The sequence below is a fragment of the Capra hircus genome (genome assembly GCF_001704415.2).
Source record: "Capra hircus breed San Clemente chromosome X unlocalized genomic scaffold, ASM170441v1, whole genome shotgun sequence".
In the NCBI taxonomy this organism is placed as follows: Eukaryota; Metazoa; Chordata; class Mammalia; order Artiodactyla; family Bovidae; genus Capra; species Capra hircus.
In genome coordinates this window covers 16,060,140-16,204,318 of record NW_017189516.1, presented here as the reverse complement: position 1 = coordinate 16,204,318, position 144,179 = coordinate 16,060,140, and the positions used below count along the sequence as shown (strand labels likewise).

The 144,179-nt window shown below is 41.0% G+C and overlaps 2 protein-coding genes and 1 pseudogene across 10 annotated transcripts; 1 reads left to right on the top strand and 2 right to left on the bottom strand.

Annotated features, from left to right (window-relative positions):
• Positions 1-23,022: 23,022 nt before the first annotated feature.
• LOC102181666 lies at positions 23,023-30,110 on the bottom strand (annotated as a pseudogene).
• Positions 30,111-47,194: 17,084 nt separating this feature from the next.
• On the bottom strand, positions 47,195-84,668 carry AKAP4 (A-kinase anchoring protein 4). Of its 6 annotated transcripts, none has more exons than XM_018043993.1 (8): positions 84,532-84,668; positions 66,911-67,051; positions 63,685-65,409; positions 61,464-61,559; positions 51,953-52,003; positions 51,626-51,727; positions 47,946-50,087; positions 47,195-47,717 (listed from the first exon to the last, which is right to left on the bottom strand). In XM_018043993.1, exons 3-8 carry the CDS (start codon positions 63,718-63,720, stop codon positions 47,562-47,564), a joined length of 2,583 nt encoding a protein of 860 aa, XP_017899482.1. In that variant the 5' UTR covers positions 63,721-65,409; positions 66,911-67,051; positions 84,532-84,668; the 3' UTR covers positions 47,195-47,561. The 6 variants fall into 6 exon arrangements, with proteins under 6 accessions (XP_017899482.1, XP_017899481.1, XP_013831931.1 ...); XM_018043992.1 differs by lacking the exon at positions 84,532-84,668 and adding an exon at positions 84,285-84,388; XM_013976477.2 differs by lacking the exons at positions 63,685-65,409; positions 66,911-67,051; positions 84,532-84,668 and adding an exon at positions 84,285-84,384.
• Positions 84,669-84,869: 201 nt separating this feature from the next.
• On the top strand, positions 84,870-138,519 carry CCNB3 (cyclin B3). Of its 4 annotated transcripts, none has more exons than XM_013976482.2 (12): positions 84,870-84,952; positions 100,718-100,846; positions 103,104-103,190; positions 108,023-108,141; positions 109,699-112,468; positions 113,253-113,351; positions 115,117-115,209; positions 129,485-129,622; positions 132,826-132,981; positions 134,622-134,771; positions 137,861-137,991; positions 138,214-138,519. In XM_013976482.2, the coding sequence occupies exons 2-12, from the start codon at positions 100,754-100,756 to the stop codon at positions 138,284-138,286; spliced, it is 3,909 nt and encodes a 1,302-aa protein (XP_013831936.2). In that variant the 5' UTR covers positions 84,870-84,952; positions 100,718-100,753; the 3' UTR covers positions 138,287-138,519. The 4 variants fall into 4 exon arrangements, with proteins under 4 accessions (XP_013831936.2, XP_017899462.1, XP_013831937.2 ...); XM_018043973.1 differs by lacking the exon at positions 84,870-84,952 and adding an exon at positions 95,845-96,042 and having other exon boundaries at positions 113,256-113,351; XM_013976483.2 differs by lacking the exon at positions 84,870-84,952 and adding an exon at positions 95,845-96,042.
• The last annotated feature ends 5,660 nt before the right edge of the window (positions 138,520-144,179 follow it).

Sequence of the window (144,179 nt, the reverse complement as noted above, 5' to 3'; positions counted from 1 at the left end):
ATACTCCCCCTCCCCCAAAAAACCAATAATAAGACTTGGAAAAAAAATAATAAAAAACCCCTAGTGACTCTAGAAGATGATGCCAAACAGTTATTTCCAGGAGCCATCAACATAGAAGGCTTAGTCAATGATTCATGTAGACCAATTTTCCCTGCCAGTAATTCAGCATTTGGTTATGCTGTGAATTTATTTTATTTTTTGTATGCTCTCAATTTTGATTTTGCCTCTAAATGCCTCCTAAGTAAATGAATTTTATTATTGTTGTTTAATTTATTTTTAACTGGAGGATAATTGCTTTACAATGTTGTGTTGGTTTCTGCCATACAACAACGTGAATCAGCTATGAAGTGAAAGTGAAAGTTGCTCAGTCACGTCCGACTCTTTGTGACCCCATGGGCTATACAGTCCATGGAATTCTCCAGGCCAGAATATTGGAGTGGGTAGACTTTCCCTTCTCCAGGGAATCTTCCCAACCCAGGGACTGAACCCAGGTCTCCAACTTTGCAGGCAAATTCTTTACCAGCTGAGCTACAAGGGGAGCCCAAGAATACTGGAATGGGTAGTCTATCCCTTCTCCAGGGGATCTTCTTGACCCAGGAATTGAACCAGGGTCTCCTGCATGGCAGGTGGATTCTTTACCAACTGAACAATGAAGGAAGTTGGAAGACTTACAAACTAGCTTTCCTTCATCTATGAGGGAAGCCCAAATCAGCTATAATAAGTATACATATATCCCCTCCTTCTTGAACTTCACTCCCACCCCTCTAGGTTGTTACAGAGCACAAGGCTGAGCTCCCTGTGTTATACAGCAACTTCCTACTAGTTATCTATTTTACATATGGTAATGTATATGTTTCAATACCAGTTCTACATTCTTGGATGATGGGTTGTGTACAGAAAATAAATGGTGTCAGTTGGACAGAGTGAGTTTGGGATTTAGCCAACATTTGTTGTTGTTATTCAGTTGCTAAATCATGTCTGACTGTTTTCAACCCTTCTGGAATGCAGCACGCCAGGCTTCCTTGCCCTCCACTATCTCCCAGAGTTTGGTCAAGTTCACATCCATTGAATCAGTGATGCTATCTAACCATCTGGTCCTCTGCCGCTGTCTTCTCCTTTTGCCTTCATAGCAAAAATAGCCAGGCTTATAATGTAGTTGTAGCACAAGAATATGAGGGAGGGATGACTTTGATAGCTGGCTGTAATAAAATCCCACTATTCATTCAACCATGTTACCAAGTACCAATCAGAAAGCACTGATGATGCAGAAATGAACAAGGCACCAGTCTTCTCTCAATGAGTTCAGTGCAGTGTTGGGAGGCACACAACAAATACCTAATTTCAATTCACTGTGATTCAGCTTTGGCATTCACAAAGTGCAGTGGAAAGGAACCATTAGCTCTACCAGAAAGTATGATAGAAGGTGAGAGGTCACTTAGGGCTAGGCCATGTCTGATAATGTGATGTCATTCATTTAGGGCAATACCGCGTTATTTAAATAAACAGGTGCCTAGGGCACCAACAAAGCAGGGCATCATAAAAAATGGAATCAATTTTACATTATACATAAAACACAGAAAAATCAGAAGTTGGTTAGATTTTATTCTGTTTTACAATTTACTATCATTTTATTTTGAATTATACATGGAGTGGGAAGTGAAAGGCATAACTTTTTCTAAAATACATTGAAAAACAAATATACTAACCTAAAAATGAATAAAGCATAAATGTACAGCTAAAAGTTGTTATAAACATCATGTGACCACCACCCAGGCAAGAAATACAGCATTGCCAACAGCATCCCAAAAGTACCACCTGGAATGACCAACTGTCTTGATTTGTCTTGAACTGTTATAGTTTAGAAAGTCCTAAAGTTCAGCCCAGGTGGCGCTAGGGGTTAAGAATCCGCCTACCAAGGCAGGAGACGGAAGAGATGCAGGTTTGATCCTAGGGTCGGGAAGATCCCTGGGAGAAGGAAATTGCAACACCCTCTAATATTCTTGACTGGAGAATCCCATGGACAGAGGAGCCTGGGAGGCTACAGTCCACGGGGTCACAAAGAGTTGGACATGACTGAGAAACTAACACATTGACTTTTACTTTCAAATCTCAGGAAACCCCTCCTTGGGATGTAAAATTCTCAATTTTCAGTGATGGTTGCTAAAGATTGTCAGAGGTGGGGAGGTGGGATATAAAACCTGTATGGTAACCACCCAAAACAGAGATTGAAAACAACAGTTTTTAGTGTTAAATGGATACGGTATTGATTATCTGCCTTCTGTAGTTGTGGCTGATTTTTTCCCCTGGCTGCTGATATTGATAACCATGATTTTGGTCCACAGTAATGAATCATTCATTGTTGCATCACTCTGAATGAATAATGGATGTTTCATTGTTGCATCACTCTGAACGATGCCACTTCAGTGCATTATAATCATGAGCATTAACAGTCTGACTTTGCCTGTACTTTGTTGTCTTTTGTATTGAAATAGTGCTAGTTTAACCTTTAACATTGTTAATATTGTCGCCATGTGCCTTAGTCTACTTAGGCTGCAGTAACAAAACACACATAGACTGGCTTAAGAAAATAGAAATTAATTTCTCATGGTTTTGGTGGCTAGGAAGTCCAAGATCAAGGTGTAGGCAAGTTTATTTTCTTCTGAGGCCTCTCTCCTGGCTTGTAGACTGCGGCCTTCTCCCTGTGTCCTTACATGGTCTTGCCTCTGTAAAGCATGCATTTCTGGTATCTCCCCATGTGTCCAAATTTCCTTTTGTTTGTAAGGGCACAGTTAGATTGGATCAGAGCCCACCCTGACAACCTTAATCACCCCTTTAAAGGTCCTATATCCAAATAGAGCCACATTCTTTGATACTGGAATTTGGGCCTTCAACATATGAATTTGGGAGGAATGCATGTTCTGTAAGAATGCAGATAATGAAAATGAGAACCATTATAATACCAATGTTAGCATCACTGAAAAGAAGGATGAACTACTGTGTTATTTTAGACAGATGAAAAACACATACAATTGGATTAGGGAGGTAAATAACCTAAACAGGACCTATCATGCAATATAAAGAATTTGGGATTGGGCATGGTAAAGAAGGCTGTGTGAAAGCATATATGGAGACTGAAACTTGTAAGTCCTGGATGAGACTGGCCAGTACTTCAAAAGTTTCCCCCAAAGATATCACTGCTTAGTTGAAAATAATAACCACCGAATTAGCATGGGCATACAACAAATGAACATTCGTTATCATGTTATCCCTTTGTTTACTCTATGAAACTGCCTAGATTTACATATCCTGATTCAGAGGTTGCAATTCTAGGCAAACAAAAGGGGGAAATTTTGATGACAGATATGTTGGTCCCTTTACAACAGATATGTCGGTCCCTTGGGTTTCCCTGGTGGCTCAGATGGTAAACAATCTGACTGCAATGTGGGAGACCCAGGTTTGATCCCTGGGTCGGGAAGATCCCCTGAGAAGGGAATGGCAACCCACTCTCGTATTCTTGCCTGGACAATCCCATAGACAGAGGAGCCTTGTGGGCTACAGTCCATGGGATCACAAAGAATTGGACATGACTGAGCGACCAACACACACACACACGTTGGGTCCCTTACAGCGTAGATCTGATTCTGTTAGATCTTACTAATGATCATGCTTTTTACAGCGTATCAAATGATGAGTCTGATCTCAGCAAGAAAAAATATTCCTCTTAGTCACTAGGTACTTCAATTTTTTTAAAAAAAGTAGAATTTCATATTGTCTTTTTGATAGCTATGATGATGTTAATGAAACCACAGAAAGCAGAATAATACAAACTAGATTTTGCTCATATATCTGCATATTCAGCACACAGTACACACATAAATTTTGAAGTCTATTCATTCTATAAACTCTCTAAAGAAAATGAAAATATTTTGCCTGTTAAATGTCCTGCACACCCCGTGCACAATGCTGCTTAAAAGGAGTGTGTTTTGCTTACCTGTGAAATTAGAACTTTCATAATGAAAGTTTTGAGTCATTTTCAATTTCTTCAAAACATGCAGAGGCACATAATGAGATGTCTTAGTTTATAGAAATGGAAGGAGACAGCCTCCTTACATGTACCGACAAGACACCTATGGTTGTTAGTCATGGAAAAGGTGCTAAAATGTCAACCTGCCATAATATCAGAATTTCAAAGTGTAGGACAAGAAGTATGCTGCTGCAGCTAAGTTGCTTCAGTCATGTCCAACTCTGTGCGACCCCATAGATGGCAGCCCACCAGGCTCCCCCATCCCTGGGATTCTCCAGGCAAGAACACTGGAGTGGGTTGCCATTTCCTTCTCCAATGCATGAAAGTGAAAAGTGAAAGTGAAGTCGTTCAGTCGTATCCGACTCTTCACGACCCCATGGACTGCAACCTACCAGGCTCCCCCATCCATGGTATTCTCCAGGCAAGAGTACTGGAGTGGGTCGCCATTGCCTTCTCCGGACAAGAAGCATGTCTTTCTCTAATTTAAAAAGGCCCTGGAGAATGTGAATAGAGAAAAAGATGATAATGAAACATAAATGAATCTTCTGTTTCTCTGAAAATGTCTGAAGATCTTTGAAAAGGTCATTTGAAGTCTAGAAGATGATGAATTCCCTGCACTCGAGCTGTTCAGTGTTATGTGTACGTTGCAACAAAAAAAATTATATGGCAAAAAAAGAGACTCATGTTTTGGGGGGAAAAAATTTTAAAGAGATGTTCCACAGAAGGGCAGCCACATTAAACAGGACTTCCTTAATTTCTTTAATAAAATTATAACTTATCTGGAATCCAACTTCAGCTTCACAAGTTCAAATTATCTCATGCTTTTGAACCATTTTTCCTGAAAAAGGATATTTATGACATCTAATTTGTTTCAGGGGATTAAAAAATGATAGACTTGTTAAGACAATAGTCCATATATAAATTTAAAGATGCCAAAGACCTAATTGACAAATAGCTGATTTCCCCCAAACAATTTGTTTTTTTAGTCCTTCTGCTCCAGAAATCTTAATTCAGCTCCGACCTAGAGTGTAAAGGTGGAGGATGAAGTGTGTACCAAAATGTGGCTTGCTAGTGATCTCAGGAGGCAAATTTATACATACCTCCATCTAAGGACAGTTCTAGTTATGAGCAAGCTGAGAATCAATAGTTACAGCCTTGGATTCTATTACTCCCCATCTGAGCTAACCTCTGAACTTCTGTTGACTCTGTTCTTACATTAGTCAAAGGCAGATCCTCATTTGCCTCTAAGAGCTCAGAAATGGAGAGGAGTGTGGGGATGGGAAAACAAGTTCACTGCTCTTGATCTCTTCCTTCTGAAAATTATCTCTTCTACTTTGGGAATCACTAGATATTTATTCAACAAATCTAGATTGGAGCCAGAGATTCTTTTTCACTCTTTAGAAATCAAAGTTCTCATTGGGCAGGGAGCCAAGTGTTTGTGTATGTTGGCCTGTAAGGGATGGAAGGGATGAGGTAGCTGGGGTTGGTGATTAAGAAAAACTTGGTTTCTTTCTTTGGCCAGTACTCAGGTTAGCTTATGGGAAAGTAGGTTTGTTTCCTGGAGTCTGCCTACAGGAGGGAAATAAATTCTGTCTTCAGAGGAAACCGACAACCCCTAGGAACCAGGAGTCAAAACATAGAAGTCCAAGCAGCAAGCTCTGCTCTGCAGGCTGTTCTTCCCTTCCAGCCATTGTAGTTTGCTTCCATAGAACAGCTTTGCTATCCTACTGCCCCGGAATTGTGTTTTCCTTGGTTCTCTGTTGTAGACCGTAAAGTGGAGTGGGCACTCGTGAGGGGACTGGGGAGACAGCTTTTCACGCACTCACTCCATCCCTCAAATCCCACCCCACCCTTTTCTCTGCCTTGCTCAGAGATGTATCTGCAAAATGGGGCTGATGATACATTACTAGGTTGTTGAGAGGATTAACTGTAAGGGTAGTTGAAGTGCCCAGGCCCCAGATTCCCAGTGCCTATAGGTTCTATGGGAATCAATAGATGCCAGGCCTAGGCCCTTGAAAACTAAGAAATTTGCCCTCCTTTCCATCCACAATGAAAATGATAGTAAACATTTATCATTTTACATACATTAACATGTTTTAGTCTCCCTAACAGCCTTCTGAGTTAGGAACTATTATCCCCATTTATGCAGAACCCATGGTGTGAAACTTGAGACACAGAGAGGTGAGCTAACTTGGACTCACACAACCAGTAAGTGACAGAGTCGCTATTTGGACCCAGCTAGTCGGGATGCAGTGTCCATTCCCTGGGAGGCTCCCAGGCTGAATGCATCTTCTGCTCTTGCCCATATCTGCAGAGTTCATTCCCAGGATGTGACAGTACCTACTGTTCCCACCTCAGGGATGGGAGCACACAGAGCACCCAAAAGCCCCACTTTGCCTGCTGGTCCTTTCTGAGCAAAACAAATAAGCTTAGTTCCATTACCACCACTGTCTACCCATGAGACAACAGTTAAGCCAAGATATGAACCTCTGACCTGCCCAAATTCACATTTGGGTCATAGAGAAGGAACCTCAAAAACCCAAGTCCTTCAGGAGTAAAGTATGGAGGGAATGAGGTTATGGCTGGAGCTAATGAGCCTCAAGAATGTGAAGATTAACTCCTGCTGGTGCCAGACCCTCCCCATGGGTGCCAGTGGTCCAGCCTCTAGGGCTCCCAGTTTCCCTCACCTGAGAAGTGGCATGGCAAAATACACAAACAGGTGAGTGATGGAGGCATCCTGCAGCACTAAACAGGTTTTGGTTGCTCTGGTGAATCCTAAGGACTTACATGACTTTGCCCCCTCCTCCACCAGGCCTAAGCTGCTTCTTCCTGTCCCTTGGTACTGTAGCCTGCAGGCATATGAGTCTTTGCTAATACTGCTGGCAGATGCCTTGAGGCGGAAAAGGGAACCCCAGCTGGGAAGGAAACTGCAATCTGAAAGGGACCCTGGCAGTTGCCTAGCAACCATCAGACCATACAATAGTCTTGAGAAGTGTTTGTTTCCTTGGGCTGTCTGCTCACAGGAAAGCAGACCAGGAAAATGTAGGGGGTTGGGGTGGGGGGACTAGTGTCAAAGAGTCTTTCTTTGACCAAACTTTAGTCACACTCCAACGATCTTGTCAACTAGGCCCTGACTTTTTGAGCTTCTGTGTTCCTCTCTGCAGCATCCAATTTTAGCAAGAATCTTGCTATGTCTGTTTAACCAGAATGCACCTCCTATCTGATTACCCTCAATATTTGATGGAATTCTTCATTCTCTACCATCCCCCAGGTAATGTCTGATCACCTAGACTGCTTTCAGTTAGATTCCTGTTAGTTCAGTTTAGCCAGCATCCCCCCTTACCCATGATGTTTCCTCTTAGTAATTTTTCATCTGCTGATATACCAGCCCCAAACCTGTTCCTTGACTACAAATCCTCACTTTTTCTTGTTATATTCCAAATTAAGCCCAATCTCTCTCCCCCATGGCTGACTCCATTGTAGTAATTCCCCAATAAAGTCTGCCTTGCTGTCTTTAACAAGTGTCATGAATAATTTTTTTCATGAATACTGGCAAGATAAGGAGCTGAAATCACCAAGCACAGAGTGAGGCTTTCCTCAGAAAAAGCACCATTTGGTGAAGTTTGTATATGGTCAAATAATTTTTAACAGCTAACTGGAGTAGCATTGCTAGCTGGCTAGCTAGATGTAAACAGCTCCTCTTGCTCTCCAGAAGTTGCCAGACTTCTAGAAAATTCAGAAGCAGGCTGGGTCCTTTCTCCACATGTACAGCTTTTTCTGTTTGAGATTATTTCCTGTCTTATTATTACATCATCATCTTGGCTACAAGGTCTGCATTGGGCACTTTCCTACCAGACGTGGATCTCAGCCAAGTGATGGGAAAAAGAATAAGGGCTTTCTGTCTAGAATATATAAAGGTCTCTTACAACTCAATAATAAAAAGATAAATAACTCAATCAAAAGATGAGCAAAGAATTTGAATGCAATTCTCTAAATGAGATATATGAATGGCCCCAAAACAAAAGATGCTCTGACATCATTACCTATCAAGGAAATGCTGCAAATCAAAATCACAGTGAGATACTACTTTACATCTACTAAGATGGCTAGAACAAAAAAAGATAACAAGTGTTGACATGGAAGATGTGGAGAAACAGAAACCCCCACTAAAAATGGCCATCATCAAAAAATCCACAAACAATAAATGCTGGAGAGGAGGTGGAGAGAAGGGAACCCTCTTACACTGTTGGAGGGAATGTAAACTGGTACAGCCATTATGGAGAGCAGTGGGGAAGTTCCTTAAAAAACTAAAACTAGAGCTACTATATGACGCTGCAGTCCCACTACTGGGCATATACCCAGAGGAAAACATGATCTGAAAGGATGCATGTTCCCCAATGTTCATTGTAGCACAGTTTACAATAACCAAGACATGGAAGCAACCTAAAAGTCCACTGAAAGAGGAATGGATAAAGAAGATGTCGTACATACACACAATGGAATATTATGCAGCCATTAAAAAGAATAAAGCAATGCCATTTGCGGCAACATGGATGGACCCAGAGATTGTCATACTGAGTGAAGTAAGTCAGAGAAGAAGAAATATGACATCCCTTATGTGAGGAATCTAAAAAGAAATGATACAAATGAACTTACAAAATAGAGACTCATAGACTTAGAAAACAAACTTATGGTTGCAGGGGGGAAGGATGGGAGGAAGGGATAGTTAGAGGGTTTGGAATGAACATGTACACACTGCTATATTTAAAATGGATAACCAACAAGGACCCCTACGGTATGGCACATGGAACCCCGCTCAATGTTATGGGGCATCCTGGATGGGAGGGGAGTTTGGGGGAGAATGGATCCATGTATATGTATGGCTGATCCCTTCACTGTTTACCTGAAACTATCACAACATTGATTGTTAACTGACTGTGTGTGTGCTCAGTTGAGTCCGCTTGTGACCCCATGGACTGTAGCCTGCCAGTCTCCTCTGTCCAAGGACTTTTCCAGGCAAGAATACTGGAGAAGGTTGCCATTTCCTACCTCAGGGGATTTTCCCAACCCAGGGATCAAACCTGAGTCTCTTGTGTCTCCTGCACTGGCAGGCAGATTCTTTACCATTGTGTCACGTGGGAAACCCAATACAAAATAAAAAGTATTTAGAAAACATGAAAAAGGCAAAAATAAAGCTATCAAATCAATCCAATAAAAAAAGAAATAGAAACACTTATACACTGTTGGTGGGAACATAAAATAGTATATACATTTTGAAAAATAGTCTGGTGGCTCCTTGAATGATTAAATATAAAGTTATCATATGACCCAGCAATTCCACTTCTAAGTATATACCCCAAAGAAATGAAAACATATGCCTGCACAGAAACTTGTACATGAATGTCTCAGTTCAGTTCAGTCGCTCAGTCATGTCCGACTCTTTGCGACCCAATGAATCACAGCACACCAGGCCTCCTTGTCTGTCACCAACTCCTGGAGTTTACTCAAACTCATGTCCATCAAGTCAGTGATGCCATCCAGCCATCTCATCCTCTGTCATCCCCTTCTCCTCCTGCCCCCAATCCCTCCCAGCATCAGGGTCTTTTCCAATGAATCAACTCTTCGCATGAGGTGGCCAAAGTATTGGAGTTTCAGCTTTAGCATCAGTCCTTCCAGTGAACACCCAAGACCGATCTCCTTTAGAATGGACTGGTTGGATCTCCTTGCAGTCCAAGGGACTCTCAAGAGTCTTCTCCAACGCCACAGTTCATTTACAAGAGCATTATTCATAATAAGAAAAGGTGAAAACAACCTAAATGTCCATCAACAGACAAATGGATAAACAAAATATGGTATCCATGCAATGAAATATTATTCAGCTATAAAAAAGACTGAAGTACTGATACTTATGCTACAACATGGATGAATCTTGAAAACATATGCTAAGTAAAGGAAGCAAGTCACAAAAAACCTGTATACTATATGATTCCACTCATATGAAAGTTCAGAAAATGGAAATATATAGAGACAGGAAGGAGATTAGTAGATGTTTAGGGTTGGGAAGAGGGAATGGAGATATGGAGGGATGATAGCTAAGTGGTTTCTCTTTTTAAATTAATTATTTATTTATTGAGCTGCCTGGGGTCTTAGTTGCAGCATGTGGGATCTTTTGCTGCAGTGCATAGGCTCTCTAGTTGTGGTGCACAGGCTCAATGGTTTAGTGTGGACTTAACTTGCTCTGTGGCATGTGGGATCTTAGTTCCCTGACCAGGGATTGAACCTGTGTCCCTTGCATTGTGAGGCAGATTCTTAACCATTAGACCACCAGGGACATCCCTAACTGGTTTCTTCTTGATGTGATGAAAATGTTCTAATATTAACTGTGATGGTTATACGTATCTGTGAATAAGTCACTGAACTGTACATAGTTTATTATACACACACACACACACACACACACACACACACACACCTATTAACTCCATAATATGCCAATCATGAGCTAGTTTTCAGCAGTTACCTTCCCTTGATCATGGCTGAATAACAGTGTAAATAATTGGAAAACAGGGAAACCAGAGACATGGCTAAAAATGACCTCACAGAGCCTATACCATTGCAATATAATCATCAAGTTCAGTGGAGTCTGTAAAGCTGGTTCAGTTCTGCTCCCCTTGGCAGAGATTCTCACGTTTGTAAAAATTGGATCAATAAGTTCCTAGTTTGAATTCTCAATGGCTTTATCCAGAATTTCACTGGCAACTGGTTACTGTAACATCAGCCCAACTTTTTTCTGCCCCCATGCTGAGGCACTTCCAATTGTAGATAATACTGTAGGTTGCTGTCCCCATGCTGAGCTTGAACTTCTCCACGAAAGTTTTGTTTTCCATAAGATTCACTGCATTGAACATTTTGGTGAGAACGAGGGTATTACTCATGAGGTCTAGAAGAGGGGTCTGAGTATGAACATTGTAGAAAGAATATGCAGACTTTAGAGTCTTGTGAGGTGGATGGTTCATGATGGTGAGCAGAAGTATATAAAAGTTGAGCAAATCTATCACCTCACTATTCACATTCTCCACCACAAAACTGTTAATGATAGAACTTCGACAATGTTCTGTAGAACCAGTGTTCCGCCTCCTCCTGGCTCATGACTGTTGTGACCCAAAACTGCTTCAGGTACTGGGTGAGGAACTGGTGCACTACTAGTATGTTCTTTTTTCCCATTGGTCACATCCCAGCTGTCTTGGGAGTCTCTGGCAGCTGGTAGAGCTTCATAGCACTCATGGTCAGAATTCTGCTCAAGTGGAAGAACTTCACTTCAGTCAGCTTTCATGGGTTTAGGGACCAATGCCAGTACCTGCAGGTGCCAACAGGCTTTGGTAATACCATTGTGGCAGTGTAAACAGCTTGGAAGATGCCTTCCAGGTAAACCCATCAGGTTATCTCATGGATCAGGACTGGAACCACCTTCTTGGAGTGCAGCTTCTTGTGGACACACAGGAAATTGATCTCTACCATATTCTTCTCTGTGTAATAGGTATGGATGTTTGCTGGGATGGCAGTGATGAATCCAACCCATTTCTGACTTGAGACCACCTGAACCCCACAGTGCCACTGGGAAAGCCAGCTAGGTGGCTGGAGAGCCCACAAAACAAATTCTGGGGAAAAATCAAATCAGAACATGTTGTCATCATCTTCCACATAATTCTCATTCAGGAGGGTGTTTTTTGCAGATTCCTTGACCCAGTGAAAAAGAGCTGAGTGGCCTTCTGTGTTTCCTGGGTCTTATGCTGGCAAACAGTTCATCTGATGAACAGTCTGATCCTGGACTGAATCTGTCTCACTGCCTTCCTCTTTCTGCTTCTTCTTTTCGGTTTCTTTTTCTCCTTTTTGCTCCACTGTCATTGGATAGACTCAGCCATCCTGACTATAGCTGGTGTCCTCCCCCTTCTCGCAATCGCTGCAGTGCTCTTGGGCCTTTCCATTCCCTTCCATCATCTGCAGCAGTGGAAGTGCCAGTGGCTTCACTGCTGTATCACTCTCATCCACCTTCTTGAGTTGCCTGTACATACACTTTTAATGAGTGAATTGTATGATATGTGACATGTGACTTATATCTCAAAGGATAAAAGAAATGAGAAATACTTAACTAAATCCAAATAAAAGTGAGCAATAGAAGGCCTTTCTTCACCTCCTACACGCGCACACACACACACACACACACACACACACACACACACACACACACACATACACATACTGCCCTTCCAACTCATCCATGGTACTTAGAATAATTCTTGGCATATATAGTAGGTACTCAAGAAATATTTGTCAAATTAAGGAATATAGTTTATATCTATGAATGGATGTATTGGGGATGGATGAAGGAGTAATACAAAACTGAAGGATATCCAGAACAGGGGCTAGCTGGGCCTGGGGTTTTGGGGAATGGCCACTACAAGTTCTCTCTCTGTATATATTTTGTCAGCCTGGTAGACAAATTCCCTGAAATCCAGTGAGACACGTCAGTTTTAGCTGCTCTATCCTAGACTCAGTCACTACTTCCTCTAATCATATTCTGCTCTTCCCATAGCCACCATTTCCTTTTCTCTCTTGCAATCCCACTACCTGGATTACTACAATCCCACTAGGAGTACAGCAGACTCAACATTAAAAGAGCTCTCTTATGAGGTAATGAGCTTCATCTCACAAGAGGATGAAGACGTACTATTAGGATTCTATAAACACCATTCCTATATAAGATTCCATCACATACTATATAAGCATGGCCAACTTACATAATGTCAATTTCAATTTCCTCATCTGCATGCACACATAAACCCCCTCAAACTTAATTCAAATAGTCCCCACTTTAAACAAATTCACAATAACCTTTCAAAGGCACAGGAATGGTATATACATATATATTTAAATAGTCAACAATAATCCAAATAATAACTAAAAGCATGAAACACATGATTCCATACTGATATAAATAAATGATTGAACAAATAAATAAATAGAGGAGAAGGAAAAAAATCTTTCTTACAGAATGATTCCAAATAATATACATATTCTCTTCTTCTAGGTAGTGGAGCTTAACATCCTTCCCCTCAAGTATGAGCTGGACTTAATAACTCACTTCTAACCAATATGTGTACAGAATAGAAACATGTATAGAGATGGGAATGTAGTAACTTTCTGATGGAGAAATTTGGTGGAGACTAACTTAGAAAGGTGATAAAAGTTCACATTACCATTGAGGTCATGTGGATGTTACCTCCTCCCTGATACCATGAAATGAGAAGGGCACTTCACCTTGGTGGTGTTCTTCTCCCAAGCCAATCACCCCTAGCCTAGTTATAAGGAAAACATCAGACAAACCCAAACTGAAAGACATTCTACAAAAATACCTGTTCAGTACTATTCTAAACTGTTGAGGTCATGAGAACCAAGGCGACTGACCAACTGACAGATCAGAGGGGACTGAGAGAGCATGATGACTGAAGACAAAATGGTAGCCTGGACCGAATCCCAGAACAGAAGAAGAGCACTAGTGGGAAAGCTAGTAGAATGCAAATACATTCTGTGGTTTAGTTTATAGCAATTTGGGTTTTTAAATTTTGAAACAGGGGTCACAGGAATGCAGCACGCTGACATAAGGGGAAACTGGGTGAAGTTTTGATACTATCTTTGCAGCTTCTATGTAAATCTAAAATTGTTCTAAAATACAGAGTTTATTTAAAAAGAAACAAAATAAATATTCTCAAGACTCCTTTAAAGAGATTTAAAGGACCTTAGATAGCATCACTGACTCAACAGACATGAATTTGAGCAAATTCTGGAAGACAGTGGAGGGCAGAGGAGCCTGGTGTGCTACAGTACATGGGGTTGCAAAGAGTCTGATCCTGTTTAGCGACTGAACAGCAACAATAAAGGGTCTTAATTCAACCATCCATCCAGGATTTTTGCAGAAAGAGGCACTAGAACATAATGGTTAAGAATTGATTGAGGGCAAGTACACCCATGTGGGCTTCCCAGGTGGCTCAGTGGGTAAAGAACCTGCCTGCAATGCAAGAAAGGCAGGAGGTATGGGTTCAATTCCTGGGTCCCCTGGAGAAGATCCCCTGGAGAAGGAAATGGCAACCCACTCCAGTATTCTTGCCTGGAGAATCCCATGGACAGAGGAGCCTTGCAGGTTATAGTTCATAGGTAGTAAAGAGTCAGACACGACTGACTACAGATGATGATTGCAGCCATGAAATTAAAAGACACTTACTCCTTGGAAGGAAAGTTATGACCAACCTAGACAGCATATTAAAAAGCAGAGACATTACTTTGTCAACAAAGGTCCATCTAGTCAAGGCTATGTTTTTTCCAGTGGTCCTGTATGGATGTGAGAGTTGAACTATAAAGAAAGCTGAGTGCCGAAGAATTGATGCTTTTGAACTGTGGTGTTGGAGAAGACTCTTGAGAGTCCCTTGGACTGCAAGGAGATCCAACCAGTCCATCCTAAAGGAGATCAGTCCTGGATGTTCACTGGAAGGACTGATGTTGAAGCTGAAACTCCAATATTTTGGCCACCTGAAGCAAAGGGCTGACTCATTTGAAAAGACCCTGATGCTGGGAAAGATTGAAGGCAGGAGAAGGGGACGACAGGATGAGATGGTTAGATGGCATCACCGACTCAATGGACATGAGTTTGGGTAAACTCTGGGAGTTGGTAATGGACAGGGAGGCCTGGCGTGCTGCAGTTTATGGGGTCACAAAGAGTCGGACATGACTGAATGACTGAACTGACTGAATTGAAGCAACTGAACATGTATGCATGCATGCATGTGTGTGCCTGGCACACAGACTACAGCAGTTGGCTATGTCTGTGCAAGCTCTCCAGGCTTGGCAGCTCCTGGTTAAGCGTCCATCTGGCCCTGCCACTCATGGACATCCCTTCCTGTAGCACCCACCCACACCCTGGGCGGTAATTCCCAGCCCTGTGCTGCATGCCCAGGCCCCAGCCCAGACCCAGCATGGACGATGTCCTGCAGCAGATCATGGCCGTCACTGACCAGGCTTGGAGAGGCACAGGCCAGAAAGCATGCTCTGAATTGCCATCCAATGAAGCCTGCTCTCTTCAGTGTGCTCTGTGAGATCCAGAAAAAGACAGGTGAGCAGAGTGAAGGTCCGGAGACAGAATTCCACCTCAGTAACCCACAGCCAGGCTGCATGCTGCCCCTCCACACCCTGTAATGGCTCAGGGAGGAAACCCTGTACCTACAGGCCCCAGGCACTGTCTGTGCATCTGCTGCTCTGCCACATCCATGAAGGCTCCTGGCCTCTGCCATCTGTTTCTTCCTCTGAGTGCAGAGTCTAGGATGCCCTGTGTCCTAGGACTGCACTGGTACCTGGCACACAGTGTACACATCTTATATTTTTGTTGAATGAAGAATTGTTTATAGTGACTGATACCTGTTAGGTGAAATCCTTTTTATCCTGTGCACCTGATAGAGTTTAGGAAGACTGAGTGTCTGGGGCCTGACTTAGAAAACAAGGCTTATCATCATATCATCCTGAAAAGAAAGCTATCCTCCATGTAAACCTAGCGTTGCTGGACGTTCCTGGAAGCACTACCCTATGAGTTAACAAGAATTACCCTCTGATGCCTCCTCTGACCTGTGGGACGGATGCTGGTGAGTCTTCCGTGATTGATATGTGGGGGCTCCGCCTGTATTCTCCTCTGTGGTGTCTGGGTGGTCCTGCCTGCTGCAGTTTCTGAAAGTCAAGGATACCGTAGGAGTACACCCTCCTCCCAAATCCTTCCCTTGAAAGAGTTCTCCTTCCTGGTATTGGGAGGAGCTGTCCTGAGGAGACAAAGGAACCCTTTTTTAGAGAGCTTTGAATTTAGTTGGGAGGACCCAATACTGACCCAGTCCCTTTCCTGAAACCCTTCAGGGCTGAGTGTATTAGAGAATTCAGAATTGTTTGGGTTTTAGGTATGTGGTGTTGGCAAGGACTGAGGCAGAGCCTGCATTCATTGACTTTTAGCCTCAGAACACGAACAGTTGCCCACAGTGGTGTGGGTCGGGCTTTGCCTCCAAATGAACCTGAGTGCCAACTTGCATAAAAACTTTGTATCTTGGATTGCAGCTGGGCAGGCCCTTGAGGAGCTGCCAGGCTTCCTGGGCAGTTCACACTAAGGGGCCTGTTCTGTCTTCTCCAAGCTGTGATTGTCCCCTGCTCTGGCCTCACGTGCACATCTGTGCCTCACTTTGGTCAGTTCTGAGTTTGCTTCATCTCTAAGGAATGAGAAGTTCCAGCTCCACCAGACTTGCTCTCGGGCCAAGGGGCCCTTGCTATGCTGAGGGAGCACAGGTAGCTGCTGTCAATGGGAGTGGATGTGAGTAACTCATCACACAAGGGAACACCTTCCTATTTCCTCACCACTGTTCTTGGGCTGGGCTTGGAGTTGTCAGGCATAAGTAATCCAGTGATTTTTAAAATAAAATTTTCTTTTAGTATAGTTGCTTTACAATGTTGTGTTAATTTCTACTGTACGGCAAAGTGAATCAGCTATATGTATACATGCATCCCCCCCTTTTTGGATTTCCTTCACACTTAAGTCACCACAGAGCATTGAGCAGAGTTACCTGCACTATACAGTAGATTCTCATTAGTTATATAGTTTATACATAGTATCAATAGTGAAAGTTGCTCAGTTGTGTCTGACTCTTTGTGACTCCATGGAATAGTCCATGGAATTCTCCAGGCCAGAATACTGACCCAGGGATCGAACCCAGGTCTCCCACATTGCAAGTGGATTCTTTACCAGCTGAGCCACCAGGGAAGCCTTAGTATCAATAGTGTATATTTGTAAATCACAATGTGCTTCCCTGGTGGTTTAGATGGTAAAGAATCTGCCTGCAATGCAGGAGACCCAGGTTCCATCTGTGGGTCGGGAAGATTCCCTAGAGAAGAGAATGGCTACCCACTCCAGTTTTCTTGCCTGGGAAATCCCATGCACAGAGGAGCCTGGCAGGATACAGTTAATGTCCCAATTCATGCCACCCCTCCTCTTTTCCCCTTGGTATCCATACATATCCATCAACAGAGGAATACATAAAGAAAATGTGGTACATATATACAATGGAATATTACTCAGCCATAAAAAGGAACAAAACTGGATCATTTGTAGAGACTGTAATACAGAATAAAGTAAGTCAGAAAGAGTAAAACATAATCTGAAAGAACTGGCATAGACAATCTTATTTATAAAGCAGAAATCTAGTGATATTTTACCTCTGTTTCCATTTCTCCTTAGCCACTCAGGTTTGTTGCAATTGGAATATCATGATTAGTAGCTTCAACCTTCTGGTTGGGGTCAATGTGTGACTTCTTCCAGAGTTCGGATCCCTTTTGTAATTGGCTAGACCCATTTCATTGTGACCATGTGGCTCATCCCATGGGGGTGATTTACATCTGAATTAATTAAATTCAAGTATAATTAAATAAAGCATTCTTCAGCCACACTAGCCACATCTCAAATGCTCAGTAGCCACATGTAGCTGGAGGCTCCCATATTAGATAGTACAGATCTAGAACATTCCATTATTGGGACATTTTTATTGAACAGGCAAGTGGATTAGTATAGACAAATCTAGGATTATGAAAAAAAATCTAATGTCCATGATGATGACTAGAGAGAGAAACAAAATATGGTCCATATGTACAATGGACTGTTATTCAGCCATAAAAAGGAGTGAAGTTTTATGACACGAGCTACAACATGGATGAACCTTAAAAACTTTATGCTAACAACAAGGCCCTATTGCATAACACAGGGAACTATATTCAATATCTTGTAATAACCTATAATGGGAAAGAATCTGAAAAAGAATATGCACGCACACACACACACACACACACACACACACACATATACATATAACCGAATCACTTTGCTGTATACCTGAAACATTGTAAATCAACTATATTTCAATTAAAAAAAAAACAAACCTTTATGCTGAGTGAAAGTAACCAGACACAAAAGTCCATAATAATGTGTGAGTCCATTTATGTGAAATGTCCAGAGTAGGTAGAAAGGGATTAGCAGTTGCCAGGGCCTGGGGTGGGGGAATGAGGAGTGACTACTAAGAAGGACAGGCTCTCCTTTTGAGGTGGTGAAGAAGTTAGGTGGTAGTTGCACAACCTGGTGAATGTACTGAAAACCACTGAATTATTCACTGGAAATGGGTGAATTGTATATCACATGAATTATATCACAATAGCTGTTATAAAAACCAAAATAAGGATTGATTGAACTCCAGTTCTGGTGCTCATCAGCTTTGTGACTGTGGGTAAGTGACTTAACCCCTCTGCACCTCAGTTTACTCATCTCTGAAATGAGGATAATAATAGCACTTACTTCATAGGTCAATATGAGTTTGGTATCTGTTAATGAGTTAATAACTTAAAGTGCTTAGCACAATACCTAGCACTTGTAAATGCTATATAAATATTTGTTGAATAAAATATAAAGTAACATTTATGAAAACTTCTGCACAGGCCCTTAGCAGTGCAGCAGCCCATCATATATCTCAGTACACACTCATTGGATTCATATAACATACCCTGAATATAATTTAAGGATGTTTATGAACCTACTAACCTGTGAGATGGCATTTACAATCCCCCAAAAGGTTACCAGAGAAGCTGCTTTAGAATAACAGGCTGCTTTGGGGACCCCAGACGCAGACTGGCAGTTATTGATGGATGATAGTATGTCAGGAAGAAACCTACTAGACAACGGTGTGCGCAGGGAAATATTTATATTTCTTCCCCCACAGATTCACCTGGGTTACTTTTTTCTCCCAATGCTCTTTCCACTCACTCTCAGATTAATTAAGACCGTCCTTTCTTTACCACTCAACTTAAATCTTACCTTAGCTCTGAGGCCTCCAGGGCAGTCTTTCCTCTGAACTCTAGCAAAGCTAGTTGGTTCTTTCATTTGGCCTGGAGAATATGCTGTCTTATGCGTTTTTTTCTCTCCTCCTTCAGATCACAAGTACCTGAAGGGCAGACACTGACCTTCTGTCCCTCGCAGGACAGCTCCCCCTCCATGGGAGGTGAATTGATACTTAGTGTTCAAGACCGAACAGAAAGTCCACCCCTCCCTTACTGAGTAGTGTTCCTCAGATACTTACTGAGCTGTGTGCTTGGAGCAGAGGATCTGCAGGATGAAAGAGGAGAGTCATTGTCCTCAGGAAGACCACAAACTTGAATCAAACTTTATGTGTTAAATTCATAATATCTTTAGTCTTTGGTGGGCGTTGAGAAAAATGAGATGGGGGCAGGGGCAGCAACAAAGGAGCCTTTGTTTAACCTTCTCAGTAATGTTCTTTTATACATAATTTAATTACCTGGTGGAAAAGAAAAGCATCAAACTGAGGCAAAGGTGGAGGAGAGAGGGCAATTCTAATAGTAGAGAGAGAGGAATTTGTAGTGTGGGGAAAACACAGGACAGGGCTTTGGAGAGAAGCAGGAAGGGAGAGACAGGAAAGTATGACCCTTCCCTTAGTCCCTCTACATCTTCAGTAGATTCTACTCTCCCCCTCTGATTTATTTTTTAAAGATTTTTATTTTGATGTGGACCATTTTTAGTCTTTATTAAATTTGTTGCAATATTGCTTCTTGTTTTATGTTTTAGTTTTTTGGCCACACAGCATGTGGGACCTTTGCTCCTTGACCAGGGATGGAACCTGCACACCCTGCATTAGGTGAAATCTTAAACACTGGACCACCAGGGAAATCCCTCTGCCTCTGATTTTTTAAAAATAAAAATCTTTATGCAACTGAATTGCTTGTGGGAACCAGAGAGAACATATGTAATACAAAATGAATGTGCCCTCCCCCCACCACACGCAGAGTTCAGCCACAGTGGTTTTACATGAATAACTGTTAATACCATTTCTAGGTAGTTGTGGACTTCCCAGGTGGCACAGTTGGTAAAGAATCTGCCTGCCAATGCAGGAGATAAAAGGGACATGAGTTCAGTCCCTGGGTTAAGAAGATCCCCTGGAGTAAGAAATGGCAATCTGCTCCAATATTCTTGCCTGGAAAATCCCATGGACAGAGGAGCCTGGTGAGCTGCAGGCCATGGGGTTGCAAAGAGTTGCACTTGACTGAGCACACACAATCTATGTAGGTATTCAGACAGGAAGCAAGGTATATGGTGCCAGCCTTCCTAAGGCTCCCAGTCTAGGGATGAGACAGATAGTAAACAAGCAGAAAAGTAAATACATTAATTTCAAATTGTGATCGCAACCAGGAAGAAGAAATATCAAGAGAAAGTAATGGGCAGATGGCCTACTTCAAATTTGGTACACAAAGATGGCCTCTCTCAGGAGGGATTACCTCAGCTGAGACCTAAGCATTAAGCTGCCAACAGTGCAAAGCCTGGGGTGGGAGTTGGGAGAGTGCTCCAGGTTAGGGGAGCAATGAGAGAGAGAAAGATTAAAAGGAAGAGGAAAATGTGAGGGGAAATATTAGTAGGAGATATTACATCCACTGAAACTCAGGGTAAATGATCTGCTCAAAATTATAGCACTAGTTAGTGACAAATGAGAGGATTCTAGAGCTCTATTCTGAGAAATAAAACTGAACAAAGGCATCTGGGGCTACAAGGAAGCATCTAGCAAGAGACCTAGGGACAAAACAACAGGGATAGTCACTCAGAGCACTTTCTATGACTCTAGAAATTTTATCAATATTCCAGTTGTAGTAATTTTTGTTAATCCCTTTCTGCTTCCTGAAGGGGCTGACATCAAAATCTTTGAATGAAAATCATAAATGTCAGATTAGTAAATGTTTCCAAGGTGCCAGGCCATGGCCCCTTGTCTCTGGGGGCAGGCCTGCAGGCTTAGATTCCATATCTCAGTCAATCCTGGAAAAGCTGAATCCCAAGGCAAAGAGCAAAGGCTGACAGCTCCCAAAGGAAAGAAAAGCAAGTTGAATGCCCGGGTTTGTGGAACAATCCAAAGAAGCAGGGCCAAGTGGTTGAATACATGAGAACTGAAGGAATGGAGGAGGCTCAACAGTTTATCAGAAGGTTCAGAAAGAGGTTATCTTGCTCAAGGCCACATAGCAAAGCCAGGAGTGGAACCCAGGTCTGACACACTCTACAGCCTTTCTATTAAATCACTTGAGATGATTTCCTCCACAGCTCCTCTTTAATGTTGCTGGTAGGTGGTTTTTAGAATGATGATGTTTAAAAGTGTGAGTGTGTGAGTAAGAAAAGCGTGAGTGTGTGTTGAAGAGAGACCTAATGAGATTGATGTGCTTTTGCTGTTTTATTTGTGTACTTTCTCTGTGTCTACCTATGACTTGGTAGAATTATTCCATAAATGCATTTCTTGCTGATGAGACAACCTACTTCCAGAGAGTTCATGGAAATCCCTAAACCTGAACAGAGGGTCCTGAAGAATATTGAGGATCCCCTTCTAACCAAACATTTTGGATTCTTGGGACAGCTGAGCAAGGGCAGAGAGGAAGCAGCCAGTGGTGTCCATGGGCAGCCATCCTGAGCTATAGGCTGGGCCTCCATGGTTTTATGGGAATGTAAACCTGGAAACAAAGTCAGACAGTTGTGTCCAACTTTTTACAACCCATGGACTGTAGCCCTTCAGGCTCCTCTGTCCATGGAATTCTCCAGGCAAGGACACTGGAGTGAGTTGCCATTCCTTTCTCCAAGGGATCTTCCCAACCCAGGGATGGAACCTGGGTCTCCCACATAGCAGGCAGATTGTTTACCATCTGAGCCACCAGGGAAGCCCTTAACTGGTTTCATAAAGATGCTGTATGTGTTAGGAGTAGCCCTGGGGAATACCAGCTCAGTGTTGGAGGTACAAACATCACTCCACAACTCTGAGGGATAAGAAATGTCACATTTCTTTATACATCAGAGTTAATTCCATTTTGAACTCCCAATCCCATAAGTACAGAGGGAAACTCAACCTGTTATTTTTGGGACCCCTGACTCATAGTTGTACATCAGTTCTGGAATTTTATACACACAAGCACATGGCAGTATGGCCCTCCAGTCATCAAGCCATTTGCTTACACTGGTAAATGCTGAGATATCCATTGACCCCTGTTCTGGTGGGAAAGATCCCCTGGAGAAGGAAATGGCAGCCCACTCCAGGATTCTTGCCTGGAGAATCCCATACACAGAGGAGCCTGGCAGGCTATAGTCCAGGAGGTGACAAGAGTTGAACACGACTTAGCAACTAAATCATCAGCACCAGGGCCCTTCAGGTCCAGCAGCACTCTGATGCTTTTGTGAAAAATTATTGCTTCTGGTTCCAGCTTCCCAGATTCCCTACCTCATGACTTCTCACTAGGGCCTTCCCCATACGCTGCCTAGAAGCCAGGCCAGGCTCTGCCGCTTTGGAATTCACAGAGCTCTTTCTCTTCTTCCCTTACACTGGAGAAATCTCTTTTTTTGATCTGAGAAAAGCCTCTCTCCTTTCTATTTCTTCTAAGATGTTTGTTCTTTACTGGCAATTTTTTTCCCTCCCTCTGGGGCTCAAAGCTCTGTGAACAAAAGTCACGAAGTGTTGTGGGAAATGCCAATTTTCTGCCCTTCTACAAGCCTCCTGGTGGCCAAGAGGGCCAGGACCAGCTACCTGCTTAAGTGAAGAAAATAAAAGGAGGAATATATGGAGAGAAAAATATATGCAAAAATATTAATCTCTTAAAGTATTATCCAACTATAGAGCAACAGGAATTCTCATACATCACTGGTAGAGGTTTAAATTGGTACAACCTCTCTGGTAAATAATTTTACAGTATCTATTAAAGATGAACATATACATGTCAGAAATATCATCATTAAGTATATAGCAAGTCTAAATGAATGCTTATGGCCACCAAAAGACATGTATGGGAGTGGAGTGCTTGTAGCAGCACTCCTGTTTTTTTTTTGAAGGGGGACAGGAGTCACTTTTTTATTGACTTGGTTGTGTGTTCTGAAGTAGAGACGCTTTGGGTTTAAGAGCATTCTGCTGTTTCCTGTCTTCCTTCTGCAACTTCTCCTGCTGCCTGAGCTTCCATGCCTGTAATCCAGCATCCATTTCCTGTGACAGCAGTACAGCTCATCTCTCAAACTTTTCCCTTTGAGTTTGTCTTCAAAGCTGGCCTTTCACTGGAGGAGAAGGGCGGCCATCCACCTAAGATCAGTCTGGGAGCTCCGTAAGGGGCTGGTAGCCAGAGGGGCTGGCAGCAAGGCCCTGCCGGAGTTGCCACTGGCTGCCCATGTGAGCCTCAGGGCTGCAGTGCAGCCTCCGGACACCCAAAGCCGCCATGCCGAGGCACAAGAGCCGAAAGTGGGCGTGGTCTCGGTAGCCAAGGGCGATGCTGTGTGGGAAGCTATAGCAGCAATATTCTTAATAAGCCACACTGAAAACAATCCCAATGTTTATCAACCATAAAATAGCTGATATAAAATGGAATATTATACAGCAGTGAGAATAAAACAATGTGCAACATGATTGCCTCTCACAAATATAATGTTGAGCTAAGGAAATTAGGCACAAGAAAATTATACAGTATGATTTTATTTATACATAAAGTTTTTTAAATGGCAGAGAGAAGCTGTGATGTTGAGAGTCGGTATAGTGGTCACCTACAGGAAGAAGGGAAGGGGTAGTATTTTAAAGGAAGCACAGAAGAGGGGATTTTGGATGCTGGTAATGGAACAACAGACTGGTTCCAAATAGGAAAAGGAGTACGTCAAGGCTGTATATTGTCACCCTGCTTATTTAACTTATATGCAGAGTACATCATGAGAAACGTTGGGCTGGAAGAAGCACAAGCTGGAATCAAGATTGCCAGGAGAAATGCCAATAACCTCAGTTATGCAGATGACACCACCCTTATGGCAGAAAGTGAAGAGGAACTAAAAAGCCTCTTGATGAAGGTGAAAGTGGAGAGTGAAAAAGTTGGCTTAAAGCTCAACATTCAGAAAACTAAGATCATGGCATCTGGTTCCATCACTTCATGGGAAATAGATGGGGAAACAGTGGAAACAGTGTCAGACTTTATTTTTCTGGGCTCCAAAATCACTGCAGATGGTGACTGCAGCCATGAAATTAAAAGACGCTTACTCCTTGGAAGAAAAGTTATAGCCAACCTAGATAGTATATTCAAAAGCAGAGACATTACTTTGCCAACTAAGGTCCGTCTAGTTAAGGCTATGGTTTTTCCAGTAGTCATGTGTGGATGTGAGTGTTGGACTGTGAAGAAGGCCGAGCGCTGAAGAATTGATGCTTTTGAACTGTGGTGTTGGAGAAGACTCTTGAGAGTCCCTTGGACTGCAAGGAGATCCAACCAGTCCATTCTGAAGGAGATCAGCCTTGGGATTTCTTTGGAAGGAATGATGGTGAAGCTGAAGTTCCAGTACTTCGGCCACCTCATGCAGAGTTGACTCACTGGAAAAGACTCTGATGCTGGGAGGGGTTGGGGGCAGGAGGAGAAGGGGATGACAGAGGATGAGATGGCTGGATGGCATCACTAACTCGATGGATGTGAATCTGAGTGAACTCCGGGAGTTGGTGATGGACAGGGAGGCCTGGCGTGCTGCGATTCATGGGGTCGCAAACAGTCGGACATGACTGAGTGACTGAACTGAACTGAATGTTCTGTTTCTTGACCAGGGTAAGTTCAACTTGTGATAACATCAGTAATACAGTGGGCTTAAGACATTGAAACACTCTAAATATCCATCAGCAGATGAATAGATAAAGAAGTGGTACATATATACAATGGAGCATTACTCAACCGTTAAAAAGAATGAAATAATGCCATTTGCAGCAAGGTGGATGGACCTGGAGATTGTCATGTGTTAAGTGAAGTAAGTCAGACAGAGAAAGACAAATATCATACGATATCACTTATATGTGGAATATAAAAAGAAATGATACAAATGAACTTATTTACCAAATAGAATCACAGTCATAGGAAATAAACTTACCATTACCAAAGGGAATAGTGGGGAGGGGGAGAGATAAATCTGGAGTTTTGCATTAACATATACACATTATATATAATAAAGAGCTTCCCTGATGGCTCAACAGGTAGAGTTCGCCTACAATGCAGGAGACACAGGAGATATGGGTTGGATCCCTGGGTCAGGAAGATCTCCTAGAGGAGAAAATGGCAACCCACTCCAGTATTCTCGCTTGAAAAATCCTATGGACAAAGGAGCCTGGCAGGCTACAGTCCAGAGTCACAAAGAACTTATTTACAAAATAGAAACAGAATCACAGTCATAGAAAACAAACTTATGGTTACCAAAGGCGATATCAGGGAGGGGGAGAGATAAATCAGGAGTTTGGGATTAACAAATACACACTACTATATATAAAATAGGAAAAACAACAAGGACCTTCTGTATAGCATAGGGAACTATAGTCAATATTTTATAATAACTTATAATGAAAAAGAATCTGAAAAAAGAATATATATATATGCACACATATATATATATATAACTGCTATGCAGATGAAATGAACACAACTTTGTAAAGTAATTATACTTCCATAAAAATGCATAAAAATAATATAGTGGCTAATGATTTTGTGTTTTTGTGTATACAGCCAATAGAAAATAGAAAGTTGAATTAAAAAAAAAAACAGCCTGTCACACCAATTAGCTGACTATAGCAATAATCCAGGTGGTAAAGAATAATGGCCTGAATAATTTAAGATTGTGGAAATAAGAAGGGAGAGTGAGTGAAAGTCACTCAGTCGTGTTCGACTCTTTGTGACCCCATGGACTATACAGTTCATGGAATTCTCCAGGCCAGAATACTGGAGTGGGTAGCCTTTCCCTTCTCCAGGGGATCTTCCCAACCCAGGGATTGAACCCAGGTCTCCTGCATTGCAGGCAGATTCTTTACCAGCTGAGCCACAAGCAAGGATCAATGAATGACTGGATGTGAACAGCATAGAGGGAGAGGAGTCAGACAATGCCCAGGATTTAGGCTCGGTTGTTCATTGCTGTTCAGTTGCTAAGTTGTGTCTGACTCTTTTTGACCCCATGGACTGAAATACACCAGGCTCCCCTGTCTTTCACTATCTTCTGGAGTTTGGTCAAATTCATGTCCATTGAGTTGGTGATGCTATCTAACCATCTCATTCTCTGCTGCCTGCTTCTCCTTTTGCCTTCAATCTTTCCCAGATCCAGGGTCTTTTCCAAAGAGTCAGCTCTTCGTATCATGTGGCCAAAGTATTGGAGCTTCAGCTTCAGCAACAGTCATTCTAATGGGCTTGGACAACTAGGTAAATGATGGTGGGATTAATTGAGATAGCGATCATTGGAAGAGGTAAGACTAAAGTGAATGAATAGGTAATGAAGTCTGATTGGCACATAATGAGCTCATAAGGTCTATGGGACATTTATGTGGAGAGGCGGTGTGGCATAGGGTTTAAAAGTGAGGGTTGATTTTTGCTTCTGGATATAATGTAATAAACACACACCTCTTTATGTGCCACTTAACTCTAAAACTTGTACAGAATACATGAGCAACTCTTTGAGAACTCAATACATATCAGCAGACAGATCAGAGACCCATAGAAATAAAAGTAACACCAAACTGGTGGAGAGTTTACCACTTTTGTTCCTCCAGCATCTTCCACCACAAACTCAACACATTCTAATGGCATTGAAACATGTATACTATCATGTAAGAATCGAATCGCTAGTCTATGTCCGATGCAGGATACAGCATGCTTGGGGCTGGTGCACGGGGATGACCCAGAGAGATGTTATGGGGAGGGAGGTGGGAGGGGGATTCATGTTTGGGAAAGCATGTACACCCGTGGTGGATTCATGTCAATGTATGGCAAAACCAATACAGTATTGTAAAGTAAAATAAAGTAACAATAAAATTTAAAAAAAAATTAAAATTAAAAAAAAATAAATAAAATAAAAACTGGAAGTGAGCAGTGATGCAAAAGGAGATCCAGGAGGAAGCCGCTGATTTTGCATGGAGGAGCAGCAAAGGGAAATCCTAAGCTCCAGACAGAGTGCAGGACATACACGGGGCTCTCTCCCCCGCCCCTTTTTTCCTGTTCTCTAGTGCCCCAGTCACCAGGTCGTCCCACAGTGGGGGTGGAGACAGAGGCAAGGAGCAGCCAGAAACGGGAAATGGCAGAAGCCAGAATTCTGAAGAACTTTCCTCTCTGTTCAATACACCTGCAGCTCTAAGAGGGAGGGGCCCAAACCCAGGGCTTTCTTTTTCAGTCTCTGTCTACTCCTTCCTTGTCCTCTCCTAGGCCCAGCACAATTCTGGACACGGCTTCTTTCTAGCCATGAAGGAACCATGAGAACCCAACGCGGAAGCCTGGGAAACTAGGAAGTGCTGGAACTCAGGAAAGCTGCCGATAAAGCTGTTTACTCTCGACCTCTGGGTGCATTTTAACTGCTTCTAACTAGCATAATGCAGATGGAAAACTGAACTAACAGTACTTTGTGAAGGCCCAAATGACTATTGGTTGGTGAATATACAGGAAAGACCTGCTTAGTGGTGCACAATTTAAAAAACCCTAACTGAAGTTGGAAGCACAGCCTCCAGAAGGAACGAAACAAAAATGACAACAGTATTCATAGGAGGGAGTGAGGTGGGGTGACTATAAAGGGAGAGCACCAAGGTGTTTAGGGGGACGATAGAACTGTTCTGTCTCCTAGAACCAAAAATCAAATGAATGATAGTTTTAAACATAAAATGAAAAAATAAAAGTGAAGGCCCTGGAGCCAGACTGCCTGAGTTCAAATTCTGGAACCCTACATACTAGCTGTGTGACCATAAACAAGTTACCACCCCACTGGGCTTCAAGTTTCCTCATTCGTTAAATAGGGACAATCACTCCTAATTTAATAAATTAGGAGTTTGGGACTAAGGGATTCATACCGTTATATATAAAGTAGATAAACAATAAAAGTTAACTATACAGCATAGGGAAATATATTCAATATCTTGTAGTAACTTATAATAGGAAAGAATCTGCTATATATGTATGTGTTTAAAGCTGAATCACTTTGTTATACAGCTGAAACTAACACAATATTGTAAATCAAGTATACTTCAATTAAAAAAAATAAAAATAGGGACAATCACAGTTCTTGCCTTCTAGAGAGTCCATTGTGGTAAAAGTGTAATGAGATAAATGTGCTTAGAACAGTGCCTGACACACGGCATATGTTCAGTGAATGCCACGACCAATCAGCATAACGCCCTGGGGCACAGGAGTCGGGTGAGAGGACTCAAGAAATCACCAGGTGAATCACTGTTGGGTGTATTTCAGTGTTTGTAATCCTGAGAAGAAGAGCTGCTGTGACCTTTTATTTTTAAGCCATTCAATCTGCCAAGCCACCGCCCTTCTTCACTACCCTTCTGACCTCCTTTCAGTTTTCATGCAGTTCCCGAGTCTCTGTTTTGGCTCTAGGCCTGCCCTTCAGTTCATTAACTGGTTGTGATCTCTCTAAACTAGTCTCTAAGCTGTTCTTTACCTTGGCTGTATGTCAAAATCTCTCAGATATTCTTAGAAACTACTGGCCTGAACTCAAAAAATGTCAGTGTCATGAAACACTAGTGAAAAGGCTGGGGAATTGTTCTAGATGATAGGAAACTAAAGATGACTCCATGCAATATGTGCATTTTGGAGGGGGGAGAGGAGAATGTCTGAAGAGGCCATTATTAGGATACTTAAGGAAAACTGTATATAAACTATATGTGAAAGAATGTCCTTGTTCCTAGGAGATACACACTACAGTACTTGAACATCCTAATGTTTGCAACTAACTTTCAAACGGTTCAGCAAGATAATAGTTATTATGTTATATGATAATAATTACACATTCGTCATTTTAGTCAGTTGTGTGCTAGATAGACAAGCAAGATGGCAAAACATTAACAGTTGGTAAAACTGGATAAAGGGTACTCGTGCTAATTTTATAACTTTCTGCAGGTTTTCTTTCCTTTTTTTTTTTTTTTTCAAAATAAGAAGGCGTGATAGACCATCTCTTGAAGATTTTTTCAAAACACACATGCCTGTGTTGCAGTCCTAACTGAGGAATGAAGACTTTCCCTGGGTGGGATCTAGGAATCTGCATTTTAAAAGTTTTGGGATCCCCCTCTCCCCAGAAAAGAAGCACCACAGAGAGACTTCATCTCAGACCCACCTCTACCTCCTCTGGCTCCTGGTTTCTTTCAGGACCCAAACCTCAACACTACGGCTTGTTTGGCAAACCTTAAACAAAGTTCTGCTTGGCAGTGTTACAGCTGGGGCTTTCTCCAGCCCTTTGCAAAGCAGGAGCAGCTAGGGAGTGGGCGTGGTGAGAAGAGGTGAGGGTGGATCTCTGTGTACACCAACATTCATCACATGAGAAGGTAAAGAGGGTTCCATGAGAGACTGAGAAGGAAGGCCAGAGAAATAGGATGAAAACCCCAAGAATGTACTCAAAGGTGGATAAAGATACATGGCAAATTCTAGGAGCGCCTGCTCTACAAGAGGCATCAGGGTGAGAAGTAAGTTGCTGTATCAGTGCAGAAGTGGGCCCTTTGTTGCCAGAAGAGATTTTCCTGGCAAGCCCCCTCTTCCCTACATTAGACAGCCCCCACCCCCCGCCACAGGGCTGGCTGACAGGCACCTGAGATCTCAGACAGGAGAAATCTCTTTTTTCAAAAGCAAGGTTTCTGGGAGACGAATACTATCAAACCCCTTGAGAGGAAGACTTGCAGGTCAGGGTGTTTGACTTTGCTTCTCCCTCCTGCTGAGTTTGGAACAGGATTTATAGTTTCTGGGAAGTGTTGTGTGAAACCCTTTCGGGGTCAGAAAAAATACACCCATTTGTCATTTGGGGGTGGGGAGCATGGAATCTAGAGTTGACTGTTAGTTCCTAGCATCTGGTGAGAGTGAGAATGTGAAATACAGACAGTGAACAAAGTGCAGCCATAGGGAAGGCAAGTTAAAATCTACCACCCTTCCCTTTACCAGTTGGCTCCATCACAGCAGAGGTTTTCCTGTCAGTCATCCTTACCTCCACCACCTGCCTTACAAGGGATGTGTTGGCCTGGGTGTGGATAAATCCTTTTAACCATCAGTAAAGTCCAGTGAAGTTGGCATTTTAAAAATGAAAAATGAAAGGGAGGAACAACCAGAAATAAACAAAGGAAGTAAATAACAGTTGAGCAGCACTCTGCTCAATACATCCTTCCCACAGCAGACCAACTGAACATTCCAGAACATAAATCTCACCCTGAAACTGCTGGGCTCCAACCTTTCAAATGGTTTCACATTGACCTTAGAAGTGAGTCCAAAATTTCAAACAAGATATACAAGGCCCTTTGCAATCAGATGCCAGCTGACTTTTCTAGCTTTATTACCCATCAACTCCCCTTCACACACTCTGCATTCCAGCTACATATGTCTCCCCAGTTCCTAAACAAGCCACATTCTATTCATCTCTGAACTTTTGCACATGTATGGCCACCTACCAGTCACTTAAATCAAGCACAACAGTTAAGAGTACAAACTCCAGAATCAGGCTGCCTGTTGTGGGCCAGTTTCTGATTTTCTCTGCCTTCATTTCTTCAGTTGCAAAATGGGGTTTCCAAAAGGGGTGCCACGAGGATCAGATGAGAAACCTGGCACAGAATCAGCATACAACCCACATTAGCTGTTACTCAACAAAACATCGATTGGCCAACTGTCCAGGAAGTGGGGGGCCCTTTTTATCCATTTATTATTACATGCTACTTCCAGTCTAGAGGAAAGACAGACATGTAAACGGATGTTATAACATAGATGATCAAAGTGAGGATAGAGCTCTGTGAGCCACAAGGAGCAACTCGTAGGTTCCTTCCATTCCACTCTTTCCTCAGCTGGATTCACGTTAGATGATATCTCAAATTCAGTTTTCAGCCAGGCCCTGAGGTTTGAGGAAGATAGGAGAAACTAAAGAATTTCAAACCTAGGGCTGGCATTCAGACTTTAGGCACTGGTACAACCCTTCAGTTCAGTTCAGTTCAGTTCAATTCAGTCGCTCAGTCGTGTCCGACTCTTTGTGACCCCATGAACTGCAGCACGCCAGGCCTCCCTGTCCATCACCAACTCCTGGAGTTCACTCAAACTCATGTCCCTCGAGTCCGTGACGCTATCCAGCCATCTCATCCTCTGTCGTCCCCTTCTCCTCCTGCCCCCAATCCCTCCCAGCATCAGAGTCTTTTCCAATGAGTCAACTCTTCGCATGAGGTGGCCAAAGTATTGGAGTTTCAGCTTTAGCATCATTCCTTCCAAAGAACACCCAGGACCGATCTCCTTTAGAATGGACTGGTTGGATCTCCTTGCAGTCCAAGGGACTCTCAAGAGTCTTCTCCAACACCACAGTTCAAAAGCATCAATTCTTCAGCGCTCAAGTGACTTAGCAGCAGCAGCAGCAGCAGCAGCTTTCTTAACAGTCCAACTTTCACATCCATACATGACCACTGCAAAAACCATAGCCTTGACTAGATGGACCTTTGTTGGCAAAAACCCTATTAGCTGTTAAAATATTGAAATAAGTTTCATACTCATTGGCAAAGGCCCTAAGCACCCCAAGTGTTCCATAATGCCTCCTCCCTCTCTGCCTCATGCAGCCTGACTCTTGGAAACATTGAATGGACACCATCAGGGACCACCCTTGCTCCCGAAAGAGCACATTCATGCCAACTTGTCTGGAGTTGTTTCACTCTGGCTTCTCCCCCATCCCTCAGGACCCATTCCCAAGTAGTGGGTTTGGGGACTGTGAACAAATGTGAATTACCAGTTTGTTCCCTGAGGATGCATTTTGAGAATCTCCTCTGAGCTTAGAGTCCCAGGAGTTTTGTCTGCTTGTTTGTTGAGATGCCTGCTGCTTTGGGGTATCTTTTGACCTTCTTGTGGACTTCGGATTATGCCTGCAATACCTTTTGGAAATCTCTGCCCATCCACCAGCTTGGATTCCTTCCAGCCAACCATCCACTCCACACCAGAGGTTCCTGTCACCTCCTAGATGTGTCTACTTCATTCTGCACTATGCTGGGACTTATCCTGACATGTGGCATAATGGACAAGGTCTTGGTATTCTATGAAGCAGAACAGAATGGGGGTTTAGTAGCCAGGATTATCTGTGTTTGAATGCAAACTCTACCACTCCTAACTGTGTAAACTTGGGAAAGTTCTTCAGATTCTCTGGGTCTCAGTTGTCACATCTTTAAAATGGGTTAATAAGAGTACCTAACTCATAAGGTTGTTGGGAGGACTAAAGGACAACATAGTGGAAAGCACTTAGATGAATGCCTGGCACATAGTAAAAGTTCAGTAAATGTCAGGTATTTATTATTTTGCATAGAAACTTTAATGAGCACATTTAGGTATATTTTTCAACATTTACACCTTGTTTGTTGGCCCTTTGATCTTTACAACAGCTCCAGAGAGGTAAATATTGAAAGGTATTGGTTAGCATCTTGATTTTTGGGATGAGGAAATGGATACTTATCTACTACATTTAGTGATGAAGTAGATATTAAGTGGCCATGGTTAATGACAAATTTTCTGATTCCCCAATTAGTTCTTTGTCCCCATCAGGGAACACTGAAATAGGTAGGTTGCTATTTATTCAAGAAATGTTTATTGACGAGATACAGACATAGAGAGCAACTGCATAGACACCAAAGAGGAAAGGAGGGTGGGTAGGAGGACTTGGCAGATTGGGATTGACACATATACACTATTGATACAATGTATAAAATAGATAACTAATGAGATAGTTATACCGTATAGCACAGGGAACTGTACCTAATGCACTGTGGTGACCTGAATGGGAAGGAAGTCCAAACAGGAGGGATATATGTATGTGTATGGCTGATTCATTTTGCTGTAGAGTAGAAACTAACACAGCATTGTAAAGCAACTAGGCTTTAATTTCTGAAATAAATTTGGAAAATTTATTTCCAAAATTTTTTTTTTAAGAAAATAAAGGACTTCCCTGGTAGTGCAGTGGATAAGAATCCATCTGCTAATGCAGGGGACAGGGGTTTGATCTCTGGTCCAGAAAGATTCCCCATGCCACAGAGAACTAAGCCTGTGCACCATAGCTACTGAGCCCCGTGCGCTGCGACTACTGCAGCCTGTGCACCGAGAGCCTGTGCTCTGCAACAAGAGAAGCCTCCACAGTGAGAAGCCCGTGCACTGCAACGAAGAGTAACCCCTGCTTGCCCCACCTAGAGAAAGCCAGTGTGCAGCAACGAAAACCCAGTGCAATCAAAAATAAATTTAAAAAAATACAAAAATATGTATTGAATGGCTGCTATGTACCAGGCACAGTGCTGGGCGCTGAGAATACAGTAGTGAACAAAACAGGTAGGTCCCTGTGCTCCTGGTGTTACTGTTCTGGTGGAAAGAGACAGTCAATAGGCAAATAAATAATGATGAAAAGGATGTATCAATTAGTGTGATGACAATAAAGCAGAGTCATATAATAAAGAGTAGCTGTGGGAGACAGGGTGGTGGAGGAAGGCTTTTCTGAGGAGACTGATATGACAAGAAAGAGGTGAGCTGAAAAGCCTTCTCCCTTTGGATATGTAGCTGAGATCTGAGAGGGAAGTTCTGATAAAGAGAGAGCTTCCAAAGTTCTGCTCTGAGCCACGACAGACAAGTAGAAGGAGCAGGAGGGAGGGCTGCTCTTTAAAGGTAGCTCATTAAAGGTAAACAATAGAATGGGAAAGGCTAGATAACTCTTCAAGAAAATTAGAGACACCAAGGGAACATTTCATGCAAAGATGGGCTCAATAAAGAACAGAAATGGTATGGACCTAACAGAAGCAGAAGATATTAAGAGGTGGCAAGAATACACAGAAGAACTATACAAAAAAGATTTTCATGACCCAGATAATCATGATGGTGTGATCACTCACCTAGAGCCTGACATCCTGGAATGTGAAGTCAAGTGGGCCTTAGGAAGCCTCACTATGAACAAAGCTAGTGGAGGTGATGGAATTCCAGTTGAGCTATTTCAAATCCTGAAAGATGATGCTGTGAAAGTGCTGCACTCAATATGCCAGCAAATTGGGAAAACTCAGCAGTGGCCACAGGACTGGAAAAGGTCAGTTTTCATTCTAATCCCAAAGACAGGCAATGCCAAAAAATGTTCAAACTACTGCACAATTGCACTCATCTCACACGCTAGTAAAGTAGTGCTCAAAATTCTCCAAGCCAGGCTTCAACAGAACATGAACTGTGAACTTCCAGATGTTCAAGCTGGTTTTAGAAAAGGCAGAGGAACCAGAGACCAAATTGCCAACATCCGATGGATCATCGAGAAAGCAAGAGTTCCAGAAAAACATCTATTTCTGCTTTATTGACTATGCCAAAGCCTTTGACTGTGTGGATCACAATAAACTGTGGAAAATTCTGAAAGAGATGCGAACATCAGACCACTTGACCTGTCTCTTGAGAAATCTGTATGCAGGTCAAGAAGCAACAGTTAGAACTGGACATGGAACAGCAGACTGGTTCCAAATAGGAAAAGGAGTACGTCAAGGCTGTGTATTGTCACCCTGCTTATTTAACTTATATGTAGAGTAGATCATGAGAAATGCTGAGCTGGATGAAGCACAAGTTGGAATCAAGACTGCCAGGAGGAATACCAATAACCTCAGATATGCAGATGACACCACACTTACGGCAGAAATTGAAAAAGAACTAAAGAGCCTCTTGTTGAAAGTAAAAGAAGAGAGTGAAAGAGTTGGCTTAAAGCTCAACATTCAGAAAACGAAGATCATGGCATCTGGTCCCATCACTTCATGGCAAATAGTTGGGAAACAGTGGAAACAGTGGCTGACTTTATTTTTTGGGGCTCCAAAATCACTGCAGATGGTGATTGCAGCCATGAAATTAAAAGACGCTTACTCCTTGGAAGAAAAGTTATGACGTATCTAGACAGCATATTAAAAGGCAGAGACATTACTTCGTTAACAAAGTTCTGTCTAGTCAAGGCTATGGTTTTTCCAGTGGTCATGTATGGATGTGAGAGTTGGACTATAAAGAAAGCTGAGTGCTGAAGAATTGATGCTTTTAAACTGTGGTGTTGGAGAAGACTCTTGAAAGTCCCTTGGACTGCAAGAAGATCCAACCAGTCCATCCTAAAGGATATCTGTCCTGAATATTCATTGGAAGGACTGGTGTTGAAGCTGAAACTCCAATACCTTGGCCACCTCATGTGAAGAGTTGACTCATTTGAAAAGACCCTGATGCTGGGAGGGATTGGGGGCAGGAGGAGAAGGGGACAGAGGATGAGATAGTTAGATGGCATCACCAACTCAATGGACATGAGTTTGAGTAAACTCCGGGAGTTGGTGATGGACAGGGAGGCCAGGTGTGCTGCAGCCTATGGGGTCGCAAAGAGTTGGACATGACTGAGCGACTGAACTGAACTGAACTGATAGTCTGAAGTCAGAAAGACTTGCTGAATTGGAAACTTTCTGGAAAGAGGCTAAAGAGTGAAAAACTTGTGAACAGTGGAAAGGGAATTTTTTCCCTAAGGTATTACATTTAGATATATTTAAAAATATAATTTCCTGGTAACTCAGACAGTAAAGAAGCTGCTTGCAAGGCAGGAAACCCAGGTTTGATCCCTAGGCCAGGAAGGTCCCCTGGAGGAGGGCATGGCAACCCACTGCAGTATTCTTGCCTGGGAAATCCCATGGACAGAAGAGCCTGGTGGGCTACAATCCATGGGGTTGCAAGAGTCAGACATGACTGAGTGACTAACACTTGCTTACATATATTAATATATATATATATAATATATATATTTATATATATTAGGAAGCATCATTATCAACAAAGCTAGTGGAGGTGATGGGATTCCAGCTGAGCTATTTCAAATCCTAAATGATGATGCTGTTAAAGCGCTGCACTCAATATGCCAGTTTTTTGGAAAACTCAGCAGTGGCCACAGGACTGGCAAAGGTCAATCTTTGTTATAATCCCTAAGAAGGGCAATGCCAAAAATATTCAAACTACTGCGCAATTGCACTCATTTTGCATGCTAGCAAGGTGATTCTCAAAATCCTTCAAGTTAGGCTTCAACAATACGTGAACTGAGAACTTCCAGATGTACAAGCTGGGTTTAGAAAAGGCAGAGGAGTCAGAGATCAAATAGCCAACATCTGTTGTATCATAGAAAAAGCAAGAGAATTCCAGAAAAAACATCTATTTTACTGACTACACTAAATCTTTTGACTGTGTGGATCACAACAAGCAGGAGGAGGAGGCAGGATTGAAGGCAGGAAGAGAAGGGGATGAGATGGTTGGATGGCATCACCATGTCAATGGACGTGAATTTGAGCAAACTCCAGGAGATGGTGAAGGACAGGGAAGCCTGGTATGTTGCAGTCCATGGGGTTGCAAAGAGTTGGATACAACTGAGCGACTGAACAATGATATATAGTTTAAAATAAATTATTGATATAATTTTGATAGAATAATGTTCACTAATTTTAAGTGTGCAATTTGATCAGTCTTGAGAAATACATACATCTGTGTTAAATGTATACATATCTCCTATCAAGATATATAGTTGACATTTCCATAACTCTAAAATGTTCCCTTGTGAACCTTTGGAATCAATTGTGGTCATCTGGTCAGCTATTTTGTAGACTGTCCCTCAATTAAGGTTTATATGGTAGTTTCTCATAAGTAGATTGCTGTTATGGGTTTTTGGCAAGAATGCCACAGAGGTGACATGCCCGTCTGTTGACGTTATATCAGTACATGATATAAATATGTCTAAATATGTCTTCACTGATTATGTTAACCTTGATCACATAATTAAGATGTTACTGATAGGCTCATCCATTAGAAAGTTGCTCTTTCCCCTTGGCAAGTAATAGCTATCTTGGGGGAGATACTCTGAGATCATCCCCAAAGATTTAAATTGGCATTATATGAAACATATATTGAATTAGAAAGTGTTTTTTTTTTTTTTACTTAGTTTTACTAGTCAGGAGCATGGCCTATTTTTCTATTTATCTATCTATTTTCCTTTATTTTTCTCATTCATGTATTATAGTTGTTTAATAAACATGAATTCGGAATTAGTGGGAAGACAGTGTAACAGAAAGGAAAAAACATAGGATTTGGCATGAGGCAAACCTGGATTTGAATCCCAACTCTCCTGCTTACTGATTGTATGACTTTTAAAAGGGTCTTTAAACCTGACCCGCTAATTTCACGGCTGTATAAAACAGCTAATAACAAACCATCTCACAAGGTTTTTAAAGTAGTGTCTGGCACTCAATATGTGCTCTGTAAATATCATTTCTTGCCTTCTTTAATACCTAGGTGTTTAATATTATTGTCACTAAGGTAATTGGCCTTTCTTCTTTCTGGCTGAGTGGCTCTAAGATAAAGAAATTCAATCGATTCTTTCAGATTTTTTTCATGTTCTGACACCACAGAGACCTTAGTGCAGGGGAATTGCTAGACTCTTTACATGTCTTCAAGTCAGTGGTGAGGAAAGCAACTGGAATTGTTTTATAGTTGATGGAAAACTCTTACAGCTCACAAGTGTTTTCTATCCTATACCTTTTCAAAGCTCATTCATTACCTCTTGTATTTGGGGATTTGATTTTCATGGATGTACAAACATATCATTTGCTAACGTGTCAGTTTTATTTCTACTGCCCCTATATTTCTACTTTTTACTTATTTTTCTTTTTTCATTATCCGAACTACTTTAAACTAGAATTTTAATCAGGCCAATCTTGTGTACTTCCTGTTTTTAACCAGGATTAATCTAATTCGAGCTTTGGTTTGGACAGATATGTTAATGTTGTTTAGTCCCACTCTTTTGTGACCCCATGGACTGTAGCCCACCAGGGTCCTCTGTCTGTGGAATTTTCCAGGCAAGAATACTAGAGTGGGTTACCATTTCCTTCTCCAAGGGATCTTTCTGACCCAGGGATCGAACCTGCATCTCCTGTCTCTTGCATTGGCAGGTAGATTCTTTACCACTGAGCCACCAGAGAAGCCCTTGGAAAGATATACTCAAATTAAGCAAGAGAGAGAACATGCAATACTCCTTTCCTCATCCTTGATTTTTTTTAAGGTTTAAGTGAAGCTTTGCCTTTCAGTTTTTTTTTGTTCTTGCTCCAAATTTTATTTCTCCTTTCCTAAGCTTGTTTGATGTGTTGTTTGTTCCCTCCCTAAGTTCTTTAGGCAGTAATTAATTGTTGCTTTTTTGTACTGATGCAGGGTTTCAGGGCTATACATTCTCTAAATACTGCCTTGGCAATCTCTCATAAAGTGGTCCCCCCATAAAATGTCTTACTAGTTTTTCCTTTTACCTCATGTTCATTATGTTTTGGCCTGACATTATTACTAATAACCACAGTTTTTGACATTTTGATACCCTGCATTAATTGTGATTTTTAAGTGATGCATTAAAATTATTGATTTAGGGAATTTGGGATTAGCAGAGGCAAATGATTATATACAGGATGAATAAACAACAAGATTTTACTGTACAGCACAGGGAACTATATTCAATTTCCTATGATAAACCATAATGGAAAAGAACATGGAAAAGCATATATATGTGTGTGTGTGTGTGTGTGTGTGTGTGCACTTAGTCACTCAGTCGTGTCCAAGTCTTTGCGATGCCATGGACTATAGCCCACCAGGCTCCTCTGTCCATGGGAATTCTCCAGGTAAGAATACTGGAGTGGGTTGCCATGCCCTCCTCCAGGGGATTTCCCCTCCCCAGGGATTGAACTCAGCTCTCCCACACTGCGGGCAGATTCTTTACCATCTGAGCCACCAGGGAAGCCCAAGAATACTGGAGTGGGTAGTCTATCCCTGCTCTAGGGAAACGTCCCAACCCAGGGATCAAACCAGGGTCTCCTGCATTGGAAGTCGATTCTTTACCAGCTGAGCTACCCGAGAAGCCCAATCTGGGTCACTTTGCTGTACAGCAGAAATTAACACAACATTGTAAATGACACCACCCTTATGGCAGAAAGTGAAAGGGAACTAAAAAGCCTCTTGATGAAAGTGAAAGAGGAGAGTGAAAAAGTTGGCTTAAAGCTCAACATTCAGAAAACGAAGATCATGGCATCTGGTCCCATCACTTCATGGGAAATAGATGGGAAACAGTGTCAGACTTTATTTTTGGGGGCTCCAAAATCACTGCAGATGGTGATTGCAGCCATGAAATTAAAAGATGCTTACTCCTTGGAAGGGACGTTATGACCAACCTAGATAGCATATTAAAAAGCAGAGACATTACTTTGCCAACAAAGGTCCATCTAGTCAAGGCTATGGTTTTTCCAGTTGTTGTGTATGGATGTGAGGGTTGGACTGTGAAGAAAGCTGAGTGCCAAAGAATTGATGCTTTTGAACTGTGATGTTGGAGAAGACTCTTGAGAGTCCCTTGGACTGCAAGGAGATCCAACCAGTCCATTCGGAAGGAGATCAGCCCTGGGTGTTCTTTGGAAGGAATGATGCTAAAGCTGAAACTCCAATACTTTGGCCACCTCATGCGAAGAGTTGACTCATTTGAAAAGACCCTGATGCTGGGAGGGACTGGGGGCAGGAGGAGAAGGGGACGACAGAGGATGAGATGGCTGGATGGCATCACCGACTCGATGGACGTGAGTTTGAGTGAACTCCAGGAGTTGATGATGGACAGGGAGGCCTGGTGTGCTGCAATTCATGGGGTTGCAAAGAGTTGGACACGACTGAGCGACTGAACTGAACTGAACTGTAAATGAACTCTACTTCAATAAATTCTTTTTAAAAGAACATTTTGATTACTGAGGTTTTTTTTGGTGCCCCCCTCAAATTTTGACCCTGAGGCAAATGCCTCTCTTTGCCTCACCTAGGCCTAGGCCTGGCCCTGTGGTAACCTCTCAGATGAATTCTGTTCACAACTTTGTGAAATGGAGGCCAGATGTTTAGAAAGACTAAAACTGTCAGAAATATCAAACCAGTGACGCTGCCTGCCAGGAAATAATCATGTTTTCCTTTTCTTACTCCTGTCATCCCTCTCCTACTATTTGCTAGGCTTTCAGCTCAGCAGAAGCCCTTGTCCTTTTCTAGCTGCTGACACTGAGCACAACCACATTGCTAATAGGATGCCTGGGATCACTTCTCCATTTAGAGAGGTGAAAGGCCAGGGTCTCACCCTCCAGGAATAAATCCAAGGACTGTTGAGCTCCTCCAGACTCTTGTCAGGGCCCTTTCTGGCCCAAAGCATTTCTTTCTCTGCTGGAGTCTGTCAGCTCTGGCAAAAATCAAGTTTCCTCACCCTGATCTTACCTCATCCACACAAGTTTCCCTGAGAAATTATGGAAGAGAAACTCTTAGAATACTCAAATATCAGAGTTGGAAGGGCCTGTAGAGACCATTTTGCCCCAACGCACCTCATTTAACAGAACATATAGCTTCCTTTGCTCTACTTCCATGTTCCAAAGAATCCCCAAGGCAGCCTCATAATAAAAATCAAGAGTAGGTTAAGAGCCAAGTTAATCAATAAAGTAAATTACTATGGGACCCAGCTGTGCTCAGGAAGGATTGAGTCATCAGAAATGTAGCCCTGGTCCCAGGATTTGTTTATTAAGGATTTTCTTCAGGGACAAAGAGAAGGATCTGTGGTGGCTCAACTCCAAAACTTTTCATGGAGTGGGGATACAACTGGAAAACGTTTGATTAACTTTATCAGGGCTGGGGAGTTTTTAAAGTCCTGCTTTGAAGAGGCCTGCCTTTACTTCTGACTGGTCCAGGCATTATGAAGAAGTTGTCAAAGTTAGTCTCTGTGCTTCTTACCTCCCTCAAAATATGCTTTTCTAGGTCCCACACTCAGAGAATCTTGCTTTCAGTTTTGGAATGTATCAAGAGCACTTGCAACTGTGTTATCATGGGCTGTGAGAGGTACAGCTTCCATTCTATACCTCATTTGTAATAACATTGTTCTTGCAAAGATTTATGGAAAGAACTTTTGGAATGGGATCAGATACTTTATGACTGACAACCAGGGGATTAAGCATACTGAAAAAGACATAGGGCTTCCCTGGTGGCTCAGTGGTAAATAATCCACCTGCCAATGCAGGATACACGGGTTCAATCCCTGGGTCAGGAAGATCCCCTGGAGAAGGAAATGGCAACCCACTCTAGTACTCTTGTCTCATGGGAAATCCTATGAGGAGAGGAGTTTGGAGGCTACAGTCCATGGGGGTGCAAAAAAATCAGACTAAACAGCAACAGCAAAAAGACATAATTTAGAGGACTATCTCCAACCTGAATGGAAGGATCCTTTTCAGGTACTCTTAACTATCTAAGTACAGTGAAACTGACGGAAATTGACTCTTGAATTAATTTCCACTCACAAAGGGCCACTGCACTGGACTGGACTATGGAGAGGAAATAACTCTCAAACAGAGGAGAAACTATCCTTACACCAGGACGAGAAGAAGACAATATCAGAAATAGATAGCTTGCCCAAGATCCTCAACTTATGACTTGTGTGATCATTTATGTTTTCTTGACTTTTTGGACATTTGCATATGAATCAAATGGTTTTCTATCATAGGCATGATCCTAAACTATTTTTAGAAATCAATCCAATTGTTGGGTTTGTGGCCAATTAACCTGTGTCTAGTCCTTCTGGGTTACCTTGGTGAATTCTGGTACTCCAAGGCTCTAATTGGTTGGCCCTGAGAAAATTTACCTTAAAAGGAAAATTATAGTTATGTTCAGGTCACTGTTGATATTACCAGATGGAATTCCCTCACCTGGCCAATTAATGCCTGCTCTGACTCTGGCTGTAACTATATTTTCTTCTATTACTTAAGCTCAATCAAAGCAACAAGCAAAGTTTCAGCCAAGGAATAAAATCTCCCACAATTACAGGATGGATTTATGTAGATAACATCAATCCATGGTAATTTAAGTTTAAAGTCTCTAGGTTTGGAACAATTAAATCATACTAAGGGTAATCAGTCTAGTGCTTAGTTGCTCAGTCGTGTTCAACTCTTTGAGACCCCATGGACTGTAGCCTGCCAGGACCCTCTGTCCATGGGGATTCTACAGCCAAGAATATTGGAATGTGTTGCCATGCCCTTCTCCAGGGGATCTTCCCAACCCAGGGATCGAACCCAGGTCTCCCACAATGCAGGCGGATTCTTTATCATCTGAGCCACCAGGGAAGCCCAATCAGTCTAGTAACACTAAGAAACTGAGCTGTGTGCATTGTGGACAATGCCAATATATAATTTCTATGAAAGATCAAGATTGGAACAGAATAGACCAAGTCAGGTGATGTAGGATATTATTGGGATGGACCTAATGGAAGTTCTTGACTTAATTATTACTTATGATTTTACTAATACTGCTAGCTATGTTATGTATATTTCACCTGTTTTATAAAATTGATCTTTCTTACATTACCAAATGTGTTACTGAGCCTCTGATACAGTAATATATAGTTCCATATGAGATCAGTGATTGTAACAGTGGAACTCTAGATTTGGGAACAATAAGAGGAAATATTTTCCTAGGCCAGAAGAGGCTTATATAGGCAGGTAGTCCAGAGAATTCTGGATATTGTTTTATGGCCTAGTCCACTAACAACACATTGAGTCACTTTTGCCACACCTGGAAAAGAACATTACCAGCACTGTGGGATGAAATGGTCATGAAATGTGTCCCCTCCCATCTCCCTGCAAACCATGGTCAAATTTATTACCATGAAGAGGCCCTTGCCAGCCAAAGAACTAAATAGACATTTCTCCAAAGAAGACATACAGATGGCTAACAAACACATGAAAAGATGCTCAACATCATTCATTATCAGAGAAATGCAAATCAAAACCACAATGAGGAAACAGAACTGCCATATGACCCAGCAATCCCACTGCTGGGCATACACACTGAGGAAACCAGACTTGAAAGAGACACGTGTACCCCAATGTTCATTGCAGCCCTGTTTATAATAGCCAGGACATGGAAGCAACCTAGATGCTCATCAGCAGACAAATGGATAAGAAAGCTGTGGTACATACAATAGAGTATTACTCAGCCATTAAAAAGAATACATTTGAATCAGTTCTAATGAGGTGGATGAAACTGGAGCCTATTATACAGAGTGAAGTAAGCCAGAAAGAAAAACACCAATATAGTATACTAATGCATATACATGGAATTTAGAAAGATGGTAACGATAACCCTGTATGCGAGACAGCAAAAGAGACACAGATGTGTAGAACAGTCTTTTGGACTCTGTGGGAGAGGGCAAGGGTGGGATGATTTGGGAGAATGGCATTGAAACATGTATAATATCATATATGAAACGAATCGCCAGTCCAGGTTCAATGCAGGATACAGGATGCTTGGGGCTGGTGCACTGGGATGACCCAGAGGGATGGTATGGGGAGGGAGGTGGGAAAGGGGTTCAGGATGGGGAACACGTGTATACCCATGGCAGGTTCATGTTGATGTATGGTAAAAGCAATACAATATTGTAAAGTAATTAGCCTCCAATTAAAATAAATAAATTTAAATTAAAAAAAGAAAACTTAAAAAAAAAGAGGCCCTTGCCATCTGCCTCTGCAAAGATTAAATCATGGCCACTGTAGCTGCTGACCTTCAACACCTCCTGAATGGAGTTCAGGGTGGAGATCAAGAATGAGGCACTCTTCGGAGAGTTAGATATTTTCAGGAGAAGATTTTATGAGTCCCAATTCTTACAACTTCTTATACCTAGAGAAATACTAACATGGTTAACAGTGACATCTGCTTTGGCTATTGAGGAGAATATTACAACTAAAAGTCAAAATTGTGTAGTTACGGTTCAGACATCCAAGGAAATAACTAAGTAACACTATGCATGTAATTTCAGGCAAGTCCTTGTATTGCTAAGAACTTGAATTTTCTGAGCTGTGTTCGATTTGGATGCCACTGGATGCTACCGACATTCTCAAAACAATGTCTGCTGGAAGCTAGTAACTGCAACCTTACTTTTTAAAGGTCTCCTCTTGTAACTATTATATTTCTAGACAAGGAAATTGCTTCAGATCATACATTAACAGAGATAAGATGTATAACCAATAGATCCTGTTTGTGGTGGTAGTTTCATCCTAAGCCTTGTCTGACTCTTTGTGACCCCATAGCACCTATAATCTATATGTTAATACTCCATTAAAAGTTAAAACCTACTCGTAAGACTAGACAACTGGCTACCTGGCTACAAGTCTCCCCGAAGTGCCAAGTCCAGACTGGGTTTCAGGCTTATTCTCCTGAAAAGAAATGAAATTTGTCTATTAAAATTTCACTTGTCATTCTTCCAACTATTTGTAATTTGTGTTACACCAGTTACACCACAATCACAGTCAAGGGATTGAGATTTTAATCATACCAGACTCAGATCCAGCCCTTGGAAATCAGAAATACTTTCAATTCAATGCCTGTTCTCCAAATTGAGCCAGCACTATGCTGCATCTTGACAGGAAGTTGCCAGAGCCATAGTTGCTCAGTTCCCTGAATTAATACTGAGCAAGACTCTGGGGCTCTGGACTAATCCTTTCTGTGTCCCCAGGTGGAGGATGGAAACTTCAAGCTGAATGCTAGATTTCTGAAACACTATAAGATCCACTAGAGAAGGAAATGGCAAATCACTCCAGTATTCATGCCTGGAAAATCCCACGGATAGAGGAGCCTGGTGGGCTATAGTCCATGGGATGGCAAGAGTTGGACACGACTTAGCGACTAAACTACCATCACCACCCTATTACTTCACCACCAACCATTCAGAAGAAAGTCACACCCTGCAGCCCTCATGCCAAACCTGTTTGGCCCCTGTCTGTTTCATCTCTGACAAGGTCCAACAGTTTCAGGCTAAATTGTTGTTACTATGAGGTGAATGTTGGTTTTAGGCACAGAATACCTCTGTTTAAGTCAGGTGGAGAGAGACTTCTGCTCTACTAGGCAGGACTATGTATGCCCACTATCAGCTGAAAGTAATTACAGGAGAACCAGCCCTCTGCCCCAATTCCCAAGAAGTATCTTGAGTATAGGGCTTCCCTTATGGCTCAGCTGGTAAAGAATCCACCCGCAATGTGGAAGACCTGGATTCGATCCCTGGGCTGGGAAGATCCCCTGGAGAAGGGAAACGCTACCCACTCTGTTAGCGGAAGCACACTGACTAAAACTGCCCACCCTGGCCAGACACCATAGTAACCATTTGCATGAGTTGTTTTACACAACAGGAGGTCCTGGTAAGGAACAGGGAACTAATAAGCCACCACCAACCGGAAGAGTTCTGGAAAGGTCAAAAGGAGATACCACATGTCTGACCACCTCCCAGAATCCTTGCTGGCATCCATCTTGGCTGAACAAGTCCTGCACCACCAGTCAGAATGATTGGCTAAAGATAACCCAGAAACTAATCCTATCACCATAAAACTTGAGACTGTGAGCCACATGGCAGAGCAGTTCTCCTGGGTTCCCTTACCCTACTGCTCTCCACCCAGACACTCTTTCCCAATAAAATCTCTTGCTTTGTCAGCATATGTGTCTCCTCAGACAATTCATTTCTGAGTGTTAGACAAGAGTCCAGTTTCAGGCCCTGGAAGGGGTCCCCCTTCCTATAACAACTCCAGTATTCTGGTCTGGAGAATTCCATGGACTGTATAATCCATGGGGTCACAAAGAGTTGGACATGACTGAGTGACTTTCATTTATCTTGAGTATAAAGTCTCTCAGGGGAAGTTGTGAGGGGAAACTGACTCAAATCATCTGCCCTGGTCAGGTACCATAGTAACCATTTGCATGAGTTATTTTCAACAGAAAGTCTTGGTAAACACTGAACTAAGCAGCCACCATCAACTGGAAGAATTTGGGAAAGGTCAAAAGGAGATGCCACATGTCCTACCGACCTCCCAGAATTCTTGCTGGCATCCATCTTGGCTGAGCAATGCATGCGCTATCAAGAAGGACCCTGAGTCAGAATGATTTGTCAGAGACAACCCAGAAACTAATCCCATCACCATAAAACTGGAGACTGTGAGCCATGTGGCAGAGCAGTCTTCCTAGGTTCCCTTACCCTCCTGCTCTTTGCCCAGGTGCCCCTCCTCAACAGTCTCTTGCTTCGTCAGAAAAAAAAAAAAAAAAAAAGATTCTTTTTACAGAGCATCATCACATCTATTCCTCTAGTTTAATCTTTAAACAGGGAAGGTAACTTTGTCTACATTGTCTGTGTGTGTGTTAGTCTCTCAGTTGTGTCCGACTCTGCAACCCTATGGACTATAGCCTGCCAGGCTCCTCTGTCCATGGGATTCTCCAGGCAAGAATACTGGAGTGGGTTGCCATCTCCTTCTCCAGGGGATCTTCCCAGCCCAGGGATTGAACTCATCTTCTGCATTGCAGGCAGATTCTTTTACTGTGTGAGCCATCTGGGAAGCCCTGTCTACATTTTACAGGTAAATAAAGACTCAGAGTCTACCTAGATGATTCTAAGGCCATGAAACTAGTAACAGTCCAAAGCTTTGAGTCCAGAATGATGCAAACTAGCCAACAGAGGACCACAGGGCTGGAAACACTGTCTTGATCTGATTTGTAATGAATTATAGCATTGTGATGGATTTCTGAGAAGTATACAAGAAATCTAGGAATTTAGCGCTAGTCTCAAAGGAGATATTGCGATTCACATAGGGTGGCTGTGAAGAATTTATCATTCTATACCTTTGTTCGCTGCAAATTTTTTTCAAACTGCTGTAAAACAAGGAAATCTCATCAGTTGAAGGAAATGACTTGTAAGGAAGCTTTGTGTGTAGGGAAGGATTGGATCCTGATGTAGTTCTGGGTGGGATTTAGCCATGTGTAGTGGACCCTGGGAGTGTATGTGTGTGCATGAGTAATATACTTTCTGAAGTTTGTTTTTCATCTAGGCTCCTATCTTCAAACTCTTAAAAGTGATCAAGAAATCTGCATTCTTGGGATTATAAGGGGGATTATCAAATTATATGCATAATTCTGGAAGAACAGGGAGGCCATGGTGGCAAACCTCTAAATAACTTGTGGACTGAGATTTGGATAAGACAAATGACTTAGGAACTTGGACATGGGTTATACCCTTGTGTCTTGGTTGCTTAGAAAATAAACCAGGGTGAGATATGGACACAAGTCCAACACTGTATCATCATTCCTTGAAACTGGACCCAATTGCCTTAGATATATCTGACCAAGAAAACACTGGCACCATTTTTTCTTAATTTTTTTTTTATTCATTTTCTTTCCCAGCTTGTTGGGACACCCTGTATTTGCACAGTCCAACTGCTGATGTATTGGGAAATACAATCATGTAGAGTGCAGTTCACTGGCTTGATGGTAGGGGTGTTTCAGCTGGGATGGAATGCTGCTGGGGGCAAGGAGTAAACGGAGAGGGAGAGGAGGCAAAGGAGTTGTTGGCTCACAAGTTAGCGAGCAGCCAGTCTAGCAGTTGTTTTCTAGCCATGTTTCCCACGGCTTCATCCAGTTGTCGTTCCTTGGCAAACTTCATGACCTCTTGAAGAAGATCTCCTACGCTGTACCCCTTCTCTGCTGCCTTAGCCGAAACTTCAGGAAGCTGTGAGAGAGCAGAGATAGCTTGAATCATGTGATGCTTTTAGAGCCAGGACCCAGAGGGAGAAAGTCACCTACACCCCACCCATCTTTCTGCCTATGATTCTTGGATTAAAGGCTGAAAAGATAGACTGAAAAAAGAATGCACTGCTCTGAGTACAATACTGCCTCCCTGCCCCTACCCATTCCAGCCCCCTTTCTTCTTGTTCCTTGTTGTGTCGCTATCGCTTACCTTCTCCAGTTGTCCATCATCATCTCCCATGAAGTAGAGCATGGGTACATTAAATTGTGAGGCTGCAATCCACTGCAGGACGGCTTGGAGCTGCCTTTGCAAGCTGCTTGTTGAGCATTGATTATTGACGATGACTTCAGGTCCATTAGAGTCTTGGGAGCTCTGAGAAATCCCAGCTTCATGACTACATCTGGAGCCACTGGCCTGGTAAAAATTAGAGTTGTTGGATGAGGATGCTTGTTCTTCCAAATCAGTGAGGGCTGCCCCGTTGTTGCTGTACTTAGCCATGATAAGGCACAGCTTCATCACAGATTCTACCAGCTGATCTATAAATTGTCGGTTCACTTGCTTCATCCCACTGACAAAGTCAACTTCTCGATTGTCCTGGCTTTGTTCTTCCTCTCTGTCAGACTTCTTGAACATGGAGGTTGATTTGTTTGTCCTGACCTCGGAATGTTTGTTCTCACCTTCACACAGATCTTCACAGTTGAAGGGGCTCTCATTAAGCAGTTTTTGAATAAGTGATAGAACCATGTTTGACATATCCAGCTTCTGGGAATCCAGATGTTGATTGTCCTTCAGAGAGGTGGATGGTCCAGGTGCTCCACGAGTTTCTAGATGTTTCATTGAAAGTGCCTTGGCATTTTGGCTACCTCCGCACTTTTCATATTGGGCACTCTGGGTCATATAGCTCATGCTACCAGATGGACAGTCATCTTCACATGCCTCTTTGCCCTTGGCCTGCTGGGTCAGATGGTACTGGATCAGCATAAGGGCAGAGACAATCAAGTCCTTTGCCAGTGAATCTGTGGAAGGGCTGATCTTCTCTCTCTTTTCCTCCTTATGGGGACAGGTTTTGCTAGGCATCTTGCCTTGATTACACTGCTTTTGGTTCCACATAGTCAGGCTCTCCTTGAGAATATGTTCACTGACTTTCTCAGCACTGGTCAAAGACTTGCATTCCTCTTGCTTCACTTTACATTTGTCCTTTCCTTTCATCTCAGCCTTCATAGCTGAAAATTCAAGACTTTGGTTTTTGCACTTGGCATCATGGGACCCGGCTTTCAAGGATGCATATGACAAACACTGAGACTTAGTTTCCCTTTTTTCACCAAGAAGAGCACTGACCAAACGTTTCAGCATAGCCTCCATGATATCAGCAGCATTTTGTTTCCCATGATTGAACAGATTCCTCTTGACAGCTGAGACAAAGTCTGAGTCGGTCATCAGGACCCCAGTGATGTTATGTAGGTTCTTCATGCAGGAGTCAATCAAATCTGACACAATTTCTTTGGTATGTTTCAATAGCACCCTCTTCAGGACCACACAAGCTGGAATTGGTTTCCCAGAGCTATGAACTTTCAAGGTCTTCATAACAGAAACCATCATATCAGATGCCACTTGATTGGCATAAACCATGAGTCCTTTGCTGATGGAATCTGCAAATTCTTTGCTGTCTCTTTGGCACATTTGTTTGTCTCCACCTTTGTTCTTATTGGATAATTCACTATACAGAAAGGTTTTTCGACCACCATCCCTACACTCCTCCCCAGTGCCCCGCATTTCTGCAGAGGTCACTTCTACAGCGTCATGGGCCATTTCAGAAGCAATCTTGCTCACAGCACTGCGAGGGCTGTTTTTCCCTTTGTCCCCATTGGGTGGATAGATCGAATGATGAAGACATTTGCTCCCATTTTCTAACTTCTCCTTGATTTCCTTACGGGCCATCTGGATTACCAGAGAAGATAATCGATTGACATAGAAGGAGAGATCATCCATAGAACATTCTCCATCAGGGGAGTTAACTGCTCTCTGATTACTAGGAGATTTGCCTGGTGGAGTAGAAGGACTCTGGTTATTGTTGGTGTTTTTGGCGGCTGTCATTTCCAGACGTAGGCTCTGAGGTTCGTTTTTCACATAATCCATGTTCAGGTGATCGGCATAGATGCTGTAGCAGTTCCCAGAAGGCAATTTTTGACAGCTTCCCTCTGTTTCTCCTACTTTATGTTTACAACTGGAGGCTGAGGGGCTCAATGCATGTTGGAAACCTAGGGCGTACTTTTGAAGATCATTTAGAAGCCAATTGAGGACACTTAAAGGATCAGAAGGAGCTTGTTTGAAAAGGCACACTGATCCCTCCGTCTAAAAAAAGAACAACACCCATCCATAAGAGTTTGGATAGGTACTTCTTTCCTCTATTTAGAAAATATATCTCTGAAGTTGCACAGATTAAGGATTTGGCCTTTAGAATTTTCATGGGCACATAACCCACAATTATATACATTAATATACATTCAAGAACAAGTGGCAGTGACAAAAGCTTAGGGTATATACATTTGTACATTTAACTACATATAAGTGTTATCAATAAATTTGTCTATTTCATTTGAGTATGTGAATTTATCACAATATATGTCAAAAATGTGTCAGTGTCTCTGCTGTGTGTGTATATGCACATTAACATATCAACTCATGAGTGTGAATGTGTCAGTTTATATTGTGTGTGAAAATGTGCCTGTGTGTATGTGTGCATATGTGTGTCAGTGCACATGTGTGATGTCACTGTGTGTAACATGTGTCATAATGTGCTGACATCATACTCATTGTATTATGTCATCTGTATAGGCTAACATGTGCATGGTAGTATGAATATTCAGTACATGTGTGTGAATGTAAAAATATGCATGTATATCAATGTGTCTCTTAATATGCTTGTCACTGCCACATGTAGCTTAAGTTACAATCAAGGAGACCTACATTGTGTGTTGTAAATATGGGCTCCTCTTTTAAAAACAAACACCAGGTGTATCCTTCTACTAAGACCCCAAAGTGAAGTCGGCCACCCTTAACTGAACCCAAAACCCTTTGGAGAATATTTTATAACTGGTTTTCCCTTCCTTAGAGTCCACTTTCATCATAGTACATGTAAAAAATGCTTCAAAGGCATCTGGGGTCAGAAATGATGTTTCTGATTACAATATGAGCCTAGGAACACACAACAAGGAATATTTAACTCTTTTGCACTGAAACCAAATATCTTGTTCCAATTATCAGCTACTCTAGGCTTCTAGGACTGTGAGAATTATCATGTGTGCTAATGCCTACCCCAAACCAGCTTACCAGGTGTAATTTGGGATATTTACACAAAAATAAAAGAATTCCATATGTGATAGTGGTATGCAAATATAATTGATTCAAACTTTATGGTACCCACTAGCCTAGGTAATCTCTTAGACAACAGGGTGGAGACCAGGCAACTACAGTGTTTGACTGTTGTGGATTCTCTCTTCTCCATATCTTCTCTATTGTTTTGGACACTGGGCAATGTGAGACACACAAGTCCATTACAAACCAGCAAAGAACATTGCAAACGATCTTGCTTATAAGCCCATGTCTTTGTTAAGAAAAGCACAGCAAGATTCTATTCGCAGGAGCTACTTGAAATCAAGAAAGGGCATTCTGAGCCTCTGTGATTAGCGTCATTGTGAGATACTGTGAACTTACTGTGGGCATTGAGCTTACCGTGACTCTGAACTTAGGCATGTGTTCTCTAGAATGCCATAGTATTAAATTTTTCAGTCTATTTGACAATAGTTCTCTTACTATCTCTGAACCAGAGCCCTCAGATTCAGCAGTGAGCTCTGGGAATGAGAAAGGTTACACTCAGAGGCTGTCTATACCTTAGACTGGTCTTGCTTCTCAGTATCCTTGATCACAATAATTTCTTTTTCTTCTAGATTCTCCAGGTTTAAGTCACCTTCTGAACTACAACCAGCAGCATCCTATGGAATTAAGAGACAAGATTCTTGTGAAAATTTGTTTTGAGATTTTTTTTCAATCTGGCCCCCTAGGCTACTACTTCAAGGCAAGAATGATGGCTTCCCACCTGAGTTCCCACCACCTTTCCACCCTCTGTCACAACCTCTCCCTTTCTCATGCTGTCACTGATAACCCTTCTTGGCAGTTTCCCGCCCATTGCAACTCTGAGGGGAGGAGAGTGTACCCACCTTAGAATCTTTATCTTCAACGCTCAAGGTAGACACATCGACAAAGCATATCTGCATCAAATTAGGAAGGTTAATTTAGAAAAATTCCAGAGAAAAGGCCTTAATTTCGCTGGAAGATGATAGCAGCACCTACCTTATCAGTTCTTGTGAGAATTGATTGAAATAGTGTGTGTAAAACTTTTAGGAGAGTGCCTGGATATAGTTAAGTATGCAATAAACAACAGACAAATTTTTATTAGGCAGACAGAATCTTAATGTTACTACATTTCCTAAGTGAGAATACTTACTTGTTAAAGAGAGAGAGTTCAAAATACAGCACCCACATTTGTTGAGAAAACCAAAAGGAGAGATGATTTGCCCAACTGACATAAACTCAAAGGCAGAACTTGTATTATAACTGGCTCTCAGTTTGGAGCACTTTCTACTGTTGCCAAAATGTGGTGTTTTTACTATTGATAACATAGATTTTAGATGGCCCATGGATAAGAATTTTTGTATTTAATAGGTACTTTTAAATTGTTATTCATTAGGAAAATACATACTAGATTATCAAATCTATCATATTATGGATAACAGTGCTTAGAGTGATGGTAATTTTTAAGTGTAAATCAATTTTTAAAACATTGTAGAGGAGGCGGTTAAGATGGTAGAGGAATATAGGACAGGGAGACCACTTTCTCCCCGACAAATTCATTGAAAGGCCGTTTGAACGCTGAACAAATTCCACAAAACAACGTCTTCACTCTGGCAGAGGACACCAAGCACCCAGAAAGGCAGCCCATTGTCTTTGAAAGGAGAACAAAGGACTGAGTGAATACCAGAGGAGAGCTAGCTGGCTGTGGATCGGCCCATACCCCGCTGGAGGCAGGGAGACAGGTGGGCAGCAGCTAGAGCCGGAAAGGGGCAAACTTGGCCCCAAAGATGGCATCCTCTACCAAACTGCAAGCAGGCTTCCAGTAGCTAACCAAGACTTCCTGGGATTCTGGATGGTTAACATCTGCCGGGAGGGTTGTAGCCAGAGATCAGCTCCCCAGAAGAGACACACAGCATACCTGAGAGGGTGTGCCCATTGCCACCGAGGAAATCCAGCGGCTGGGACCAGGGAGGTGATAAGATGCACCGCACCTGGGGAGAGTGTGCTCACCAAGCACCTCGTTGTCTGAGCTACTCGGTCTTAGGAGGGGAACAAAATGGGAAGGGAACAAAACGCAGACCCAACCAAGTCTGTGCCTTTGTGGAATACCTGAGAACCTGAACCTGAGTGACTTAGACCTGGGAAGTGCATGTAACCCAGGGCCTGCTTCAGTTCCACTGCAGAGTAACCTAAAGCCTTAGCAGTGTAGACTGGAAAAGCACATATGCTGTGAGTGGGTGCAAACCCAGTGTGGCCGAGACACTGAGCACTCCCCACACACACCAGTGATATTTGTTTGCAGTGTTCCTCCCTCCCCACAGCAAAACTGAACAAGTGAGCCTAAATAAGTGACCACCTTCGCCCCCTTGTGTCAGGGTGGAAATTAGACACTAAAGAGACCTGCAAACAGAAGTGAAAGTGAAGTCACTCAGTCGTGTCCGACTCTTTGCAACCCCATGGACTGTAGCCTATCAGGCTCCTCTGTCCATGGGATTTTCCAGGCAAGAGTGCTGGAGTGGATTGCCATTTCCTTCTCCAGGGGATCTTCTCGACCCAGGAATCAAACCCGGGTTTCCCGCATTGTGGGCAGATGCTTTACTGTCTGAGCCACTGGGCCCCTATAAAGCAAGCCACCAGGGGGCACTCGGATATGAACTGGGGACCTCTTGATCTGCAGCCAAATGCTCTACCCCCGAGCTATACCCCCTTGCAAACAGAAGAAGCCAAAATAAATAGAGGGAATCGTCTTGGAAGTGACAGGTGCAACAGATTAAAACCCTGTAGTTAGCACTGACTACATAGGAAGGGGCCTATAGACCTTGAGAAGTATAAGCTGGAACAAGGAACTATATGAAACTGAACTGACCCCACACTGCTCACAACAGCTCCAGAGAAAATTTCTAGATATATTTGTACTATTATCATTTTTTAATTAACATTTTTTAAAAACTTTAAGTTCTCTATTACTCCTTTAATTTTCATTTTTGTAACCTACTATTACCTTGCAAAAGAAAAAAAAGACCCTATTTTTAAAGCAAACTTCATATATATTTTCTATAATTTTGTGATATTGTCTTGTTTTTTTAATATTGTACTTTTGAGAGTATAACCTCTACTTTAAATTTTTAATCTTTGCTTTGTGGTATTTGTTATCAAATTTGAATCTTTAAGAATCCAATCTTGAGTACCCATTTTTACTTAGGAGTGTGATTACTGGTTTGATTGCTCTCTCCCCCTTTTGACTCTTTTTTTTCCTCCCCCAAGTCACTTCTATCTCTTCCCTCCCTCTTCTCTTCTCTACCCAACCCTGTGAATCTGTGGGTGTTCCAGGCTGTGGAGAACACTTAAGGAATTGATTACTACCTAGATCTGTCTCTCTCCTTTTGATTCCCCCTTTTCTCCTCCTAGTCACCTCTATCTCCTTCCTCCCTCTTCTCTTCTCTATGTAACTCCATGAACCTTTCAGAGGGTTCTGGATTGTGGAGAGCACATAGGGAATTCATTACTAGCTAGATTGTTCTCTCCCCTTTTGATTCCCCCTCTTCTCCTCCTGGTCACCTCTATCTGCCTCCTCCCTCATCTCTTCTCCATGTAACTCTGACCCTCTCTGGGTGTCCCTCACTGTGGAGAATCTTTTCACCATTAACGTAGATGTTTTATCATCAGTGCTGTATGGATGGAGAAGTCTTGAGGCTACTGTAAGAACAAGACTGAAAACCAGAGGCAGGAGGGTTAAGCCCAAAACCTGAAAACACCAAAGAACTCCTGACTCCAGGGAACATTAATCGATAAGAGATCATCCAAAAGCCTCCATACCTACACTGAAACCAAGAACCACCCAAGAGCCAACAAGTTCCAGAGCAAGACATGCCATGCAAATTCTCTAGCAACACAGGAACATAGCCCTGAGCTTCGGTATACAGGCTACCCAAAGTCACACCAAACCCATAGACATCTCAAAACTCACTACTCAACACTTCATTGCACTCCAGAGAAGAAATACAGCTCCACCCACCAGAACACCAATGGAAGTTTACCTAACCAGGAAACCTTGACAAGCCACTGGTCCAACCCCACCCACAGGGAGGAAGCTCAACAATAAAGAGCAACCACAAACTGCCAGAATACAGAAAGGCCATCCCCAAACACAGCAATCTAAACAAGATGAAAAGGCAGAGAACTACTCAGCAGGTAAAGGAACATGGTAAATGCCCACCAAACCAAACAAAAGAGGAGGAGATAGGTAGTCTACCTGAAAAAGAATTTAGAATAATGATAATAAAAATGATCCAAAATCTTGAAAACAAAATGGAGTTACAGATAAATAGCCTGGAGACAAGGATTGAAAAGATGCAAGAAAGGTTTAACAAGGACCTAGACGAAATAAAAAAGAGTCAATCAATAATGAATAATGTAATAAATGAGATCAAAAACACTCTGGAGGGAACCAACAGTAGAATAACGAAGGCAAAAGACAGGATAAGTGAGGTAGAAGATAGAATGGTAGAAATAAATGAAGAAGAGAGGAAAAAAGAAAAAACAATTAAAAGAAATGAGGACAACCTCAGGAATCTCTGGAACAATTTTAAACACCCCAACATTCTAATCATAGGAGTCCCAGAAGAAGAAGACAAAAAGAAAGGCCATGAGAAAATACTTGAGGAGATAATAGTTGAAAACTTCCCTAAAATGGGGACGGAAATAGTCACCCAAGTCCAAGAAACCTAGAGAGTCACAAACAGGATAAACCTAAGGTGAAACACCCCAAGACACATATTAATCAAATCAACAAAGATCAAGCACAAAGAACAAATATTAGAAGCAGCAAGGGAAAAACAACAAATAACACACAAGTAGATTCCCATAAAGATAACAGCTGATCTTTCAATAGAAACTCTTCAGGCCAGAAGGGAATGGCAGGACATACTCAAAGTGATGACAGAGAAAAACCTGCAACCCAGGTTACTGTATCCGGCAAGGATCTCATTCAAATATGAAGGAGAAATCAAAAGCTTTGCAGACAAGCAAAAGCTGAGAGAATTCAGCATCACCAAACCAGTTATCCAACAAATGCTAAAGGATCTTCTCTAGACAGGAAACACAGAAATGGTGTATAAACTCAAACCCAAAACAACAAAGTAAATGGCAACGGGATCATACTTACCAATAATTACCTTAAATGTAAATGGGTTGAATGGCCCAACCAAAAGACAAAGACTGGATGAATGGATAAAAAACAAGACCCCTATATATGCTGTCTAAAAGAGACCCATCTCAAAACAAGGGACACATACAGACTGAAAGTGAAGAGCTGGAAAAAAATATTTCATGCAAATGGAGACCAAAAAAAAATGCAGGAGTAGCAATACTCATATCAGATAAAATAGACTTTAAAACAAACACTATGTAAAGGGACAAAGAAGAACACTACATAATAATCAAAGGATCAATCTAAGAAGAAGATATAACAATTATAAATATATATGCACCCAACATAGGAGCACCACAATATGTAAGGCAAATGCTAACAAGTATGAAAGGGGAAGTTAACAATACCACAATAATAGTGGGAGACTTTAATACCGCACTCACACCTATGGATATATCAACTAAACAGAAAATTAACAAGGAAACACAAGCTTTAAATGATACAATGGACCAGTTAGACCTAATTGATATCTATAGGACATTTCACCCCAAAACAATGAATTTCACCTTTTTGTCAAGTGCACACAGAACCTTCTCCAGGATAGATCACATCTTGGGCCATAAATCTAGCCTTGGTAAATTCAAAAAAATTGAAATTATTCCAAGCATCTTTTCAGACCACAATGCAGTAAGATTAGAAGTCAATTACAGGAGAAAAACTATTAAAAATGCCAACTTATGGAGGCTGAACAATACGCTGCTGAATAACCAACAAATCACAGAAGAAATAAAAAAAGAAGTCAAAATATGCATAGAAACAAATGAAAATGAAAACACAACAACCCAAAACCTGTGGACACTGTAAAAGTAGTGTTAAAGGGAAGGTTCATAGAAATATAGGGATACCTCAAGAAACAAGAAAAAAATCAAATAAATAACCTAACTCTACACCTAAAGCAACTAGAAAAGGAAGAAATGAAGAACCCCAGGGTTAGTAGAAAGAAAAAAATCTTAAAAATTAGGGCAGAAATAAATGCAAAAGAAATAAAAGAGACCTTTAGCAAAAATCAACAAAGCCATAAGCTGGTTCTTTGAGAAGATAAATAAAATTGACAAACCATTAGCCAGACTCATCAAGAAACAAAGGGAGAAAAATCAAATCAACAAAATCAGAAATGAAAATGGAGAGATCACAACAGACAACACAGAAATACAGAGGATCGTAAGAGACTACTATCAGCAATTATATGCCAATAAAATGGACAACGTGGAAGAAATGGACAAATTCTTAGAAAAGTACAACTGAACCAGGAAGAAATGGAAAACCTTAACAGACCCATCACAAGCATGGAAATTGAAACTGTAATCAGAAATCTTCCAGCAAACAAAAGCCACACAGCTTCACAGCTGAATTCTACCAAAAATTTAAAGAGCTAGTGCCTATCCTGCTCAAACTCTTCCAGAAAATTGCAGATGAAGGTAAATTTCCAAACTCATTCTATGAGGCCACCATCACCCTAATACCAAAACCTGACAAAGATGCCACAAAAAAAGAAAACTAAAGGCCAATATCACTGATGAACATAGTCGCAAAAATCCTTAACAAAATTCTAGCAATCAGAATCCAACAACACATTAAAAAGATCATGCATCATGACCAAGTGGGCTTTATCCAAGGGATGCAAGGATTCTTCAATATCTGCAAATCAATCAATGTAATACACCACATTAATGAATTGGAAAATAAAAGCCATATGATTATCTCAATAGATGGAGAGAAAGCCTTTGACAAAATTCAACATCCATTTATGATAAAAACTCTCCAGAAAGCAGGAATAGAAGGAACATACCTCAACATAACAAAAGCTATATATGACAAACCCACAGCAAACATTATTCTCAACGGTGAAAAATTGAAAGCATTTCCCCTGAAGTCATGAACAAGACAATGGTGCCCAATTTCACCACTACTATTCAACATAGTTTTGGAAGTTTTGGTCACAGCAATCAGAGCAGAAGAAGAAGTAAAAGGAATCCAAATTGGAAAAGAAGAAGTAAAACTCTCACTGTTTGCAGATGACATGATCCTTTACATAGAAAACCCTAAAGACTCCACCAGAAAATTACTAGAGCTAATCAATGTATATAGTAAAGTTTTAGGATTTAAAATCAACACACAGAAACCCTTGCATTCCTATACATTAATAATGAGAAAATAGAAAGAGAAATTAAGGAAACAATTCCATTCATCATTGCAACAAAAAGAATAAAATACTTAGGAATATATCTCGGAGAAGGCAATGGCACCCCACTCCAGTACTCTTGTCTGGGAAATCCCATGGATGGAGGAGCCTGGTGGCCTGCAATCCATGGAGTCACTAAGAGTTGGACACAACTGAGCAACTTCACTTTCACTTTTCACTTTCATGCACTGGAGAAGGAAATGGCAACCCACTCCAGTGTTCTTGCCTGGAGAATCCCAGGGATGGGGGAGTCTGGTGGGCTGCCATCTATGGGGTCGCACAGGGTCAGCTGCGACTAGTGACTTAGCAGCAGAAATATATCTACCTAAAGAAACATGCGAAGAGTTGACTCATTGGAAAAGACTCTGATGCTGGGAGGGATTGGGGGCAGGAGTAGAAGGGGACGACAGAGGATGAGATGGCTGGATGGCATCACTGACTCGATGGATGTGAGTCTGAGTGAACTCCAGGAGTTGGTGATGGATAAGGAAGCCTGGTGTGCTGCAATTCATGGGGTCGCAAAAAGTCAGACACGACGGAGCGACTGAATTGAACTGAACTGAACTGAAAGAAACAAAAGACCTATATATAGAAAACTATAAAACACTGGTGAAAGAAATCAAAGAGGACACTAATGGAGAAATATACTGTGTTCATGGATTGGAAGAATCAATAGAGTGAAAATGAGTATACTACCCAAAGCAATCTATAGATTCAATGCCATCCCTATCAAGCTACCAATGGTATTTTTCAGAGAGCTAGAATAAATAATTTCACAATTTGTTTGGAAATACAAAAAACTTCGAATAGCCAAAGCAATCTTGAGAAAGAAGAAAGGAACTGGAGGAATCAACCTGCCTGACTTCAGGATCTACTACAAAGCCACAGTCATCAAGACAGCATGGTACTGGCACAAAGACAGAGATATAGATCAATGGAACAAAATAGAAAGCCCAGAGATAAATCCACGCACCTATGGGCACCTTATCTTTGCCAAAGGAGGCAAGAATATACAATCTCTTTAAAGATAATCTTTTTAACAAGTGGTGCTGGGAAAACTGGTCAACAAGACGGGAACACATGTACACCCATGGTGGATTCATGTCAATATATGGCAAAACCAATACAATATTGTAAAGTAAAGTAAATAAATGAATAAAACTGAAAAGAAAACCATGCTAAAAAGAATGAAACTAGAACACTTTCTAACACCATACACAAAAATAAACTCAAAATGGATTAAAAATCTAAATGTAAGATCAGAAACTATAAAACTCCTAGAGGAAAACATAGGCAAAACACTCTCTGACATAAACCACAGCAGGATCCTCTATGACCCACCTCCCAGAGTAATGGAAATAAAAGCAAAAATAAATAAATGGGACCTAATTAATCTTAAAAGCTTTTGCACAACGAAGGAAACTCTAAGCAAGGTGAAAAGACAGCCTTCAGAATGGGAGAAAATAATAGCAAACGAAGCAGCTGACAAAGAATTAATCTCAAAAATATACAAGCAACTCCTGCAGCTCAATTCCAGAAAAATAAATGACCCAATCAAAAAATGGGCCAAAGAACTAAACAGACATTTCTCAAAGGAAGACATACATCCCACCATGGCTAACAAACAAATGAAAAGATGGTCAACATCACTATCAGAAATGCAAATCAAAACCACAATGAGGTACCATCTCATGCAGGTCAGAATGGCTGCTATCCAAAAGTCTACAAGCAGTAAATGCTGGAGCGGGTGTGGAGAAAAGGGAACCCTTTTACACAGTTGGTGGGAATGCAAACTAGTACAGCCACTATGGAGAACAATGTGGAAATTCCTTAAAAAACTGGAAATAGAACTGCCTTATGACCCAGCAATCCCACTGCTGGGCATATACACTGAGGAAACCAGAATTGAAAGAGACACGTGTACCCCAATGATCACAGTGCAATGTTTACATGGAGGCAACCTAGATGTCCATCAGCAGATGAATGGATAAGAAAGCTGTAGTACATATTCACAACGGAATATTACTCAGCCATTAAAAAGAATACATTTGAATCAGTTCTAGTGAGGTGGATGAAACTGGAGCCTATTATACAGAGTGAAGTAAGTCAGAAAGAAAAATACCAATACAGTATACTAATGCATATATATGGAATTTAGAAAGATGGTAATGATAACCCTATATGTGATACAGTGAAAGAGACACAGATGTATAGAACAGTCTATTGGACTCTGTGGGAGAGGGCGAGGGTGGAATGATCTGAGAGAATACTAGTGAAACATGTATATTATCACATATGAAACAGATCACCAGTCCAGGTTCGATGCATGAGGTAAGGTGCTCAGGGCTGGTGCACTGGGATGACCCAGAGGGATGGGATGAGGAAGGAGATTGGAGAGGGGTTCAGGATGGGGGACACACATACCCATGGCTGATTTATGTGAATGTATGGGAAAAACCACTACAATAATGTAATTTAATTAGCCTCCAATTAAAATAAATAAATTAAAAAAAACATTGTAGAAATATATATTAAATAACAGTATGAGTGGTGCTTGAACATGATAAAAAATATGAAGTACTATTTAAATCACTCTTAGTTTGGGAAACATAGAATGAAGTATTTTGCCCCCCTGATGGAGTCCAGCTTTGGGGCAACTTACTGGTAGCTAGGCAACATCATTATGACTTCAGAGGTGTGAGGTAATGAAGGCTGGTAACTAGGCAACCACCACCCCTCACTCCCCTCAACCTCCCTCCCTGGCCTGCCCCCCCCCCGCCCGCCCCAAGATCCTTTGCATCACTCATCTGGCCCCGCCCTTTAATTGTGACTGTGTGATCCATTACCTCACTGATCCCCCACAGACCTTACTGAGCTTGAATCCTTGGAGAGGTCACTATCCATTAGCCTATCCTGGGCTCCAGGATATCTATACCCATACACCAATCCTTTTCACTCCTTGGTAGGAGTCATTTTTGTGTCTTACCACTTTCCGGTCCTGATCTTGTTGTCCTGTTGGGCTGTAGAGATCAACCTTGCACACGCCCCTGCGGCTGTGTAACCAGTCAATATCATCAGACATCTGGAAAGAGAAATAAAATAAATCTGAAAGTCTAATATATGATTTTAAGAAACTGAATTTGTTAAGAATCCCTGGAGGGCTTTCTGAAACCCATCTGTGTTTCATATAAGTTTTAGGTTGGGAACTGATAGGGTAAGCCATGGGGGAAGGACACTCTGAAATGTTTGGACCTGAAGATCAAGATCTTTTAGCTCAGTCCATGGTCTTCTTTAATTTAGATTCCCCACACCAACTATTTGAAACCAAGGGAGTATCATATTGACCTGGGAAAATGCCAGTCAGGAAAAATGACAGCCTGGGAAACAAATTTAAAAGGGAGTCTACACACTGTAGGGGAGTCAAGTTCACCTCATTCCCTTTAACTGAATTTTAGCTGCTGCTGCTGCTGCTGCTAAGTTGCTTCAGTCGTGTCTGACTCCGTGCGACCCCACAGACGGCAGCCCACCAGGCTCCCCCGTCCCTGGGATTCTCCAGGCAAGAACACTGGAGTGGGCTGCCATTTCCTTCTCCAATGCATGAAAGTGAAAAGTGAAAGGGAAGTCGCTCACTGTTGTAAGTGAAGTCTGACTCCTAGCAACCCCATGGACTGCAGCCTACCAGGCTCCTCCATCCATGGGATTTTCCAGGCAAGAGTACTGGAGTGGGGTGCCATTGCCTTCTCCAGAATTTTAACTAAACCTAGTCTAACCCACGTCTTAGGTTAACAGCTATGATACTTACAACATAGGGCCACTGGAGAAGACCAAGGTCAATACTAGTAAAGTGAATAAAGATTTTAACATATAGAACAAGTTTCTGAACATTGAGACCACTCAGTCTAATAGCTATAACTAAGAGACAAATGTCTGAGGGAAGATCAGACCCTGATCCCATAGGACAAAGTTTAATTTTATTTTTGAAAGAGAGAATAAACTCTGCCAACTTCCTTCAAACCCCTTGACACCTCCCACACTTTTCTCTCCCTCCTTTCCTCCTCTTTCTCTTCCTCCCTTCCACCTTCCCTCCTTTCCTCCCTCTCTCCTCCTTCCTCCCTCCTCCCTGCTCTTTCTCCTTTCCCATCCTCCCTCCCTCCCTCTCTCTCCTTCCCTCTGCCTCTCTCAGTCTCAACATTTTAATAACTATCTTTTGATGGCTAACCTTTCACAGGATACTACTACATTTCAACCCTTTGCCATTCTCCCCACTCCCCTCCATCTCATTCCCTTAAGATCTTGGACTCTCCCTTCAAGAAGAAGGGGGAGGCACAGAGGTCCCTCATGATTTGGATATAGCCTAAGTCCAAATCCTAAAAAAAAAAAAAAACAAAAACCTGTAAAAAATAAAATTTATGAACTCATTACCTTGATAATGAAGTTAGTTTAGACTTCGGCTGAAAATGTGCCACCTAGAAGGGAGATGTGCCCCTTGAGATGGAAGTGGGCAGTGCCAAGTTCTTGGGCACGTGCAGCTGGCTGCCACCCCGGTCAGCTGTTGGATGAGACTGAGGGAGCCAGGCCCTTCCCTGCTGCTTTTGACCCTGGCGTGTAACATCAGGGTTTGTTGAGTCATAATGCCTGAAACCATAGCAACCCAGCAGAGGTGGGGCAGGCTGGCAAACTCAGTAGCCCTCCATGTTAAAAGCATATCAAGCTGTCTACTGTACAACACATCTTTTTCTGTTCTATTCAGAAGGGTACACATAATTCTTTTATATTTTGTCCTACTCACAACTCCTTAAGACTTCCCTTCACATTCACAGATCCTTAAGGCCTCCCTTCACGTTCACAGCACCTTAAGATCCCCCTTCTCATTCCTCTTCAGGCTAGACTTCCAGAACCATCTAGCCATATTAGTTACCAGTGTGGTGGGGTCTGTATTTTTCATATACAGAATGACCACCAGCCTCTCTGAGCAAAACAGTATTAATTTTCATAGCTCATTTCCCTTTGGAAATAAGAAATTCAGAGTTATGTGGCAATAAATCTTTGGATTTATGTAGAAATAGAGAAATGTTAAAGTCCTTTCTGGGTATCCTGAATAAAAATATGAAAGAAAATTTGAGGCAGCCTTAGCCCCTTTCGTAGTTTCACCTCATCATTAAGACATCCCAGTAGCTAGTCAAAAAGAAGGGAGAAGATGTCCTTACCTTTGTAGTATCAGAATAGGCTATTTTGTAAGACATTGGAGTGGCTTTTTCTTCTAAATCTGGATGGTGTGATGACCCTTTCAGTTTGGCTCAGGATGTTGCTGCTTTCCTCAACCCTCCATACTCTCCTAAAGACTTGATTTCCAAGTGGTACCAGAACTTATACTTCATGACATAACTGTTTCCATGGAGAACAGTGACAACACAGTCAGGGACTTTGTCCTTAGGATTCTAGTGTCTACTTGGTTCAGCAAGCTTTAACCTTTCTTCATGAGACATAATTAACCCCCTCCTACCCAAAGCCAATCCACTTGGGTCAGCGTCAGCCCTTCACATACTTCTCAACCCATGTAAAGACCTGAGTCTCACTTATTCTTTTCCATTATGGTCAGTGACAGATTGCTGGCTATAGTATTTCTTAAAGCAATATCCATTACACTTTGAGATGCCTTCAGGTTAGCCCCAGTTTGGAAACATTAGCCCGTAACCAAATCCTCTTATTGTGCTCAAGTCTTATCTTGGTTTTTCCTTGTCCTTTCTCCACCAGCCTTCACCTTAACCTCATGGGAACAAATGTAACTAAATTAAAAATCAATTAAGATGAACACCTAAATCATAGAGTTTCAAATCCTTGGTTCTACCTTCATTTCTTCTTTTATCTGTTACCTCAAATCACATGTCTTAACCCTCCTGTACAATTTTGATCTTGTCAGTTCATGGCATCGGAGACAAACAGAGCTGGACCTTTGTTTGAGGTGGCAAAACCTATTTTATTCAGGCTACTGAAGTAAGAGAGATAATTCAGATGAACAGAGCTCAATCCACTGAAACAAAAGGCCTTTAAAATGCTGGGAAGTAAAATCTCGGTGGCACAGTGGTAAGGAATCTGCCTGCCAGTGCAGGAGAGGCAGGAGATGTGGGTTCAATCTCTGGGTCAGGAAGATCCCCTGGAGAAGGAAATAGCTATCCACTCCAGTATTCTAGCCTGGAAAATTCCATGGACAGAGGAGTGCTTAGGGAAATCTGTGCGGTGGGAAGTTAATCAATGTGATCAGGACATCTGTGTTTGCTAACTGGTGCTTATCAAAGTTAGATTCCTACCCTTCCATAGAGACTGGGAGACAGGGGCCCTGTCTTTCTTGATGATTACATTTCAAAGGGATGACTCCCAGGCCTTTGAGAAACATTTCCCTGGGTTATAAAAGATACATTTCAAAGGGACAGAGAAAAGATTTACAATCACAAGTTTCCTAAAGTAAATTTCTGAGAAAAGGAAGATCAGGGGGCTATAGTCAGGTTTTGGCTGAAATGAACAGTAAATTCTTTTGGCACTTTTGAACTTTCTCAGACAGGCATTTTAAACAGGTTGGTATCATCCTAGCGACATGGCCTTGAATTGATAGAAACTATGCTGGTGTTTGTTCAAGTCTCTTAATGTAGAGAGTGGATGAAATTGTGCTGAAGGTTATAGTTCTTTTTAGGCCAAAGTTGAGGCCTAGTTGAGAAGGCAGCTGAGAGGAGCCTGACTATATCAAACCATCATGTTATATACCTTAAATATATACAACTTTTACTAAAAAATAAGTTTGGGTCAAGGAAGGCATCTTTGTCAATGGTAATGGGTTAGAATACTTAATACAGGACTTGTTTTTCCTATACCACTCTCTGGTCAGGGGAATTTTGACGATTAAAGAAAAAGTTGGAGCTCCTGTGTCTGGCTCATGTCTGTGGAATAAGAAGCAAAGAAAGAAAATGTTTACTTATTCTTCAATCACAAGAATGTATACCCTAACATAAAAACAGACAACAGCGACACACACACACAAAGCTATAAAACACCCCTCACAGCCCAGAAGAGAACAACTGTGATCTCTGTCTGGAAAATGTCTGATGAAATCACCTAACTGACAAAGAGGGAACTATTATGGATAATTAGAGGCCTGTCCCTTGGCATCACAATCCTGTCATCTTGGAGGCTAACCAGGAACAAACAAGAGCAGCATTTGAATGGGATGGGGAACCAATAATGAAACGTAAGAAAGTTTAGTCATCGGTTACAGTATATCCAACAAGAGCTTCTCGAAAGTTGCTGAAGCTCTCAGACTGGTCTGTACTGACTAGAGATGGGGATAGATGGGGGAGAAGGGATACTCAAAGAGTCAAAAGAATGAATATGCTGTGTTAGTGTGTGAGTATGTCTGAAGTAGTATACACTTAAGTTAGCCTTTAAGAATCAAACATAAGAGATGTTAAGCACACAACCTTTGGTTATCATTCTCTCCCCCAATCATCATCATCTGTTTTCAAAAACCTTGTTTATTCTACCCAAACATCTCTTCCACACAGACTTGTGAATAATTATACATGTCAACACTTTAAATATGCTTTCAGTTTGCATTTGGTTTGAAAGAGCTATTAAGATAATAAAAATGGGACCTGTGCCTATAATGTAATTATTATGGATAATGGCAAAATGAAATTTAAATAAGCTGAACGATTAGCCTTTATGAAATCACTGTCTGCCTGTTAGTACCACTAAGGATCTTCCAGAATTAGATTTAGCCTACTTAATTTAGCTCATGTGATGACACTGTGACCATTTGGAAAATGGGCCATAATGCTAATGATTATCAGACATTGTTTACTGTGGACCAATACAAATGGAAAATCCACTTCTTTTTCTCCTGAATTGTTTTACAACCATGAGAATACACAATGTCATTTAGAGCAGCTTCATGCAAACATACTACAATGAAAAATTAGATAGTTAATTTGACATCTTGGCAATGGTGCTGCATAATTACTTCTGTCAAGCATTTATGTACTGTGCATATCTGTCTGTCCTTTCCTATGAGTGATTGAAGCAGTGGAGGGAGAAAACAAAAGACTTTAAAAGATATAAACACTCTCATTTTTTTTTATTTCAAGGGGCAGCTGTTAAACGAAAGCAGACTCCTAGATATCTTGTGATTTCCTTTTAGGCAGGGGCTTAATTAGGCAGCTAAGATCTGTTCTATTGCCTTGTAGAAAATGACTTACAGCTACTTTGAGGGGTGGGCTTGGCTTGGCAGTGACCATTTCTAGTCAGGCCCTCCCCCTTCTAATTGTGAAATTTCCCTCCTGTGATTTCCTAGAACATTTGTTTATTGTCTGTATAATTCATCTGACATTGACTAGATCTGGCCTTGTAGAGTTAATTAACTTTCCCTATTTCTGGATCACCTACATTGAAATCCTGGAGGGCAGTTTCTCTATCTCTTTCTGTTTCTGTCACAATACTGGGCATACATACAGCTGGGCTCAAGAAACAAATGATGGCTTTGAATTTCAGGCAGGCAACAAGACAGAAGCCATGTAGTCATGAAATCTGTAATAATGATAAAAATCTTGGTTAGTTATCGGAGGGGGCAGCCTTCTTCTTAGAGTAATAATTCTTACTCTTGAGTGTGCCTCAGAATCACCTGGAGAGCTTGTTAAAATAGACGGTTGGGGAGCTCCCAGGATCAAGAGGGTAATGTACCTGAAAAGGGCATGAAGGTTCTGCATACAACTACCCCCACCCCCTCCAAACCATATCTTGCCTTTTACATCGCTTCTCTTGGGTATTCCTGAGTTATAAACCAGTAAACATCAGTAAGGGCTTCCCAGGTGGTACTAGTGGTAAAGAACCCGCCTGCTAAAGCAGGAGACTTAAGAGATGCCAGTTGGATCCCTGGATTGGGAAAATGCCCTGGAGGAGGGTACAGGCAATCCACTCCAGTGTTCTTGTCTCAAGAACCACATGGACAGAGGACGACGGCGGGCTACAGTTCATTGGGTAGCAAACGGTCGGATACGGCTGAAGCGCCTTAGAGTAGGCACGCGCGCGCGCCCGCGCCACGCCGCGCGCCCACGCACGCGCGCGCCCACGCACGCGCGCGCCCACGCACGCGCGCGCCACGCACGCGCGGCCCACGCACGCGCGCGCCCACGCACGCGCGCGCCACGCACGCGCGCGCCACGCACGCGCGCGCCCACGCACGCGCGCGCCCACGCACGCGCGCGCCCACGCACGCGCGCCCCCACGCCGCGCCACGCACGGCGCGCCCACGCACGCGGCGCAAACACACCAGTTTTAAAGTTAAACAAACAAAAAACCAGTTGGGCCACACACACACACACACAACAGTTTTAAAGTTAAACAAACAAACAAAAAAACAGGTAGTTGGGACACACACACACACCCCAGTTTTAAAGTTAAACAAACAAACAAAAAAACAGTAAGTTGGGCCACACACACACACACACACACACACACACCACTTTTAAAGCTAAACAAGCAAAGAAAAAAAACCAGATAGTTGGGCCACACGCACACACACATCAGTTTTAAAGCTAAACAAACAAACAAAAAAACAGGTAGTTGGGGCATACACACAAACACACACAAACACATATCAGTTTTAAAGTTAAACAAACAAACAAAAAAACAGATAGTGAGACACACACACAGACACACACATCAGTTTTAAAGTTAAAGAAAGAAAAAAACAGTTTGGCCAACACACACACACACACACACAAACACACACGTCAGTTTTAAAGTTAAACAAACAGATAGTTGGACCACACACACACACACACACACAGAGCAGTTTTAAAGGTAAACAAACAGAAAAACAGATAGTTGGGCCACACACACACACACACGCACACACACATCAGTTTTAAAGTTAAACAAAGTAAACAACAGAGAGTTGGGACACACACACACACCAGTTTTAAAGTTAAACAAACAAACAAAAAAACAGATAGTTGGGCCACACATAGACACACATCAGTTTTAAAGTTAAACAAAAAAACAAACAATAAAACAGATAGTTGGGCCACACACACACACACACACACACACATCAGTTTTAAAGTTAAACAAACAAACAAAAAAACAGATAAGTTCGCCACACCCACACACACTCACGCACACACACAGGCCTGTTTCAAGTTAAGCAAACAAAACAACAGATAGTTGGGCCACACACACACACACACACACACACACATCAGTTTTACAGTTAAACAAACAAAAAAACAGATAGTTGGGCCACACACAAACACACACACACACAGAGCAGTTTTAAAGTTAATCAAATAAAAAAACAGAGATTTGGGCCACACACACACACACACAGATCAGTTTTAAAGTTAAACAAACAAACAAAAAAACAGATAACTGGGCCACAACCACACCCACTCACACACACACACAGAACAGTTTTAAAGTTAAAGAAACAAAAAAACAGATAGTTTGGGCACACAAACACACACACACACATCAGTTTTAAAGTTAAACAAAAAAACAGATAGTTGGGCTACACGCACACATACACACTCACATCAGTTTTACAGTTAAACAAACAAACAAACAAGAAAACAGATAGTTGGGCCACACACACACTCACACACACATCAGTTTTAAACTTAAACAAAGAAAACAACAGATAGTTCGGCCACACACACACACAAACACAGATCAGTTTTAAAGTTAAACAAACAAACAAAAAAACAGAAAAGTGGGCCACAACCACACCCACTCACACACACACACAGAACAGTTTTAAAGTTAAAGAAACAAAAAAACAGATAGTTTGGCCACACACACATCAGTTTTAAAGTTAAACAAACAAAAAAACAGATAGTTGCGCCACACACAAACACACACACACATCAGTTTTAAAGTTAAACAAACAAAAAAACAGATTTTGGGCCACACACACACACATACACACACACACATCAGTTTTAAAGGTAAACAAAAAAACAGATAGTTGGGCCACACACACACACATATATACACACAGGCTTCAGCTTTAAAGTTAAACAAACAAAACAACCATAGTTGGGCCACACACCAACACACACATATATACAAACACACACATCAGTTTTGAAGTTAAACAAACAAAAAGCAGATAGTTGGGCCACACACACACACACACACACATCAGTTTTAAAGTTAAACAAACAAACAAAAACCAGATAACTGGGTCACACACACACACATCAGTTTTGAAGTTAAACAAACAAAAAGCAGATAGTTGGGCCACAAACACGCACACACACACACAAACACACTTCAGTTTTAAAGTTAAACAAACAAAAAACAGAAAGTTGGGCCACACACACAAACACATATCAGTTTTAAAGTTAAAGAAAAAAACAGATAGTTGGGCACAGAAACACACAGAGACACACACGCACATCAGTTTTAAAGTTAAACAAACAAACAAAAAACAGAAAGTTGGGCCACACACACACACATATCAGTTTTAAAGTTAAACAAAGAAAAAAACAGATAGTTGGGCACACAAACACACACAGACACACAAACACACATCAGTTTTAAAGTTAAACAAACAAAAACCAGATAGTTGGGCCACACACATACACACACTCACACACGAGTTTTAAAGTTAAACAAGCAAACAAAAAAACAGAAAGTTGGGCCACACACACACACACACATCAGTTTTAAAGTTCAACAAAGAAACAAAAAAACAGATAGTTGGGCCACGCACGCACACACACACACACACACACCCAACAGTTTTAAAGTTAAACAAACAAACAAAAAAACTGATAAGTGGGCCACACCCACACCCACTCACACACACACACACATCAGTTTCAAAGTTAAAGAAACAAACAAACAGATAGTTGGGCCACAGACACACACACACACACATCAGTTTTAAAGTTAACCAAACAAAAAAACAGATAGTTGGGCCACAAACACACACACAGACACACACACACACATCAGTTTTAAAGTTAAACAAACAAACAAAAAAACATGTAATTGGGCCACACACAGACACACACACACTCCAGTTTTAAAGGCAAGCAAAAAAAGAAAAAACAGATAAGTGGGCCAACCACACACACACATACACACACACCAGTTTTAAAGTTAAACAAACAAAAAAACAGATAGTTGGGCCACAAACACACACAGACAGACACACACACATCAGTTTTAAAGTTAAGCAAACAAACAAAAAACAGATAGTTGGGCCAAACACACACACATATACACACACACACATCAGTTTTAAAGTTAAACAAAGAAAACAACAGATAGTTGGGCCACACACACGCACATACACACACACACACACGCTTCAGCTTTAAAGTTAAACAAACAAAACAACCGATAGTGGGGCCACACACCCACACACACATATATACAAACACACACATCAGTTTTGAAGTTAAACAAACAAAAAGCAGATAGTTGGCCACACACACACACACACACACACATCAGTTTTAAAGTTAAACAAACAAACAAAAACCAGATAACTGGGTCACACACACACACATATACACACACACACATCAGTTTTAAAGTTAAACAAAGAAAACAACAGATAGTTGGGCCACAAACACGCACACACACACACAAACACACTTCAGTTTTAAAGTTAAACAAACAAAAAACAGAAAGTTGGGCCACACACACAAACACATATCAGTTTTAAAGTTAAACAAAGAAAAAAACAGATATTTGGGCACAGAAACACACAGAGACACACACACACATCAGTTTTAAAGTTAAACAAACAAACAAAAAACAGAAAGTTGGGCCACACACACATATCAGTTTTAAAGTTAAAGAAAAAAACAGATAGTTGGGCACACAAACACACACAGACACACAAACACACATCAGTTTTAAAGTTAAACAAACAAAAACCAGATAGTTGGGCCACACACATACACACACTCACACACGAGTTTTAAAGTTAAACAAGCAAACAAAAAAACAGAAAGTTGGGCCACACACACACACACACACATCAGTTTTAAAGTTCAACAAAGAAACAAACAAACAGATAGTTGGGCCACACACACACACACACACACACACACAACAGTTTTAAAGTTAAACAAACAAACAAAAAAATAGAGAAGTGGGCCACACCCACACCCACTCACACACACACACACATCAGTTTCAAAGGTAAAGAAACAAACAAACAGATAGTTGGGTCACACAAACACACACACAACAGTTTTAAAGTTAAACAAACAAACAGACAGTTGGGCCACACACACACACACAGAGCAGTTTTAAAGTTAAACAAAAAAACAGATAGTTGGGCCACACACACACACAAACATACACACATCAGTTTTAAAGTTAATCAAACAAAAAATAGATAGTTGGGACACACACACACACACACATGAGTTTTAAAGTTAAACAAAGAAAACAACAGATAGTTGGGCCACACACACACACACACAGACACACACACACACATCAGTTTTAAAGTTCAACAAAGAAACCAAAAAACAGATAATTGGGCCACGCACACATACACACACACACACACACACACATCAGTTTTAAAGTTAAACAAAAAAAACAGATAGTTGGGCCACACATACACACACATACACACAGACACCAGTTTTAAAGTTAAACAAACAAAATAAAAAACAGGTAGTTGGGACACACACACAGACACACACAGATCAGTTTTAAAGTTAAACAAACAAAAAAACAGTTGGGCCACACACACACACACACACACACATCAGTTTTACAGTTAAACAATCAAACAAGAAAACTGATAAGTGGGCCACACCCACACACACTCACGCACACACACACAGGCCAGTTTTAAAGTTAAGCAAACAAAAAAAAAGATAGTTGGCCACCCCCCCCACACACAACAGTTTTAAAGTTAAACAAAAAAACAGATAGTTGGGCCACACACACACACGCACACACACATCAGTTTTAAACTTAAACAAAGAAAACAACAGATAGTTGGGCCACACACACACACACACACACACACACCAGTTTTAAAGTTAAACAAACAAAAAACCAGATAAGTGGGCCACACCCATACCAACTCACACACACACACACACACACATCAGTTTTAAAGTTAAGCAAACGAAAAAACAGATAGTTGGGCCACACAGACACACACACACACATCAGTTTTAAAGTTAAACAAAAAAACAGATAGTTGGGCCACACGTACACACACATACACACAGATCAGTTTTAAAATTAAACAAACAAAAAAACAGATAGTTGGGCCACACACACACACACACACATCAGTTTTAAAGTTCAACAAAGAAACAAAAAAACAGATAATTGGGCCACGCACACATACACACACACACACACACATCAGTTTTAAAGTTAAACAAAAAAAACAGATAGTTGGGCCACACATACACACACATACACACAGACACCAGTTTTAAAGTTAAACAAACAAAATAAAAAACAGGTAGTTGGGACACACACACAGACACACACAGATCAGTTTTAAAGTTAAACAAACAAAAAAACAGTTGGGCCACACACACACACACACACACACACATCAGTTTTACAGTTAAACAATCAAACAAGAAAACCGATAAGTGGGCCACACCCACACACACTCACGCACACACACACAGGCCAGTTTTAAAGTTAAGCAAACAAAAAAAAAGATAGTTGGCCACCCCCCACACACACAACAGTTTTAAAGTTAAACAAAAAAACAGATAGTTGGGCCACACACACACACGCACACACACATCAGTTTTAAAGTTAAACAAAAAAAACAGATAGTTGGGCAACATACACACACAGACACCAGTTTTAAAGTTAAAGAAACAAAATAAAAAACAGGTAGTTGGGACACACACACAGACACACACAGATCAGTTTTAAAGTTAAACAAACAAAAAAACAGTTAGGCCACACACACACACACACATCAGTTTTACAGTTAAACAAACAAAAAAACAGATAGATGCGCCACACACACACACACACACACAGAGCAGTTTTAAAGTTAATCAAATAAAAAAACAGATAGTAGGGCCACACACACACACACACACATCACATCAGTTTTAAACTTAAACAAAGAAAAGAACAGATAGTTCGGCCACACACGCACACAAACACAGATCAGTTTTAAAGTTAAATAAACAAACAAAAAAACAGAAAACTGGGCCACAACTACACCCACTCACACACACACAGAACAGTTTTAAAGTTAAAGAAACAAAAAAACAGATAGTTTGGCCACACACACACACACACACACATCAGTTTTAAGTTAAACAAACAAACAAAAAAACAGGTAGTTGGGCCACACACACACACGAATACACACACACACATCAGTTTTAAAGTTAAACAAACAAACAAAAAACAGATAGTTGGGCCACACATACACACACACACATCAGTTTTAAAGTTAAGCAAACAAAAAAACAGATAGTTGGGCCACACACACACACACAGGCACACACACATCAGTTTTAAAGTTAAACAAAGAAAACAACAGATAGTTGGGCCACACACATGCACACACACACACATGCTTCAGCTTTAAAGTAAAACAAACAAAACAACCGATAGTTGGGCCACACAAACACACACACACACATATACACACACACACATAAGTTTTGAAGTTAAACAAACAAAAAATAGATAGTTGGGACACACACACACACACACATGAGTTTTAAAGTTAAACAAAGAAAAAAACAGATAGTTGGGCACACAAACACACAGAGACACACACACACATCAGTTTTAAAGTTAAACAAACAAACAAAAACCAGATAACTGGGTCACACAGACACACATATACACACACACACATCAGTTTTAAAGTTAAACAAAGAAAACTACAGATAGTTGGGCCACACACACGCACACACACACACACACACTTCAGTTTTAAAGTTAAACAAACAAAAAACAGAAAGTTGGGCCACACACACACACATATCAGTTTTAAAGTTAAACAAAGAAAAAAACAGATAGTTGGGCACACAAACACACAGACACACACACACATCAGTTTTAAAGTTAAACAAACAAACAAAAAAACAGGTAGTTGGGCCACACACACACACACACACACACTCCAGTTTTAAAGTTAAGCAAACAAAGAAAAAAACAGATAAGTGGGTCCCACACACACACACACCAGTTTTAAAGTTAAACAAACAAACAAACAAGAAAACAGAGAGTTGGGCCACACACACAGGCACACACACATCAGTTTTACAGTTAAATAAACAAAAACCAGATAGTTGGGCCACACACAGACACACACACACACATCAGTTTTACAGTTAAACAAACAAACAAACAAGAAAACAGATAGTTGGGCCACACACACACGCACACGCACATCAGGTTTAAACTTAAACAAAGAAAACAACAGATAGTTCGGCCACACACACACAAACAGATCAGTTTTAAAGTTAAACAAACAAACAAAAAAACAGAAAAGTGGGCCACAACCACACCCACTCACACACACACACAGAACAGTTTTAAAGTTAAAGAAACAAAAAAACAGATAGTTTGGCCACACACACACATACACACACATCAGTTTTAAAGTTAAACAAATAAAAAAACAGATAGTCGCGCCACACACAAACACACACACACATCAGTTTTAAAGTTAAACCAACAAAAAAAACAGATATTTGGGCCACACACACACACACACACACACATATCAGTTTTACAGTTAAACAAAGAAAAAAACAGATAGCTGGGCACAGAAACACACACACACACACATCAGTTCTAAAGTTAAACAAACAAACAAAAAACAGATAGTTGGCCAAACACACACACATATACACACACACACATCAGTTTTAAAGTTAAACAAAGAAAACAACAGATAGTTGGGCCACACACACGCACATACACACACACACACGCTTCAGCTTTAAAGTTAAACAAACAAAACAACCATAGTTGGGCCACACACCAACACACACATATATACAAACACACACATCAGTTTTGAAGTTAAACAACAAAAAGCAGATAGTTGGGCCACACACACACACACACACATCAGTTTTAAAGTTAAACAAACAAACAAAAACCAGATAACTGGGTCACACACACACACATCAGTTTTGAAGTTAAAACAAACAAAAAGCAGATAGTTGGGCCACAAACACGCACACACACACACACAAACACACTTCAGTTTTAAAGTTAAACAAACAAAAAACAGAAAGTTGGGCCACACACACAAACACATATCAGTTTTAAAGTTAAACAAAGAAAAAAACAGATATTTGGGCACAGAAACACACAGAGACACACACACACATCAGTTTTAAAGTTAAACAAACAAACAAAAAACAGAAAGTTGGGCCACACACACACACGTATCAGTTTTAAGGTTAAACAAAGAAAAAAACAGATAGTTGGGCACACAAACACACACAGACACACAAACACACATCAGTTTTAAAGTTAAACAAACAAAAACCAGATAGTTGGGCCACACACATACACACACTCACACACGAGTTTTAAAGTTAAACAAGCAAACAAAAAAACAGAAAGTTGGGCCACACACACACACACACACATCAGTTTTAAAGTTCAACAAAGAAACAAAAAAACAGATAGCTGGGCCACGCACACACACACACACACACACACAACAGTTTTAAAGTTAAACAAACAAACAAAAAAACTGATAAGTGGGCCACACCCACACCCACTCACACATCAGTTTCAAAGTTAAAGAAACAAAACAAACAGATAGTTGGGTCACACACACACACACACAAGAGTTTTAAAGTTAAACAAACAAAAAAACAGATAGTTGGGCCACAAACACACACACAGACACACACACACATCAGTTTTAAAGTTAAACAAACAAACAAAAAAACATGTAATTGGGGCCACACACAGACACACACACACTCCAGTTTTAAAGGCAAGCAAAAAAAAGAAAAAACAGGTAAGTGGGCCAACCACACACACACACACACACACACACACACACACCAGTTTTAAAGTTAAACAAACAAAAAAAACAGATAGTTGGGCCACAAACACACACAGACAGACACACACACATCAGTTTTAAAGTTAAGCAAACAAACAAAAAACAGATAGTTGGGCCACACACACACATGAATACACACACACACATCAGTTTTAAAGTTAAACAAACAAACAAAAAACAGATAGTTGGGCCAAACACACACACATATACACACACACACATCAGTTTTAAAGTTAAACAAAGAAAACAACAGATAGTTGGGCCACACACATGCACACACACACACATGCTTCAGCTTTAAAGTAAAACAAACAAAACAACCGATAGTTGGGCCACACAAACACACACACACACATATACACACACACACATAAGTTTTGAAGTTAAACAAACAAAAAATAGATAGTTGGGACACACACACACACACACATGAGTTTTAAAGTTAAACAAAGAAAAAAACAGATAGTTGGGCACACAAACACACAGAGACACACACACACATCAGTTTTAAAGTTAAACAAACAAACAAAAACCAGATAACTGGGTCACACAGACACACATATACACACACACACATCAGTTTTAAAGTTAAACAAAGAAAACTACAGATAGTTGGGCCACACACACGCACACACACACACACACACTTCAGTTTTAAAGTTAAACAAACAAAAAACAGAAAGTTGGGCCACACACACACACATATCAGTTTTAAAGTTAAACAAAGAAAAAAACAGATAGTTGGGCACACAAACACACAGACACACACACACATCAGTTTTAAAGTTAAACAAACAAACAAAAAAACAGGTAGTTGGGCCACACACACACACACACACACACTCCAGTTTTAAAGTTAAGCAAACAAAGAAAAAAACAGATAAGTGGGTCCCACACACACACACACCAGTTTTAAAGTTAAACAAACAAACAAACAAGAAAACAGAGAGTTGGGCCACACACACAGGCACACACACATCAGTTTTACAGTTAAATAAACAAAAACCAGATAGTTGGGCCACACACAGACACACACACACATCAGTTTTACAGTTAAACAAACAAACAAACAAGAAAACAGATAGTTGGGCCACACACACACGCACACGCACATCAGGTTTAAACTTAAACAAAGAAAACAACAGATAGTTCGGCCACACACACACAAACAGATCAGTTTTAAAAGTTAAACAAACAAACAAAAAAAACAGAAAAAGTGGGCCACAACCACACCCACTCACACACACACACAGAACAGTTTTAAAGTTAAAGAAACAAAAAAACAGATAGTTTGGCCACACACACACATACACACACATCAGTTTTAAAGTTAAACAAATAAAAAAACAGATAGTTGCGCCACACACAAACACACACACACATCAGTTTTAAAGTTAAACCAACAAAAAAACAGATATTTGGGCCACACACACACACACACACACACATATCAGTTTTACAGTTAAACAAAGAAAAAAACAGATAGCTGGGCACAGAAACACACACACACACACATCAGTTCTAAAGTTAAACAAACAAACAAAAAACAGATAGTTGGCCAAACACACACACATATACACACACACACATCAGTTTTAAAGTTAAACAAAGAAAACAACAGATAGTTGGGCCACACACACGCACATACACACACACACACGCTTCAGCTTTAAAGTTAAACAAACAAAACAACCATAGTTGGGCCACACACCAACACACACATATATACAAACACACACATCAGTTTTGAAGTTAAACAACAAAAAGCAGATAGTTGGGCCACACACACACACACACACATCAGTTTTAAAGTTAAACAAACAAACAAAAACCAGATAACTGGGTCACACACACACACATCAGTTTTGAAGTTAAACAAACAAAAAGCAGATAGTTGGGCCACAAACACGCACACACACACACACAAACACACTTCAGTTTTAAAGTTAAACAAACAAAAAACAGAAAGTTGGGCCACACACACAAACACATATCAGTTTTAAAGTTAAACAAAGAAAAAAACAGATATTTGGGCACAGAAACACACAGAGACACACACACACATCAGTTTTAAAGTTAAACAAACAAACAAAAAACAGAAAGTTGGGCCACACACACACACGTATCAGTTTTAAGGTTAAACAAAGAAAAAAACAGATAGTTGGGCACACAAACACACACAGACACACAAACACACATCAGTTTTAAAGTTAAACAAACAAAAACCAGATAGTTGGGCCACACACATACACACACTCACACACGAGTTTTAAAGTTAAACAAGCAAACAAAAAAACAGAAAGTTGGGCCACACACACACACACACACATCAGTTTTAAAGTTCAACAAAGAAACAAAAAAACAGATAGCTGGGCCACGCACACACACACACACACACACACAACAGTTTTAAAGTTAAACAAACAAACAAAAAAACTGATAAGTGGGCCACACCCACACCCACTCACACATCAGTTTCAAAGTTAAAGAAACAAAACAAACAGATAGTTGGGTCACACACACACACACACAAGAGTTTTAAAGTTAAACAAACAAAAAAACAGATAGTTGGGCCACAAACACACACACAGACACACACACACATCAGTTTTAAAGTTAAACAAACAAACAAAAAAACATGTAATTGGGCCACACACAGACACACACACACTCCAGTTTTAAAGGCAAGCAAAAAAAGAAAAAACAGGTAAGTGGGCCAACCACACACACACACACACACACACACACACACACCAGTTTTAAAGTTAAACAAACAAAAAAACAGATAGTTGGGCCACAAACACACACAGACAGACACACACACATCAGTTTTAAAGTTAAGCAAACAAACAAAAAACAGATAGTTGGGCCACACACACACATGAATACACACACACACATCAGTTTTAAAGTTAAACAAACAAACAAAAAACAGATAGTTGGGCCAAACACACACACATATACACACACACACATCAGTTTTAAAGTTAAACAAAGAAAACAACAGATAGTTGGGCCACACACACGCACATACACACACACACACACGCTTCAGCTTTAAAGTTAAACAAACAAAACAACCGATAGTTGGGCCACACACCCACACACACATATATACAAACACACACATCAGTTTTGAAGTTAAACAAACAAAAACCAGATAACTGGCTCACACACACACACATATACACACACACACATCAGTTTTGAAGTTAAACAAAGAAAACAACAGATAGTTGGGCCACAAACACGCACACACACACACAAACACACTTCAGTTTTAAAGTTAAACAAACAAAAAACAGAAAGTTGGGCCACACACACAAACACATATCAGTTTTACAGTTAAACAAAGAAAAAAACAGATAGTTGGGCACAGAAACACAGAGACACACACACACATCAGTTCTAAAGTTAAACAAACAAACAAAAAACAGAAAGTTGGGCCACACACACACACGTATCAGTTTTAAGGTTAAACAAAGAAAAAAACAGATAGTTGGGCACACAAACACACACAGACACACAAACACACATCAGTTTTAAAGTTAAACAAACAAAAACCAGATAGTTGGGCCACACACATACACACACTCACACACGAGTTTTAAAGTTAAACAAGCAAACAAAAAAACAGAAAGTTGGGCCACACACACACACACACACATCAGTTTTAAAGTTCAACAAAGAAACAAAAAAACAGATAGTTGGGCCACGCACACACACACACACACACACAACAGTTTTAAAGTTAAACAAACAAACAAAAAAACTGATAAGTGGGCCACACCCACACCCACACAGACACACACACACATCAGTTTTAAAGTTAAAGAAAAAAACAGGTAGTTGGGCACACACACACACACACACACACACACATCAGTTTTAAAGTTAAACAAACAAACAAAAAACAGATATTTGGGCCACACACACACACATATACACACACAAACATCAGTTTTAAAGTTAAACAAAGAAAACAACAGATAGTTGGGCCACACACACACACACACACACATCAGTTTTAAAGTTCAACAAAGAAAACAACATATAGTTGGGACACACACACACACACATCAGTTTTAAAGTTAAACAAACAAACAAAAAAACATGTAATTGGGCCACACACACAGACACACACATCAGTTTTAAAGTTAAACGAAAAAAGAAACAATAAAACAGATAGTTGGGCCACACACACACACAGATCATTTTTAAAGTTAAACAAACAAACAAAAAAACAGATAAAGTGGGCCACACCCACACATACTCACGCACACACACACAGAGGCCAGTTTGAAAGTTAAACAAACAAAAAAACAGATAGTTGGGCCACACACACACACACAGGCACACACACACACATCAGTTTTAAAGTTAAAGAAAAAAACAGATAGTTGGGCCACACACACACACAGACACCAGTTTTAAAGTTAAACAAACACAATAAAAAACAGATAGTTGGGACACACACACACACACAGACACAGATCATTTTTAAAGTTAAACAAACAAACAAACAAACAGATAAGTGGGCCACACCCACACACACTCACGCACAAACACAGGCCAGTTTTAAAGTTAAGCAAACAAAAACCCAGATAGTTGGGCCCCCACACCCCCCGCACACACACACTACAGTTTTAAAGTTAAACAAAAAAACATATAGTTTGGCCACACACACACACACGCACAGACACACACATCAGTTTTAAACTTAAAGAAAGAAAAGAACAGATAGTTGGGTCACAAACACACACACATACAGATCAGTTTTCAAGTTAAACAAACAAAAAACCAATTAAGTGGGCCACACCCACAAGACTCACACACACACACACATCAGTTTTAAAGTTAAGCAAACAAAAAAACAGATAGTTGGGCCACACATACACACACACACACAGACACACATCAGTTTTAAAGTTAAACAAAAAAACAGATAGTTGGGCCACACACACACACACACACACAGATCAGTTTTAAACAAACAAAAAAACATATAGTTGGGCCACACACACACACACACACACACATATCAGTTTTAAAGTTAATCAAATAAAAAAACAGATAGTTGGGCCACACACACACACATCAGTTTTAAACTTAAACAAAGAAAACAAGAGAGAGTTGGGCCACACACACACACACACACAGATCAGTTTTAAAGTTAAACAAACAAAAAACAGATAGTTGGGCCACACACACACATATATATACACACACACATCAGTTTTAAAGTTAAAGAAACAAAAAAACAGATAGTTGGGCCACACACACACACACACACACACAAAGACACACTCCAGTTTTAAAGTTAAGCAAACAAAGAAAAAACAGATAAGTGGGCCCCCCCCACACACACCAGTTTTAAAGTTAAACAAACAAACAAAAAAACAGATCAGTGGGCCACACCCACACACACACACACACACATCAGTTTTAAAGTTAAACAAACGAACAAAAAACAGATAGTTGGGCCACACACACACACACATCAGTTTTAAAGTTAAACAAACAAAACAACAGATAGTTGGGCCACACACACACACACACACACGTCAGTTTTAAAGTTAAACAAACGAACAAAAAACAGATAGTTGGGCCACACACACACACACACCAGTTTTAAAGTTAAACAAACAAAAAGATAGTTGGCCACACACACACACACACACACAGAGCAGTTTTAAATTTAAACAAACAAAAAAACAGATAGTTGGGCCACATACACACACACACATCAGTTTTAACGTTAATCAAACAAAAAAAGAGATAGTTGGGCGACACACACACACACACACATCAGTTTTAAAGGTAAACAAAGAAAAAAACAGACAGTTGGGCACATACACACACACACAGACACACACACACATCAGTTTTTAAGTTAAACAAACAAACAAAAAACAGATAGTCGGGCCAAACACACACACATATACACACACACACATCAGTTTTAAAGTTAAACAAAGAAAACAACAGATAGTTGGGCCACACACACACACACACACACACCAGTTTTAAAGTTAAACAAACAAAAAACCAGATAAGTGGGCCACACCCATACCAACTCACACACACACACACACACACACATCAGTTTTAAACTTAAACAAAGAAAACAACAGATAGTTGGGCCACACACACACACACACATCAGTTTTAAAGTTCAACAAAGAAACAAAAAAACAGATAGTTGGGCCACGCACACATACACACACACACACACACACATCAGTTTTAAAGTTAAACAAAAAAAACAGATAGTTGGGCCACACATACACACACATACACACAGACACCAGTTTTAAAGTTAAACAAACAAAATAAAAAACAGGTAGTTGGGACACACACACAGACACACACAGATCAGTTTTAAAGTTAAACAAACAAAAAAACAGTTGGGCCACACACACACACACACACACACACACACACATCAGTTTTACAGTTAAACAATCAAACAAGAAAACCGATAGTTGGGCCACACACACACACACACACACACACACACACACAGACATCAGTTTTAAAGTTAAACAAACAAACAAAAAAACAAATAACTGGGCCACAACCACACCCACTCACACACACACACAGACCCGTTTTAAAGTTAAAGAAACAAAAAAACAGATAGTTGGGCCACACACACACACACACACACGCACACACGTATCAGTTTTAAAGTTAAACAAAGAAAACAACAGATAGTTGGGACACACATACACACACATCAGTTTTAAAGTTAAACGAAAAAAGAAACAATAAAACAGATAGTTGGGCCACACACACACACACACACACACACACCAGTTTTAAAGTTAAACAAACAAACAAAAAAACAGATAGTTGGGCCACAGGTGCACACACCCACACACATCAGTTTTAAAGTTCAACAAACAAAATCAGATATTTGGGCCACACACACACACCAGTTTTAAAGTTAAACAAACAAAAAAAAACAGATAGTTGGGCCACACACACACACATCAGTTTTAAAGTTAAACAAAGAAAACAACAGATAGTTGAGCCACACACACGCACACACATCAGTTTTAAAGTTAAACAAACAAACAAAAAAACAGATAGTTGGGCCAGACACACACACACACACGTCAGTTTTAAAGTTAAACAAACGAACAAAAAACAGATAGTTGGGCCACACACACACACACATCAGTTTTAAAGTTAAACAAACAAAACAACAGATAGTTGGGCCACACACACGCACAGAGACACACACACGCATCAGTTTTAAAGTTAAACATAAAAACAGATAGTTGGGCCACACACACACACACATCAGTTTTAAAGTTAAACAAACAAAAAAACAGATAGTTGGGCCACACACACACAGATACCAGTTTTAAAGTTAAACAAACAAAATAAAAAACAGGTAGTTGGGACACACACACAGACACACACAGATCAGTTTTAAAGTTAAAGAAACAAAAAAACAGATAGTTGGGCCACACACACACACACACACACAGATACCAGTTTTAAAGTTAAACAAACAAAAAAAAAGATAGTTGGGCCACACACACACACAGACACACAGACACACACACATCAGTTTTAAAGTTAAACAAACAAACAAACAGATAGTTGGGCCCCATCCCAGAGTTTCTAATTCTGCAGGTCTGCAATGAGGCCTGAAAATTGCCCCGTACTGCGTTTTGCATGCATTATCTCATTTAATTCTCACACAACCTTCTGAATAGGTACCCTTCATACTTTTTCTCAGGGAATTTCTCTTCTGCATCTTGGATGTGCTGCTGCTGCTGCTAAGTTGCCTCAGTCGTGTCCGACTCTGTTTGACCCCATAGACGGCAACCCACCAGGCTCCCCCGTCCCTGGGATTCTCCAGGCAAGAACACTGGAGTGGGTTGCCATTTCCTTCTCCAATGCAGGAAAGTCAAAAGTGAAAGGGAAGTCGCTCAGTTGTGTCTGACTCGTAGCAACCCCATGGACTGCAGCCTACCAGGCTCCTCCATCCATAGGATTTTCCAGGCAAGAGTACTGGAGTGCGGTGCCATTGCCTTCTCCGATCTTGGATCTGAGAATAAATAAATGGCCATTTTGGTGGTAGTCTCACACTGGTCACTACCATCATCTTGGACGTGGGTGTCTGTGTGTGCACAGAGATTCGTAGTTTTTTTTTTTTTAATTCTTCTCAGGTCCAAGAGGCAGAAGAGAAATTCCCTGAGAAAAAAGTATGAAGGGTATTCTGATCTTTTGGCCCCATCTGGTGGTTTCAGGTTTGACTGAACCAAATACTGCTCCCCCTGCTGGTGAGAATGGTGCGGTCTGTCAGAAGACCCCGGATGTCGCTCTTCGTGAGGCGGTTTTTTTCTGAAGAGGTTCTGCTGAGGCGGTTGTTCGGAGGCGATTATTCCAAAGTGGTTAGTATCCCCTACTCTCTGCTCCTTTTCTGGGTTTTGTTTGTTTGTTTTGTTTTCTGTTTTCGTTTCTGATTGATGGGGAGCTCCTATTCAATGTAAAGCATTTATTCCAGCCCCCGGTGACATGTTAAAAGTAAACATATTTTTCTAGCTATTGAATCTTTTGCCATATATATATATATATATATAAACATATAAATATATAATTATATCCTGTGTCAGACCTGGAGATGTGGCTGAGGGAATTCGGCTGTTAATCGGATTTTTTTTCCCTCTGTCAAACAAACTTGTCTCGGACATCTGACAAAAATACTTAAAATATAGTATTAACTGGAGACAGAGTTTTTATCCTTCCCTCCAGATAGTGTCATTAGCAGTGAGTGAGTGTTTTAAACAAAGACCTTGGAGGAGAGGAAGGGGATCTTGGAGCACGAAGCCTCTCCGGTTCCCTCACAGACCCTGTAGGGGGGTTCCCTCCTTCCCCAACACGCACACTTAAGGATCATTAAAATAGGATGAAGACTACCCTAGTGTTCTGCTTTGCGCGTGTAGTGTGGTCCCGCGGGGCTATCAGGCTTAGACCTTTTTTTTTTTTTTAATTTTTATTTAAGATGACAAAGAGGGTAATGAGTTCATGTGACCACTAGGGGGCCTCAGCTGCTTGGGAAACGTGTTTGTACACAAGCTTGCTTTGCCAAGTGACGTGAAAGTTGCTCAGTCATATCTTTGCGACTCTTTGCGACCCCAGGGACTAAACAGTCCTTGGAATTCTCCAGGTCAGAATACTGGAGTGGATAGACTTTTCCTTCTCCAGGGGATCGTCCCAACCGAGGGATCGAACCCAGGTCTCCCTCATTGCTGGCGGATTCTTACCAGCTGAGCCACAGGGAAGCCCAAGAATACTGGAGTGGGTAGCCTATCCCTTCTCCAGCGGATCTTCCCAACGAAGGGATCAAACCCAGGTTTCCCTCATTGCAGGTAGATTCTTTACCAACTGAGCTATCAGGGAAGCCCTCAAAGTGAAAGTCGCTCAGTCTTGTCCGACTCTTTGCTACCCCATGGACTGTAGTCCATGGAATTCTCCAGACCAGAATACTGGAGTGGGTAGCCATTTCCTTCTCCAGGGGATCTTCCCAATCCCGGGATTGAACCCAGGTCTCCTGCATTGGTGAGTCTCCCAAATTGGTGAGTCCCTCCCTGCTAGACTCACTCCCCATCCTAAAAACTGTTTGTATATGTTGTATTTATTTATACGTTTCCTTAATGGCCCCATCATAAAGATGTGTATAGGTTCAAGGAAACAGCGAGACAGTCCAACTCCGTAGAGAACCTAACAGGGCCTCACATACTTAGCCATTCAGTAATTACTCTTGGTGATGTCAGTGATTTTGACAGTAGTGATTGTATTACAATAATCACTCAGCATGTGTCCTCTGAAGCCTATTTTAGTTTTATATTCAGCTTGCTTTGGGGCTTATCACACTCTGCCTTGTGTTGTAGTTATTTCATTAGGCGCTTTATCTTTCCAAATACAGAAATGTTTCAGGAGAATGACTGTGTTTTACTCATTTTCATTTACACTGCAAGAGATAGCACTAGGCTGGTCTATATTAGTGAGTGCTTAAGGATATTTACATAATTGAACATTAGTGTGTACACCTGAAACTAATATAATGTTATATATTAATTCTTTTTCAATAAGGAAAGAAAGACAACCATTGGTAATGGTTGTTCAAGAATTGCTATGCCCAGAACCAGACAGAAGTGCCTGGCCACTGCCAAAAATACTGGATCATGTTGGTCCAAAATGCCTGGTTTATTTCAATACCTTCCTAACTAGTTCCACTGAGTGTTTCCTTCCACTCTTCAATGAAATATTTTTTTAAAGAACAAATATATTTTTTTAGCTGTTTTAAAAGCTTTATTGAAATGTAATTTAGATACCGCATACTTCATGTAAGTGTACAACTCATTGATTTTTAGGATACTCAATAGAGTTGTGCAGATATCACCATAATAAATTTTAGAACATTTTCATCACCAAAAAAGAAACCTTGTACCCTTTAGCTATCACACCTCAGTTCCCCCAACCCTGTACCGCCTCAGCTTTAGACAGCAACCATTCTAATTTCTGTCTCTATAGACTTGCCTGTTTTGAACATTTAATATGTGGAATCATACAGTATGTGGTCTTTTGTAACTGACTTCCTTCACTTAGCATAACTTTTTTCCAGTAATGAGTTGTGACAACACGTGTGAAATGTTCATGAAGGAGGGAAGCTCATTAGAGACTTGGTATCAAGGATTTTTATTGGGGGCTGGTCATGCAGGCACCCTCTGCCTAGCACATACCAAAACTCCAGAGTCCCAGGAGGAAAGATGGTGTTCATCAGAAACCATGTTGTTTGCACAAACAGTGAAAGTATAGTGAGCTATTCTTGTCAATTAAGGTGGTGGGAACCCTCCCCAAATGCAAGTTCCCAGATCCTAGCCAAGGGCCAAACTTACCAACAGGATTTTCAAATGATAACATTCTCAGGCCTGTTATATTAACTCTTTTCTACACAGATTTTGATAGGGATTGCATTGATCATTTTGAGGGGAATTGCCATCTTAACAATATTAAGTATACCAACCACTGAACATGGCTTGTCTTTACATTTATTTAAGTCTTTAATTTCTCTCAAAGATGTTTTGTGGTTTTCAGTGTGCAAGTATTGTAGTTCTTTTAATAAATTTATTTTGGACTATTTTATTCTTTTTGACACCATTGTATTCATTTTCAGATTGTTCCTTGCAAGTGTATGGAAATACAGTTGAGTTTTGTGTATTGATCTCGTATCCTACAACCTAGAGCTCATTTGTTAGCTTTAATAGTTTTCTTTTTGTGTGTGTGTAGATTTATTAGCTTGTTAATATGGTGGATATATGGATTTTTAAAAATTGAAGTATAGTTGATCTACAATATTACATTATACAGATACATAATATAGTGATTCACCATTTTTAAAGGTTATACTCCATTTCTAGTTATTATAAAATATTGACTATATTCCCTGTATTGTACAATATATCCTCATAGCTTGTTGTGTTGTTTAGTTGCTAAGTTGTGTCCGATTCTTTTTGACCCCATGGACTTCAGCACACCAGGCCTCTCTGTCCTTCACTATCTCCCAGAGTTTGCCCAAGTTCATGTCCATTGAATTGGTGATGCTATCCAGCCATCTCATCCTCTGCTGCCCTATTCTCCTTTTGCCTTCAATCTTTCCCAGCATCAGGCTCTTTTCCAATGAGTGGGCTCTTTGCATCAGGTGGCTAAAGTATTGGAGCTTCACAGAGGTTAAAGCATCTGCCTGCAATGTGGGAGACCCGGGTTCGATCTCTGGGTTGGGAAGATTCCTCTGGAGAAGGAAATGGCAACCCACTCCAGTATTCTTGCCTGGAGAATCCCATGGACGGAGGAGCCTGGTGGGCTACAGTCCATGGGGTCGCAAAGAGTCGGACACGACTGAGCGACTTCACTTTCACTTTCACTTTCAGCATCAGTCCTTCCAGTGAGTATTCAGGCTTGATTTCCTTTAGGATTGACTGGTTTGATTTCCTGGCTATTCAAGGAACTCTCAAGAGTCTTCTTCAGCACCACAGTTCGAAATCATCAATTTTTCAGCACTCAAGCCTTCTTTATGGTCCAATTCTCACATCCATACATGACTGCTGGAAATACCATAGCTTTGACTATATGGACCTTTGTTGGCAAAGTAATGTTTCTGCTTTTTAATGCACTGTCTAGGTTTGTCATAGCTTTCCTTCCAAGGAGCACGTGCCTTCTCATTTCATGGCTGCAGTCACCATCCACAGTGATTTTGGAGCCCAAGAAGAGAAAAATCTGTCACTGCTTCCACTTTTCCCCCTTCTATTTGCCATGAAGTGATGGGACTGGATGCCATGATCTTGGTTTGTTTTTTTTTTAATGTTGAGTTTTAAGCCAGCTTTTTCACTCTCCTTTTTTGCCCTCATCAAGAGGCTCTTTAGTTCCTCTTCACTTTCTGTCATTAGAGTGGTATCATCTGCCTATCTGAGGTTGTTATTTCTCCTGACAATCTTGATTCCAGTTTGTAACTCATCCAGCCTGGCATTTCACATGATGTACTCTTCCTATAAGTTAAATAAACAGAGTGACAATATACAGCCTTGTCCTACTCCTTTCCCAATTTTGAACCAGTCCGTTGTTCCATATTTGGTTCTAACTGTTGCTTCTTGACCCACATACAAGTTTCTCGGGAGACAGGTAAGATGATCTGGTATTCCCATCTCTTTAAGAATTTTGTACATTTGTTGTGATCCACCCAATCAAAGGCTTTAGTGTAGTCAATGAAGCAGAAGTAGATGTTTTTCTGGAGTTCCCTTGCTTTCTCTATAATCCAACAAATGTTGGCAATTTGATCTCTGATTCCTCTACCTTTTATAAATCCAGCTTGTACATTTGGAATTTCTCAGTTCTTGTACTGCTGAAGCCTAGCTTGAAGAATTTTGAGCATAACCTTACTAGCATGGGAAGTGAGCACAATTGTCCAGTAGTTTGAACATTCTTTAGCACTGCCCTTCTTTGGGATTGGAATGAAAACTGACCTTTTCCAGCCCTGTGGCCACTGCTGGGGTTTCCAAATTTGCTGACATATTGAGTGCAGCACTTTAACAGCATCATCTTTTATAATTTTAAATAGCTTAGCTGGGATTCTATCATCTCCAGTAGCTTTATTGGTAGTGATACTTTCTAAGGCCACTTGACTTCGTACTCTAGGATATCTGGTTGTAGGTGAGTTGACCACATTATTGTGGTTATCTGGCTCATTAAGATATTTTTTGTGCAGTTCTTCTGTGCATTCTTACCACCTCCTCTTAATCTCTTCTGCCTCTGTTAGGTCCTTACTGTTTTTGTCCTTTATCTTGCCCATCCTCATATGAAATGTTCCTTTGATATCTCCATTTTTCTTGAAGAGATCCTTATAGCTTATTTCATATATGATAGTTTTGTGACTCAATTCCCTACCCCTATATTGCCCCTCTCCCTTCCCTATCTGCATTGGTAACCACTAGTTTGTTTTCTATATCTCTGAGCCTGCTTCATTTTTGTTATATTTACTGTTTCTTTTTCTTTTTTTTTTTTTAGATTTCACATATAAGTGAATCACATACAGTATTTGTCCTTCTCTGTCTGACTTATTTTACTTAACATAATACCCTCCAGGTCCAACTATGTTGCTGCAGATAGCAAAATTTCATTCTTTTTATGGCTGAATAGTATTCCACTGTGTGTGTGTGTGTGTGTGTGTGTGTGTATGTATCTCACATCATCTTTATCCGTTTCCCTGTTGATAGACACTTAGGTTGCTTCCATACCTTGGCAATTTGTAAATAATGCTCCTATCAACCTCAAGGTACATGTATCTTATCTTTTTGTGTTAGTTTTGTTTTTCAGTTATATACCCAGAAGTGGAATTGCTGGGTCATATGGTAGTTCTGTTTTCAGTTTTTTTTTGAGAACCTTCCATACTGTTTTGCAGAGTGGCTGTACCAGTTTACATTCCCACCAACAGTGTACTAAGGCTTCCTTTTCTCAACATCCTCACAAACACTTTGTTATGTATTGCCTTTTTGATGATGGCCATTTTGACAGATGTGAGGTGCTATCTCATTGGGGTTTTGATTTACATTTCCTTGATGATTAGCAGTGTTGAGCATCTTTTCATGTACCCATTGCCCATCTGCATTTCCCCTTTGGAAAAATGTCTATTCAGGACTTCTGTCCATTTTAAAATCAGAGTTTTTTAGATGTTGTGTTGTATATAGCTTTTTTTTTTTTAGTGCATGTTCTAATTATTCCATTATATATGCACAACATATCACAGTCTACTGTAGTTGGCATTTTATCAGTTTGAGAGAGTGTAAAACTTTTCCTTCTTTTATCCTTCTACATTGATATTATTGTTTTAAACATGTCCTCTACATATATTGAGAACTGCATCAGATAGTGTTATACATTTTGCTAACTCTCAGACATAATTGAGAAAGCAGTATCAGAAGGAGGGTCCATTGTATCTACCTGTATTTTTACTCTTTCCACAGTTCTTTCTCCCTTATGTTATTAACACAAGATTCCTTCCATGACTATTTTTTCTACCTTGTAAACTTTCTATTCTTTTAAGAGGAGCATCTGAGAATGACTTCATTTCCCCTTCACTTCTGAAGGATGTTTTCCTTGGATATAGAATTCTCAGTTGCCAACTGACAGCTCTTTCCTCTTAGTACAGGAAAAACATTGCCACCTTCTTCTGGCCTGCGTGGTTTCTATTGTCATTTGACAAAATTTTGCTCTATTAGAAAAGTATCATTTCTCTCTTGCTGCTTTCAAGGTTTTTTTTTTTTTTTGTCTTTAGTTTTCAGAAGTTTGATTATGATGTTTTTGTTTGAATTTATTTGGGTTTATCCTCTTTGCGGTTTACTTACCTTCTTAAATGTAGGTTTATGTCTCTCTCAATTTTGGAAAACTTTCAGCCTTATTTCTTGGAATAAATATTTTTGTAGAAAAGATTACCAGAAGTAGAATCTCTGGGTAAAATGGTTCACACTTTTAAAAGTCACTATATACTTTCAAATAACGCTCCTAAAATTGGTAGCAGTTTTTATTTCTGCCGACAATGCAAGGGCCTGTTTACTCACCCCTTTACCAACAGAAGTTATTATTAATCTATTAAAATTTTGCCAATATCCTAAACAAAACAATGCATTGCTGTTTTAATCAACATGTATTTTTAGTGAAACTGAGCATATTTTTATGCTTATTGACCATTTATATTTCTTCTCTAATTGTTCATTTACTTATCAATTTTTTTTTTGATGGATAGTTCATCTTTTTCTTGTTGATCATGCAATTCTCTTTGCACATTTTGGAAATTATTCCTTTGTCACATGTGTTGACAATGTTTTTAGCCAGTTTGTTGTTAGATTTTTTACCTTGTTTTTGTTTACTTGTTTTGCCAAATACTACTTAATGTTACTGAGACTTTTGCTTAAAAATCTCTAAATTTTTGTCCTGTTTAGAAAGGTTTCCTTTATTCAAGATTATAAAAATATTTTTAATATTTTATCTATTATTTCCATGGTTGCATTTTCACAATTAAATGTTGGATCCATGTGAAATATATTTTCATGTTAAAGTGAAGTAGATAAGAGCAGATGTTTCCTACCAGGTTTTAATACAGGAATGTAGTGGGGAGGGGAAAGGAGAGTTCATGACAATTTTGTATGCCTAGGTTGGAGGGAAATACTGGAAAATGGCAGTGTCAAAGAGCTATCTCCTTTTTTCTTAGTATTCTCTCTGAGTGCTGCCCAAAGGAAAGGTTAAGTCAACTGGAGCTTTGAAAGTTGAGATAATTTTTTTTATTTTTGGAAAAATTATAATTTTTACTCAATAACTTTTTTGTGAAAAACTGGAAGGAAATAGGAAAAATACATTTCTCATTTTGTGATTTTTTTGTGTTGCTATTGTTTTGGTGGATGTACCTTTTCCTCTTTTGACTAAAGAAGATTTATAGTGACTTGTGTTAATACTGTATTTCCTTTATAGTGCATCCCAGTAGGATGCTTGTCCACAGCAATGACCCTTAAAGGAAGATAACCCATTTACTTGGTTAACAAATATTTTGCAGTCATCTGTCCAGGAGACAGGTATGGGGTAGTGCTTTGTCTTTGGTCTCTGGAATCAGACTGTGTGGGTTTAAATCCCAGTCTGATAGCTTACTAGCTGTGTGATCTTGGGCAAGTTACTATAAGCTCCTCTTCTGCAAAATGTGCTGTGTGCTTATTCACTCAGTTGTGTTCGACTCTTTGTGACTCCATGGGCTATAGCCTGCCAGGCTCCTCTGTCCATGGGGATTCTCAAGGCAAGAATACTAGAGTGGGGTTGCCATGCCCTCCTCCAGGGGATCTTCCCAACCCAGGGATGGAACCCAGGTCTCCTGCATTGCAGGTGGATTCTTTATCAGCAGAGCTACCAGGGAAGCTCTTCTGCAAAACAGGAACAGTAACAATTCATTGTATTGTTGTGAGTGTCAAAACAGTGTTACACCATACAGTAAGCAGTTGATAAATGTGAACTCTTCTTAATGCTAATCACTGAAGATAGAGCACAATGCCTGTGGTCCTTACAGTTGTGGAGCTTGCATTCTTGAGTGATGAGATAGGTTCAAAAATTAAAAATTGCAATAATTACTCTAAAAGAAATGTAAGGGTTGAGATAAAGTATAAGGGAGTGGGAGAAGAATCCTACTCTAGATAACATGGTCAAGCAAGGCCTCTCTGAAGAGAGGATAGTTAAGCTGAGACTTTAAAGCATGAGGAAAAAAAAAGTGATTTAAAGAAGAGAGGGAAGAATATTTCTAACAATGGGAACATCATGTGTGAAGATCCCGAGGAGTGTGATTTTCTGTATATTCAAAGTTTGGGAAGAAGATCATTATGGCTGGAATGGAGTAAATGAGAAAGAGTGGTATGAAATGAAGTTAGTGAGATAGATAGGACTTGTAGTCCAGGGTAAGGAGTTTGGATTTTAATTCTGTGGGTAACTACAAAAGCAGGAGAGGGACATAATTTTTTTTTCTTTGTTTTTTTTTACCTTTTAATTTTTTTATTTTTATTTTTACTTTATTTTACTTTACAATACTGTATAGGTTTTGCCATACATTGACATGAATCCAGCACGGGTGTATATGCGTTCCCAAACATGAACCCTCCTCCCACCTCCCTCCCTATAACATCTCTCTGGGTCATCACCATGTACCAGCCCCAAGCATGCTGTATCCTGCGTTGGACATAGACTGGCGATTCGATTCTTATATGATAGTATACATGTTACAATGCCATTCTCCCAAATCATCCCACCCTCTCCCTCTCCCTCAGAGTCCAAAAGTCCGTTATATTGTTTTTTGTTTTTTAAAAAGGTTAATCACATCATTGATTGTATTTGCATTAGAGATGAACCAGATTGGAAAGGGGTAGAACAGCTTGGAGGCTTTTGACAGTGGTCCCACTGAGAGATCATGGTGGTAGTGGAGATGGAGAGAAGTGGATGGATATAAAAAATATTTTTGAGGTAGAATCAACAGGACTTGCTGAAGGATTGGATTTGGGAGGTTAAGGTGGTGGAAAAGAATAGAATCAAGGATGATACCCAGGTTTCTGGCTTGATTAACAGGCTTGATATGGTACCAGTTTCTGAAATAGGGCTTCCCTGGTGGCTCAGAGGTTACAGCATCTGCCTGTAATGTGGGAGACCTGGGTTCGATCCCTGGGTCAGGAAGATCCCCTGGAGAAGGAAATGGCAACCCACTCCAGTATTCTTGCCTGGAGAATCCCATGGACGGAGGAGCCTGGTGGCTACAGTCCATGGGGTCGCAAAGAGTCGGACACGACTGAGCGACTTCACTTTTCACTTTCTGAAATGGGGAGCATTGGATGAAGGATCAGATTTGGTGAGGTTGTGAATATGTTGAGTTTGAGATATCTATTAGACATCCAAGAGGAGATGTGGAATAATTAGTTGGATTTATGAGTCTGGAGTTCAGGGCCAGCTTTTAGGTGATATTTAAAGTCATGGATTTATATGTGATAACCTAGGGAGATTAAAAAGAGACAAGGGCCTGGGATCATGTGACTATTTTCCCTTTAATGTAAAAGCTATGAGATACTATCAGTAAAAGGAGAATGGACTAATAATAAATGTAAAAATGTAGTTTAGTAGTAGAGTATCTGTATATGCAGGAATTCTTAGATTTTATTCCTGGCATCTCCACTTTTCTCTTTCCTTCCTTAGAACATAGAGCAGGGTGATAAACTCTTCAAGTCTTTTATCAGTTACTCATATATTTTTTTCTAGCTCCTGGACAAAAGCAGGTGCTCAATAAATGTTGAATGAATTAATTAATGTACTAATGAAATAAACGAGAATATCAATGGTAGTACCTGCTTTGCCACAATGCAGCATTTTGATATTGGGCAGTTAGCAATCATGGGGCTTCACCAGTGCCTCAGAGGTAAAGAATCTGGCTGCAATGCAGGAGCTGCAGGGGACGCGAATTCGATCCCTGGGTCGGAAAGACCCTTGGAGGAGGGCATGGCAATCCACTCCAGTATTCTTGCCTGGAGAATCCCACGGACAGAGGAGCCTGGCAAGCTCCATAGGGTCTCAAAGAGTCTGACACGACTGAAGTGACTTAGCATGCATGCAATTAGCAAGCTACAGTTTTCTTGTGTCTGTAAAATGGCAATAATAAAAGTACCTACCTTTTGGGACAATGTTTAAAACAATTTAAAAAGTTATAGCAATCAGCAAGAGTTAGCGCTCAATTAATGTTTTGGCTACTATTAGCTATCTGCACTATGGGTGCTATCCATAAAATAGGGGCAATAATTTCTGCTCTGCTTCCATCACGAGGCCATTTGTGAAGCCAGCAAGAGTTAACGTTTGACTCTATAAAAGCTTATTATTGTTGTTGTTGTTATTATTTGGCCGCCCTGCGGTTTTCGGGATCTTGGTTCCCCCACCAAGGATTGAACCTGGGCTAGGGCAGAGAAAGCAGCGAGTCTTAACCCACTGGATCGCCAGGCAATTCTCCAAAGCTTATTTAATTGCTCACGTAATGCTGCCACTCTCCCCGTCTTCCGGCAGGGTTATTTAAATAAAAACACGTCTTTAAAGGGACCCAGTACTCCCTTTGTCAGTCTAGTCCGGTCTAACCAATGGTACTCGAAACCACGCCCCATTGGGAAGTCTATTAGCCTCAGAGTTCGCTTTGAAAATATCCAGCCCGCCCCTCCTTGCTAGGCTGGCGCGACTCAACGGCACGCTGATTGGCCCCTGCTGGCCAATCACCACTGCTCTTCTTCCTGGGCTGTACTTTTCAAAATTCTCGTGGGTAAATTGAGACGGACGCCGGTTGCTGCAACGCGGAGCTCCGGTCATTTCCCTGGCCTCACCTGGCCTAGGAGTGCGTCCGTGATCTTTGCTGTTCTGCCCTCAATCTCGATATGAGGTAGGCGCCTTTGAACTTGTCCTGACTCGAATGTCCGGCTCTGTCGCCCGCGGGTGGGTCCTTGAGGCTCACTCCAGTCCCTGTAATTTTTGCCGGAATGCGTCCTGCCACGAAACTTTTGCTTTCTCCTGTCAGCAGTCTGCGGAGAGAGTCCTGCCCGAGGTTGGGCAGGGAGTGTGTTTTAGAGGGTGAGAAGGCAAAACAAACAAAACCCAAACTGGTTCCCGGCTTTTAAATGGAGCTACCGCTGCAACATTCCTGAATCAGAGTACATTTCTGTAGTCTTTTCCCAAGTGAAGCTGTACAGGATCAATTTAACCTACAAAACGTACTTAAGTTAGAGAATGCAACGTGAGGGATATCTTAAACACGTTGAAGGATATGAGGGGGGATGGAAACGTGTCTTTTCTCCCTTGTCTCCAGTCAGTCCGTCAGTTGTGTGCTCAGTCGTGTCCGACTCTTTGCGACCTCATAGACTATAGCCCGCTAGGCTCCTCTATCCGTGTAATTTTACACGCAAGAATACTGGAGTGGATTGCCATTTCCTCCTCTTGGGGATCTTACCGACCCAGGGATCGAACTCAAGTCTCTTGTGTCTCCTGCGTTGGCAGGCGAGTGCCTCACCACTGCGCCAGCTGGGAAGCACCATTGTCTCCACTAGCTAGTGATAGAAGAGAGTTGGTGAGACTTAAAATTTTCACCTTCAGTCCCATCCAGCTCTGGCTTTCCATGGCTCTCTGCTGTGGACCTCCTGGAATCCTAGAATGTCAGAAGTTGAAGGGATCCAAGAACAATGCTTCTTAAACTTTAAAGTGCATACAAATCACCAGGGGAAGTTAACTTTCACTTTCAGATTTGGTAAAGCCTAGCTTGGGAAGTGGGAGAAGGCAATGGCACCCCACTCCAGTACTTTTGCCTGGAAAATCCATGGACGGAGGAGCCTGGTAGGCTGCAGTCCATGGAGTCAGGAAGAGTCGGACACGACTGAGCGACTTCCCTTTCCCTTTTCACTTTCATGCATTGGAGAAGGAAATGGCAACCCACTCCAGTGTTCTTGCCTGGAGAATTCCAGGGACGGGGGAGCGTGGTGGGCTGCCGTCTGTGGGGTCGCACAGAGTCGGGCATGACTGAAGCGACTTAGCAGCAGCAGCAGCAGCAGCAGCTTGGGGAGTGGGAGAAGGCAATGGCACCCCACTCCAGTAGTCTTGCCTGGAAAATTCCATGGACGGAGGAGCCTGGTAGGCTGCAGTCCATGGAGTCACGAAGAGTCGGACATGACTGAGCGACTTAACTTTCACTTTTCACTTTCCTGCACTCGGGAAGGAAATGGCAGCCCACTCCAGTGTTCTTGCCTGGAGAATTCCAGGGACGCGGGAGCCTGGTGGGCTGCCGTCTGTGGGGTCACACAGAGTCGGACATGACTGAAGCGACTTAGCAGCAGCAACAGCTTGGGGAGTGAGTTTAAATTGCTAACAAGCTCCCAGGTGATGCCAATATTGCTGGCCCATTGACGATGATTAAATGTCCAGGAGACTCTGGTCTCACTATCTCATTTTCTTAGGTGAAGGAAGGAAGGCTGGAGATGGTAAAGGGACCATCCAGTGTCACTCAGCCAGCTAGGGACAGGATCAGAACTACACTTTAGGCATCCTCCCCAGCTCAGTGCTGCTTACATTGACATCATCCTGCTTTCTCTCCCCAGTGTCTTGCTGTCTGTAATCTGCCTTTGTATATAAAAAGAAGTTGCTACTGTTTCCTGAGACTGTCCTATCTACAGTTTTGGACTCTGAGCAATTGGGCTTCTGAACAAGCCAACTTGTCCCTGTGTGGGTTTCAACACCAGCCCTGGGATAGAGCCTTTAACACTCATCAGTGTGTATGTAGTGGAGAAGGAAAGTCTGAAAAGTGGAGAGGGTTCTAATTTTCTTGTCTAAGTAAGGCTGAGGGTTCTGTAGGTAGTAAAAGTTGAGAGTGTTCTGCAGAGTGTCCTTTTATGAAAACATGCTTTTGGTGGTGTAATCCCCTCCCCTCTCCTAGTGGCAGGGAAATTAGTTACTTAAGCCAGATTATTGTTCAGGATAATGAAAGTGATAAATGACCATCATCTGAAAACTGATTTTCTCTGAGGTTTAGTCATGCTGTGATGTCATCAGCCAAAAGTTTTCTGGCCTACTGACTCCAGTTCAATTGTTTTCTTTCCAGCTGAAAGATAAATATTTGAGAACCCGAGTCTTTGGTCATCCATAAGGAATTGTATGAGGTGTGAACAATAATAATGGAGTGAGTGGTTTTCATACAGTCCAGTTAAGGCTGGGTTCACTCAATTTAGCTTTATTTCTGCTTGGCTGAGTTTTGAGGGATGAGATGGAAAATGGGTTTGGATTTGGAGGAAGAAAAGGAGAGTACAATGCACCATGTATTCTGAGGACATACCAGGTTAAGCTTTGCACGTGCAAATTTACATTTGAGCCATATGATACCTCTGCAAGTAAGAGGTGGTACATGGCTCTTTTGCAAATAAGGAAACTGAGGCTCAAAGATGCTAAATTGGCTGATTTAGAAGCCCAATTGCTTCTTTAAAAAGAAGTCTGTGGTTGTTCTAACTCAGTACTCCTCATACTACCACTCTGTGGCCTTTCACTTTGTTCTGTGGGCTGTTTTGGAATCTTTTCACATACAGTCAGAGAGACTTCATGGTATTTTAGAAAAGAGCCCTGGAAAGAGCTGGGTGATCTATGCTGCTTAATAGTTTGTTCTGTGTAGTAAATAACTTTTAACTCATCTGAGACTATGAAGTGGAAAGAATTGTACTTGCCCTGCTTACCCTCACAGCTTGGGGAGGATTAACTGACATAATAAATGTGAAGGCACTTATTTGTCCTGACTTTTCCTCGCCAACAGAATGTTTAATATTGTCCATCCAAAGCAAAACCCAAGTTAGCCTTTCTCTTTTCTTCAACCTTTCTCTCAAACTGCAATCTTCCTCTGCAGTCTTCACAGCATGGTCCCAGCCTAGCTCTCAGCCTGTTTCTAACTCCTCCCAACACATTATACTTCACACTCTGGGCAACTTGGATGTTTCCAAACCTGCTGTGCTCTACACGTTCAAGCCTCTGCCTGGGCTCTGGCTTTCTTTGCCTGGAAAGCTCACCTGTCTACTTGGGAACCTTTTTATCATATTAAGTCCAGATCAAATATAGTCTCCTCTGTGAAGCCTTCCTCTACCCACTGTCTCCCATAAGATTACTGACTTTGCATTATGTTTCTAAAGTACTTTGTGTCTGCTGCTGCTAAGTTGCTTCAGTCGTGGCCGACTCTGTGCGACCCCATAGACGGCAGCCCACCAGGCTCCCCTGTCCCTGGGATTCTCCAGGCAAGAACACTGGAGTGGGCTGCCATTTCCTTCTCCAATGCATGAAAGTGAAAAGGGAAAGGGAAGTCGCTCAGTCGTGTCCAGTTCTTAGCGACCCCATGGACCACAGCCGCTCCTCTGTCCATGGGATTTTTCCAGGCAAGAGTACTGGAGTGGGGTGCCATTGCCTTCTCTGGATGGCTGTTATTAAATCATTTGTCACGTTCATATGTTGCTGGTAGAGCTGTGCCTGTGAATACTTCTAGGATAAGATCCATTATTTATTTGTGTTTGTCTCCATTGCCTGATGTATCTTGTACATAAATTTGTTGCATTGCCTTGAGGGTCTCTCTTATGGAAGTCTGTTCTTTGTCAAATGTCATTGAACTTGGATACTGAATATGGGTGGGTTCAGAAGAGCAGTTGTATCTGAGTGGGAAGGGTCTCTCTTATATTCAAGAACTGATTCCTCCTAATGTGCTTGTAAGACACTTAAGTGTATCATAACATAAGACACTTAAGTATATCATAAGTTATGATAGTGAGTTCTTAGTTTAGTTTGAGAACTCACAAGCTAAAGTATAGAATGGGGTCAGACATTGAGGTGGGGTGAAGGTAGGACTCTCCTAAGTTCTGTAATGACTGTTAAATTTTATATGTCAAATGAATTTCACCAAGTAAGTTCCTTCTGCTATTATCTTTTTTTTCCCACCAGTATTATCTTTTGATTTGATTTTTTTTTTACCAGATGTCTGAAACTGGACTGCAGTTTCTTGATTGAATACAGCCTAGAATACCCTCTGGCCTATTCTGCATGTGTGTGTGTGCAGTGCATTCTTTTGCCTTCTCTGTAGCATCATTATTGCTGGGGCCAGGACCCCATGGCTTTTAAAGAACATTAACCCTACCAGTGAGCCTCCATACTATATGATTTGTCATGATCTTGATTATTTTCAACTGTTAATTTTCCTCTAGTGTTCCTAGGCCTAAGCTAGGGGCTAGGCCACAGTCCCAGTACCCACAGCGGGTGGCAGGCACTGTGCTTGGCTTTTTACACAGAATATCTCATTTAATTTGAACAGTGCCCTGCAAAGATGCGTATACTTAACCTCCATCTTGCAGATGAGATAATTGAAGTCCAGGGAGGTTAAGTCACTTGCCCATGGTTAAGTGTGGTACAACCAAGATTTGATCCCAGATCTGCTAACATTGAAGTCTGTTTTCTCCTAGGGATGTTATAGAGAGACTGGGTTTTCTCAAGGATCTCCAGAGAATTGGTGCTGTTTCTGGTGAATGTTTTAAAGAGTCTTTTTCTGATTGCAGCCCTGCCTTGGATAGATGCTGCTGAATCTGTAAGAAATGCCGGTGCCACTACCACCCCAACACTCCAAACGTGAGACTAGGGAATCTCAGTCCAGCGTTGTGCCCAGTGATCATGAACCATCTGAAAAGGTTAGAGCAAGCTGTCCCTCCCAATAGTGTCTCATTTAGCCTCTCTTCTGTGTTGGCTTAGTCCCTATCCTCCCCTCTATATCTTTTGGAATATGTGTGGTTAATCTGAGAAAGTGAGAAGGCATGGCAAACCTTGTAGTTGGAGGAGACCAGCAAATTATAACTTGGGGAGAAAGCATAAACTCTTCTTTCCCATAAGTGCATGGCTAAGATGAAGGGTGTCCTCCACAACTTTCAAAAGCAAACAATACTCAGTTCTCATTAGTGTCCCATTTAAACTCTTATTTTCTCTGAGAGGCTCAAAGCACCTTGCCAGGTGGCTGCTTAGTACATCCTGGGGAGAGTATGATGATTAGGTCAACAAATGTATTATAATGCTTTTTACAGCTATTACATTTGAAGAATGGGTCCATTTTGAGCCTGCTGTTTTGACCTTGTGAATAGTTTGACATTGACATTCCGAGCTTGTGATGTTCTGTGTTTGCCATCAGTCATATTTTAATCAAAATTTTACTAATACTGATGAATTGTTGCTAAGAAAGTGTTTCCTGGAGCAAACATCATTACGCCGATTTAATTTCCTTGATTGGTTTTCTCTCAGCACAGATAAACACTTTCTAATCATTTTCATTTTTGTCTCACTAAAATGGTTTTCTCGGAGGTTAGGGAAAACAAGTGTATTTTTCCTATGTAAATTTGGCAAGAAAGATTTGCTATATTGATCAAATTTTTGTTCATATCAAATTTTATGATTAGAGTTCTGCCACTGTACATTTTCTTTTGTGGCAGTTATTTTTCCAAATCCAACTTTCTCAGGGTGTATTTTGCAAATATAAATTTTATAGGATTTAGTTTCACCATTAATTTTATTTGGGGCTGGTTGTTTCTGCCAGTAATATTAAGCAGGAGTGGGATAGCAGACCATAGTTAATTTCTTAGCTAATTTGTGAGAAAATAATAATTTATTCTTTGCTAATTATTTCCATTAGGATTGTTTATCATGAACTAGATGAAAGACTAACAGTTTACTTATTTCTTAGCTTAAACAGTCAAAAAACAGAAGGAAGTCTTCTCAGCTCTTTCAGAATTGCTCCACTGTACTAGAATTGGTCTATTGTAATAATCCAATTCTCTAAGTTTCTAATCACTTACTGTGTTATGTACTAACTGTACATAATGTAAAGAGAGAAACAGAGAAAATAAATGGTCTGACCTCAGTGTTCTGTTTCACATTATAACAACTCTCTGACATAGGTAAGGCAGAGTTCTCAATTCATAAAGGAAATCTGATACATAGGACACTTTCACCAAACAAAAACTGTTAGGGAATAGAGAAACCCTACAGTGTGATTTACCTTAACCTTTAACCCCATAGAGATAGTCTTGCTCATTTGGTAATGGGATAAGGCATTTCAGATAAACACTAGCTAGAAAGAAAGCTCTCTTTGCTCCAAAATATTCACCCTGCCTCCTTTTCCCCATTCCTCCCTTGTATACACTAAAAGGGATAAATATGAATTACCAAACTCCTTTCTTAAAATACAGAATTTTCCTTATGAGCTTTAAAATCACATTGGACCATGTATTTTTAATATACTATTTCTGCCCATTTACAGCTTATATAGACTTTTAAAAAACATGTATTCTCTTATTTGATCCTCAAATAAGGTAGGTCATCTTTCCAGTTTTACTGATGAGAAGATTGAGGTTCAGAAATTAAGTGACTTTTCCAAGGTCAATCGCTAGTAAAGGACTGATCCTGGATCAGTATCTAGGTATGTGTGTGATTATCCTTATTGAGAATGTCTTAAATCAACTACTTAACATAAGAGACACTTAAATTTTGTTAAATTATTGAAGTAATTTACCTGGGAACGCCCATATTAAATGAATGACTGGGAGTTGCAAGGTGGTGGTGATGGTCATGATTAATCTTGGCTAGGATAGCCATAGATATGAGAGGAGTAAGAGAGAAAATTAGCTTCACCAAGCTATTTTGCTCATTTTAAGAGTTACAATGAAGGTTGTCTTGTCTCCTCACAGCCTTGTCACCATCATCAATGATTATTACCTCCTTCAGGGACTCTCTAAGCAGCAGTGAGTGCCAAAACTTTCTTTTGTTGTAATTTATTAGGGTTTATTATAGACATTCCCAATTGCTTGGAGATTCAGGCTGTTGAGCTCCAAAGATGACCTGAAGTCCCTGAAAAGACTGTTCACAATTGGATATACTCATTTACCTTTTTCACTTTTTTAGAAAGATGAGAAGTACCAAGCAAAGATATCTCCATCTTCACCTCAGGGACAACTCAAAAAGAGATCAGCTTTTGAAGATCTCACCAATGTGAGTATGCTAGTTCAGTCCTATGGTGTTGCATAAGGTTCAAACAACCTCTTCCTTGAGGGACCTTTCTAGTTTACCAAACCCTGACCCTCTGTAGAATGCTGAGAGCCAATTCCAATTTTATTTGGAATCAGTGACCCAATTTCAGAAACTGTAGGGGCTTTTCTGCTGGCACATACCATCTGTATTAATTGGTGGAACTCTCTGAAAGCCTCAGACGGAATGATGATCAGATGTGAAATTGTAGACAGATATGAGAACTATGAAATCTTGCATTTAGGTAAAGTCCAGAGATGGCTCGACTGGCTGCCTTAGCCTTGGAGGCAAGTGTCAGTACTGTGATGGGTTCATTGTTGTCTAGGGCAGTGTTTATCAGTTCAGGCACTATGGGCCTTTTTGAATAGGACAGCTTTTCTACTGTGTAGGACTGAATGACTGGGAGTTGCACCACCTTGCAACTCCCAGTCATTCAACCAGCATTCCTGGCCCCTGGCATTAAGTTCCAGCAGCATCCCAGTCATAGTGACAATCAAAACTGACCTCTGATGTACGGAACCATTGATGACCACGGTTCCATAATTTGGTTTTTGACCAAGGATATCTAGAGACTCAATTGTGACTAGAATTCTTGAGTTTACTTCCAAGTTACCTCCCTTCTGGTATTAAGGTACTAGCAAAAAATCAAATTTAATAGTTAGAATGTTACTAATTGAATATAGATAACCTTTGGTCTTAGAAATCAGTAATAACTGATACCTCCTGAGTGTTTATCACATCCCAGGGATGGCAGAGCCTGGTGGGCTGCTGTCTACGGGGTCGCACAGAGTCGGACACGACTGAAGCGACTTAGCAGCAGCAGCAGGCACTATCCACCCACTTAATACTCATAAAATCGTGTGAGGCAGACACTAAAACTATAACCCCTTTACAGATGAAGACATGGCTAGTGTTGGTTTTGAAGTCCGTTTCATCTAGGATACAGAGAACCCTAGTGAGGTCTGTCCTGCCCTCTATAATAGAGTGTTATTTTATGGCTACCAGAATTCTTACATTTACTAGGTAATATTTTACTGCCTTGGGCAGGGTTGGATAAGCATTGGCAAAAGTTCTCTCCTTTATATCTCTGCTCTTTAGATGCCATGTGACTACTTTTGTGTTAAACCAGTCTTTCCCCCACGCAGATTACAACATGTGTAATTGTGTTACAGCTTCCTGCATAATCAGATTTACTATATACTGGTTGAAAGAGCTGCCTCCCACACAGACCTGTAAAGTTAGATTCATTTCCTGACTTATTTTACCATTGCTCTTGAAACTTTGTTGAGATAAGGTAGCCACATAAGTCAGGAGCACATGCAGCCTATCTTAGCGTAGCTTCCCTTGGCCTCCAGAGTCCCTGATGGCAGTGCAAAGAAAAGTTCTAACAGCATATGAGAAGCTTTCCTGTTGTGTCTCAGTACTTTTTTATTTGTGAAATTTATGTCATCATCGATAAAGAACAAGCAAATTAATAGGAAATACATACTAGGACTCTCCTGGTTCTCCAACTGAATTCACCATCTGTTAGGTCACATACTCCTCCAGGGTAGGGAAAGCAAGGCACCCCTGGGAAGTATCTCTGCCTCTAGCTTTCCAGAAGCTCAGAAAGCCCATTTGCCCTTTTGCCTTCAAGTTCTGCTCATTTTGAATTGTCTTTGGTGCTTTCCAGAGAAAGTTCCGTCATTACAATATACCTAAGTCATTCCAGGATTGAACATTTCTGCAGATGTCTGAGCTCATCTCTTTAAGGGTTGAGGATTCCTTTCTCTCTGAATTTTGGGGATTCCCTTTATGATGATTTGCTTCTTCCTGTCAGTATTACTGTGTCTTTATGTCCCCATATCTGTCTTCTCCTCAGCATTCACCACAGTGAGGTTCTGGCTGGCCAAAGGAGCTGATCTGTTTTAGTTATTTAGTCTGCTGTGAGTTTTCTTTTTTCCCTTTCCTTTATCCTTCCAGCATGGGAAGGACTTTTGATTTGTTAGAGCTGATCCTGAGCCATTTGGATGCAGAGATAAGGTCTATTTCCTAAATTATGTTTTGTCAGTAGGATTTTCATCTCTATTTTCCTGTTTCTCGGTGAAAAAATTATGGGGAAATACTGGTAAAGGACCCCTTGAGCTTAGATCTGAAAATATTAGTGCTTTGAACCTTCACATATGGCAAGTAGAAAGTTTCACTCTGGGAATTAGAGTCTCCACCTCTCTCGTGCCAAGAATGCACATCTTTTCTAATTGTGGATCTCGGCTGGACACAGAAGGAGTTTGTAACTCTTTAGGTGAAATTCAAATACAAACTGTGCCAAACTCTTTGGAGAGCAGAAGTGGACAACAACCCGAGGGCCTAAGAAGGAATTCCCTGCTGGATTGTAGTAGCTTATTATGATATGATGATACAAAGGCATAATTTTTTTATATTTCATTTGGAAATAATTTCATTTATAATAAGTTGCAAAAAGAATAATACAAAGAACACGCATATACCTTTTACTTAGGTTCACCTATTATTAACATTTTATCCCATCTTCTTACATACATCATGGCCCTTTATCCCTAAGTACTTCAGTGTATATTACCCCAGAGAAGTAGTCTTATATAACCATAGTGCAGTCAACTTCATAAATTTACACTGATGTAATGTTTTTATGTAATTTATTGCCCATATTCCCATTCTTCCCATTGACTTTGTAAAGTCAACGTTATAAGCATTTTTCCCCCTCCAGGGAAGGATTCAGTCTAGGGTTGTTTACTTGTCGTGTCTCTAGCTTCTTTTAATCTGGAATGCTTCCATAGCTTCTCTTTGTTTTTTATGACATTTTTGAAGAATAAAGTCCCACTCAATCCCCCTTTTAAAAATAGAACATTCCTCATTTTATGCTTTTCTAATATGTCCATGGGATTAGATTGGTGTTATACATCCTTGACTGGAGTACTGTATGGGTGATGGTCTGTCCTTAGGGTATCACAGCTGGAGGCATACAATATCCATCATTGGTGAGGTTAATTTTGATCACCCAGTCAAGATGTTGTCTGGTTTCTCTGCTGCATAATGACTGTTTTTTTTTTCCCTCTTGCAACTAACAGTCTGTGGGACACACTCTTAGGAGCCTGCAAATAACTGCTCTTCATCAACATGCCCCCTAGATTTAGTATCCATTGATGATTTTTGCCTAACCCAGTCTTTATGGTGATTTTTCCAGCTGTAGTTCTTGCTCCCCATTTACCAATCTGCCTTTGGCATTCTATAAGCAGAGCCTTCCCTTCTTCCCTATTTATTATTAATATAGACTTATGAATTTTTATTTTTTGTGGTTTGTTGTTCATTATTATGTTATTTTGGTGTTCAAATTGGCCACTAGGGTCCCCTTGAATCTAATTACTGTGTCTTTGTGACATACTCTCATCATTTTTTTTGTGAGCATTTTCGTTCCAGCATAACAGGATGTCTCAGACTCATCATGTGCCTATTTTTATCTCAGACAGGGAGTCAACTGTTTTTCCAAAGAATTCCTGCTCATTTGAGTGGGGAATAGTACTAGAGACTAAGATCTCAGTGCTAGGTGTGCTACTGGGGTATCTGCTTTTTCTGCCCTTTCTGCAGAGTTAGGAAATATCTGGATGTAATATATATATTTGTTGTTCTTTTAGTCACTAATTCGTGTCCAACTCTTTGTGACCCCATGGACTGTAGCCTTCCATGGCTTCTCTGTCCCTGGGATTCTCCAGGCAAGAAAACTGGAGTGGGTTGCCATTTCCTTCTCCAAGGGATCTTCCTGACCCAGGCATGAAGCTGGGACTCCTGCATTGGCAGGCAGATTCTTTACTGCTGAGCCACCAGGGGAGCCCACATATACATTATACATACACACATATCTGTACTTACAGATATACACACACACACATATATCTATATATACAAGTAACACACACTCCTATATATATATATACATATACCTGTGTTAGAAATTATGAGTCTACACAGCTCTCATTCCAATGCACAAGATTCTTTCTTATATTCCTCAGTCCATGTTTGTATGTTCCTTCTTTACAGTGAGAACCATGGTTCCTAAGATCATCAACATATTTACCCAATACTGTAATACATCTAAAAGTTTCAGAATTACTTCTTCCACACTACCATAATAAACTCACCTATTAAAAAGAGTTCCAGATTTATTTGTGATATTCCCTACCACCCCACAAACCCATCCTGATTGAGGAAGTATATATTGAGGGTATATAGTCTGTGTTTACTTAGATTAGCTGTTTCTTGTATTTTCTTCTGTTTTCTTTCTTTTGTCCTTCAGTGTGGTTATGGTATTTATTTGGAATATAATTAGATTCAATTTGTTTTATTTTAAAGGCATAATCTTTAAAATGATTTTTTTATTGATGTTATTCACAGTCCCATGATTTCTTCTGCTGTTTATAGAATTAGTCATGATTAGAGTCTTTGGTGGAGCTCCCCAGAGCCCCATGTTAAATAAATATCCCCTCAGTGGGATGGGATAGATGTATCACAGATAGTGATGTGTTAGAGGTCTGCCCTGAAACGCTAGTTGATCTTGACATTCTCAGGCAGCAAAGCCAGTTATATGGTCTTTTCCCCCCTCTGAACGTCTTATGGGGTCAAAATGGAATGTGAAGTTTACAAAATATCTTGGGAATTTGCCAGCCAGTATGGAGATCAACACTATATTCTATATATCTTGAAAGTGAACTTTTCTCTCTCCATTTCCTTGCTTCCTTCTCCTGACTACTCCCCCGCCCCACCCCCGCCGCCTTTTTTTGCAGGCTCCTCAAAGTCAACATGTCCAGCCCAAGAAGGAAGCCAATAATGAGTTTGTTAAAGATACTTCCAAGAAGAGAAACAAGGAAAGGTTGCCTGAAAACAATAAGATGAATATAAAAAGGTGAGTAGAGGGAACTCAGAGGGCATTGCTTTAGATGGTAAAGGAGAGGGAGTGACATCCTTTTGACTGCCTTTTGTTCCCATTGAGAACATTGTTAATGAGCCACAGTGGTGAGTACTATATTAACCCTGGGTGCTTAGATGGTCTAAGTTGCTAAAGAATTTCAGGACTCTTGTCTCTCCCTCCTCTGTCCCTCCCTCCCTCCCTCTGCCCCTCACCCCCTGTTGTGTGCATATTGAAAGAGCTGTTGTCATTGAGGAATTTGCCAAGAGATCTTGTGTTCATATTTTCTCTCTTTTGGTGATTCAGTCCCTGATTGAGCAAGTCTGGGCTCCAGAGTGTGGAGCCAGTTTTCAGGGGATTCTCAGCAGCCGATTAATAGCTTGCCAGTCTGCTTATCCCATAAGAAGCCTTAGGGGGAGGCTTGTTTCTTGTTACTCTAGAGAAATTACTGTCTCCTTAGGCCAAAAATGTGTATTTTCCAGCTGTGTTTAGGGAACTGATCACAGGTTCTGCAAGTAGATATGAGTATTCTCACCTAGGATTTGGGAAAATGATTTACTCCTAGGAAAAATTTTATTGGAAGAAGAGTTAGAAAGTGGAGTAAGACCTTTCTATATCCTCTCCTCATTCCAGTGGGAATTACTTCTTTTAGGAAGAATAGATTTCCCAGTCCCCCTTTCTATCTTCCTCCCCACCCCTTCCCAGCTCCCAGACACTCACCAGTCTACTATCTGTTATGGATATACCTCCGTGGATATGTCTCCTCTAGATGATTCATATAAATGGAATCATATAATATCTAGTTTTTTGAGGTACTTTTATTCAGATTGATCATATTTACCAATAATTCTCTTTTCTTGTTCTGATTTCTAGTCATCCAGTGATTTGGTCACACCAGGTTAATCATTCTAATTGAAGTGAAGTCCTATTCAAAACAAAGCTTTGCATCTGACACATGTCAACAAATGTTTATTTTGGTCTTTTTAGTACCTTCACTGGGAAAGCATCTTGTGAATAGCCTAGGGTGAAGGGAATATGACTAGATACCATGAACATTAAGTACCAGACCAACTTTCTCTTATAAGCTTTCATAAGCCTTTTATAAGCCTCTCTCTTATAATCGTCTCTCATAAGCCTTCAAACAATATTAATTTCAATCTGAATTTCACCAGATGCCTAGTGCTGATAGACAAAGACAAATGCAGCTAGTCAGAGAAACTGATACATAAGCAAATCACTCATACGATGTGCTAAGTGTTATAATAAAAGCCTTTTTATATAAATAAAGGTAATAAGTCATATATGAAAAAGCAAGATAAGGATTTCAGGGGGAATTTTTTTAGAAAAGTGAGAGGACCTAGATCATAGAAACTATACACTATGCTACTTAGTAGATTTACTATGTTACCCATTGATTTTTACCCTCTAGTCTGTCTCTTGGGGTTGCAGTCCTTTCCCTTTCCATACATTTAGTAAGTGTAGTGACAAAATGAAATGATAGGTAAGGATTCTAGGAACTACATTCTTCTCACCCAGACATTGTTTCCTTTGCAGATGTAAGGTAGAACTCTCACCAATAGTAGTCTCAACCACCATGGTGCCAAACATTATAGATAATCTGCTCACTCTGGATATGTCTACCAGCTCCAAGACACCCAATACTGAGGAAGCATCTATTTTCAAAGAGCCATTCATTTTAAAAGAGGAACCCACTTCTGAGGATGCAGTCCTCACGAAGAGGTCATTATCTTCAAAGAAGTGCACAAATCAGGAGGTAATGTCCCTCTTGAAGAAGCCACTGTCCTTGCAGAGGAAGAGTGACAGTGATGTACAGCCAATGACTTTTGGGAAGAAGCGTAAAACCGGGGAGGCAGCCATCACCAACAGGACATTATCCTTAAAGAATATGTGCCAATATCAGGGAAAACAGTCTTGCTTGGGGGAGGAGTTGGCCTTGCAGGACGTCAGTGTTGAAGAGGATTCTTCCTTTATGGAGCTCCAGAATGTTAGGAAGAAGCCTAAAACTGAGGAAGCAACCTTCACCAACCCATTATCATCTTTAAAGAAAAAGTATACCACTCAGAGGAAGATGTCCTATAGGAAAAATCCTCTAGTACTGCAGAAGACCACCTCTGAAGAAAAGCCACTCACTGAGGAGTCTTTTAAGAGAAAGCCTACTGCTGAGGAGGAGTCCTTTTTCCAGGAGCCACCTGCACTGCAAGAGAAGCACACCTCTGAACAAGAAATATCCATCTTGAAGAAATCATTGGCCTTTCAGGAGAAGATCGACACTGAAGAGAAATCACTTTTTAAGGAACCATTGGCTTTTAAGAAGCAATCTACCACTGAGGAGACAGCCTTCACCCTGAGGCCATTATCTTTAAAGAAAAAGTGCACTACTCAGAGGAAGAGGAAGATGACCTACATGAAGAAGACCGCCTCTGGAGAGAAGGCACTCACTAGCCAGTTACTGTCCTTTAAAAAGAAGCCCACCCCTAAGGAGGAGTCCCTCTTCCAGGACCTCTCAGTGTTGCAAGAGAAGCATACCGATGATGGAGCAGTGACACTTTTGAAGAAGCCATGGGCATTGCAGAAGAAAGATGATGAAGATGATTTTCTTATGGAGCCACTTTCCTTTAGGAAGGCTCATACTACTATGGAGGCAACACTTCCTAAGAAGCCACTACCTTTAAAGAGGAAGTGTACTACTCAGGGGAAGATGTACCACTTGAAGAATCCACCAGTATTGCAGAATGTCACATCTGAAGAGAAGTCACTCGTTAAGGAGCCATTACCCTTTAAGAAGCCGCCTACCACTAAGGAATCCCTTTTCCAAGAGCCGTCAGCATTGCAGGAGAAGCACACCATTCTAGAGGAGGCATCCATCTTGAAGAAGCCCTTGGTCTTGCAAAAGACTCCAGCTGAGGAGGAATCACTTAAAAAGGAGACTTTGACTTTTAAGAAGTTTACCATTGGGGAGACAGCCTCCACCAATATGCTGTTATCTTTAAAGGAGAAGTGTACTACTCAGGGTAAGTCCTGTTTGATCAAGCCACTAGTATTGCAGACCATTTCTGAAGAGAAATCACTCATTAAGGAGCCTACCACTGAGGTGGAGTCCCTCTTGAAGGAACCATCTGCACTGCAAGAGAAGCACACCACTCAGGGGGATGTGGCCCCCTTGAAAAAGCCATGGGCATTACAGGAGAGAATAGACCGTAAAGATGAATTTCTTATGGAGCCACTGTCATTTAGGAAGACACAGACCACAAATGTGGCAGTCTCTACCAAGGAGTCATTATCTTTAATGAAGCAAACGTGTGCCACTCAAACAATAATGTCTCTCTGGCAAGAACTGTTGGGGTTGCAGAATATGATTGGTAAGAATTCCGTTATGATGCCAGTATCATCTAGGAAGAAGTCTTCAACTGATGAGGCAGTTCTTACCAAGACAACATTATCTCCAAAAATGAGGCAAATCACTCAGTGGAACACGGTCATAGAGAAGACCGCCTCTGAAAAAGAGTCACTCTTTAAGAAGTTGTTGCCCTTAAAAAAAAAGTATACAACTGAAGAGGGGCTCCTCTTCCAGGATCCATCTGTATTGAAAGAGAAACACACCTCTCTGCAACAGGCGTCCCTCTCAAAGAAGCCATTGACCTTAGAGGAGAATATCACCACTAAAGAAGAATCCAATGTCAAAGAACTGTTGACCATGGAGAAGTCCTTGGTCTTGCAGAAGACTGATACCAAAGTAGACTTCTTGAAGACGCTGTTGGCTTTGCAGAAGAAAAGCACCACTGAAGAGAAATTCTTTTTCGAGAAACCATTGGTTCTGAAGGAAAACTTCTCCCCCGAGGCAGCAGCCAGCATAGAGGGACAATCATCTTTTAAGAAGCAGCCCACTGCTCAGGGGGAGGTGTTCCTCTTGAAAAAGCAGTCGACCTTGCAAGAGAACATCACCAGTGAAGAGGAGTGCATTATTAAGCAGCCACAGGCCTTGCAGGAGAAGCCCAGCATTGCAAAGGAGACCATCCTGAGGGAGTCCTTGGCCTTGCAGGAGAATTCCATGATTGAGAAGGAGGCTGTCTGGAAGGAGCCATTGGCCTTGCAAAAGACTCTCACTCGCAAAGAAGACCCCTTTCTCAAAGATTGCACCTTCCAAATTGAAACCAGCCCAGATGTGTCCACCACCACCCCTGAATCTGGAACAGGCTTGTCCAACACCATCACCATGTCTTGCAGTACCATAAGCAAGTCCAGTACTTGTGAATCCAGTTCCGATAAACCTTTCTCATCTTGTGACAAGAGATCACAGCAGGAGGTATTCTGCTTTCTTTTTTCTTAAATTAGATGAAGTGTTCTTTTTTGTCTTAGAGGTGGCTGCTAGCAAAGTTTTTTTTTTTTTTTGCCTTCCTAAGCAATTGAGTTGTATATAGTAAGTGATATTAAACCAAACCGGCCTTGTAGAATCTCTTGACTTCATGATTGGCATAGTGATATACCTGAGCCACTAGAAAGTATTTATTCCAGGGACACCCTCAAGGGTCTGGAATACTCTGTGTATGTGTGTGTATTTCAGTAGTGGTTAGACAATTTCAGGAAATTGCCTTTCTTAGTATTTGCAATCTGCATTACATAGGACCTTAGCTAAAGATGAGTTAAATTCACAGAGGCATCTTCCAAGGAAGATGGTTTATAAGTTGTAAATTAGAGGGAAAATGAGATGAGGTTTGGTACCTGGGAGGAGAAACAACCTTAGGCAAAATAACCTGGTTAAAGGTATAGAAGGGAGGAAAAGGCTAACAAGATGAACTGGGCCTGATCAAAGCATTGAAACATAACAGGTGACATAAGCTGGAAGATTGTAAGATCACAATGTCTTTCTTGGAGAATCTTGTGTTTACCTGTAATAATAGTGCCTGGTTCTTAGGGCAGAGCAGGTATGTACACGGATTAAGTATTTCTTGGTTACTCAACAGTATGCAGATTACAGGGCAAAGACTTGAGCTGAAGATAAAAGTGGGAAGAAAGGAGTAATTTTTTGTGTGTGTGCTAAGCTTCTCTTGGAATCTTTTTCCTAATACGTCTTTTTGATGATTTCCAAGCAGATGATCCCACTGGGGAATACTGATATAGACTGCAGCGACCCACTTTTCAGCTCAGTATATGCTAAGGATATCTTCAGTTACATGAAGAAAAGAGAGGTATGTAGGGGATGGGGTGAGGGGAAATAATTTTCCAGTTCTCATTTCCTTACCATACATCCTTCAATGATGAGGAAAATAATAACAGTAGCAGCTGATGTCTCCTGGTAGCATACTGTGAGTTAAACATTGTGCTAAAGGATTTATAAACATTATCTTGCTTAATTCTCCCAATAGCTTCATGATGGTAGGTATTACTATCTCCTTTTTATAGTTGGGGGAAACTGCTCAGTCAAAACAACTAGTGTGTAGTACATCTGGGATATGAACTAGAGTTTGATTACCTTAGAAACCATAAGCCCGCACCAATTGCTTAGAAGGTAATCTCAGGCACAAAAATTGTCAAGCGAGCTCTTTCTGAGTGACTTAAGAGATCTTTCCCCTTCTCTATGCAGTTTTCTGGCATTGCATGTAAAACCAGACTCTTTGTTCCAGCTCTCCAACTTGGTGAAATTTTCTTTCTCCTTTCAAATCTGCCAGTCTCCTTTACCACTAATGTTCATCAATTCCAAATTTTATTCTCTCTCTCAGTGGAACAGATGGGACCAGGGTTATGTACTAACTAGAATTTTAGCAGGCCATTCATAAGAGGAATGATGAAATGTCTCATCTTCTCTCTAGAGATGTGGTAATAGATGAACTGACTCCAGAGCCTGTCTAGTATATCTTGGAAGAATCAAGAGATAATTTTGCTATACTAAAAGTGTGGGCCTTAGCTCAGCAGTATTCGTTTCACTTAAGATCTTGTTAGAAATGCAGAAACCTAACCTCACCCCAGACTTTCTAAATTTTAAAGATCTCAGTTCAATTCAGTTCAGTCACTCAGTCATGTCCGACTCTTTGCGACCCCATGAATCGCAGCACGCCAGGTCTCCCTGTCCATCACCAACTCCCGGAGTTCACTCAGACTCATCAGTGATGCCATCCAGCCATCTCATCCTCTGTCATCCCCTTTTCCTCCTGCCCCCAATCTCTCCCAGCATCAGAGTCTTTTCCAGTGAGTCAACTCTTCGCATGAGGTGTCCAAAGTACTAGAGTTTCACCATTAGCATCACTCCTTCCAAAGAAATCCCAGGGCTGATCTCCTTCAGAATGGACTGGTTGGATCTCCTTGCAGTCCAAGGGACTCTCAAGAGTCTTTTCCAACACCACAGTTCAAAACCATCAGTTCTTCTGCGCTCAGCTTTCTTCACAGTCCAACTCTCACATCCATACATGACCACTGGAAAAACCATAGCCTTGACTAGATGGACCTTTCTTGGCAAAGTAATGTCTCTGCTTTTCAATATGCTATCTAGGTTGGTCATAACTTTTCTTCCAAGGAGTAAAGCGTCTTCGAAGGAGTAAGGAAAGATCCTCAAGTATCTTTTAAATATGTATGTTAAAGTTTGAGAATGACTCCTCTATACAGCATGGTATCATGCTTTTGATTGAATTGCAAAGAAGGGGCAGAATCTTGTTGGTATTCATCTATAGTCATAGGAGTATTCCTGCCTATATTTCATATTCTGCTAGACTCCGCAATATCCACCCTGACACTTGAATACCATGTGTGTTCATTTCCCAAGGATAACTGACCTTGTTTGGGAAAGGATACTTTCCTCTGCCTCTATTTGATACCAGCTAAAAATAATGAGTTAGAACTGGGAAGAAATTACTTAAGTTATAATTTGTTTTTAGATATTAGTTGCTTATAGCTTTTCCTAAGTTATAATTTTGAACTACAATAAGAGTTTATCTGTTAATATTTCTTTCTTACTGCCAGGAAAAGTTTATACTTAAAAAATATATGACCAGGCAGACTGATATCGACAGTGACATGAGGGCCATTCTTGTGGACTGGTTGGTGGAGGTGCAGGTAAGCCTGACAACTGCTGCCTTAAGGGGCTGCTATTCTCTTTATTGATTATTCACTCAGCATTGCCAGGTCTCAAACAAGAGTAAAAATTTACTGAGTCTCCAGAGCTGAATAAGCCAGGATTCCTGCCCTCAGGAAGCTTATGACCTAGGGGACAAGATAAGACATGCAGGCAGATAAGAATAATACAAAGTAGAATATACTAAGTAATATAAGAATGCTATTAATAAGACACTATGAGAACCCAGTGGAAGGAGAGAGATTTCTAGAAAAGGTAATCATGGTATGGTAGTTCAGTCATTCTCAAAATCTTGTAAAAGTATATGTAGTGATTGGATAAGTCTTTCAAGCTTTGGATGGGATGAGTAATAGGAAGGACAATATAGCCCCAAACAGGGCAGATGGCTGTTTGTTCAGAGTTGACTGTTGAGGCAATATTGTTGTGAATACTTAATTATTACTTTACACTAACGAAGGTGTACTAGTACATGGATGTCAGTGAATATTTGTTGAATGGATAGAATTGAAGGGGTTGCTCTGGAGTTTGCAAGGAAATAAAAGGCATAGTCTGTGCTCAGCAGAAGAAAAGGTAATATTGTTAAATATCCTTTAAATACCAGAGTAATGGTTCAGGCTCGCTTTGGAGTGACAAACCAGGGAAATGTGGTAGATATTGTATATTTGAAGATCAGCAAAGCATGAAAATGTCATTCTATCGAAATGATGAAAAATAGTAAATTAGATAAAGTAGAATCTGAGTAGATCTTAAATAAATAAAATTGATCACAAATGCTGCTGATTATTACCAAACAAGAAAGAGATTTCTAGTAGACTGCCAGTGGACTTTGTTTTGATTGACACTTTTTATAAATTATATAGATGAGAACAGAGAAGATCATCTCATCAGATGGCATGAAACTGGGAGCAGTTGTTTGTTGTTGTTTAGTTGCTAAGTCATGTCTGACTCTTTAGAGATACCAGCTGGAATGAACTGAATTTTTTTAAAAAAGTTTTTGTTATTTTTATTGCACATTTATTATAGCCAAGTAAGAAATTATGATTACTTATGATCCCATAACCTACAAAGAGTGTTAATATTCATGTGTGTTTATTATGCCCCCATTTTAAAAATGGTACACTGATCACAGAGTCAGATGCCCAGGTCCTGTCTGAGACTTATCATAAATTTTTTAAGTTCCATAAGCCATGCTAATGTATACCTTTGATAGAGAATCACAGTTGTAGAAAATGTGTTCCTATATATATTACTTTTGTAACTTTAATTTTTATATCTCAAAATAGTAAAATTGACTTTTGGTATACAGTTCTATGAACTTTTAACATTTTGAAATAATAGATTCACAAGAAGTTGCAAAAAAAAATAGTATATAGAGAGGTCCTGTGTACCCTTCACCTGGTTTCTCCCAGGGGTAACATTTTGCATAACTGTCATATAATATCACAGTCAAGGTCCAGAGGCTTTATTTATATTTTACCAGTTTACATGCTCTTATTTCTTTGTGTGTTTAGCCTATATAATTTTATCACGCATGTGAGTTTCATAAGCACCATACCACAGTTAAGATACAAAATTGTTCCATCACCAGAATGATCCCTTGTTTTACTCTTTTATAGCTGCAGCCATCTCCCTCCCCTCACCTTCCTGTCCCTGGAAACTTCTAATTTGCTTTCCATTTTTGTAATTTTGTGATTTCAGGAATGTTATATAAATAGAATCATACACTGTGTAACCTTTTGGGATTGACTTTTATCACTTACCGTAATTCCTTTGAGATCTATACAAGTTGTGTGTATCAACAGTTTATTCCTTTTTATTGCTGAGTAGTAGTCCATGGTATGGATGTACCAGGGTTTGTTTAAACCTTCCCCCATTAAAGGACATTTTGAGTTGTTTCCAGTTTCTGAGACTGTGGGAAGAATGTCTATAAACATTAATGTACAGGGTTTTATGTTAATATAAGTTTTTATTTCCAACATCAACACCCAGGAGTGGGATTTCTGGGTCATATGATAAGTGTATGTTTAACTTAATGAGAAAGTGCTACAGAATGACTATCATTTTGCATTCTTACCTGCAATATATGAGAGTTCTAGCTGCTCTGCATCCTTGTTAGCACTTAGTATTGTTTGTTTTTAAACTTTGGCCATATAGATGTATAGAGGAATCTCATCATAGTTCTAATTTGTGTTTCCTCAAGGGCTAATAATGTTGAACATACTTGTTTGTATGAAGTCGTTTTTGATGAAATGTCTATATCTTTTGCCCAGTTTTAAATTGGATAGTTTATTTTCTTTGTGTCAAGTTATGAGAGTTCCTTATATATTCTGGTTACAAATCCTTTGTTGGATGTGTGATTTACAAATATATCACACCAGTTTTTTTTTTTAATCTGTCTTTCATAGAGCAAAAGTTTTTAATTTTTATAAAGTTGAATTTTTATATGTTATCTTTCTATGCTTAGTCACTCAGTCATGTCCAACTCTTTGCAACGCTATGGACTGTAGCCCGCCAGGCTCCTTGGTCCACAGGGATTCTCCAGTCAAGAATACTGGAGTGGGTTGCCATGCCCTCCTCCAGGGGATCTTCCCAACCTAGGGATTGAACCCAAGTCTTCCACACTGCAGGCGGATTCTTCACCATGTGAGAACTCTGCTTAAACCTAGGTCATGAAATTTTCTCCTGTATTTTATATGAATGTTTTAAAGCTTTAACATTAAATCTATAATCCATTTTGAGTTGAATTTCTATAAGGTATGAAGGTTTTGAAGTCAGTTCATTGTCTTGCATATGGATGTTTAACTGTTCTAACACCATTTGTGGAAAAATATACTTCTCCACTGAATTGCTTTAGGACCTTTGCCAAAAAAACAATGTGCCTTATTTGTGTAGGCCTATTTCTATACTTCTTTCTACATTTTGTTTCATTGATCTGTGTGTCTTTCTCTTTGCCAATATCACAGTCTTTATTTCTGTAGTTTTATAATAAATCTTAAAACTAGCTAATGTGATTCTTCCAACTCTAGTCTGTCTTTTTAATTGTTTTAACCCCACTTAGTTTTAGAATATCATTTTTATATATTTCTGGATTATATTTGCTAATATTTTGTTGAGGATTATCGCATCTGTTTATGATGAATGTTGGTCTGTAGTGTTTTTCTCTTTTTTTGGTACTGACTTTCTGGTTTTGGTATGAGAATGATACTGGTTTTATGAAATGATTTGGAAAGTATTCTCTTCTATTTTCTTGAAGACGTGTAGAATTGATGTTTATTCTTTCAGTGTTTAGTAGGATTCACAAGTAAAACCATCTGGGCCTGAAGGTTTTTCTTTTCTCTGAAGAATTTTATCTAAGAATATAATTTCTTAAATAGTTATGTGATTATTCAAGTTATTATATCAGATGACTTTTGGAAGTTTGTGATTTTCAAGGAATTGGTCCTTTCATTTAAGTTGTTGAATTTATGTTCATAGCATTTGCTGAATATTTAGTCGTTCATTCTTGATATTTAGTAATTTGTGTCTTCTCTCGCTTTATCAATCTTGCTAGGAGTTTATCATTTTTATTGATCTTTTCAAAGAACCAGGTTTTGGTTTCATTTGTTTTCTCTATTTTTCTGTTATCAGTTTAACTGATATCTGCTTTAATTTTCACAGTTTCCTTTCTCTTGCTTTGGGTTTAATTTGCTCTTCTTTTCCTAGTTTGAGGTAGAAGAGTAGATTATTGATTTCAGACTTCTTTTCTTCTTTATAAGATATTTCTTTCTTTATTTTATTTTTGGTGTGCTCTGTCTTTGATGTTGCACAGGCTTTCTCTAGTTGCAGTGAGCAGGGTTACTGTCTAGTTGTAGTGCATTGTGGGGGCTTCTCTTGTGGAGCATGGGCTCTAGGGCAAGTGGACTCAGTAGTTGTGACACACTGGTTTACTTGCCCCGTGGCATGTAGGATATTACCAGACCATGGATCAAACCCAGGTCCCCTGCATTGGCAGGCCGATTCTTAACCACTGGACCACCAGGGATGTCCTAGGACTTTTCTTCTTTTCTAATATAAGCACCTAATTGCTATAATTTCTCCCTAAGTACCACTTTTAACTGCTTGAACTATTTAGAAGTTTGTTTAATCCCTAAGTGTTTGGAGATTTCACTATTTTTCTGTTATCAATTTGTAGTTTAATTCCACTGTGGTCAAAGAAAACAGTTTGTATAATTTTTAATTCCTTAAAAAAATTTAAGGTTGATCAGAATATGGTCTGTCTTGGTGAATGTTATATGTGCACTTGAGAAGAATGTGTATTCTGCTATGTTGGATGGAGTGAGTGTTCTATAAAATGTCTGTTAGATTCAGTTGGTTCATGTTGTTAATTTCCTTATTATTTTTGCTGATTTTCTGTGAACTAATTCTGTTACTGAGAGAAGAGTATTGAAGTTTTCAACTACGATTATGAATTTGTCTGTTTCTCTTTTCAGTTTTGTCACTTTTTTTCTTTGTGTATTTTGAAAATCTGTTGTTCAGAGCATATGAGCATATATTTTTAGGATTGTCATGTCCTCTTCATAGTTCTTTAGGACTTGCTTTTTTTTTCTCATGTAACAATGCTCATGTAATTGCAAATATCTTTCTAGTTAAATTGACATTTCTACATCAATTTTGTCAACTGTGTAGTATTCTGTTTTCCCATCTAAGTACTAACCAGGCCCAACCCTGCTCAGCTTCCAAGTTCAGATGAGATCGGGTGTGTTTAGGGTGGTATGGCCTTAGACCATAATATTCTGTTCTTCAACTGGCATTATTTACTCAGTCTCCTATTAATGGGCATATAGGTTATTTCCAATAACCCTGTAGTGAACATGCATACATTTGCATTGCTCATAGATGTACTTTTGTTTTTCTGGAATAAATTACTAGGAATAGAAGTGTTAGACCAACAAAATGCATATTTAAAATTTTTGTAGGTATAGGAAACTATTTGCGGGGGCTCTCAATAACTATTTATTGCTTTAAAAAATTGAATTTATCCAATTGTGTATAGACAACTATGCTTGTGAAGTGTCTTGCCCAATTGTACGTTTTCAGTTCAGTCAGTTCAGTCACTCAGTTGTGTCTGACTCTTTGTGACCCCATGGACTGCAGAATACCTGGCCTCCCTGTCCATCACCAACTCCCGGAGTTTATTCAAACTCATGTCCATTGAGTCGGTGATGCCATCCAACTATCTTATCCTCTGTCATTCCCTTCTCCTCCTGCCTTCAATCTTTCCCAGCAACAGGGTCTTTTCAAATGAGTCAGTTCTTCACATCAGGTGGACAAAGTATTGGAGTTTCAGCTTTCAGCAACAGTCCTTCCAATGAATATTCAGGACTGATTTCCTCTAGGATGGAATGGTTGGATCTCCTTGCAGTCCAAGGGACTCTCAAGAGTCTTCTCCAACACCACAGTTCAAAAGCATCAATTCTTTGGTGCTAAGCTTTCTTTATAGTCCAACTCTCACATTCATACATGACCACTGGAAAAACCATAGCTTTGACTAGATAGACCTTTGTTGGCAAAGTAATGTCTCTGCTTTTTAATATGCTGTCTAGTTGGTCATAGCTTTTCTTCCAAGGAGCAGGTGTCTTTTAATTTCAAGGCTGCAGTCAACCAGTGATTTTGGAGCCCCCCAAAATAAAGTCTGCCACTGTTTCCACTGTTTCCCCATCTATTTCCCATGAAGTGATGGGATTGGATGCCATGATCTTAGTTTTCTGAATGTTGAGCTTTAAGCCAACTTTTTCACTCTCCTCTTTCACTTTCATCAAGAGGCTTTTTAGTTCCTCTTTACTTTCTGCCATAAGGGTGGTGTCATCTGCATGTCTGAGGTTATTGATATTTCTCCCAGCAGTCTTGATTCCAGCTTGTGTTTCTTCCACCCAGCGTTTCTCATGATGTACTCTGCATATAAGTTAAATAAGCAGGGTGACAATATACAGCCTTGATGTACTCCTTTTCCTAAAGAACAACATTAGAACAATACAAAAAAGGAAGAATATATATACACACACATATATATACATATGTATATATGTATGTATATATATGTGTGTGTATATGTATATATGTGTGTATATATATAAAGAGGTATATATATGTATATGTATATATATGTATATATATAGAGAGAGAAGTAGTAAGAAGAGTGTGCTCTAATTCCTCCATTGTCCTCTCCACACAGTGAACACCAGCCAGTCTGTGTACTGAGGAAGTCCTCCAATATTTCTAGGAAGGTCTCTGGACCTGCTGTGGGGTCAGCTCAGTCTCAGATCTGGCCTTACTCCAGGTTATGCTTGCTCCCAAAGTCCACAACTGCCTGCAAATTCCACAGTCTCAGGCTAATTGCGTGCATGTAATCCGCTGCAGCTGTGACTGCAGTAGTTTATTACCTCCCTCCTCTTTGCTCGCACAGCCCCTGGTGCTCCGCTTTGGTTTTAGACCTGCCTCTGCTTGTAGGCTGCCCTGTTGTGTCTGTTTCCCACCCAAACTAGGGGGGGCAAAGGTAGCAGCTTTTTAGGGCTCACTTGCTCAGTTGGGCTGTGGAGAGGGAGGGTTATGGAAGCCACAGTTGGGGTGTTTGGGGAGTGTTTCCTGGGACTCAGGCCTGCAGGAAGTTGCTAAAGTCCGAGGCGGGTCATGTGCTCCCACAGGAATTGGCCTTAAGTTGTATGTCCGTTGGCAGAGCCAAGCAGTTTAGGCTCCCCAGAAGATGTGGGCAGTAACCTTTGCCTGCTTATGGCTTGGTGGCAGCTACTACCTCTGCGGTCAGGACCACAGTGATGACATTTAGTCCCTGTCTCAGGCACTCCCCCTGGCTTTGAGGCTTCGGCAGTGGCCAGTCAGCTTGCATTCTCCCTCTGGGATTGTAAACTACAGTCACATCTAGTTCACCTGTGGCGCTCTTGCTGGCTTGGCATACTTTGGTGGCAGCCAGGCATACCTTCCTCTGGGGTCAGGCAGTTCACAGTCCTTGGCGTTCTCGGAAGTGGGTTCCTGGGATCTGTGAGCTTGGGGAGTTAGGAGTTCTTGTGGCAACAAACTCTTGCCTCTCTGGGAGGCCCAGGCTTTTTCCTGGACTTCCTCAGCTGTGTTGTACTAGCCCCTGAGTATCTGCATAGCAGTCAACCCCAGTTCTCTCCCTGGGGCCTGAGCCCTGAAGCCTTAATCCTCAGCACCCAGCCCCCCTCTTGCCATGGTGGGTGTGCAAGCTGCTTCTTGGCTGGGAAGTGCTGGCTGGCAACATCTCTGTGGTGAATTCTCTCTGTTTTGCCTTCCGAGCACCTAGTGCTGCATTATCCTTGAGGGTCTGAAGCTCCCCTGTCCCCACCCGTGCCGGGGTGTCCAAATGTGCAGAAACTTTTCCGCCTTCATGGCTCGCTCCCTGGGTGCAGGTCCCTGTTCCAAACTCCTTTGTCTCTTTTTATCTTTAGCTTTTGCCCTACCTCATTCTGAGGAGATTGGCTTGCCTTTTTGGAAGTCTGAGGTCTTTTGCCAGCATTCAGAAGGTGTTCTGTATGAGTTGTTTCATGTGCACATGTATTTTTGATACATTTGTGGGGAGGAAGGTGATCTCCCCATCTTCCTCCTCTGCCATCTTGAAAGTTTCACACCTAAGGTCTTATTACTCTTCTTGAGTCATTTTTGTAGTTTATATTTCATTAAAAATCATTGATTTCATGGATATTTTCACAGATATTACTATAGATTGCATATGGTATTCTTTTACAATCCTTTGTAATTATTTCTTTCCTCATTCAAAATGTGTGTGATGTGTTATCTCTCTCCCATGTATTTCCATGCCCTTTTTTCCTCAGTTTTCCTCAAAAAAGATTGATTCAGTCCTCTGGTCAAAGAACCAGCTCATGGATAAATATATAACTCTTTCTTTTTAATGTAATTTATTACCATCTGCTTTCATCTTTTTTATTTTATTAAGTTTTATTTGCTGTTTTTCCCTGGCATCTTAAAATGAGTGCTTAGTCTAATTTAATTTTTTCTGACTTCATAATAAAAGCCTCAAAACTATATATTTTTTTCTAAGTAAAGTTCTGACTATATCCTACCAGTTTTGAAAGATAGTATTTTAGCTATCTTGTTTTTTCTCAATAATTTGCAATTTTTATTTTCCCTTTGAGCCAGGCTTTTTTCTTTAAGAATAATGCTTATGATTTTTTCAAATGCATTGCTTGTCTTTAGCTTGTTTGGTTTATCCTTTTATTGCCAATTTCTAGATTTATTGTATTGTGTATTGAGTATGTGACCTGAATGATAATTTCTGCTTTTTTTTTAGTTAATGAGATTTTCTTCATGGCTTCAGATATAATGGGTTTTTATAAATAGTTCACTGATGTTTGAAGAAAATATGTATTCTCTTTAGGGTACAAGAATCATTATATCAATTTATTTTGGCTTAATAATTATTATATAATTTATATGCTAATTTATTTTTTCTGCTTAACTTACCAAAGTCTAAGAGCAATGTGATAACCACCCATAATCATTGTTTAATTAATTTATCCTGGCATTTCTTCACCCCCTCCATCTCACCTTAACCACTCTGTTCTATACAATTTTTTAAGCTACAAAATTAATACATTTTTAAAATATGTATTTATATGTTTGTGTGTGTGTATGTACAAAAACTACTGTTTTACTCTATCCTTATTTCTCAGAGATAACTATAATTTAGAATGTATCCTTTTTGTCTTATTACTTCTATTAAGTTTTTGACTATCCTTTCTTTAAAAATGTTGAATTATATGAATAATACATGAATGCATATACATACACATATATAAAAATATAGCTTTTTACTGAGTGTGGGTTTTTTGATATCTTTTGTTGCATGAATAGGTTATGTGCCACTTGCTCTTTTCTCTTAATAAGTCTTAATAATCTTCCCATATAAGTAGATCTATACTTATAGATAATATTCTACCATATGGATATTGTTGTTGCTTACTTAACTAAACCCTTTGGACCTGATCTATTAATTGACCCTCAAGAAAGATAAGATAACCTGCATACTTTAGTTTATTTCTTCTCCTGTTTTTAGTCAAAGCAGTCTAGACTTTTAGATTCAGATTATTATTTAATATATTACCTTCCCTATAAATAATTATTTTTACATGTCTATATGTAGATCTTTTTTCCTTAATTTTATCTGGTATGTTGTGGGTCCCTTTGCTCTAAAGGTTCAGTCTTTCTTTGGCTCAGAGAAAATTTTATTTATTATTTTTCACTCATTTTGATTTCCCGTGTGTGTGTATGTGTCTCTCCAAAATCTGTTCTCCTTGAGTCTCAAGTTTTTATTCAACTTTCTTTTACCTCTCAGTTCTGGGAAAATTCCTTAAAGTGGCCTTTGAATCATAGATTTGGTTTTTTTCATAATCTAATATACTGTTCACTGCCTCTATTGCCTTTTATTTATGTAGATATTTTTTCATTAGAAATTAGTCTTTCTAGATTCTCTTTTCATAGATTCAGTGTCCTCTCAGATCTAGTTGAGAGTTTACTTTTAAAAAAATTAATTTATTTGAATTGGAGGCTAATTACTTTACAATATTGTGGTGGTTTTTGCCATACATTCACATGAATCAGCCATGGGTGTACATGTGTTCCCCATCCTGAACCTCCCTGCCACCTCCCTCCCATCCCATCCCTCAGGGTTATCCCAGTGCAAGACAGCAAGAGACACAGATGTAAAGAACAGACTTTTGGACTTGGTGGGAGAAGGTAAGGATGGAATGATTTAAGAGAATAGCATTGAAACATGTATATTCAGCTCAGTTCAGTCGCTCAGTCGTGTCCGACTCTTTGCGACCCCATGAATCGCAGCATGCCAGGCCTCCCTGTCCATCACCAAATCCCGGAGTTCACTCAGACTCACATCCATCGAGTCTGTGATGCCATCCAGCCATCTCATCCTCTGTCGTCCCCTTCTCCTCCTGCCCCCAATCCCTCCCAGCATCAGAGTCTTTTCCAGTGAGTCAACTCTCTGCATGAGGTGGCCAAAGTACTGGAGCTTCAGCTTCACCATCATTCCTTCCAAAGAAATCCCAGGGCTGATCTCCCATATGTGAAATAGATCTCCAGTCCTGGTATGATGCATGAGACAGGGTGCTCAGGGCTGGTGCACTGAGAGTTTACTTTTAAGAAATTTATTCTGTATCTTTGGAGTGAAAAGATTTCAATACACAGACACTTGCTCTGGTTCGTCAAAGCATTTCTCCTTGAAAAACTACTTGTTCTTTTTCATATATCTGGTAGATTTTCTCTGTTTATTCATCTTTATAGAAGGTGGTCTTTGAGTTTTGGAACTTGGGATGAATTTTATCATATATGCTTCCTAACATATATGAATACATACACGCATATTTTAAACATATATTAAGTTCAACGTTAAGAGTAATCTTTGTATTTTCTATAGTTTTGATTGATTTATCATTTCCTTTTGTTTCTTATCCATTTCCAGATATGGAAAAGAGTTGTTTTTGATGAATTGGAAGGATATGCCTGACAAAGGCAGTTGTGAGGGAGAGAACCTTGCTCCTATGATGAAAAGCTTCTCGTCCTCATTTTGTATAGCTGATTGGAATTATCCACTCTTCTCTAACTGGCACAAAGTTAGGCTCCTAATTTGAAGCCTGATTCTGAGCAGTCAGAAAAACCATATCATGTGAAAAATAGAGGAAGTCAAGTTATTTGGTCTAGAATGAAGATGTATAGGAAACATAATAACTAAAACAGTAGCTGAGAGGCTGTCACAAGAAGGATTAGACTTGTTCCATGTAGTCCCAAGTGGTAGAGTTATGTTAGAAGAGTCTTGTCTCACATTCAAGGAAGGAAGAGTGCTGTAACTGACACAGCTGCTAATTTAAATATTTATTGACTCCACATTTCAACAATTCATTCAGATACTACCTACTCTTTTTGATGTTATCATTTGATAATGATGTACTGATGGGTGGCCAGTGCCTATGTGAGGTACTGCAAGGAGGCTATGCATCCACTAGCTTTATTGTTTGCTCACAAAGGCATCCTCAGAGAATTGCTGTTTTTCAATTTTACACTTTTTTTCCTATAATTATTTGACCTCAATTTCTTGACACTTAGAGGTGATAGTCATTACTCTTCATCTGCATGAACTTTCCCCATCCCTTTCTTATATGTTCCTTTGGAAAATGTAGTAGGCAGAATAAAATGCCTTCATCCTAATCCTCAGAATCTGAGTATGTTACCTTATATGGGAATGGAAAATTAGACTATGGAATTAAGATCATAATCAGCTGAATTTAAGGTAGGGCGACTATACTAGGTTATCCAAGCGGGCCCGATTATAATCACAAGTGTTCTTAAATGTGGAAGAGAGAGAGGCAGAGAGTAATGCAGTGTAAGAAAGACTCCGCTGGCCACTGCTGGCTTTGAAGATGGAAGGGGCCACAAACCAAGGAATATGGGCAGTTTCTAGAAGCTAAAAAAGATTCTCTACTAGAACCGTCAGAACGAAACATAGCCCCACTTTGCACTTTGATTTTTTTAGTCCAGCAAGCCCAATGGACTTATGACCACCAGATCTGTAAGGTAATAAATCTGTATTGTTTTAAGCCACTAGTGAAAGTTGCTAAGTCGTGTCCAACTCTTTGCAACCCCATGGACTATACAGTTCATGGAATTTTCTAGGCCAGAATACTGGAGTGGGTAGCCTTTCCCTTCTCCAGGGTATCTTCCCAACCCAGGGATCGAACCCAAGTCTCCCTCATTGCAGGTGGATTATTTACCATCTGAGTGTGATAATTTATTGCAGAAGCAGTTGGAAACTAATAAAGCCAGATTTCTGAGAACATCCAGGCCATATCCCAGGAACAATAAGAAAAGCTTCATGGTATTTCTGTTATTCAGAAATGTAATATATCTATCACTGAACCAATGTATTCAATCATTATCTGGTAATTATTTGCCCATTCAGTTATATATCCATTTCTCCAGTGCTTTTTATGGACCTCCATTTGGTTATCTAGCCTCCGGTCAATAATATTAGCCAATGAAAAAGGAGGCCCAGAGAAGTAAGCAAGCTTACATTAAGGGCGATATCTACTCAGTAGAAAGAATAATTTTCTGTTAAAACCAGGTTCTATTTGGAGGTTCTGTGGCAGAAACTGAGTAACTGTTTGGTGGAGATTGAGGTGCTGGACTGTTACCAAGTCCAAGCTCATTCTGCTTCCTGCACAATACAGTAAATCGGGAGGTGAGGTGTTGGGGCAAGAAATAGTGACCTTTATTCAGAAGGCTGGAAGTCTGAACCATCTTGCCAGGGACTGGATGCTAGTTTCTTTTATAAAACAAAGAGGAGGTGAGGTGAGAGGTAAAGTAGAAGGCCATAAGTGGGGGAGGTGAGAGGTAAAGTAAAAGGCCATAAGGTGTTGCAAATATTTACTGGTTTCTGCCAGGAGGGGCATGTTAATTTCTTCTTTCTGGCAGTCATTCACAGGTGGGCTGAGTCACGATGTTTTCTTTGAGCTGAGTTTATTTTAGTTTAACATTCAGGCCTGGGTGGGGGGCAGATAGGCCATTGTGTATGCTTTAAGCTATAGGCAACATCTCTTTACAAGTTACAAGTTAATCAACTTGTAGAATAAGGAATAGAATACAAAGGTTAAAGTAAAAGAAACAGACCCAATATGGAGTCAGATTTGTTATTCCCTATCACAGGGCTAGTATAAATTGTATTGTTTTTGAATCCTAAGAACCCAAGGTGTTGTAAGGAAGAAGCCTCAGTGAGGATTGTGTAGGACCACCATGAGTGCAAATTGTGCCTACACACAGCGTCCAGGCAAGGCAAAAGCAGGCATGGAATCTAGATAATATACTTAGTTGCTAAGCTGTGCATTCTGACTATGGGGTTGCTATGCCCTGAGGCAAAGGCACCTTTTGCTAATTTATATAAAAGTATTGTCTACTTGATAAAATGTGTGCCTGTAGGGCTGCATTCACCCAGAGACACTTTTTTTCCTACTTTGCACAAAGATGCCATATGAGCTTGCACTAACTGTGGGACTGGGGCTATAGGAGAGTTTCTTGGACTTGGTGAAGGCAAGAATAAGGATAAATAAGAGAAAGAAGGAAAGGAAGGTTATGCTACTAATGCTTTAATCTCTTTCTGGCTTCTTTAGCCCCTCAGCTCACTTACAAACTGTGCTATTGGTACTTGCTCCCAGTCCATATATTCTAATAGCATATCTAGTTGGGAAGAGAAACTAATGAATGAATAAACTAATAAACAAGCCCCTTTATTTCAGAGCTAAATAAACATCTCTTTTGGGAGTTCATTGTATGGGGTAATAGTGTTTTTTGTGCTGGTCTCAGCCTATCAATAACTAATGTCATGGCTGGACTACCCTCTGTGGTTCGTATTATGATAGCAAAACACTCTTCAGCAATAACGTAGGAAACTTTGAAAAAATACAGGTTTATTACTTACAGGGCTTGGAAATTACAGAGCACAGCTGGGTCCACATGGTGAAGTTGAGGTTGGAGGGAAGGAGAGAGAGAAACAACAGACATGTAAACGTGCGGGCCAGGGGGTTCTGCTTTTACTGGGTCAGAGGTGGGGGCCTAGGGTTTCTGGTGCTTACTCTTTATTGGTAAATTTAAAACATAAGAGCAAGAATTTAAAGCCTGGGAAGAGAAAAATAATCAGTCCAAATGATCAGTTATCAAAACCAACCAAGATCTCTAAAACAAAGAAGCCTCAGTGGGGAAGGTGGCCTGACTCTTTATCTCGTCTTGTGACTGGCAGTGTGTTCATTGGACATAGCCATTCTTGAAGTGGGTATCTCTTTGAAGTGGATACTTTGGCAATCAAAACTTAAGCCAGGCGCTACTATAAAGTAGCAAATGCGGAGAACAAGAATCTAAGTTTTGGAGGTGAAAGAGAGAGGGTGGGTTCACTCAAGGTGCTCATAGAGAAGGCAAAGCATCTCCCTCTGATGTAAGATTTGTCATTTACCCAAATGTGTAGGGATAGGTATTGCCAGGGTCCTCAGAGGCACGAGAGATACAGCCAGGCACCTAGCTGAAACATTTCTTACACTTATAGCAGTTTCAGCTGGCTAGGTCTTGTAGTTACAATGTCCTCAATACCACAGATCAGGTAGTTAGATCCATCTGGATATGGCTTTGGAGTTGGACAACATTCAGATTCCTGCCTTGTTTGTATTCCTCCAGATGACCTTTGAGATGAGTCATGAGACCCTGTACTTGGCAGTGAAGCTGGTAGATCACTACCTTATGAAGGTAATATGCAAGAAGGACAAGTTACAACTCCTTGGTTCCACTGCTTTTATGATTGCAGCAAAATTTGAGGTGAGCCCAAATCCATGGGACTTGGAGAAAATTAATTTCTGTCCAAGCCATGTATGTATGTATGTACATGTGTGTGTGCATGTGTGTATATATATTATATACATACATACCACATGTATGCATGTGTATACATTTGCATATATGTGTATCTGTGTGTGTATACAATTACATTCATGAACACAATTAAGTTTTCCTATCAAATTTTTGTCTGTCTTCCATGGCAGGGAAGCTGGTATTGGGTGCAAATGGTGGTGTATTTGTTTCCTGGTATCAACAAAGTTCTCCTGTTTCCTCTTTGAAAATGTGTGTATGTGGACATATTCCTAGTTAAATGAGTTGTTCTTTTTAAAGCTTCCTTCTGTACCATAATTCTCTGTCCTCACCCCCTTTTCTTCTTCCAGCAACTCCATCTCCTTCTGGTAGAGTCTTGAATTGCGTGTATAAGGAAGCATTTCCAAATCTAGGTGCTGGAGACATTTAAGAGAAAATGGCCTAGTGTAGATGGTAGTGAGTCCATGTAAATTACTTTTGAAGTAGCATTATAAAAGCAAGTAGCTGGCCATAATCCATCTAACTACTTTATCTGATTCTTTCCTCTTCCTCAGGTACTAAATGGTCTTGTTCAACTCTCATTTTTCCTTCAGATAGGCTAATAGTAGAAAACCTTATGGTTTAGGAACAGAGAAGTAGTAACTTCCACTGAGTGCAAAAACCTTTAGAACTGTGGATTTGTTTTTGTGTTCCCTCCTCAGCTGTATCCCTAAGTAGCTTTCCACTTCCCTTCACTGCTAGCCTGTACCTCGATCAGTACCTCCCTCTCTAACTCAAACTCTCCCTCCTTTGCTCCTTACTTACTTCCTTCTTGCGCCAGTTCTGGCCCACATCCCCGCTTCTGGCCCTCACTCCATTTCCACACTTACTCTGCTTCTGTGCTCATTACATCTCTGCCCTTGCTCCATAGCTCCCTTCCTCCCTCCAGCCTTCTTTCAGTTCCTTCCTTGATCCCTCAGTCCATGCTTTGAACACTCGCTCCATGCTGAGCTCCCTCCTTCCCTCCATCTACCCACCCACTTCTTGCTCTTTCCAGCCCTCCTTTTCTTTATCTTTCTCTCATTACTCCCTCCCCTCCTCACTTGCTCCCTCCTTCCATGATCCTCTCCTTCCTACCCTGGTTCTATCCCTTACTCCTCCATGCCTCCCTCCCTCCTACCACCCTCCTACCCACCCTGTTTCTCCCTCCATTGTATGCTCCACCCTCCCTCCCTTTCCTTTGTTCACTCTCTTTTCTCCTTCCCTAGCTAACTCTCTTCCCTCTGTCACACACTCTTTCTCTTGCTCTTCCTTCTCCTTCCTGTTGCTCTGCTGGTGCCTGCTCCCCTCCCTCTTTCTCTCCTCCCCCTTCCCCTCTTACCCCTTTCCCTTCTCCCTCTTCTTTTTCTGCTGGTTCCTTCTCTCCCCTCCCTACTTGCTCCTTCCCTTCCTATCTCCCATCCTTGCTTCATGGTACCCTGACATCATGACTCCCCAACCCCCGCCCCCCCCCCCCCCCGCCTTACTTCCTCTCAACCCTCCTTCCCAGTTTGCTTTCTTTTTCTTCCTTCTCTCTCTTCTCCCTCTCTCTCTCCCTCCCTCATTCTCCTGATGTTTTTCCCTCTCTGGCTCATTTCCTTCCCTACTCTCTTACTGTCTGGTTCCTTTATTCTTCCTCTCTCCTTGCTTCCTCTCTGCTCAACTCCCTCTCACTCACACTTGTTCTTTGTTCCACTCCATCCTCTTTTCCTCCCCAGCCTCTTCTTTCCCTGGCTCTCCCCCTCATTCCTATCCTCCTACCCTCCTTCCTGCCCTTGCTTCCTAACCTTCTTGCTTTTCTTCCTCTTTCCCTTCCTCTTCTCTCACTCTCTCCCATGTCCCCTGCTTCCCTCTCTAGCTCATTCCCTTCCCTGCTCACTGGCTTCCTGGTCCATTCCCTTGCTCCTCTTCCTCTCTCTTTTTCTTTCTCTCTCTCCCTGCTCCTCCCTCTGCTTACCTAGGGATGTCCTTGTGGATTGAGCAAGTATTCCCTGCCTCAACCTCAAGGGGGTTAAAAAGAAGCTAGGGATCCCTGACTAGCCAAGCACAGGAGGGAGAAGGAAAGTGCAAGATGCTCTTGTTAGCAACTTTTGGAACCAGGAGTGCCTGTCTTTTAGTTGTCAGGACAAAGGACCCCCACTAGGTTTTTTTGGAGCAGGAGTGTCTTCCCCTCACAAGACTGAGAAGTACAGAAAGACTTTTGCAAGGGGAGGTAAGGAGATGATACGAGAAGAGAAGAAAGGAAGGAGCCACTGGTAAGTAGAGCAGTAGAAGGGAGAATTTCTCGTTCTGGCCTTGTCACTAGGTGGTTGTGTGACCTCAAGCAAGTCTCTGTCTCTCTCTGGCCCTCAATTTCCTTGTCTGCAAACCCAGAGGATTGGTCCAGTTTGTGATCTGAAGATAGGGAAAGTTGTGAGAAGAATGCTGGAGTGGGCAGTGAGGTGCAGCTAGAGAAAAGATTCAGGGGTCGTCCTACCTCCTCTTCCTCACCCCAAAGATAAATTTCAACCTGCAGAGGGCGGGGCATGGGAAGGTGCTCCTGAATGGGGAGAGAGGTGGTGTTCTCACTCTCCATCTGCCCTGGATCTTCCCAGTCTAGCCCCCCTTGCATGTCCTCCCACCACCTTCAGTCTCTGCTTGGGTTCCCTCTGTGCCCTTCTCTGTCTCTCTTTCAGTGCCTATTACCCCAACAGTGACCCCTCCCAAACATCCTTATTCATTGCTTAGACTAGGAAACAAAGTGTGGGCTTATTTTCCATCCCTAGCTCCCCTTTCTGTGGTCTCTTTCCTTCCATCCCCCTCAGAGCAGGCCTTAGCTTTCCCGTTTCTGGCTCTCACTCATCAGAAGAGAGGTCAGTGCTTCCAGTCCATGTGCTATGTTGTGCCGCTTCCAGCACTGTAGGAATCTACCCCAAAAGGTCTTGTCCTCTCTCCTCCTGTGTCTCTGATTTTGTTTTTCAGATGGACTGCTCACATCAACCAGATGCTGGCTCTCAGAGCTACCCTGAAGGTTTATTCCAGGGAATGTTATTGCCTCCTATCATTCACCCCCTCTTCCCCTGCCTTTCATCTCCAAGCAGAGAGGAATGGATTGTCTTTGCCTGTTTGTGACTGCCTCTCCTCTCCACCCATAGGAGCGCTGCCCACCTAGTGTGAATGACTTCCTGTACATCTGCAACGATATTTATAAGAGAGATGAGATGCTCGCCATGGAAGCCAGCATCCTGAAAATCCTCAAATTTGATATCAACATTCCCATCGCCTATCATTTTCTGCGCAGATATGCTAGGGTAAGAGGGAGGAAGCACATCTTCATTTTCCCACTGCTGAGTTAGTCCCCTCCATTCCCAGAGTGGCTCCCTGAGTGGTAGGGAAAGGGACAACTGAGGACAGGGGAGTTTCTTCAAGCCACCCTCCTAGAATGGCGATCTTTATGGAGTGTGGTGGTAGTGGTGGTGGGCAGAGAAAATTGCAGATTTCAGTGGTATGCCTGTAAAGTTTTGAGGTGAGGGCAGAGTAGGGGAGGGGAAGAAGATTCTTTTATCAGGAAGGGACACATGGGAAGTTTAGAGGAGATGCTAGCAAAGTTCTTTTCCTTCACCTGAATATTGCTTACAAGGGAAGTCACTTTGTAATTATTCACTTATTCTACAAGTGTGTTTTGTGGAAGGATTTGTATGTGAGTGTATGTATGTATAAATATACATGAAAAGTGTTAGTCACTCAGCCGTGTCCAACTCTTTGCGACCCCATGGACTTAGCCCACCAGGCTCCTCTGTCCATGCATTTCTCCAGGCACGAATACTAGGGTGGGTTGCCATTCCTTTCTCAAGGGGATCTTCCCAATCCAGGGACTGAACCTGGGTCTCCCGCATTGCAGGCAGATTGTTTACTGTCTGAGCCACCATCAGTTCAGTTCAGTTCAGTTCAGTCGCTCAGTCGTGTCCGACTCTTTGTGACCCCATGAATCGCAGCATGCCAGGCCTCCCTGTCCATCACCAAATCCCGGAGTTCACCCAGACTCACGTCCATCGAGTCCGTGATGCCATCCAGCCATCTCATCCTCGGTCATCCCCTTCTCCTGCCCCCAATCCCTCCCAGCATCAGAGTTTTTTCCAATGAGTCAACTCTTCTCATGAGGAGGCCAAAGTACTGAAGTTTCAGCTTTAGCATTATTCCTTCCAAAGAAATCCCAGGGCTGATCTCCTCCAGAACGGACTGGTTGGATCTCCTTGCAGTCCAAAGGACTCTCAAGAGTCTTCTCCAACACCACAGTTCAAAAGCATCAATTCTTCGGCACTCAACCTTCTTCACAGTCCAACTTTCACATCCATACATGACCACTGGAAAAACCATAGCCTTGACTAGACGGACCTTAGTCGGCAAAGTAATGTCTCTGCTTTTGAATATGCTATCTAGGTTGATCGTAACTTTTCTTCCAAGGAGTAAGCGTCTTTGGAAGCCCATAAATATATATGTGTATATATGTGTCTGTGTGTGTGTGTATGTAATATATATGTATATATTATACATGTGTGTGTATATATGTGTGTGTGTGTGTGTGTGTGGATTCAAACAAGAAAAGATTTCTAGTCTGGAACCTGGTGCAAAGATAGCAGTTGGAGGCCTTTGGCTTTTCAAAGGATGGCATATACAGAAAGGGGAGGTGGGAGGGTACCATAAGTACAGTTGGTATTTTGGCTTAAGATCCTAAAGATGGCAAACACCATTGCTGATTTCAGAATCTCCCCTCCTAAAGATTCTGCTTTAGAGACAGGGTCCTTAGTGTGAGTCATGGTGGCAGAGGTACATCGCTCAGGCAGAGAACCATTTAGGCCCAAGGTAGGATAACTGGAGTGAGTGCAGGGGTCATCTGCCTGGTGCCAGTGTTCTGTACTGATTGCTGAGTCAGTCTTCTTCCTGCCTTTAGTGTGTCTATGCCAGCATGAAGACACTGACCTTGTCCCGCTTCATCTGTGAGTTGACCCTGTTGGAATATGACTATGTCCAGGAGAGGGCTTCCAAGCTCGCTGCTGCCTCCTTCTTCCTGGCCCTCTGCATGAACAAGCTCGGACACTGGGTAAACACTTGTGGGCAGTGGGGAAGACCGGGTGGGGGATTTAAAAGCACAGGCTCAGCTCTGGAGGAAGGTATAAGTTAGGGTTGTGGGAGACTCTGTGACAAAACTGCTGCATATGTGCTGTTATGAATCCTTTAACATCTTGACCTCTTAGGGGCCTGGCTGCCTAAAGGTTTTCTGTAGCCCTGGTTTTGAAGTATTTTATTTCATTTTTCTTTGTCACAGTATCATTTGTTCTAAAGACAGCTCACCTGAAAGCCCAATATCACAAAACAGACTAATGTGAAGTTATTTTGATTGTGGCAGGGGGTGGGGTAGACCCACTTCTTGCCTTACCCCTTGCCACCCCTGCTCCTAGCAGTCCTCTCAGAAGGCTTGGCCCCATACAGGAGTGCTCGTTGCAACAGGATTTGGCAAGTACTGACCCAGAGAATAGAGCAGTGAAAGTAACTGTCTGTGTATATAACAGGGGACTCAGACATATACTATAGTACTCTTCTCTGAAGGGGAAGGCCTCCACAGCCTCCTTCCCCAATACAAATAAAATGTATATTTGATGCTTTCTTAATTTTATGAAAAATTGTGAATGAAAACAACTTTAGAAAACTATGAACTTTTTGAGGTATAAATGAAATCCAAGTAGAAGAGTTTGTTCACAAATGAGCATACTCTTCCCAACCTCCCCTAGGCCCCTCCAGCCTAGAGATTCTAGCACCACTACTGATGGAAGAACCTCTGTGTGCTGAGAAAGAACCCTAAAAACAGTTGTGTGAACTTGGACAGGCCCTGAAATGTCTTGGGACAGAGAAAGCATTCAGTAAATGGCAGTGATGATGATGAAAAAGAATATGTAATAATAGTTAGCATTTATTGAATGCTTAGGTGGTAGTCTAAACACTTTGTGTATTAACTCACTTAATCTTCACAACAACCCTATGAAATCAACAGTATTATCCCTATTGGACAGATAAGAAATAAGTTCCCGTGTTTGGCTAATGAGAGGCAGAGCTAGGCTTTGAGAACTACGAGTCTGTTCAAAGTATATACCTACTCTACAATCAGAATGGATGTGGCCGTAGCTCTGGAGTCATGATCCTGGAGGCCCTATGCTGATCCAGGCTTTGGATCCTGGGGAAGATTGGTAGTCTTGGTAGGGAGGACGGTTGAGAGGCTCAGGGCAGCAAACTGCTTGCCAACCTGCATAGAAATATTTCAGTATTTTAATATTTGATGTGGATGTACTAACATCAGCTAAATGTCAGTCCTGATCTGAACCCAGGTAGTCTGGCTTCACAGTTCTGTACACTACTACACACACACACACACACACACACACACACACACACACACACACACACACACACACACACACACACACACACACACACACACACACACACACACACACACACACACACACACACACACACACACACACACACACACACACACACACACACACACACACACACACACACACACACACACACACACACACACACACACACACACACACACACCACACACACACACACACACACACACACACACACACACACACACACACACACACACACACACACACACACACACACACACACACACACACACACACACACACACACACACACACACACACACACACACACACACACACACTCTGCTATAGATGAGAAAGGCTTCACACAGAATGTGACTTTTGAGTTGGGTCTTGAAAGATGAGTAGGAACATGTGAGAAGGGACATTCTAGGCAGAGGGAAGAATGATTGAAAAGACGTGAAGGCAATAAGGAAACTGATTTGGGGGAGGCAGATATTTCCCGTGGATAGAGCAGGGAATGTATTAACACGGAATGGTGAGAGGTGAGAGCAGCATTCCAATGACTGCCTTTGCCTGTGGCAATGGTTTCCAATATTCAGTAGAGCCCTGAGATTCCTGCAGAAGTATCTCAGGGCCATGTAAAAGGGAAAGGGATCCAAATTGGTGGACTTCTTATCCCCTGCCGCCAATTCCAGGTAAGATAGTTGGGAAAAAAAAATGAGTTCAGGGAGAATAATATAAGACGTTTGAAGAAGACTCCTGCTTTGCAGAATAATAAATCTTCCTTTCTCTACCCGTGGAACTCCCATTAGACTTTTAGCACCTATTGTAGAGGTCCACGTCTCTACAAAGCTTTCTGTGGCTCTCCCAGACAAAAGTCCTGGGTCCTACAGCTCTCTTCCTCTAGTGTCCCGTGCTCCCTTCCCTGGTAGCACTTCCCACACATTTTGTAATTCTGTGTGTGCATGTCTGTCTCTCCCACTAGACTATACACTCCTCAAGGGTAGGAGCCTTAGTCATCCTTGTATTCCCAGCATTGTGTATGAGGCTCGGTTAATATTAATCCTAGCTCATATGGTATGGGCATATGCTAGACTCTGTTTCATGTGCTTTATGTATATTAACTCATTTAATGCTATTATATAATTACTGTGATGATCCCCATTTGACAGATTTACAAACAGCGGCACCAAGAAGTTAAATAACTGGTTCAAGGTCATGTTGTAGGTAGAGCTGGAATCTGAACCCTAGCAGCTTGCCTGCAGAATCTTTGGTCTTAAACACTCTGCTATACTCCTTTTGCCACATGCTAGGCATCCTTAAAGTTGAATGAGAAAATAAATAAATGAAATGATAGCTGTTTGAGCCAGAGGGGAAGAACAACCTGAAGTTCCTGATGGCTGTTTTGTTGGGACCTCAAGTTTGTTCTGAGGTTTGCCTAGCCATTGGCTCTTAACCTGAGAGTGCCTAAGTTATAAAGTCTATCCTGTTCCTTGAATTCTCAGTGGATTTCAGTTTAAATACCTATGACTGGGCCTTGTATCCAGCTGGTAACATATGGATATAGCCATTCCACTAGCTTGCAGATAGAACATATTTTTCTAGGTAGTACCCTATAATTATTGGCCAGTATCTGTGCTGTATGAGTCTGAATTGTTTGACTATCTTCTCTGCCTGTACTATGGATAGGAGGTTTGGACTTGGGTGTTGGAGACAGGAAGGGTCTGCTTCCTGTCATAAATGTCACTGTTCATGTTGCTTCTTCCAGGCTCCTATCCTAGAGTATTACAGTGGCTACAGGATCTCTGATCTTCACGCCTTGGTCAGGCAGCTGAACATCCTACTGACTTTTCATTCTTGCAATAGGCTCAAGACTGTATGTTCCAAGTATTCGCATGAGTAAGTATCAGTCTCCAGTTGAGGTTGGGTTTATGCTTTGTCATGGGGAGGCCCAGACGAGCCTCACTTAAGGGGAAAGAAAGATTCAGATACTTTTTAACCTTACTTTCTGTTCCAGAGTTAAAGCAAGATAGGGAACCAAGGGCCAATGTCCCACTTATTCCATGGAGCCTCCTTGCTTTGGCCTGTTTCACACTGACCAGACCCCTCTTCCTTTTTCAGGATATTCTTTGAAGTCGCCAAAATCCCACCCTTGGACATGTTGGCATTGGAGAAAATTTTGAGGTGTTGCTAATTCTGAGGCCGAGGGTCTGGTACTCTGGCAGCAGCCACCAGGGCTGGGCAGGCGCATAAATAGGCTGTATTTATTCTGTCTTTGGATTTGTCTTTTCATCACTTTTCCTCATTTTTATACTGTTTGTCTTTTCCCAAACTGACAATGTTGTGAGTATGTAAATTTTTTTTTGTACAAAAGAAAAGTTGTTGTAATATTTGATTATAAATTTAATAAAAATGATGGTTGTTGTTGAAATGACTCACTTCCCCTTTATTGCTCAGGAGCCCCATACGTAGCCCACAGATGTATTTTCCTCTGCCCAGTAAAGGCTGTGCCTCAGGGTCTGGCTTATCCAGTTTCCCTCTTTATTTGAAGGTCTTCCCTTCAAAGGAAGAGGAATTGAGCTAGGTGTACATTGATGGATGAGTCTGTAGAAGGAGCACCCTGGTGCTGGGAGGGGCAGTGCAGAGAGAGAGACCCCTTACAGACAGACAGGCCTCAGTGTTCAGATCTGGGGCAGCTGGATGTTTGGCCCAATATCCATCAGTCCCCTTTTCTGGTTGCTTGCTTTCTTTGCTTCTTCCTACATGATGAAAAGGTAAGGATCAGGATTTTCACTGAAATGTACCCCTACTTTTGCAGTTAGGTGACTTTCTAGAGTCTAAATTAAAAAAAACTTGGCATGGTGCACTGAAATCTCTTTTGGTCCTCCAGTCAAGAGGAGAAATTTCCACCGGTGAAATCTGCAAGATGTCCCATGAATGGAAGCATCAACCACTTGCTCAATCCTTCCTTCATAAAGCTTTCAGGAGGTTCTACACTCTCTATCCTATGTTTGTGGTGAGGTATACTGATACAGCACTTCCCTGCTGGCTCAGACGGTAAAGAATCTACCACTTCAGTTATTAACAGAGGACTTGGACATCCTCTATGCCAGTTGATGAAGAGCCACTGCCCCAGTCTTGCCTCTAGGACTTCTAGGACCTCCCATAATCTAGCAACTGAATCAGGTAATGTCTGTCATAGCAAGAGACCTCCAAGGCTCTGTTCTAGTATTGTGACAGGCAACTGTTGTGATTGCTCTGTGGCCGATTATCACTTGTCAAATATTTTGAAATTTAGTCCTGGAGGTAGGTATCTGGTAGAGGGGGAAGTCATTAAAGACTCTCCAATTCTCATCCGAGCCCCCAGGCTAGTCTGGTCATATCTCCTTCTCTGATAAGTTGGACACAGGAGGGAGAGCATGCCATGCCTTAGATTCTTTCTTACCCATTGTGTTAATTTTCCATTCTGTCTCCCAGCTTGCTTTGTTTTGGTGACCAAGTATCATTAGGTTTATGCCTGTCCCCTCCCGCTGCCTTGCAGAGTGACTGAAGGGTACAGCCAGAGATGTCCAAGTTGCTTGGCAGTGATTTAGCTGGTACAGCCAATTTTGTATAAACATGTGAAAAGCACTAGGCTGGAAGCCGTCTTGCAAATCTCCAACCTCACTAAAAGGAGATCTCTTGTCTGTACCCGCTTTTTAATCCTGCAGCTTCATCAGGGGGAACAATTGACTGTTTTACTTTCTCTCCTTTTTTCCACCTCTGTCGTTCTTTAGTAATGCTAGTGAAACTGAAAGTCATTTTTGTTGTAGTTGTTGCACATGTCTCAAAATTTATTTTACACTCATCACTACTTCAAAAGTAAGTTAGCTCTTAGACCTGGATCTTGTTATTTAATGCCTTACTAAAGAAGCACATCTATTTCTTTATCAAGATTTTGTGTTTATCTTTTGATTCCTCTGGTTCAATATAACTGATTTTCTTTGAACCTTATGCATTTTCAACAGTTTTATTGACATATTATTCACCCACTTATCGTGTACAATTCTATAGTTTTTAGTATATTCACAGAGTTGTACATCTATCATCACAGTCAAATTTTGGAACATTTTCATCATCCCAAAAGAAACCCCATACCCATTAGCAGTCAGTCCCCATCCCACCCCATCCCTAGCCCCTAACCCTAGGCAGCCATTGATTTACTTTCTGTCTCTGTATATTCACCTGTTCTGGACATTTCATATGAATTAAATCTTACAGTGTGTAGCCTTTTATGTTTAACTTCTTTCATTTAACATAAGATTCATCCATGTTGTAGCATGTGTATTTCATTTCCTTTTATTGATGAAAAATATTCCATTGTATGTGCTGTGGTTAGTAGCTCAATCGTGTCTGACTCTCTGTGACCCCATGGACTGCAGCCCACCAGGCCTCCTCTGTCCATGGGGATTCTCCAGGCAAGAATACTGGAGTGGGTTCCCATGCCCTCCTCCAGACGATCTTCCCAACCTGGGGATTGAACCCAGGTCTCCTGCATTGCAGGTGGATTCTTCACCGACTGAGCCACCAGGGAAGCCCATTCCATTGTAGAGATATAGCATATTTTGTTTACCTAATCATCAGTTGATGGGAATGAGGGTTTTCACTTTTTGGCTATTATGCATGATTCTGCTTTGAATATTCATGTACAAGTTTTTGTGTGCACATATATTTTCATTATTCATGGATATTTACTGAAGAGGGAAATTGCTGGACCATGTATTGCTTTACATTACCATCAGCAGTGTATGAGGGTTCCAATTTCATTACATCCTCTGCAATACTTTTTCATTATCTGTCTTTATCATAGCCATTCTAGTGGGCATGAAAGTGGTACCTTCTTGTGATTTTGATTCACATTTCCCTAATGGCTAAAGATGGACGTTTTTATCTTGTGCTTATTTGCCGTTTGTGTATCCTCTTTGGAGAGAGATCAGTCCAAATTCTTTGCCCATTCTTATTTGGCTTATTTACTTCTATATTATTGAATGGTAAGAATTCTTTACATAATCTGGGATTATATTTATGATTTCAAATATTTTCTCTAATTCTGTGAATTGTCTTTTCACATTCTTGATTGTGTTAATTGAAGCATAAAAGTTTTTAGTTTTGTTGAAGTCTAAATTTATCCAAGAAACCATGACCTGTCAAGATCATGAAGATTTACCTGCATTATTTCTTCTTGGGAGTTTTATAGTTTTAGTTCTTATATTTAGGTCTTAAATCAATTTTGAATTAATTTTTGTATATGGTGTGATATAGGAATCCAATTTCATTTTTCTGCATGTGGATGTGACCGAATTGGTTGCCTGGGCTCAGACCTCTTGTCTTCCAGGGAGGTTCTTTTTTCTGATCAGATTTGCACAGCTAATAATGAAACCAATTCTGAGACTAAAACTGCTGCTGCTGCTGTTTAGTTGCTAGGTCATGTCTGACTCCTTGCCACCCTATGGGCTATAGCCCACCAGGCTCCTCTGTCCATGGGGTTCTCTAGGCAAGAATACTTGTTTAGGTAGCCATTACCTTCTCTAGGAGATCTTCCAGACCCAGGGATTGAAACTGGTCTCCCACATTGCAGGCAGATTCTCTACCGTCTGAGCCACTGGGGAAGCCCCAAGACTAGAAAAGCACAAGCTTTATCTGATGGCTGAATAATGGAGAAGCAGGAATTTAGCTTGCAAATCAACTTCTCAACCTGCTTTGGGCAGAGACATCATATATATATGAGAAGTTCAATGTAAAAGGTGGGTAATTGGAAAGAGGAGGGATATTCTTGACTTACCTTAGAGCAGGGGTGTGTGTGGTTTGGACCAGAACTGAGGCAATACTTCTTTTTAGTCCTTGTATGAGTTTTTCTGGTGGTTGTCATGGTAATTGGGTTGGGAAGATCCCCTGGAGAAGGAAATGACAACCCACTCTTGTATGCTTGCCTGGGAAATCCCATGGACAGAGCAGTGGTGGTGGGCTACAGCCCATGGGGTCACAAGAGTTGGATACAACTTAGCGACTAAACCACCGCTACCACCTGGAAAATACACAGCACACCTGGGGCCACACAGAAAGATCAAGGGTTTGGGGAGAGAGAAAGAGAGAGATACAGAGACAAAAAGGGAGAGGAGAGAGAGAGGGAGATACAGTGACACAGAGACAGAGAATGAGTGAGCAAGCTTTTATTGAAGGTGGAAACCTAGGATTTCTGGGGCTCTCTCATTATTGGTGAATTTTAAAATGCAGGAGTGGAATTTGAAGCCAGAGAAGAGAAAAAATAAGCAGTCCAAATGGTCAGGTATCAAATCAAACAAGATTGCTATAACAAAGGAGTAGGAACTGGGGTGGTGGTGGCTTATGTTTTTTGAGGTTGCCATCTTTGAAGTGGGTGCCTCTTTGAAGGGGATGTTTGGGCAATCAAGGCTTAAGTCAGACATATGCATTACAAAAAAGAGAAAATCCAAATGTCAGGACTTATACTGCAACATGATATGTCTTTCCATTTATTGAAGTAGTTCTTTTCAACAGTGTTTTACAGTTGTCAGAGTATAATTTTTTATTTCTATTGTTATATTTATTCCTAAGTATTTTTTAATGGAGCCATTAAAAAGTCTTGACCACTTTGAATTTCTTACATGTTTCAATTATGGCCTTGTAAGAGGGTCACCTCTTTGAGTCTTAATCAATTTTACCTCCCAAATATTTCTTGAATTGGCATTCTCATCATCGTCTCTATTACCAACTGCCCAGATTTGAGATCTCATCTATTACCTAGATTACTATAGTACTTTCCTAACTGATCTCCCTATCTTTAGTGTTGTTCCCTTCAAATTCACCTTCCATATCACCACCAGAGTGATTTATTTAAAATTTAATTCTAGATTATAGTTCTGGGTAAGATGGTTAAGTACTTGCTACTCTTTGTCCATCACTGAACACAGCCATAAAACCTGGACAGAATTCATGACACAGCTGTTTGAGAATACTGAAAAGTAAATAGCTGCGGGAAGATTAAAGAACATCAGAATTTGAGAATCCAACAAACCAGTGGTGAGTTTCCCACTCCCCCTACCCCATTCCCCAATCTGAACTTAATCCATTTGAAAGTGATTACTGTAGTACCGTCAAAGAGTTCCAGGAGAAGCCCTCTAGTTCTTGTTTGAGAAGTGAGAGAAGGGGGAAAGTCCTCCATTTTCCCCTTTATTTCTCTTCTCTCACATCCCAGCCCTCAGGCAGTCATGCAATGGCAGCAACAGTGGCAGCAGTGAAGCCATCGGAACCAGTACTCTTGGAGAGGGGAACCCTTAGTCTCTGTGTGATGAAGCTCTGGCCGTGAGAGCAGAACCACTTACTGTTGCTTTTTTTATCTCTCTGTTTTCCCACTGCTTGTTTCCAGATGTGGCACAATTGCAGAAGTGAACAATTTCCAACTGGAGGCCTGAAAGGGAAATCGCAGGGTAGCGCTGGTGAGACTGGAGAGGTAGGAGTTCAGGAAAATGACCCCATAATGTATTTTGTTAATGAGCTCCTGGATACCCACCACTAACCTGTGCCTATGTTGATTAGATCCCAATGAGCATACCAAAGAACTGAGATAACTGACTTTTATCTAGATTCCAGACTGATGACTTAGTGACACATACCAGACAAATCTGAGTTAACATTTGAAAACTGACATTGAACCACCAGCCCACAGCAAGCTGGTGGGAACATATGGCCTGAACCTAATCAGATTAACTGCTAAAGCAAAAATATAAATGCTTTCCATACTTAGAGTTTTGTAATATCATGTCTAAAATGTCCAGGATATACTCCAGAATTATCAGGCATAGAAAAAACCACAATGATTTCAAGTTGCATGGCAAATAAATACATTTAAAATTAAAAAAATAAAATAATGAAAAAACAGCCACAACCAAAGGCTGCAATGTTGCCCTTATCTGAAAAAGACTTTGTCAATTAACTATTAAAAATTCAAATGGATAGCACAAACACTCTTGGAACAAATGTTAAAATACAAAGCCTAATCAGATAAATAGAAGATATAAAGAAACTAGATG

What these genes read in the sequence shown, in the direction of transcription:
- CCNB3 (XM_013976482.2), top strand. Translation starts at nt 100,754, where the DNA reads ATGCCGGTGCCACTACCACCCCAACACTCCAAACGTGAGACTAGGGAA. An exon ending in ACAAGAGATCACAGCAGGAG is followed by an intron (nt 112,469 to 113,252) that starts GTATTCTGCTTT and finishes ATGATTTCCAAG; the next exon opens with CAGATGATCCCACTGGGGAA. An exon ending in ACTGGTTGGTGGAGGTGCAG is followed by an intron (nt 115,210 to 129,484) that starts GTAAGCCTGACA and finishes GTATTCCTCCAG; the next exon opens with ATGACCTTTGAGATGAGTCA.
- AKAP4 (XM_013976472.2), bottom strand. Translation starts at nt 61,700, where the DNA reads ATGGCTTACCCTATCAGTTCCCAACCTAAAACTTATATGAAACACAGA. An exon ending in TTGAAGATAAAGATTCTAAG is followed by an intron (nt 51,728 to 51,952) that starts GTGGGTACACTC and finishes TTAATTCCATAG; the next exon opens with GATGCTGCTGGTTGTAGTTC. An exon ending in ATGATGGACAACTGGAGAAG is followed by an intron (nt 47,718 to 47,945) that starts GTAAGCGATAGC and finishes GCTCTCTCACAG; the next exon opens with CTTCCTGAAGTTTCGGCTAA.